At 40.9% G+C, this 140,858-nt stretch overlaps 16 protein-coding genes, 2 long non-coding RNA genes and 2 pseudogenes across 56 annotated transcripts; 9 read left to right on the forward strand and 11 right to left on the reverse strand.

Moving 5' to 3' along the window:
* Nucleotides 1–1,479: 1,479 nt before the first annotated feature.
* Nucleotides 1,480–4,174, reverse strand: LOC103714600 (putative receptor protein kinase ZmPK1). The gene has a single exon (XM_008801901.5). The coding sequence runs from the start codon at nt 4,113–4,115 to the stop codon at nt 1,701–1,703; it is 2,415 nt and encodes an 804-aa protein (XP_008800123.2). The 5' UTR covers nt 4,116–4,174; the 3' UTR covers nt 1,480–1,700.
* Nucleotides 4,175–7,355: 3,181 nt separating this feature from the next.
* On the reverse strand, nt 7,356–8,253 carry LOC120112776 (uncharacterized). The gene is made up of 4 exons (XM_039132661.3): nt 8,128–8,253; nt 7,926–8,027; nt 7,510–7,839; nt 7,356–7,406 (listed from the first exon to the last, which is right to left on the reverse strand). Exons 2-4 carry the CDS (start codon nt 8,025–8,027, stop codon nt 7,356–7,358), a joined length of 483 nt encoding a protein of 160 aa, XP_038988589.1. The 5' UTR covers nt 8,128–8,253.
* Nucleotides 8,254–14,397: 6,144 nt separating this feature from the next.
* LOC103696647 (putative receptor protein kinase ZmPK1) lies at nt 14,398–17,100 on the forward strand. The gene has a single exon (XM_008778331.5). It carries the CDS (start codon nt 14,449–14,451, stop codon nt 16,861–16,863), a length of 2,415 nt encoding a protein of 804 aa, XP_008776553.1. The 5' UTR covers nt 14,398–14,448; the 3' UTR covers nt 16,864–17,100.
* A 6,239-nt stretch (nt 17,101–23,339) lies between these two features.
* Nucleotides 23,340–26,039, forward strand: LOC103696648 (putative receptor protein kinase ZmPK1). 2 transcript variants are annotated; one of them, XM_088710887.1, is made up of 2 exons: nt 23,684–23,904; nt 24,009–26,039. In XM_088710887.1, exons 1-2 carry the CDS (start codon nt 23,822–23,824, stop codon nt 25,816–25,818), a joined length of 1,893 nt encoding a protein of 630 aa, XP_088567013.1. In that variant the 5' UTR covers nt 23,684–23,821; the 3' UTR covers nt 25,819–26,039. The 2 variants fall into 2 exon arrangements, with proteins under 2 accessions (XP_088567012.1, XP_088567013.1); XM_088710886.1 differs by having other exon boundaries at nt 23,340–26,039.
* Nucleotides 26,040–29,915: 3,876 nt separating this feature from the next.
* LOC103696650 (mannose-specific lectin 3-like) lies at nt 29,916–30,927 on the forward strand. Its single transcript, XM_008778333.5, has one exon. It carries the CDS (start codon nt 30,000–30,002, stop codon nt 30,795–30,797), a length of 798 nt encoding a protein of 265 aa, XP_008776555.1. The 5' UTR covers nt 29,916–29,999; the 3' UTR covers nt 30,798–30,927.
* A 17,986-nt stretch (nt 30,928–48,913) lies between these two features.
* Nucleotides 48,914–50,140, forward strand: LOC148700147 (putative receptor protein kinase ZmPK1). The gene has a single exon (XM_089927259.1). It carries the CDS (start codon nt 48,914–48,916, stop codon nt 50,138–50,140), a length of 1,227 nt encoding a protein of 408 aa, XP_089783385.1.
* Nucleotides 50,134–51,679, forward strand: LOC103713143 (putative receptor protein kinase ZmPK1). The gene has a single exon (XM_088710753.2). The coding sequence runs from the start codon at nt 50,134–50,136 to the stop codon at nt 51,382–51,384; it is 1,251 nt and encodes a 416-aa protein (XP_088566879.1). The 3' UTR covers nt 51,385–51,679.
* A 541-nt stretch (nt 51,680–52,220) lies between these two features.
* Nucleotides 52,221–53,309, reverse strand: LOC103713142 (mannose-specific lectin 3-like). The gene has a single exon (XM_008799965.2). The coding sequence runs from the start codon at nt 53,276–53,278 to the stop codon at nt 52,379–52,381; it is 900 nt and encodes a 299-aa protein (XP_008798187.2). The 5' UTR covers nt 53,279–53,309; the 3' UTR covers nt 52,221–52,378.
* An 8,160-nt stretch (nt 53,310–61,469) lies between these two features.
* Nucleotides 61,470–62,707, reverse strand: LOC103713141 (mannose-specific lectin 3-like). Its single transcript, XM_008799964.3, has one exon. It carries the CDS (start codon nt 62,572–62,574, stop codon nt 61,765–61,767), a length of 810 nt encoding a protein of 269 aa, XP_008798186.1. The 5' UTR covers nt 62,575–62,707; the 3' UTR covers nt 61,470–61,764.
* A 5,005-nt stretch (nt 62,708–67,712) lies between these two features.
* On the reverse strand, nt 67,713–69,008 carry LOC103713140 (mannose-specific lectin 3-like). The gene has a single exon (XM_008799963.2). It carries the CDS (start codon nt 68,736–68,738, stop codon nt 67,872–67,874), a length of 867 nt encoding a protein of 288 aa, XP_008798185.2. The 5' UTR covers nt 68,739–69,008; the 3' UTR covers nt 67,713–67,871.
* A 2,756-nt stretch (nt 69,009–71,764) lies between these two features.
* Nucleotides 71,765–72,159, reverse strand: LOC148700148 (uncharacterized). Its single transcript, XR_015973078.1, has 2 exons — nt 72,036–72,159; nt 71,765–71,907 (listed from the first exon to the last, which is right to left on the reverse strand). It is a non-coding gene; the product is annotated as an uncharacterized LOC148700148 (long non-coding RNA).
* Nucleotides 72,160–72,540: 381 nt separating this feature from the next.
* Nucleotides 72,541–73,683, reverse strand: LOC103713139 (mannose-specific lectin 3-like). The gene has a single exon (XM_008799961.2). The coding sequence runs from the start codon at nt 73,673–73,675 to the stop codon at nt 72,707–72,709; it is 969 nt and encodes a 322-aa protein (XP_008798183.2). The 5' UTR covers nt 73,676–73,683; the 3' UTR covers nt 72,541–72,706.
* An 8,174-nt stretch (nt 73,684–81,857) lies between these two features.
* LOC103713090 (uncharacterized) lies at nt 81,858–94,041 on the forward strand. 15 transcript variants are annotated; one of them, XR_015973331.1, is made up of 8 exons: nt 81,858–82,340; nt 83,714–83,886; nt 84,063–84,200; nt 86,167–86,264; nt 88,676–88,738; nt 88,829–88,940; nt 89,675–89,733; nt 91,661–94,041. XR_015973331.1 is itself a non-coding variant. In XM_039132203.2 (6 exons), exons 2-6 carry the CDS (start codon nt 83,833–83,835, stop codon nt 91,678–91,680), a joined length of 372 nt encoding a protein of 123 aa, XP_038988131.1. In that variant the 5' UTR covers nt 81,858–82,340; nt 83,714–83,832; the 3' UTR covers nt 91,681–94,041. The 15 variants fall into 15 exon arrangements, 5 of the variants coding, with proteins under 5 accessions (XP_038988131.1, XP_038988130.1, XP_088567195.1 ...); XR_015973332.1 differs by having other exon boundaries at nt 89,686–89,733; XR_015973333.1 differs by lacking the exon at nt 89,675–89,733.
* Nucleotides 92,151–94,167, forward strand: LOC148700149 (protein DA1-related 2-like). Its single transcript, XM_088711075.1, has 3 exons — nt 92,151–92,344; nt 93,736–93,871; nt 94,106–94,167. Exons 1-3 carry the CDS (start codon nt 92,151–92,153, stop codon nt 94,130–94,132), a joined length of 357 nt encoding a protein of 118 aa, XP_088567201.1. The 3' UTR covers nt 94,133–94,167.
* Nucleotides 94,168–96,688: 2,521 nt separating this feature from the next.
* On the reverse strand, nt 96,689–111,275 carry LOC113463270 (uncharacterized). 10 transcript variants are annotated; one of them, XM_089927354.1, is made up of 9 exons: nt 110,247–111,275; nt 109,327–109,636; nt 108,256–108,313; nt 107,882–108,058; nt 107,596–107,693; nt 98,967–99,068; nt 98,813–98,864; nt 98,629–98,696; nt 96,689–97,145 (listed from the first exon to the last, which is right to left on the reverse strand). In XM_089927354.1, exons 5-9 carry the CDS (start codon nt 107,647–107,649, stop codon nt 96,987–96,989), a joined length of 435 nt encoding a protein of 144 aa, XP_089783480.1. In that variant the 5' UTR covers nt 107,650–107,693; nt 107,882–108,058; nt 108,256–108,313; nt 109,327–109,636; nt 110,247–111,275; the 3' UTR covers nt 96,689–96,986. The 10 variants fall into 10 exon arrangements, with proteins under 10 accessions (XP_089783480.1, XP_089783484.1, XP_038988135.1 ...); XM_089927358.1 differs by having other exon boundaries at nt 98,813–98,883; nt 107,882–109,636; XM_039132207.3 differs by having other exon boundaries at nt 107,632–107,693; nt 107,882–109,636; nt 110,247–111,273.
* A 1,124-nt stretch (nt 111,276–112,399) lies between these two features.
* On the reverse strand, nt 112,400–117,958 carry LOC103715490 (BEL1-like homeodomain protein 9). The gene is made up of 5 exons (XM_088710660.1): nt 117,101–117,958; nt 114,730–115,100; nt 113,983–114,043; nt 113,062–113,749; nt 112,400–112,927 (listed from the first exon to the last, which is right to left on the reverse strand). The coding sequence occupies exons 1-4, from the start codon at nt 117,785–117,787 to the stop codon at nt 113,234–113,236; spliced, it is 1,635 nt and encodes a 544-aa protein (XP_088566786.1). The 5' UTR covers nt 117,788–117,958; the 3' UTR covers nt 112,400–112,927; nt 113,062–113,233.
* Nucleotides 117,959–122,050: 4,092 nt separating this feature from the next.
* On the reverse strand, nt 122,051–124,926 carry LOC103715507 (ras-related protein Rab11C-like; annotated as a pseudogene). Its single transcript, XR_015973120.1, has 2 exons — nt 124,373–124,926; nt 122,051–122,724 (listed from the first exon to the last, which is right to left on the reverse strand). The product of XR_015973120.1 is annotated as a ras-related protein Rab11C-like (transcript).
* Nucleotides 124,927–127,759: 2,833 nt separating this feature from the next.
* LOC103715508 (26S proteasome non-ATPase regulatory subunit 14 homolog) lies at nt 127,760–129,872 on the forward strand (annotated as a pseudogene).
* A 29-nt stretch (nt 129,873–129,901) lies between these two features.
* Nucleotides 129,902–137,621, forward strand: LOC103715491 (uncharacterized). Of its 14 annotated transcripts, XR_015973063.2 has the most exons (9): nt 129,914–130,886; nt 131,160–131,294; nt 131,728–131,913; nt 132,029–132,175; nt 132,304–132,389; nt 133,711–133,905; nt 134,946–135,037; nt 135,134–135,359; nt 135,512–137,621. XR_015973063.2 is itself a non-coding variant. In XM_088710551.2 (8 exons), the coding sequence occupies exons 2-5, from the start codon at nt 131,215–131,217 to the stop codon at nt 133,716–133,718; spliced, it is 321 nt and encodes a 106-aa protein (XP_088566677.1). In that variant the 5' UTR covers nt 129,905–130,886; nt 131,160–131,214; the 3' UTR covers nt 133,719–133,905; nt 134,946–135,037; nt 135,134–135,359; nt 135,512–137,621. The 14 variants fall into 14 exon arrangements, 3 of the variants coding, with proteins under 3 accessions (XP_088566678.1, XP_088566677.1, XP_088566676.1); XM_088710551.2 differs by lacking the exon at nt 131,728–131,913 and having other exon boundaries at nt 129,905–130,886; XR_015973061.2 differs by having other exon boundaries at nt 129,909–130,886; nt 131,160–131,913.
* A 155-nt stretch (nt 137,622–137,776) lies between these two features.
* Nucleotides 137,777–138,951, reverse strand: LOC103715492 (uncharacterized). Its single transcript, XR_605402.3, has 2 exons — nt 138,144–138,951; nt 137,777–138,034 (listed from the first exon to the last, which is right to left on the reverse strand). It is a non-coding gene; the product is annotated as an uncharacterized LOC103715492 (long non-coding RNA).
* Between the last annotated feature and the right edge of the window lie 1,907 nt (nt 138,952–140,858).

Genomic DNA, 140,858 nt, shown 5'->3' on the forward strand with positions numbered 1-140,858 from the left:
CGCACACAGCCACAGCCATGGGCACCCACGCATGGCCAAGGCCACGGAGCGATCTGGCTCGGGCCAGATCTATTTGCAATGCTCGGGCCAGATCTGGCTCGGGCCAGATCTGGTTCGGGGTGAGCTTTGGTCGGATGCCTTGCTGGGGTAGTAGGGAAGGAATTGCCCATTGGGGTCGGACAAAAGCGCACGCGGCTGGATGGATGCGCTAAAGCTTGCGGGTTGCGCGATTGGGCAAGAGCGCGCACGGCTGGTCGGACGCACAGAAGTTTGTGAGTTGCACGCTCGGTCGTTGCCTCATTTGGTTGGCGCGCGCGGTTGGCCGGGCGCGCAAGTGCTGGTACGTAGCACGTGCAGCTGTTGCTACGTTTGGCTAGCACTCGGCTTGTCGGGCGCGCAAGAACTGGTGCGTAGCACGTGCGGTCGTTGCTACGTTTGGCTACGCGCTCGGCTGGTCGGGCGCGCAGACACTGGTGTGTAGCGCGCTCAGCCTCTGCCTTGCTCGGTTGGCGCTCGATGTACTGATGGTACGAATTCTGGCTTGCAGGCTGGTCCTACGCGTTGCTGCTGGTCCTACGCCCTTTTGGCGGCCGAAGGTTTGGTTTGCCTCTAGGCTCATTAGTTGTCTGATTTGGTCCTCGAGTGTTGCCTGAACTTTTTCTGGCTGAGTGCTATGGCTATGCGGTTTTCTGGGGTTTCCATTAGTAACCTAATTTGCTAAACCTATGAAACATTCTAGAGTAACAAGTGAGGTTTGGAAGTTAGATGCGACTTCGACCAATTTAGTGCCCTTTTACGTGGTCAACGAATATCGTTGGGTTTTAAGATTGTTTGGAAGACCCTGCACTAATAAAATCAGGATAACACGGAAGTTTTTTTTTTTCTTTAACAAGCATGGATGTTCTTTCCTCAAAAAATCTTAAATATACATGTATTGAATGGCAACCAACTAATAAGTTGCAATTGCTGTGTAGACTTCTGGTCTACATGGTTAGGCACATCATTATTTTAGACGATCTATAATTTCATTATATTGTTGCAATGATGGTGAACCCAGGGACTTTTTTCTTTTGAAAAAAAATGTGGGTGATGGCGCCATACTATGATTGATGTACTAAAGCTTAGCAGAAATAAGTACAGATGACTGTGCTATACTATGAATAGTACATTAAATAATGAATTCTACAATATGGTTTGTTTAGATGGTTGATTGAAATTTCCCTCGCTCTCTCCCTCTCTCTTTCTTTCTGCCAATATCCACCTTGGAATGAATTTCTAACTGATCACTGATATGGCGAAACCGGTTTCAGATATATGCGACCTAGTTGTCCTCCTAGTACTTGGGGATAATTTATCACACCAACTAGAGAAGCTAGTCTGTTCAATCTGGTAAACAATAAGATAATTATAATGGGCGAAAACACTTTCGGCTCTGGGAACAGAAAAACGTTAATCCAAAGCTATCATATTGGTAAATAATTAGAAGATAATTACTGCTACTAGCTTCATTTATTCCTTGTTAACTTAAAGAAAGTCTACAAACATAAATATTCAGACGACTTTATAAGTAGGAGAACAAACGCTGGATATACAAGCTCATAATTTGCCTTAGCAGCTTCCTACATGGAATGCTTTCGACTAAGACTAAGATACATTACTTGATATTATGAGCACATATTAACGGCTTCATGCCCAACTTACTAGAAAGATGCTGCATGGGAGTTTAGCTCGTCATCAGATAAAAGGAGCATTTGGACTACAGATTTCATGGATGGCCTTTTGCTTCTCTCCTCTTCGAGGCAGCAGACTGCTATCTCCACCATCATTAATGCTTGATTGCTGTTGAACTTTCCATCCAATCTGGAGTCAACAAAGTCCCCAATCCATGACTCTTGTCCACTCTTCAAGTTCTTTTTAAGCAACTCAAGTGACCTCCTCAGTACCATCTCTACCTCCTCCCCCCTACCAATTATCCAGTCTGAAACTCTAGCCCCCTTCACCAACTCTAGAAGCACTACTCCATAGCTATAGACATCAACCTTCCCGGTGATTGGAAGACTCGAAGCCCATTCTGGAGCAATGTAACCCCTCGTCCCTTGGATGCGTGATAAGTTTTCTAAGGATCCACCTCTATTTAACAGTTTGGCCAGTCCAAAGTCTGCAATCTTGGGCTCAAAATCATGACCCAACAATATATTTTCAGGCTTCACATCACAGTGGATGACCCACTCAAGGCACTCGTGATGAAGATAGGCCAGTCCTTTTGCCACCCCTACCGCAATTTTAAACCTCTCACTCCATCTCAGAAAGTTAGCTAAGCCATCACCATGAAATAAAATCTTGTCCAGCGAACCTTTCTCGACGAACTCAGAAACTAAGAGCCTGTGTGAGCGTTCTGAACAAAATCCCCACATTCTCACTAAATTCATGTGGTATATTCTCCCTATGAGGCTCAGTTCAGCGTGGAATTCCTCTTCTCCTTGGATCACATCTTCCAACTTCTTGACTGCCGCCACCCTGTCATCATCCAAGACTCCCTTGTACACGGCTCCCGAACCTCCCCTCCCGAGCTCTTCCTGGAAGTTTCGAGTAGCTATTTTCAGCTCTTTGAAAGTGAATCTTCGAAATTGAGTAGACATTGCCCTATATCCCTCCTCCATTGGGGCTGACTGCTTCTCCCTCCTGAAAATAAACCACCAACCAAATATAATAAAAAGGAGTTCTATTACAAAAAATGCCGATGCGAACCAATAGAAATAGGCCCAATTTTTTCCTCTGCTGCTCTTTCGCCTTATATCCTTGCCGATGTCCACTTCTTTGACACTGCAAACAGGCTTATGGCCTTGAAGACGAGAAGAGAGTTTTGAGGTGTTGACAGATCTCGGAAGTTTTAAGAATATGGTGCCATCGGGGCCTGGATAACTTTTTCCATTGTGGAGCTCAATTTTTGGATAACATTCTCCGGTTTCCTGATTATATCCGAAAGCTTCGCATGAGCAGTCCGTTTTGCAAATCTTCCTGCATGCCCTAATTGACAGGGAAGGAGTGAAATTGAAATCAGATCCCCAAAAATTTGTGTGGGGAAGCTCCAAAAATTCAGCCTGATGAGGTTTGTGGCAGTCGATGCTGTATTGGCGCTTGCAACCTTTGCTCCAATCGCTCGGGTCATTCACTTCAAAACCAGGAGGACAAGTACATTGGGGCGTCGGCGTGTAGACACAGATTCCATTCCTACCACACAGCGAATGTACCTGACAGACCGATGAAAGGGCAACCCCCGAAATCGACCACGTCTTGGTCGACTCGTCCCAGCTGTACAGCCTAAGATTACCATCATAATCCAGAGTCAGCCTCCTAATAATCGCTGTACCCCAGTCAGAAGCTTTGAACGCCAAGTTATCGCTCGACACGAACTGCCCCATGTCGTCAAGGACTGCCGATCTACTGCTATTGTAGGTTGATCTGCCAGTATCCCACTGTGCTAGTGCCGGATCAGGCCAGTAGACGCTAGCAAATTCCGGCGTATCATACATGAGTATCAACATATTATTGCTGTCAAAATAAGATTTATAGTGGCCTGAAGATAGTGATCCGGCAGCTGCAGCAGATACCAGCCTAGAATTTTGATTTAATGCCTGGTTGGGGAGAAGAGTATCAGTAGGATAATCAAAACTTTGCCATAGAACGGTACCATCTGGATCCTTCACAACCAAATTCCCAGTATCGAGAAGCTGCGCGTGAGCTTGAGGTGAGCCGGTGTTGGTGCTCCAAACGACCGTGTCATCATAGTCGGTTAGAACCACGCTCCCATCCTTGCGCATTGTAACTCGCGACCCATGGCCATTCACAGGGTTGTCACGGTTCGCTGTCCATACGACAGTCTCGGGCTTTGATTTGGAGAACCAGATTGAGAAGGTGAAGGCATTCGAACCAACTTCGTAGAAGCCGCATGCGAATGACTTATCTTGTGAGACGAGGATGTCTGAGTCATCCTCCACAGAAAGGAAAGAACGTCTTGTCAGAGAGCTCCTAGGTGCTGGAGATGCGGAGGGAAGGAGGAGCGTGAAGATGAGGGAGAGACGGATGAGGATGGTGGGAATACTATGATTTCTCATGGTAGAGAACCCAGCGAAGCTGCAAAGAAGAAAGGAAACAAACACATGCTCTTTGTCTTGGCTTTTGGATCTGATATCCTACATATATTATAGTTGCTGGACCTTTAATTATTGTTGGCCCCACATTCAGGGATAATTTTCCAAGTGAATTGATAGGGTATACAAGTGGTCCGACTTGTCAATTCGAAGAAAAGTCTTCTCAAGTCACCGGATACTTTCCGGTGCTTATCTTACGCGCTGGCAGGGAGCTCTCCATCATTGGTTTTTTCGAAAGATGCGCAGCGCTCGTGAGTCGCACCGTACAAAGTAAGTTTGGCTGTTAGCTTCACGGGTTGCTCATAATTTTTTTTATTAGTATAATTCTATATAAATTTAAATTATTTTTTTATTAATATAATTTTGTTAGGATAATTTTAGAAATTACATAACAATTTGTATCAATTAGTAATATTTTCTATTATTAGTATGATCCTATATCAGCCTATATTATTTTTCTTGTATAGAGTCTATACACAAGTATATATAACCCTTGAGTTGTACCGTATGTGACGGATTAGAGAAATAAAATCACTTCTCTCTCTTCTCTTTTTATTTCTCTCTTTTTTTGTAAATATTTTAACATTGTATCAGAGCCACCAATCATCTAATCTATTGCCACCATCTCTTTTTCCTTTGTTGTGGTCGTTGTTGCTATGTCTAAAAGCTTTAAAGACCCTCATTGCTAATCTATCGATCTCTGTTTCCGGATGAATCAACATCCAAAAATTCTCTATTTTTTTGCGCATCCGCGGATCCTCCGTTTCTTCGCAGATTCTTTATTTTCTAATGAATCAATATTGATCTCATTAGTAGATCTTCATATCTTCTATTCTAATATATTATTACTCGAGGATCCTTTATTTTCTATAGATCCGCAACTCCTCTCCACCGCTTTTCTCTTCAGCTCCAAATCTTTGGTCGTCTCTCCTCACTGTCGCTCGGCCCCATTCTCTATATCTCTGATTTTATTTGCTGCCTTTGGCTCCTTCACCCTCCAGTTTGAAGCCAATTACTCCTCTTCAATGGTGCCTTCGTCTACGCGAATTGTCAACCTTTGATTGCCTTCTCTCTAAGTTCTGTTCTCACTACAACTGTCATCTTCTATGTTTTTTCTCGCTACCACATATCAGACAAGTCAATCGACAGACATCTCAGTCTGTCACGTCTGCCAGACATATCAGTCTGCCATATTGGCTTCTGAGTTGTTATGTCAACTCCTAATCTGCTACATCAATTTCTGAGCTGCTATAATAGCTCGTGTTCTGCCACATTAGACTCTATGCTGCAACATTAGCTTTTGATCTACCACCATGTCAATCTCTATATCAGCTTATAGTCTATCACGTCAGCTTCTGATCAACTACTACTCCAATTCTTCATCTAGTACGTCAGTTTTTCGGTACATCTTGAGCTTGAGAGGGGATGTTAACATAATTTTAAGGATCACGCACTACAAGAATAATGGTCATTAGCGATGCATTTTTTGGCCTTTAACGATGCTTTTAAGCGTCGCTAAAAACCATCCCGACGCTTTCGTAAGCGTCGGCAAAGCGTCGCCTATGCTACAGTGGAGAAAATATTTTCCGACGCATCGAAAAGCGTCGCTAATTGATTTCTGGTCGCAATTTTAGCGACGCTTTAAAGCGTCGTTAAAATATTATTTTTTTTTAAAAAAATAATTTTTGAAATTTCTAAACCCTGTTTAAAAATACTACACATTACAGTTTTTTTAATCAAATGAAAAAAAGCCGGTCTTTCAAAGAGTACAAACTAAGCCAATCTACTGGTTCAGCGCGTAGCATCAGTGTTTCAATTGCAGTTCTATTCTGGTTAGCTAGGGAGAAACAGAAAGCAGCGAACATCCATATCCTGAGTGTCTTCATTTGTAGTAGGTTCTTGTCAGTGACTAGTAACTGATACAACAACAGAAGCAACAAATGCCTGCATTTCTCACCCTGGAACGAACCAAATACCTGAATTTATTGCTGCAGAATCTAGCAGACAGCCATGATAAAGCTTTGGAACACGATTTGTGATTCTTTCTTCTGATAATGATCTAATCAGGCTGATGATTTATGTCAATGCTCTTATAATCAGGTAATCTGATAAAGTTATTTGCAGTATTTGCAGATCTGAAAGCTTCTATATAGATGTACCTTAAAAAAAAAGCTTCTATAGAAGCAGGTTTATAAGTTTGAGCATATGACCATCAAGTTATTCATCAGCCAACTTCTTGAGATGTTGGAATTTTTATCACTATTTGGTTGAATAGTGAAAGTTCATCTTCCTTTATTCTCCTTCGTCGTAAGGAAAGTAGCCATTAGTTTCCAAGTTTCATAACGAGTAAAACGAAGTGGACATAAACCAAACCTCCAAAGAACGTGAGCTGGTTTGTTTCTGTTTAACATATATCAGAAAATCAAAGCGTCATATGGACAGCAGCCTGGGTTCCTGACACATGAAGAACTTTTAATATACCATGAGTTTAGTTTGAAGGTGGGAGCCAACAGTAATCCATTTCCCACTAAGTTTCATTTACAGATTATAGTGACAGAATGTTAAGAGGAAATTTTACCTGTCATAGAATAAAAAAAACAGTATCATCATTTACACTTGAAAAAACAAATTTTATCAGCAAAATAATTTCTTAAAGATTCAAGACAGCACAACCCTTTAGATCCAATCTACTATTTAACAGATTAAATAGTAAAGAAATCCACAAAAACATGGGAGACTGTCTTTTGATTTCAGACAGCCATCACAAAGATCATTTCAAAGATGAAAAACATCATGCACGCACGTAAGATTTGGTTTCAAGCAGTCCTAAGCCTGTCTAAAGAAATTAACTGTTCCAGAATGTTCAAAGCATAAGAAGATTAAAAAAAAAGAAAAAGGCGTACCCTCAATTTTTGTTTCTCAAATTCTGATACAATAAAGCTTGAAATATCAGAAGACACAACATAGCCAGGACCATTTGCATATGGTGGATAATCTTCTTCAGGCCATTCCTAAAAAAGGAGGCACCAAATTTCTAAACCCTGTTTACAAAATCAAAGCCACACAACTAAGCGAGATATACACAAAATCAAACATATTTATCTAAACATTCATATTGTCAAATTACATTCATACTATCAATTTACGTTTACAATGTACTTCAAAAAGCATAAAAAAATACATATAAACTCCAAAATAAATGCTTCAGGGGTCACTAGCATCACCATCTCTACGTGCAGATGAACTATCAGGAACCTGTAATAAAAAAACTAAAGCAGTTAAGAATACGAAAATTATTAAACTCTTTAAGAAAAATATGATACTTATGCAAAATGTTTAAGTAAATGTAGTAATTTACCTGAGGAGGGACAAACTGATGCAACAAAGATGTAATCTGATTAATCTGAGCCCTCAAAGATTGCATCTCTGTCTGGTGGCTCTGCTTCAACTCTTTTATCTCTGCCTTCAGATCATTAACCTCTGCAGTACTACTACTCTGTCTAACATCTTGAGTATATCTACCCACTGCAGACAACTGAGTGGGGGTAACTCCAACGCCATAATCCCTCACTCGACCATAACGCTCCGAGCCCATCAACTCGGTAAACACCTGAGCTTCGACACCTCTGGTGTTGCCAATTGAAGATGACTCTCCGATACGCTCTGAAATAAGGGATGTAGCTCTGTCCTATATCTCTCAAAAACAATCAAATTAATTTTTGAAAAATTAAAATATATAAAAGATCATTGCAGAAATTATTAATAAATACATACAACTATATCTCTCGACTCCTCTCGGACAAAGCTGCCATCTCGGTGGGTGTGAGTCATCTTATAGAACTCCACCTCACCAGGTTTCCTCCCATGGTCTTCCATCTACAACAAAAAGTATATTGGAAGAGTTTCATCTTATAGAACTATATCATGATACATGCTATATGATACAAGAGTTTCAAAAAGTTTCAAAAAAACTTACGAATTCAGCTCTGAGCCTCGCATAACTCTTCGAGCCTGAAGTGTGAGGAATTGTCTGAGATGCTCGTGCGGCTCGACCAATGTCAGAATATGTCTACCACGAAAAAATTAAACATTGTAATATATTAAATATATTGTAATTTATTTGGCATCAATATTTAAAAATGCAAGAGTAAATAATTATTTCTAATTATCTTCCAGGTAATAAAAATGCAAGTAAAAATGCTTGGGGCCATGAGTGTCAAATGAAGGAAAGAGAACAAGATTTCCAGGTCTGCATCAATATTTCTGTGTATTATGGCATGCCTTCAAGAGTACGTTAACAACATAATCATCCCATATCTCTCACTGCAAACTAAAACTATCTGAGAAAGAAGAAGCCATTATTATTAATGGAGAAAGAAACGATACCTGTGGCGAAGATAATAGGATAATGTTCTTGAAATTCTCTAATGTCTTCAAAATTCATGACATCAAATTTGGCTACAGTGATTTCAAGAGGCAAAGCAAGAAGAGAAGACCACTGTGGATATTAAACGAATAGAAGTATCTGCCACACAACAGCTGTATTTCATCTCAATATGTAATTATATCATGATCACAACCATAACCATATAAATCATAACTACAGTCAAACACAGAGATCAGACGCCTGGGCCAAATAAAAACAGAACCGGAAATACAAAACCTATAAATTAACAGAGAACAGCAACCGAACAAGACCAATGTTCATTGATGCTCAGGATTACAAAACAAAAATGACAATTGCATGCAATATTGGTATTACTACAGCCCCATGTTCTCTAATTCATCTACTTTTAAGACTTACAATGAGTAATAGACATCGATCATGCCTAACCAGTCCAAATTCAAAACTCCATGACTGTTAAAATGTTTTAAAAACATAACAATGCTGTGATAGTATATATGTGGATGCAAAGTGAAAATAAGCACATAAATCACAATCCATAAAAAAAGAATAAGCAGATTAGGCCAGAGCAGACAGAAAATTTTAAGCATCTAATTGCAAACAGTAGATGAAGCACAAACCTTTTCTCCAACTAGACATTGAGGTGTAGAAGAATGAAGTTTCAACAACTATTAATAAGTTACCCATGAGATTTGCAAGCTGCATTAAGCTCCCGACCTCCTCTCTTCTCTTGTTGCATGCAGAGTATGAAGTTCCTTATCATCTATAATCACTGAAGGCTAATTTATATTTCAAGAACAAATTTAAATATGAAGGTTAAATTCTATAATACTACTAATAGTTCATGTCCGGCTAATTTGAATGATTGGTGTTCACTGTTTGTGTCCACAGTCTGATAGGCAGAACTTGTACAATAAGAGCCGGTGCCTCCACCAAAATAATTCCAAGATCAAAGATCATTCATTACACATGACAACATAATATTCTTGTAATTATGAAAGGAGAGAATCCAAAATAATATACTGCAAAGCATAGGGAATGACAACATAATATTCATACGCTACTAGTAGAAAAGTCAGTATCGGTAACAGCTTACAAAGATACTCAAATGGAAAGAGCTGTAAACAATGGTGCAAAAAATGTACACCTATTGAGAGCATTGTAAATAAAATAGTTCATGTATCTATTTTCTGTAATAAAAGTTCCAGCACAATTGTCATTATAGGGGGTAGCCTCTTATTTGAAAGGAGCAATTTTCGTAAAATTACTTCTGATGGCCACAAATGTGTGGAAACAATGCAAAAGTAATGGTGATGATCTTATTCTAAAAAAAAAAAGAATAATCAGAGTTGCTGCATATATTAGGTTGCTATAATTTTTTTTTTTTCTTGGTTGTCGTATTACAAATAATGAGTTTCGCAGATTACTGCCTAAAGTGAATTATGGAGGGGGTAAGTTTCTTCTCAATCAGATCTTCTATTTAGGGCAACACCAACTTCAAATTCTTGCTATAGGACATGAGTACCTATCATGAACAATTGTAATTTAGAACATCTTTATGCTTAAAATAATTTATAGATAAAAAGATTAGTTAGTTTAGTTTTATGTTTTGTGTTTATTTACGTCAGAATAAAATTGCTTTTTAGGTCTGGCAGTCATTTATTTATGCCAAAATAAAAGTGTATTTTAGTCACTACTAAATGCTACTTAAAGTTCTATATATATATATAGAATTATTGTGAAGATGCAAATATAAGGAGTTGGCACGGAAGGGGAGGAATTGGGACACATCACCTTTCCTTAAAAACCCGGAAAAGTGAATAAAGAGACTAGGTTATGTGGTATGTCTAAAGCTATAAGCATATGTAGGAGAAATAATAAAAAGGAGGAAAAACTATATCCTCACTCCTATCTTTTATGTGTATAGAGCCAAAGCAGACACTGCTCACCTAACAAGGTCACTTATCCAAGGATAAGAAATGTCCTACAACCTACTAATCCCTATTTAAGGTAATCGTTGGAATATAATTAAGCCTTCAAAATTCATGGCTTCCTTATGGTATCCATACCATAAATCCTAAATTCTGTAACGATAACATGGTCAAGACATTTTTTAACTAAAACTATAGCAGCATTGTTTAATTCAACTAAAATGGAGCAGACAATTAGAACATTTTGGACTGGACATAAACCTATCAATTCAATGCCTATCCCAGATTGACAACATTGGGCACGTGTTCAAGCCAAAATATTGCACAAGCATGGGGATGCTTGCAGATGTGTTAGGCTGTGAGCTCCTAACACCTATGTTAGGACTCAAGATCTACAAGGGAAAAAGAAAAATGAACAAAGAAACCCTAGATCTACGATAGGCGATCATTACCTTCTTTCTGAGGCCCGAAGTCCTGGGCTTCTGCCCCTCAAAAGGAGACGTCTCCTTCCGAGTCACCGTAAACATCACCATTTTCTCCTTCTTTCTGTCGAGATTGCGATCAAGATCGACAGAGCGGGCGAGAGGTGGGGAAAGAAAGGAAAGATAGACACGGGAGCAACGACGGAGGACGTGTGGTGACGAGAAGCGAGCACGGATTTAAAGATCCAGAACATCTAGAATTTAAAGATCGAAGCAAGAGAAGAAGATCCCAAACCTGGCCTTGTCCCTGTCCTTGCCGGCTCCAAACTTCAAACGCCGCGGAGGAGAGATGCGAGAGGCGGGAGATATCCACAGAGAGGAGGCCAATGGAGAGGGGGAGGAGGGGAAGGAGATGCGGCGGAGGAACGCGATTTGGGGTCGCTCGAAGGAGGGGAATGACTGAGATCGGCGGAGGGAGGGGGGAGTCGGTCGGCGTGAACTAGCTAGGGATAAGGGATTTAAGGCGGCGGAGGGAGAGGGTCGATCGGGTTTTGTCGTGGGAGATATGAAGTCCGACGACGCTTATAAGCGTCGTCGCATTTCTCCCTTATGCCGACGCTTATAAGCGTCGGTGATTCCATAAAAAGCGTCGGCGGAAGATTTGTTACCGACGCTTTCTCAAAGCGTCGGCATTTACTGTTGCAAGAAAAAAAATTGCCGACGCTTTTATCTAGCGTCGGCAATTTAAAGTCGGCAAACGGCTTTTTTGTTGTAGTGACGTAACAACTCGCATCGCCCATAATATTTTTTTTATTAACTTAATTCTGTATCAACCTAAATTATTTTTCTTTATTAGCATGATCTTGTTAGAGTGATTTTAGGGGTCATATAACAACTTGTATCAATCAGTATTATTTTTTATTGTTATTGTGATCCTATATCAGCCTATATTATTTTTCTTGTATGGAGTCTATACACAAATATATATAACCCCTGAGATGTACCGAATATGACGGATCAGAGAAATAAAATTACTACTCTCTCTCTCTCTCTCTCTTTTTCTTGTTTTTCTCTTCTGCAAATATTATGAGAGAACAATCATTCATTTTCAAAAGGGAGAACATGGCGGTTTTTCAAAGATGCACATATCTCATACCGTGCAAAACAAGCATGACAGTGGATATTGATACTTCCATACTTGGTATGCTTATGCAACGGAATTTAACTGAATTTTTATCTTAGACTTGGCCTAGGAAGTTTTGCTGGATATTTATAAGAGCCACAAATGGAGAACGCATGAAGCAAATAGCATTCTTGGTCAGAGTCATGGTTCCATGCATGGGGTCAGTTTCAAAAGGATATGTCAAAATAAGAACAGCGTTAATTTCTAGATCCGCGAGAATGTGATTTACTTCATGCGTTCTCCATAATATCCAGCCAAACTTCCTCGGCCAAGTCTAAGGTAAAAGTTCAGTTAAATTTCGTTGCAAGATGATAAGCATACCAAGTATGGAAGAATCAAGATCCACTGTCATGCTTGTTTTGCACGCTATGAGAGCTGTGCACCTTTGAAAAACTGCCATGTTCTCCCTTTCGAAAATGAATGATTGTTCTCCCATAATATTTGCAAAAGAGAAAAAAAGAGAGAGCAGTAATTTTATTTCTCTGATCCGTCACATTCGGTACATCTCAGGGGTTATATATACTTGTGTATAGACTCCATACAAGAAAAATAGTATAGGCTGATATAGGTCACAATAACAATAAAAAATATTACCGATTGATACAAGTTGTTATGTGATCCATAAAATTACTCTAACAAGATCATGCTAATAAAAAAAATAATTTAGGTTGATACAGAATTAGACTAAAAAAAAAATATTATGGGTGATGCGAGTTGTTACGTAATCTCTAAAATTATGCTAACATCCCCTCTCAAACTCAAGATGTACCGAAAAACTGACATACTTGATGAAGAGTTGGAGTTGTAGCTCAGAAGCTGACGTAATAAACTATGAGCTGACATAAAGATTGACATGGTGGTAGATTAAAAGCTGATGTTGCAGCATAGAGTCTGATGTGGCAAAACACGAGCTATTATAGCAGCTCAAAAGTTGATGTAGCAGATTAAGAGTTGACATAACAACTCAGAAGCCAATATGGCAAATTGATGTGTCTGACAGACATGACAGACTGAGATGTCTGTCGATTGACTTGTTTGATATATGGCAGCAAGAAAATACATAGAAGATGACAGTTGTAGTGAGGACAGAGCTTAGAGAAAAAGCAACCAAAGGTCGATGATTGTCGTAAATGGAGGCACCATTGAAGAGGAGTAATTAGCTTCGAACTGGAGGGTGAAGGAGCCAAAGGAAGTAAATAAAACCAGAGATAGAGAGAATGGAGCCGAGCGACAGTGAGGAGAGACGACCGAAGATTTGGAGCTGAAGAGAAAAGCGATGGAGAGGAGCTGCGGATCCATAAAAAATAAAGGATCTTCGAGTAATAATCTACCAGTATAGTAAATATGCAGATCTACTAATGAGATCAATATTGATTCCTTAGAAAATAAAGAATCTGCGGAAAAATAGAGGATCCGTGGATCCAAAAAATATATAGAAGTTTTGGGTGTTGATTCATCCGGAAACAGAGATCGATAGATTGGCAATGAAGGTCTTCAAAGCTTTTAGACATAGCAATGATGACCACAGTAAAGGGAGAAGAGAGGGTGCAAAAGATTTGGTGATTGTTGGCTCCGATACAATGTTAAAATATTTACAGAAAAAAAGAAAAACAAAAAAAAGAAGAGAGAGAAGTGATTTTATTTCTCTGATCCGTCACATTCGGCACATCTCAGGGATTATATATATTTCTGTATAAACTCTATACAAGAAAAATAATATAAGGTAATATAGGATCATACTAACAATGAAAAATATTACTAATTGATACAAGTTGTTATGTGATTTCTAAAATTATTCTAACAAAATTATACTAATAAAAAAATAATCTAAATTTATATAAAATTATGCTAATAAAAAAAAATTATGTACAATCCAAATTGGCACGTTATGCTAACAGCCAAACTTATTTTGCACGGTACGACTTACGAGAGCTGTGCATCTTTGAAAAACTACGATGTTAGCCCTTGCTTATCTGACTGCCTGCAAAGTTTGACCCGCAAGCCACGTATTTGACGCGGCATTCAATGTTTTCTACTTTAAATGGATGATAGCTATCTGTTTCCGAGTGATGTGGCGGCCATCCAATGATGGAGAGCTCCCTGCCAGCGCGTAAGATAAGCACCGGAAAGGATCCACAGGCTTGAGCTTCACCTCTCGAAGACTTTTCTTCGAATTGACAAGTTGGAGCACTTACACACCCTATCAATTCACTTGGAAAATTCCATCCTGAATGTGGGGCCAGCAAGAATTAAAGGTCCAGCAACTATCGTATACATAGGATATCAGATCCAAAACCAAGACCAAGAGCATGTGTTTGTTTCCTTTCTTCTTTGTAGCTTCGCTGGGTTCTCTACTATGAGAAATCCTAGTATTCCCACCATCCTCATCCGTCTCTCTCTCATCTTCACGCTCCTCCTTCCTTTTGCGTCTCCAGCACCTAGGAGCTCTCTGACGAGACGTTCTTTCCTTTCTGTGGAGGATGACTCAGACATCCTCGTCTCACAAGATACGTCATTCGCATGCGGCTTCTACGAAGTTGGTTCGAATGCCTTCACCTTCTCGATCTGGTTCTCCAAATCAAAGCCCAAGACTGTCGTATGGACAGCGAAACGTGACCACCCTGTGAATGGTCATGGGTCGCGAGTTACAATGCGCAAGGATGGGAGCGTGGTTCTTACCGACTATGATGACACGGTCGCTTGGAGCACCAACACCGGCTCACCTCAAGCTCACATGCAACTTCTCGATACTGGGAATCTTGTTGTGAAGGATCCAGATGGTACAGTTCTATGGCAAAGCTTTGATTATCCTACTGATACTCTTCTCCCTAACCAGGCATTAAATCAAAATTCTAGGCTGGTATCTGCTGCTGCTGCCGGATCACTATCTTCGGGCCACTATAAATCTTATTTTGACAGCAATAATATTTTGATACTCATGTATGATACGCCGGAATTTGCTAGAGTCTACTGGCCTGATCCCGGACAATTATTGTGGTATACTGGCAGATCAACCTACAATAGCAGTAGATCCGCAGTCCTTGACGACATGGGGCAGTTCGTGTCGAGCGATAACTTGGCGTTCAAAGCTTCCGACTGGGGTCCAGCGATTATTAGGAGGCTGACTCTGGATTATGATGGTAATCTTAGGCTGTACAGCTTGGACGAGTCGACCAAGACGTGGTCGATTTCGGGGGTTGCTCTTTCATCGGTCTGTCTTGTACATTCACTGTGTGGTAGGAATGGAATCTGTGTTTACACGCCGACACCCCAATGTACTTGTCCTCCTGGTTTTGAAGTGAATGACCCGAGCGATTGGAGCAAAGGTTGCAAGCGCAAATACAGCATCGACTGCCACAAACCTTATCATGCTGAATTTTTGGAGCTTCCCCACACAGATTTTTGGGGGTCTGATTTCAATTTCACTCCTTCCCTGTCAGTTAGGGCATGCAGGAAGATTTGCAAAACGGACTGTTCATGCGAAGCTTTCGGATATAAGGAAACCGGAGAATGTTATCCAAAAATTGAGCTCCACAATGGAAAAAGTTATCCAGGCACCTATGGCACCATATTCTTAAAACTTCCGAGATATGTAAACACCTCAAAACTCTCTTCTCGTCTTCAAGGGCATAAGCCTGTTTGCAGTGTCAAAGAAGTGGACATCGGCAAGGATATAAGGCGAAAGAGCAGCGGAGGAAAAGATTGGGCCCATTTCTATTGGTTCGTATCGGCAGTTTTCGTAATAGAACTCCTTTTTATTACATTTGGTTGGTGGTTTATTTTCAGGAGGGGGGAGCAGTCAGCCCCAATGGAGGAGGGATATAGGGCGATATCTACTCAATTTCGAAGATTCACTTACATAGAGCTGAAAAGAGCTACTCGAAACTTCCAGGAAGAGCTCGGGAGGGGAGGTTCGGGAGCCGTGTACAAGGGAGTCTTGGATGATGACAGGGTGGCGGCAGTCAAGAAGTTGGAAGATGTGATCCAAGGAGAAGAGGAATTCCACGCTGAACTGAGCCTCATAGGGAGAATATACCACATGAATTTAGTGAGAATGTGGGGATTTTGTTCAGAACGCTCACACAAGCTCTTAGTTTCTGAGTTCGTGGAGAATGGTTCGCTGGACAAGGTTTTATTTCATGGTGATGGCTCAGCTAACTTTCTAAGATGGAGGCAGAGGTTTAAAATTGCGGTAGGGGTGGCAAAAGGACTGGCCTATCTTCATCACGAGTGCCTTGAGTGGGTCATTCACTGTGATGTAAAGCCTGAGAATATATTGTTGGGTCATGATTTTGAGCCCAAGATTGCAGACTTTGGACTGGCCAAACTGTTAAATAGAGGTGAATCTGGAGAAAACTTATCACGTATCCAAGGGACGAGGGGTTACATTGCTCCAGAATGGGCTTCGAGTCTTCCAATCACCGGGAAGGTTGATGTCTATAGCTATGGAGTAGTGCTTCTAGAGTTGGTGAAGGGGGCTCGGGTTTCAGACTGGATAATGGGTAGGGGGGAGGAGGTAGAGATGGTACTGAGGAGGTCACTTGAGTTGCTCAAAGAGAAATTAAAGAGTGGACAAGAGTCATGGATTGGGGACTTTGTTGACTCCAGATTGAATGGAAAGTTCAACAGCAAGCAAGCATTAATGATGGTGGAGATAGCAGTCTGCTGCCTCGAAGAGGAGAGAAGCAAAAGGCCATCCATGAAATCTGTAGTCCAAATGCTCCTTTTATCTGATGACGAGCTAAACTCCCATGCAGCATCTTTCCAGTAAGTTGGGCATGAAGTCGTTAATATGTGGTCATAATATCAAGTAATGTATCTTAGTCTTAGTCGAAAGCATTCCATGTAGGAAGCTGCTAAGGCAAATTATATATGAGCTTGTATATCCAGCGTTTGTTCTCCTACTTGTAAAGTCGATCGTCTGAATATTTATGTGTGTAGACTTTCTTTAAGTTAACAAGGAATAAATGAAGCTAGTAGCAGTAATTATTTTCTAATTATTTACCAATATGATAGCTTTGGATTAACGTTTTTCCGTTCCCAGAGCCGAAAGTGTTTTCACCCATTATAATTATCTTATTGTTTACCAGATTGAACAGACTAGCTTCCCCAAGTTGGTGTGATAAATTATCCTTAAATACTAGGAGGACAACTAGGTCGCATATATCTGAAACCGGTTTCGCCATATCAGTGATCAGTTAGAAATTCATTCTAAGGTGGAGATTGGCAGAAAGAAAGAGAGTAGGAGAGAGCGAGGGGAATTTCAATCAACCATCTAAACGGACCATATTGTAGAATTCATTATTTAATGTACTATTCATAGTATGGCACGGTCATCTGTACTTATTTCTGCTCAGCTTTAGTACATCAATCATAGTATGGCGCCATCACCCACATTTTTTTTCAAAAGAAAAAAGTCCCTGGGTTCACTATCATTGCAACAATATGATGAAATTATAGATCGTCTAAAACAATGATGTGCCTAACCATGTAGACCAGAAGTCTACACAACAACTGCAACTTATTAGTTGGTTGCCATTCAATACATGTATATTTAAGATTTTTTGAGGAAAGAACATCCATGCTTGTTAAAGAAAAAAAAAACCTTCCGTGTTATCCTGATTTTATTAGTGCACGGTCTTCCAAACAATCTTAAAACCCAACGTTATTGGTTGACCACGTAAAAGGGCACTAAATTGGTCGAAGTCGCATCTAACTTCCAAACCTCACTTGGCACTCTAGAATGTTTCATAAGTTTAGCAAATTAGGTTACTAATGGAAACCCCAGAAAACCGCATAGCCATGGCACTCAGCCAGGCGAGGTTCAAGTAACACTCGATGACCAAATCGGACAACTAATGAGCCTAGAGGCAGATCAAACCTTCCGCAGCCAAAAGGGCGCAGGACCAGCAGCAACGCGTAGGACCAGCCTGCAAGCCAGAATTCATACTATCAGTACACCGGGCGTCAACCGAGCAAGGCAGAGGCTGAGCGCGCTACACACCAGTGTCTGCACGCCCGACCAGCCGAGTGCGTAGCCAAACGTAGCAACAGCCACACGTGCTACGCACCAGTGCTTGTGCGCCCGACCAGCCGAGCGCGTAGCCAAACATAGCAATGGTCGCACGTGCTACGCACCAGTGCTTGCGCGCCCGGCCAACCGTGCGCACCAACCAAATGAGGCAAAGATCGAGCGCGCAACTCACAAACTTCTGTGCGTCCGACCAGCCATGCGCGCTCTTGCCCAAGCATGCAACCCACAAGCTTTGGCGCGTACATCCAGCCGCGTGCGTTTTTGTCCGACCCCAACGGGCAATTCCTTCCCTACTACGCCAGCAAGGCATCCGGCCAAAGCTCACCCCGAAGTTTTCAAAGTACTAAGGGGCATTGCAAATAGATCTAGCCCGAGCCAGATTGCTCCGTGGCCTTGGCCATGCGCGGGCGCCTATGGCTATGGCCGTGCGTGGGCGCCCATGACTATGTCCATGCGTAGGTGCGCCACAGCAACGGCCTCCTACTAACCCAGCAGGGTATCTGTCCAAAGCCCACCCCGAGGGTTACAAAGTCTGAGGAGTATTGCAAATGGCTTTAGTCGAAGCATGGAATTATGGTTTGCCAGTTACAGGCCGAAGCGTAACCATGAATAGTCCAAATCAAAAAGATAATAGTTGATCGGAATTCTGGATAAAAATGAAAGATTAAAAATATATGAAACCATTGTATGATAATATCTTACATGTTTTCTAGAATGAGTGATATGTTTGATGACGTATATGTATGAATGCATATTTATATAGATTTGTTCGAGCTATGTTGAATAATCGGTATGGGATTTTATAATTTTTCCTACATTTTGATATGGTTAATTTTTATTTAAATTTACTATATTGGTGTTTGTGTGTGGGATTCTTAGTGTGTTGTAAAGCGCACACCCCTTCCTTTTTACTTTCAGAGTTCGAGGATGCGTAGTTTCGAATGAGTTGGGTGTGGAGTTTGAGTATCAGAATTATGAGTTACTTAGTTTCTGATACTAATAAATATTTGAAAATTTTGAAATTGAAAAGTTGATTATTTGATCATAGTGAATTTATTTAGTTAGATTATTCGGCTATTAACTCTTGATTGAAATTTTTAGAATTATTTTGGAATTGTTCATCTTTGGCCTTGCATGATCTCTACAACATCGCTATAAGTCATATGGTCGTATCACATGGCCGATCGATATGATGGGTTGGGGGCACGATAGTATTAAATTTTTTTTGAATTGCAATCTAAGAAGTGATTTCATTCATATATTTCTGTACTCCTCAGTTTGGTGAAATGCGCCATGTGAAACATATGAAAGGTGATAAGCCACTCTCTTGATGCCATATGTAGTGTGTAGTAAATCACTGATTGAATTAGCAAATTGGTATTGAGTGGAACGGTAGACTTTCGTTTTGCAACCTCAAATCTTAATATATAGTGTAAACAATGCCCAGTGTTTTTCAGCCTATGAGCTGACCAACCAAATAAACTTAGATTTTTTCTTAGTGAGGACTGAGAATCTTGGCTGTTGCTGTTAAAATCCGAACTAACGTCGGTCACCGCCCGAGCTGCATGGAGGTCAGTTGGTACCAAGGTAAAGACGAATTAGCTAAGAGCTGAGGAGTAGCTTTAGGATGTTGTGGACCAACGTCGCCGCTCTGAAAGACGAGTACGACCTGCAAGAAAGTCTTCTTGCCGGAAAGTTTCTTGCGGAGGACACTCCGATGCTTAAGTTAGTAAAAATTTAGAGCAACAATAGGAGAAAGAGAGAGTGAGAGCAGAAGAGTACTCGAGAGTGCTTATCTGAGGATCCTCCGATCCCCCCTATATATAGGATGGGGTGAATATCCATTTTCTTATTCATTGAGGCACGACAATTGCATCGCGATAGCTAGATTTATTCGCTTAATGCATGGTAATAGCTCCTCGTGATATATTCGCGAGGTTAATTGTGCTGATTGTGTATTTATGGTTGAGCTAGATTGATCGTTTTCGAGACCATAATTGTCACTTCTTTAATGATCCTTGGTGTTACTCTGCGGCTAGACTGACTAGTATAACACATTGACCAATATCGAGGTCATTCACCTCGGTTAACGCCGAGGCCAAGGAGATCGAAATAGTTTGAGGTAAGGATAACCAATATTCTCTTCATTTTCTATCACTAATTGTTTTATTTCTCTAAGAAAGAAGAGGACTTGTTCAATTCTTCATAAATCCATCTATGTCGCATAGTGACTTTGTGTCCTTGACTCCAAGGAGGCTTCCGATCTCGCGAAGTATTCTAAAAGTCATGCGGATTCTTATCACTGGCATTGAATTCAAAATTATTGGGCAAAATTGGTGTGCGTCTAGCTTGACAAGTATTTAAAATTGCCCTTGATGCTAGCTGGCCTACACCAAGACCCTTCTCCATTGTGGAGATTGGCATTGTGGAGATTGGCTTAGTTGGACGCAGTCTAAATGTGGACTTTACGGAAAAATTATTAGGTGGGTCAGGTCCACCATGAATTCGGAATGAAATAAATCACCTTAATGATGTTATTCTGAAATAAATGAAACCACTTAAGATGGTTTCATTCTAGGTCTATGTGGACCTAGTTTGCCTAATAATTGGTCCAAAACTAAGTAAGCAATTCCCTAGCGGATCACGCCACGTGTCAAGGAAGACATCGCCTCCAAGCCAATAAATGAGTTATAGCATGGTACAGAAGGTGGCGGCCTGGGCACGAGATGTCCTCCCCTCGCGCCTCACTTCTATTGTGATATGGGAGCGAGAGCAGCAAGCACCAGCAATCTACCCAAACCAATGGCAATGGGCATCCCACACCAAATCCCCAATGTCTCCCTTCTCGTCATCCTCCCATCAATACTCATCCTTCTCGATGGGGTTGAACTCTCGAACTAATAATGTCTTAAGTGGGGCCACAATGTGCTGGGATAGTTTTGAAATTAATGGGGAAAAAAAAGAGTTGAATTGAATGCTCCGGATGGAGTCCTCTATAGAGATAAATAGCTTATGTAGAAATTAACGCTGTTCTTATTTTGACATATCCTTTTGAAACTGACCCCATGGAACCATGACTCTGACCAAGAATGTTATTTGCTTCATGCGTTCTCCATTTGTGGCTCTTATAAATATCCAGCAAAACTTCCTAGGCCAAGTCTAAGATAAAAATTCAGTTAAATTTCGTTGCATAAGCATACCAAGTATGGAAGAATCAATATCCACTGTCATGCTTGTTTTGCACGGTATGAGATCTGTGCATCTTTGAAAAACTGACATGTTCTCCCTTTTGAAAATGAATGATTGTTCTCTCATAATATTTGTAGAAGAGAAAAACAAGAAAAAGAGAGAGAGAGAGAGAGAGAGAGAGAGAGAGAGAGAGAGAGAGAGAGAGAGAGAGAGAGAGGGAGAGAGAGCAGTAATTTTATTTTTCTGATTCGTCATATTCGGTACATCTCAGGGGTTATATATACTTGTATATAGACTCCATACAAGAAAAATAATATAGGCTGATATAGGATCACAATAACAATAAAAAATAATACTGATTGATATAAGTTGTTATGTGATCCCTAAAATCACTCTAACAAGATCATGCTAATAAAGAAAAATAATTTAGGTTGATACAGAATTAGGCTAATAAAAAAAATATTATGGGCGATGCGAGTTGTTACGTGATCCTTAAAATTATGTTAACATCCCCTCTCAAACTCAAGATGTACCAAAAAACTGGCGTACTAGATGAAGAATTGGAGTAGTAGCTCAGAAGCTGACGTGATAGACTATGAGCTGATATAGAGATTGACATGGTGGTAAATCAAAAGCTGATGTTGCAGTATAGAGTCTGATGTGGCAGAACACGAGCTATTATAGCAGCTCAGAAATTGATGTTGCAGATTAAGAGTTGACATAACAACTCAGAAGCCAATATGGCAGGCTGATATGTCTGGCAGACGTGACAGACTGAGATGTCTATTGATTGACTTGTCTGATATGTGGCAGCGAGAAAAAACATAAAAGATGACAGTTGTAGTGAGGACAGAGCTTAGAGAAAAAGCAACCAAAGGTCGATGATTGTCGTAGATAGAGGCACCATTGAAGAGAAGTAATTAGCTTCAAACTGGAGGGTGAAGGAGCCAAAGGCAACAAATAAAACCAGAGATAGAGAGAATGAAGCCGAGCGACAGTGAGGAGAGACGACCGAAGATTTAAAGCTAAAGAGAAAAGCAGTAGAGAGGAGCTGTGTATCCATAGAAAATAAAGGATCTTCGAGTAATAATCTACCAGAATAGTGAATATGCAGATCTACTAATGAAATCAATATTGATTCATTAGAAAATAAAGAATCTGCGGAGAAATAGAGGATCCGTGGATCCAAAAAATAGAAAATTTTTGGATGTTGATTCACCCGGAAACAGAGATCGATAGATTAGCAATGAGGGTCTTTAAAGCTTTTAGACATAGCAACAATGACCGCAACAAAGGGAAAAGAGATGGTGGCAATAGATTAGATGATTGGTGGCTCTGATACAATATTAAAATATTTGCAAAAAAGAGAAAAACAAAAAGAGAAGAGAGAGAAGTGATTTTATTTCTTTGATCCGTCACATACGGTACAACTCAAGGATTATATATATACTTGTGTATAGACTTTATATAAGAAAAATAATATAGGCTGATATAGGATCATATTAATAATAGAAAATATTACTAATTGATATAAATTGTTATGTGATTTCTAAAATTATTCTAATAAAATTATATTGATAAAAAAATAATTTAAATTTATATAGAATTATATTAATAAAAAAAATTATGAGCAATACGGATCGGTACGTGAAGCTAACAGCCAAACTTACTTTGCACGGTGCGACTTGCGGGAGCTGCGCATCTTTCGAAAAAACCGCCATGTCAACCCTTTCGAAAATGAATGATCGTGGCTCATCTTACTGCCTACAAAGTTTGACACGCAAGCCACGTATTTGACGCGGAATATAATGTTTTCTACTTTAAAAGGATGATAGCCATCTGTTTGCGAGTGAGTGGCGGCTATCCGGAGACTTGAGCTTCACCTCTAGAAGACTTTTCTTCAGAATTGACAAGTCGGACTTGTACACCCTATCAATTCACTTGGAAAACTATCCCTGAACGTGGGGCCAACAAGAATTAAAGGTCCAGCAACTATAATATATGTAGGATATCAGATCCAAAAGCCAAGACAAAGAGCATGTGTTTGTTTCCTTTCTTCTTTGCAGCTTCGCTGGGTTCTCTACCATGAGAAATCCTAGTATTCCCACCATCCTCATCCGTCTCTCCCTCATCTTCACGCTCCTCCTTCCTTTCGCGTCTCCAGCACCTAGGAGCTCTCTGACGAGACGTTCTTTCCTTTCTGTGGAGGATGACTCGGACATCCTCGTCTCACAAGATAAGACATTCGCATGCGGCTTCTACGAAGTTGGTTCGAATGCCTTCATCTTCTCGATCTGGTTCACCAAATCAAAGCCCAAGACTGTCGTATGGACAGCGAACCGTGACCACCCTGTGAATGGTCATGGGTCGAGAGTTACAATGCGCAAGGATGGGAGCGTCGTTCTAACGGACTATGATGACGCGGTCGTTTGGAGCACCAACACCGGCTCACCTCAAGCTCACACGCAGCTTCTCGATACTGGAAATCTTGTTGTGAAGGATCCAGATGGTACAGTTCTATGGCAAAGCTTTGATTATCCTACTGATACTCTTCTCCCTAACCAGGCATTCAATCAAAATTCTAGGCTGGTATCTGCTTCTCCTAACGGATCACTATCTTCAGGCCACTATAATTTTTATTTTCAGAGTGATAATGTTTTGAAACTCATATATGATGCACCTGAATATGTTAGCATCTACTGGCCTGATCCCGGACAAGTCGCGTGGCCGTGGAATAATGACAGATCAACCTACAATAGCAGTAGATTGGCAGTCCTTGATGATATGGGGCAGTTCGTGTCGAGCGATAACTTGGCGTTCAAAGCTTCTGACTGGGGTCCAGCGATTAGGAGGAGGCTGACTCTGGATTATGATGGTAATCTCAGGCTGTACAGCTTGAACGAGTCGACAGGGATGTGGTCCATTTCGTGGATTGCTCTTCCATCGATCTGTCGGGTGCATTCACTGTGTGGTAGGAACGGAATCTGCGTATACACACCAACGCCCCAATGTACTTGTCCACCTGGTTTTGAAGTGAATGACCCAAGTGATTGGAGCAAAGGTTGCAAGCGCAAATACAGCATCGACTGCCACAAATCTCATCAGGCTAAATTTTTCAGGCTTCCCCACACAGATTTTTGGGGGTCCGATTTCAATTTCACTTCTTCCCTGTCATTAAGGGCATGCAGGAAGAAATGCAAAACGGACTGTTCATGCGAAGCTTTCTCATATAAAGAGACCGGAGAATGTTATACAAAAATTGAGCTCCACAATGGAAGAAGTGATCCGGGCACCGATGGCACCATATTCTTAAAATTTCCAAGATCTGTAAACACCTCAAAACTCTCTTCTCGTCTTCAAGGGCATAAGCCTGTTTGCAGTGTCAAAGAAGTGGACATCGGCAAGGATATGATGCGGAAGAGCAGCGGACGAAAAGATTGGGCCTATTTCTATTCGTTCGTATCGGCATTTTTTGTAATAGAACTCCTTTTTATTACATTTGGTTGGTGGTTCATTTTCAGGAGGGAGAAGCAGTCAGCCCCAATGGAGGAGGGATATAGGGCGATATCTACTCAATTTCGAAGATTCAGTTACAAAGAGCTGAAAATTGCTACTCGAAACTTCCAGGAAGAGCTCGGGAGGGGAGGCTCCGGAGCCATGTACAAGGGAGTCTTGGATGATGAGAGGGTGGCGGCAGTCAAGAAGTTGGAAGATGTGATCCAAGGAGAAGAGGAATTCCACGCCGAACTGAGCCTCATAGGGAGAATATACCATATGAATTTAGTGAGAATGTGGGGATTTTGTTCAGAATGCTCACACAGGCTCTTAGTTTCTGAGTTCGTGGAGAATGGTTCGCTGGACAAGGTTTTATTTCATGGTGATGGCTCAGCTAACTTTCTGAGATGGAGTGAGAGGTTTAAAATTGCGGTAGGGGTGGCAAAAGGACTGGCCTATCTTCATCACGAGTGCCTTGAGTGGGTCATCCACTGTGATGTAAAGCCTGAGAATATATTGTTGGGTCATGATTTTGAGCCCAAGATTGCAGACTTTGGACTGGCCAAACTGTTAAATAGAGGTGGATCTGGAGAAAACTTATCACGTATCCAAGGGACGAGGGGTTACATTGCTCCAGAATGGGCTTCGAGTCTTCCAATCACCGGGAAGGTTGATGTCTATAGCTATGGAGTAGTGCTTCTAGAGTTGGTGAAGGGGGCTAGAGTTTCAGACTGGATAATTGGTAGGGGGGAGGAGGTAGAGATGGTACTGAGGAGGTCACTTGAGTTGCTCAAAGAGAACTTGAAGAGTGGAAAAGAGTCATGGATTGGGGACTTTGTTGACTCCAGATTGGATGGAAAGTTCAACAGCAAGCAAGCATTAATGATGGTGGAGATAGCAGTCTGCTGCCTCGAAGAGGAGAGAAGCAAAAGGCCATCCATGAAATCTGTAGTCCAAATGCTCCTTTTATCTGATGACGAGCTAAACTCCCATGCAGCATCTTTCTAGTAAGTTGGGCAGGAAGTCATTAATATGTGGTCATAATATCAAGTAATGTATCTTAGTCTTAGTCGAAAGCATTCCATGTAGGAAGCTGCTAAGGCAAATTATGAGCTTGTATATCCAGCGTTTGTTCTCCTACTTGTAAAGTCGTCTGAATATTTATGTGTGTAGACTTTCTTTAAGTTAACAAGGAATAAATGAAGCTAGTAGCAGTAATTATCTTCTAATTATTTGCCAATATGATAGCTTTGGATTAACGTTTTTCTGTTCCGAGAGCCGAAAGTGTTTTCGCCCCTTATAATTATCTTATTGTTTACCAGATTGAACAGACTAGCTTCCCCAGTTGGTGTGATAAATTATCCCTAAATACTAGGAGGACAACTAGGTCGCATATATCTGAAACCGGTTTCGCCATATCAGTGATCAGTTAGAAATTCATTCTAAGGTGGCGATTGGCAGAAAGAAAGAGAGAGGGAGAGAGCGAGGGGAATTTCAATCAACTTTCTAAACGGACCATATTGTAGAATTCATTATTTAATGTAGTATTCATAGTATGGCACGGTCATCTGTAATATTTTTTTCTCAGCATAGTATGGCACCCTCACCCACAAATGTTTTTCAAAAGAAAGAAGTCCCTGGGTTCACCATCATAGCAACAATATAATGAAATTATAGATCATCTAAAATAATGATGTGCACTCGAACTCTCGGGTGGTAGTTGCTGGAGGCTTCTAGATCTTCCACACCTTAGTTTTTAGGATGGAGCTGAGGGCGGCACGGGCCGGCCTAGGTCATGCTCGGCACTTGTTGCAGGCTAGTTCAGTCATGCTTGAGGATGAATCGGCTACGGCAATTGGCTGGATTCAGGGTGGCACCGGCAGCATGGGACGGTGCCACCCCTTGCTTTAAAAAATTCGGACTATAATCCATAGCGGTGTGGCCTTCCAGACCAAGCACATGTTCAAAGAAGTTAATGAGGCTGTGAATTGGGTGGCCTCGTATGTGAATGGCCATGACTCATCTTGGACCAGAGAATGGGTCCATAGATGACGGTTTGTCCATTGATTCCAATGGTAAGGATGTAATCTCCATCTTCTTTGTTTTTGGTAAATATATAATCTCCATCCTTTGAGGTGGGATACGTGGTCCACAAGGCCCCATACGGATCGTCTACTATAGCAAACTGCCCTCGGTGGTCAAGCCTGAAGAAGCAGTGCTGGCCTTCACCCAGCGTCCCAAATCCAAAAAAAAAAAAAAAAACGCTGTTCTTTCGCTTTGCTCTGTTGCTCTGTTCTCATGGCCGAGACTGAGCTTCTCTCTCCTTTTTTTGATAGCTCTGGCCATTATCGCAACAAAACAGCATCGTTGTGACCAACGAATTGGAAAAGAACCAAAAGAAATCTTAGGATGCCATGCGTACGTAGTTTCTCATGCTGATGCCATCTTTATTAGGATGGCTAGAACAATCACTAATTTCAGCCGGCTTCTCTTGCGAGTTTGCTCGTAAAGAATTGTATTTCTTAAAGAATCCAAGAAAACCAAGCTAAACCCATGCATGCATGGGGCCCTTTTGCTTCATAACTCGTGGCCCATTTAGTGAAAGGTTTCGTATATGAACAATTATGCCAGGCTTTACTCTTCGAAGAGCTCCAAAACGAGGCCTGCAGGTTGGTTATCCTTCGAGATTTTAATCCGATATTTTTTTCAAGGAATTTTCCGGGTGCAAATTAGAAAGAAAAAAAAAAACAAGGTCACCAAGGAATTTTAATTGGATGTTATTCTTTGTTTTTTTTTTCTTTGGTTATTCTAAATTTTGGATTTAAAATAGTTATTATCTTTGTTTTTTTAAAGGATTAATGTACAATGTCATTATATTTTCAAGGAAACACACATAACCAAGATAATGAGAGGGCCTAAATACCATCACAATGCCTATTGCAGCATAATGATAGCCTTGACTCCTAATATTAAACTTCGAACATATTTATATGTACTAATAAGAATTTTTGTGAATGAATCTGGAATCTTTGTGGTGCAAACCAAAGGATAGATTTGCACACCGGACACCCAACCTCATGAAGAGGAAGAAGATCACAAGCATGCAACTAGGAGAAAGAAAAAAAAAACAAAGAATAACATCCAATTTTAAATCTAAAATTTAGAATAATCTAATATATTTACTCATAAGTGTTACATGCATTTATAGTTGAAATCTAAAATCTATTAATCCTAATCCGTTGGATGTCATAATCTTACTATAACTGAAGAGAAAAAAAGCTATCCTAGTTAGAGAATAAAATAAGCTCCAATATGATCCGTTAGTAGTCTTGATATCTTGTCGGTGCTCACATGGCTCTCCATAGACTCTCATTCATAGTTGAAGACTTTGTTTGAGCTAAATAGGGGGTGGTATATGGCATGCGACTAGAATCCTATGTGGTACATGATTTGCACTATAGAGTGAGGTATAACTGGATGGCCACCATGTCGTCCAATCATGAAGATGGAGAGCTGTTAAATAGGGGGTGGTATATGGCATGCGACTTTTCATGCATGGCACGCAATGCCTGCCCTATTTGATAGCCATCCGTCTCCATGATTGGATGATGTGATGGCCATTCATGTTGTACTATACTCTACTGTGCAAATCGCGCACTGCAGAGGATCTAAACTCTTTGAGAAAATCAGAGGAAGTGGAGCGATGCATTTCTACTCCCATGTCTGCACTCTCATCCCTTTTCTCCTCATATACATTGAGGAGTTTCATTTGGAGTAGGGCACGGCTTCATCACGACAAATATATACATTTTGATATTTGACTAGAAACAAAGTAAAATAGCAAAACTAGTCTACAGTATTGTATATAAGTAGTGTTCACCATGTATTACTAGCTCTACCATTTTATTTATTTATTTATTTACTTGTGTATTTATATGAAAAAAAGATGATAGCTCACCATCAATTCATCATATGTTTTTAATATATGTTAATGGTGGTCGTGGGATTGCAATACTCAATCAAAAAGGTCATTTCACAGATGTTTTGCTATATATGGATGGGAATGCTTAGTGGGCCTTGTGCATACTAGATGACATACATTGCTCTGACATAGTCCCACATGGGAGCGGTCCTCCATGCGATAGCTTGAGCTTTTGAGCTAGGAAATCCATGATAGGTGATATCAGAACCAAGCCTAGTGTGTCACAACTCTATCAATCATCCAGGTCCTTCACTGAAAATGCCAGGATTTAGTAGGGTTGAGTCGAACCTAAGTCAAGCATTGACCCCTTCTCTCCAAGGAGTAAACGGAGCCAATTTTAGATTGAATGTGGGGAAGATGTAATATTGTTCCTATTGACTTAGGTGGTGCATGAGTTTAAAGCTTGGACTACAAGTGTAAATGCCATAAAGTCTGTTTTAAATTTTTTGGCTTGCAACTTAAGGCATGATTTCCTCCGCAAATTTCTGCATTCCCCGGTTTGGTGAAACGTGCTGTCTGCAGCACAGGGAAGAAAAGTGATAAATCACACTCTTGATGATATATGTAGTGTATGTGGATGTCTCTCTGTTCGTTCAAGCTAAGACTAAATGAGAGCACACAAGGCATTGGCAAATTGGTAACTATAGTGCAATGTCAAACTTTATTCTTGCATTCCCAAATCTCAATAGCTTGGTTCAGAATAAACGGCCACTGTTTTTCAACCCACACAGCGACCCACCAAAAAACCTTACATTTTCCCTTAGGTTGGGCCAAGAATTTTGCACATCACATGCTTCAAGCGGCTCCTGGCCGTTCTATGACTCCAGAAGATAAGTGGGATTCTGTTGTTTTGTTCTTTGTCTTAGAAATCCATCCATATCCGGTGGTGACCTTGCGCCCTTGATGCCAAGGATGCTCGTGATGTCTTGTAGTATTCTAAAACTCATTCAGATTCTTAGCACCAGCATTGGATTCAAAGTTATTGGGCGCAATTAGTGTCGTCTAGACTGACAAGTGGCGCCCTGGTCCTCAATGCTAGCTGGCCGAAACCGAGACCCTTATCCATTAACGGGGACATGGTTGACTTCAAGTCATCAAAATGCTCTATCATAGAAGTTAGAGCGACCTTGGCAATGGCCATTTATATTGATATTTGTGACCAGGGAGTGAAAGCTGCGAGCGGTAGCAATTAATCTACCCAAGCCAAATGGCAACGGCCATCCTACCCTCAATCCCCAATGCCTCCCTTCTTGTCATCCTCTCATCAATCCTCATCCTTCTCACAGCCCCATCCACAGCGAACGACAGCAATGTCCTGGTGACCGGGGATGTTCTCGCCACCGACGGCCAGCTCTCCTACCTCGGCTACAGCTTCGTCATGCAAGGTGACTGCAACCTCGTCTTGTACAACAAGGGCAATGGCTTCCAATCGAACACCCACGGAGAGGGTGTTAACTGTACCCTCGCGCTCAGTGACCGCGGCCAATTCATCATCAAGAGCGCCGACGGCTCCACTGTGTGGACCACGCCGCCTGGTCCCAAGAAAGGCAACTACGCTGCCATCCTCCGTCCTGATAGCAACGTAGTCATCTACGGTCCCACAGTCTGGTCTACCCCGGACTTTCGATTCGCCGCCACCGGAGCTTATTCTTCTGAGGCGATGAACATTCCGATGGTGAAGAACGTCTTGTTCTCGTCGCAGATTCTCTACAACAACTCCACGCTCGCAACCAGGGACTATACGTTCATCATGAAGTATGACTGCAATCTGGCCCTCATAAAAGCCGCACAAGGCGTCATCTGGGATTCTGGCACGCAGGGCAAAGGCCAGCATTGCTTCCTAAGGCTCGACCACCGGGGGCAGCTGGCCGTCGTGGACGACCGCTACAAAATCGTGTGGGCGAGCAAGCCTATATCCAGTGAAGGAGCTTACGCCCTTATTGTCCAGATCAACGGACAGGCGGTCGTCTATGGACCCGTAGTCTGGTCGACGTCCTCCAGCTGATCTGCGATGGCCAGTGCGTTCCTATTTTGAGGACATCAATTAATAGTAATTAGTAAGTAAGTTTGGCTCGTCGCTGAACCACAGCGTGTACTGCTAGCCCAAATATCCAATAAATTAAGTTTGGAAGACAGACCGATTTTTGTGGTGGATCCTTAATTGTTACTCCTTGATGCTTTCATCGATCCCTTCTCGTCATGGACGCGGACGACAACCCATCGGCGTAATAATTCCATGTTTCCACTGAGACAACTGGTGATTTCTTCTGGTCAATCATCCAGAAATGAATCTCAATTGATAAAATAAACTATTATTAAAAGCCGTACATCAGGTCCTCCAGGCTCCAACGGTTGATATTTGTGAAGAAAAACTTAGACGGCCCCATCATCTTATGCGCATGCTACATATAATTGTTTGGGCCACACCGCAGCAGAGTATGCCTGTTCGCATGGTTTCTTCGTACTCTTCGGCTGCCGCAATGGCTGAGAGGCGACCCTCATGACCGCTCTAGAGCATTAGATTTTTGAAGGGAAGGAAGCATCGGATGACAGCGAATCATGGTGTCCGTCGTGAGTCCAGCGCAATGGGCCGAAAACGTTGAGTCTCCCATCAAAACTGAGCACTGCAATATACGGCCCATTGCTACCCTTGCTGTTGCTGCCCCAGAGACGTTGGCCTTTGTGTTCGACCGTCAGCTCCCCATCAGTCTCCAGCCGAGCATAACAACCACGCGCATCCGTGTTAGTCTGCCTCTGCCACAAAGTCGTCCAGATTGCCCATCTTTTTCTTTTTCTTTTTCTTTTTCTTTTTCTTTTTCTTTTTTCTTTTTTTTTTGATTAAAGCGGCAATTTATATAGTTTTAATATGAGTACATCCTACCAAATCATGAGAAAGTAAAGAGTACAAAGAAGAGAAAATGTCTCCTATAGATGTCCAGAGAAAATTCCTGAAATGCCGGACAACGAAGGAGGCGATTCAGTCTGCTGCCCTATTCGCCTCCCGAAACACGTGCTACCTGCAAGCCACCTATCTCCTGAGCCAGCCTACGGGTCTCTCTGATGAGAGGATGGTCATCATCATATGTGTCCACACCTCGGATCCAGTCAATCACCACAAAAGAATCCCTCTTGAGATACTTCCTCACGACTCCAAAGAACCGCCTCGCATATGACAGCCCTTCCAATGCAGCCAGAAGCTCTGCCCCTACAACAGTGAGCCCAGGCTGGCACCGACCTCCGGCTGCTACCAGCTTGCCAAAGGAGCCTCTAATCATAAATCCAACACCTCCAGATACACCATCCACCAACATACTACCATCGAAGTTTACTTTGAGATGACTAAGGGGTGGGGGCACCCAAGAAACAAGGGCGAACCTGGACGCTGCAACAACGGAAAGAGTACCCTAGATATCTCTGGCTATCTCAGTAGTGAACAACGCAGTAGCTGCTGTAACCTCCCTCGCATGCAGTATAGCTCTATCCACCACCAGCCTCAAAAGCGACCTCCTACCCTCAAATATGTCGACATTCCTGTCCAGCCAAATATGATAAGCCAAGTATGCTCTAAAGATCCCCCCTCCAAGGATCTGGAGCTCCGCATCGAAACTCTCAGCAAATGGATCAAATCTTGTGTCGTCTCCACTAACTCGGGTAAGGGTGCAGGTGATCTACTCCATATCTCCTCGCCCTAGAGCACTACAAAAGAACATGATCCATAGTCTTCTCAATCTCCGTACACATCTCACAGAACTGGGTGATCCGCACTCCTCGCCGAGCTAGCAAACTTCTGGTCGGTAGGCAGCCCCATGCCACCTTCCAGATGAAGAGCGCTACACGTGGGTGAACTCGCATTCTCCAAATCCAACCTCCCTCAATCTGCCGAGCTGACTCCCTACTGAACAAAGCATGAAGATCCCTAGCTCGTACCCGCGTCTGGCCTGATGGCATCTATACTAACCTGTCAGACTCCTCCCGGGCTGGTACCGATAGAGCCAGAATCAACTCTGCCAACTGCTCCCCAAGCACCTCCCGAATCAGCCCAGCCCTCCATTGACCCCCAACAGGGTCCAGCAAGTCACAAACTCTATATCCACTCAGCATCGTCAAGTCCACTATGGCCGGCAGACGACTAATCGACTGCTCAGTCACCTAGCTGTCCTCCAAAATATCAACAAATCGCCCATCCCTAATGGCCCATCTAATCTTTGAAAGCACCAACATGGCTCTAGCACACATCTCCCTCCAGACCGATGAGTGGTGACGTCCAGCCCGTGTCCCAGGCAACAAAGCACCATATTTGGCCCTCATCAACGAGGACCACATACTATCGGGCTCTAGCATAAATTCAGGTACGTGACATGCCGCTAGAATCTTCCGCCTCACCACCAATGACAGCACTTCCTAACCTCCAAACCTGGTCGGCTGACATATCACCTGCCATGCCAACAAGTGGATACCACCTCTACCACTACTCCTCCCCTAGATAAAGTTCTTAAAGATCTACTCAAGAGTCCTCAAAAATGCCGCTGGAATAAAGGAGTTGGAGAAAAAGTAAGTAGTGATACTAACTGAACGAAGATAATCCTTCCATCATCGATAATGTGTGCATCTGCCGTCCCTCCAGTCTATGTCTGATACTGAGCTCTAGAGATGAGCAATCCCTGCTATGCAACTGCTGACCTGAGAGTGGGATCTCCAGGTATCTCAATGTGCCCTCCTGCTCACCCACCCCCAAAATCTCCAAAATAGAATTCTTCACTGCCAATCTAATCTTCGGGCTGAAACATATAGCTGATTTAGATAAGTTGATACATTGATCCGACACTGCACAGTAGTTTCGGAGGATCTTGCTAATGACTCCCGCGGCCTGCCGAGACAACCGGACTAGTAATAAACAATTATCGGTGAAGAGCATGTGAGAAATCGGAGTAGCCCCTCCATCTTTGATGACCAAATTGCACCTCATAAATTCCCGCTCATAATTCTTATACTTTGAGCTTCCTCGGAGGCATCAGCCTGTCGCCCGAGAACAAGACGTACTCCGTCGTTGTTAGATTTTTATTAAATAATGATTAAAAGTTTTCATACTTAAAATATATATATTATACATATATGTTAATAAGGGAGTTTGGCTTGGTGGTTGGTGCGTTGTTTGGGTGGGGATGAGATAACAGGTTCGATTCCCCATTCCCTCCTTTTTATTTCTATTACGTAAAGCTTGGTTCTCTTGTGCTCGTTGGGCCTGTGCTTGTCCGAGCCGAGCTCGGTTCTCTTGTGCTCGTTGGGCCTGTGCTTGTCCGAGCCGAGCTCGGTTCTCTTATGCTCGTTGGGCCTGTGCTTGTCCGAGCCGAGGTTCTCTGCAGCCGAGCTGGGCCTGTGCTTGTCCGAGCCGAGGTTCTCTGCAGCCGAGCTGTGCCTGTGCTTGTCCGAGCGAAGGTTCTTTGCGCATGTGCTTGTGCTCGCTGGGCCCTGCCCCTGCTCGTCCGAGGTTCTGTGCGCCTGTGCTCGTCCGACCCACCTCAACTGAAGCGCGAAGAGCCGAGGCCGAGGTCGGACCACAGGTGTGATGAGCCCAGAGGAGCCGAGGTCGGACAACGGGTATGATGAGCCAAGAGGTGCGTGGGCCGTGCCTCGCACCCTTAACACGAGGAGCCACGTCGCTTCCTCGTTAGCACCTCTTCGCAACCGACCTCGCATCCGCTGGCCATACTCCTAGTGTTTTTTCAAACTTTCTTACCGGTTTTGACCGTTGGATCGGTTTTGGGTCGCGTCTGTCCCGAAGAAGTCTATAAATAGACCTCTTCGGATTAGACAGGATATAGAAAATTGAAAACAGAGAACTTCTATTCTTCCTTTTTGCTGTTTTTCTTTCAATCAACGGGCTTGCTGCATACTGATTCTGGGTTCGAAAGCTTCTTTGATCCGTGCAAATCATTGAGGCAGAAGGAACAGTGCGAGAGGCTGTTGTATCTCAGGAGTAGAACGCCATCCAAGCCTAGTGCACTGTAAGGCGGCGAAATCTACTTCAAGGAAAGTGACCAACATACCACGCCTCAGCATCTCGGGTTCCATTTTTCCACTTTCTCTATTTATTTTCTGTAAGCCTATTTCTGCCTATTATTTGTTGAAGTAGAGTATTATAGATTTAAAAATTTCTGGGACAGTATATTCCCAACATTCTTGAAGTAGATTTCTCCTACATATAATAGGCTAGTACTTAGAGTTACCTCAATGGCCAATGCAAGTGACCCGGTTCCTCCTGAAAAATTTAATGGAAATAACTTTAAGCGTTGGAGACAGAAGATGGAAATCTTCTTAACCACACTTGGGTTATTTTCCATAATCTTTGACTCTCCTCCAAATGAGGAAGAGAATGAACCAGCTAGAACTTGTAATTTGGAGGAATTTAAGAAGAAAGACTACCTGTGTAGGGGAAGGATTCTGTCCTATCTTACTGATCCCCTTTTTGATGTCTACTGCACTTTTAAAACCTCCAAGGAGATTTGGGATGACCTTAATAAGAAATATGGTATCCAAGATGCCGGAATGGACAAGTATGCTGCTAGTCAATTCCTGTCTTATAAGATGGTTGACACCAAGCCCGTAGTTGATCAAGCCCATGAGTTAACAGTGATTTATCATGAATTAGGCTTAAGAGGAATGGGTATAACTGAGAGCCTTCAAGTTGCTTGTACCATTGACAAGCTCCCACCTTCTTGGAAAGACTTTGGGTTATCCCTGAAACATAAAACCGAGGATATAACAATGAAAACTCTATTGTCTGCCATTAGGATCCAAGAACAACACCTTGAGAAAGATAATGAGCAACTCATGAATCCTGAGCTTCTAACCAAGGTGAACTTTGTAGAAGGCCAGAATAAGACCCATAAGTTCAAATTTGAAAAGGGTGGACCTAGAAACAAAAGAAAACTTATGAAGCCAAAACACCATATCAATAAGAATGATCGGAAGCCGATTTGCTACAATTGTGGGAAACTCGGTCATATGGCTCGAGTATGCCGGATGAAGAGGAAGAAGTATCAGAACTATGAACATGCGCTTTCTCAACCTGCAAATCCACAAACCAACATGGTGCTATCCAGTATTGGTCCTACTAGTACTGATGATCGGTATGTAACTTTAAGTCCAGAATTAAATTTGGCAATTTGCTCTACCGATTGGTTAGTGGATACAGGTGCGAATGTTCATATGTGTACTGATCATACCCTTTTTACTACTTATCAGGTCCGGAGTGGCCTAACAGTAACTATGGGGAACTCCACCTCGGCACGAGTGCTTGGAACTGGAAAAGTACTTCTAAGGCTTACGTCTGGGAATGTGCTTACACTATTTAATGTGTACCATGTGCCCGATGGAAGGAGGAATCTGATCAGTGGATCTCTTCTAAATAGAAGTGGTTATTCTTTGTTATTTCAATCTAAGAAAGTGATTATAACAAAGAATGGAATATTTGTAGGCAAAGGCTATGAGTGTGATGGCTTGTATGTAATAAATAATGTATCTTTAGATTTTTCTTCTGATAACAATAATAAAATTGTGCTTTCAATATGTTCTTCATCTCTTTGGCATGCTAGATTAGGACATGTGAATAATAATACTATTAAAAGAATGATTAGCTCTGGTTTATTGCCTAATGTTTCATTAAATGAAAAGGAAAGGTGCCAAATTTGTGTTCAATCTAAACAACCTAGAAAACCATTTAAAATAGTAAATAGAAATTCAACTTTATTAGAATTAATACATTCAGATGTATGTGATCTAAATGGAACTTTGACTAAAGAGGGTAGAAGGTATTTCATTACCTTCATAGATGATTATTCTAAGTATTGTCAAGTTTATTTAATGAAATCTAAAGATGAAGCATTTGAGATGTTCAAGACTTACAAATCTTTAGTAGAAAATCAACTTGACAAGAGAATAAAGATTCTCAGGTCAGACAGAGGAGGAGAATACACCTCTAATGACTTGAATGAATTCTGTAGAGTTAATGAAATTCTACATGAAGTTACACCTCCCTATTCACCTCAGTCTAATGGAGTGGCTGAAAGGAAAAATAGGACTCTGCAAGATATGGTAAGATCTTTGCTTGCCAACTCAGGTTTACCTGAGGTTTGGTGGGGGGAAGCAATGCTTACTGCATGTTTCCTGCTTAATAGGGTTCTATTTAAAGGTTCTAATAAATCTCCTTATGAACTTTGGAAAGGAAGAAAACCTAACCTAAATTTTGTAAAAGTTTGGGGTTGTTTGGCTAAGGTTAATATTCCTTTAATCAAGAAAAGAAAATTAGGACCTAATACTTTTGATGCTGTGTTTCTTGGTTATTCTCTTAATAGCGTTACTTATAGGTTCTTAGTCATTAGTTCTGATATTAATGGCATAGATAAGAATACTATAATTGAATCTAAAGATGCTTCTTTCTTTGAAGACATTTTTCCATTTAAGGATAAAATAGAAAAGCATTTAATAGATAGATCTAATGATGCATCTTGTAGTTCGCCATCTAATTCTCTAATTATTCCTAATAATGAAAATGAAAATGAACTTAATGATATTAATGAACTTGGTAAAGGGAAAAGAATTAGGAAAAAGAAAGATTTTGGATCTGATTTCTATACTTTTATGGTTGAAGATGATCCTAAAACTTATAAAGATGCTATGAACTCATTAGATTCTATATTTTGGAAGGAAACTATTAATAGTGAAATGAATTCACTTATGACTAATAAAACATGGTTTTTAACTGACTTACCGCCTGGTAGTAAGGCTATAGGTTGTAAATGGATATTTAAGAAGAAATTAAGACCTGATGGTTCTATTGAAAAATATAAAGCAAGATTAGTTGCTAAGGGCTTTTCTCAGAAAGAGGGTATTGACTACTTTGATACATATTCTCCTGTGACTAGGATAACCACAATTCGTACTTTAATTGCACTGGCTTCAATCCATAATTTGATAATTCATCAAATGGATGTCAAGACTGCCTTCCTTCATGGTGATTTAGAGGAAGAGATCTATATGGATCAGCCAGAGGGATATGTGGCTCAAGGACAGGAAAGAAAAGTTTGTAGGTTAGTCAAATCCCTCTATGGTTTAAAACAAGCTCCTAAGCAATGGCATAGAAAATTTGATAAAATAATTGTTTCTTATGGCTTTAAAGCAAATGAATCAGATAAGTGCTTATATTCAAAGTTAGAAAATGATTCATGTATTATCTTGTGTTTATATGTTGATGATATTTTAATTTTTGGTACTAATATGAATATGGTGACTGATATCAAAACTTTCTTGTCTAATAATTTTGATATGAAAGATTTAGGTCAGGCAGAGATAATTCTTGGTAACAAGATTACCAGAATACCTGATGGTATAATTTTTGATCAATCACAATATATTGAGAAAATATTGAAGAAATTTGATAAGTACAACTGTAAACCAGTGAGTACACCTTATGAGCATGGTTTGAACTTAAAGTGCAATAAAGGTGATCCAGTGGCCCTAGAGAAATATGCTCAAATTATTGGGACACTAATGTATGTTGCAAATACAAGTAGACCTGACATTTCTTATGCTATAGGAAAGCTTAGTAGGTTTAATAGTTGCCCTAGTCTTAGTCACTGGGAAGCACTGGATAGAGTACTTAGATACTTGAGAGGTACAATATATTATGGTTTACATTACTCAAGATTTCCCGCTGTACTTGAAGGATACAGTGATGCTAGTTGGATCACTGATTCAGTGAATCGAAAAGGAACTAGTGGATACATATTCATGTTGGGTGGTGCAGCTGTTGCTTGGAGATCATCCAAACAAACTGTGATCACAAGATCCACTATGGAGGCTGAGATTGTAGCCTTAGATTCTGCAAGTCAAGAAGCAGAATGGTTTAAGAATCTTATGTCTGAAATACCTATTATGGAAAAGCCTATACCTGCTATCTCTTTGTTATGTGATAATGAAGCTGCAATTAATACTTGTAGAAATACTGAGTATAGCAAGAGAAACAGAAGACACATTAGTGTGAGACATAAGACTATTAGATACCTAATTAAAAATGGTATCATAACTTTGGAATTTGTTGGATCTAAAGATAACCTAGCAGATTCTTTAACTAAAGGACTGGCTAGAAGCAAAGTCATAGAAACATCAAAGGGGATGGGATTGAAACCCATAAGGAATCATTGACAATGGCAACCCAACCTATTCTGACTGGAGATCCCAAGACGAAAGGTTCAACGGGAAAAACAAGTTGTTTAATGATTAGTTAGCACTATAATAAAATGACTTTATGTCATTTAGTCTCTCCCTGTGATGTGAGTGCTAAATACAGCAGAGGTATACGGAAGAGTTTAAAACTCTGAATGAGTCCGAGTTTATGGCAAGGTGCTGTGCTGCGAGCACCCTTGGAGAACTCACCTATGTGAGTGTGACTGTGTGGCCGCAGTCTATGGGGATAAGGGTTTAACCCCTAGAGCACTCATGAAACTGAGATATTGGAGCATAAGGCCAGAAAAAACACCACCTATAATGAACCCAGTATTTGCATTTGTCATGGGTGAAGTATATAGAAATCTGAACCAAAGGATTTGGTTCAAAGCTTTTTAGCTACCACTATACCTTTCAGATGAAAATATACTTTCACTAGGTAAAGGTTCAAAGCCGCAAGCTACCTTTATTGAAGTCGTGACATAAACAAGCCCGATTTGACTATTTTTTATTTTATAAAGTTTTGAAAACATTTTAATCAGGTGGGAGAATGTTAGATTTTTATTAAATAATGATTAAAAGTTTTCATACTTAAAATATATATATTATACATATATGTTAATAAGGGAGTTTGGCTTGGTGGTTGGTGCGTTGTTTGGGTGGGGATGAGATAACAGGTTCGATTCCCCATTCCCTCCTTTTTATTTCTATTACGTAAAGCTTGGTTCTCTTGTGCTCGTTGGGCCTGTGCTTGTCCGAGCCGAGCTCGGTTCTCTTATGCTCGTTGGGCCTGTGCTTGTCCGAGCCGAGGTTCTCTGCAGCCGAGCTGGGCCTGTGCTTGTCCGAGCCGAGGTTCTCTGCAGTCGAGCTTGTCCGAGCCGAGGTTCTCTGCAGCCGAGCTGTGCCTGTGCTTGTCCGAGCGAAGGTTCTTTGCGCATGTGCTTGTGCTCGCTGGGCCCTGCCCCTGCTCGTCCGAGGTTCTGTGCGCCTGTGCTCGTCCGACCCACCTCAACTGAAGCGCGAAGAGCCGAGGCCGAGGTCGGACCACAGGTGTGATGAGCCCAGAGGAGCCGAGGTCGGACAACGGGTACGATGAGCCAAGAGGTGCGTGGGTCGTGCCTCGCACCCTTAACACGAGGAGCCACGTCGCTTCCTCGTTAGCACCTCTTCGCAACCGACCTCGCATCCGCTGGCCATACTCCCAGTGTTTTTTCAAACTTTCTTACCGGTTTTGACCGTTGGATCGGTTTTGGGTCGCGTCTGTCCCGAAGAAGTCTATAAATAAACCTCTTCGGATTAGACAGGATATAGAAAATTGAAAACAGAGAACTTCTATTCTTCCTGTTTGCTGTTTTTCTTTCAATCAACGGGCTTGCTGCATACTGATTCTGGGTTCGAAGGCTTCTTTGATCCGTGCAAATCATTGAGGCAGAAGGAACAGTGCGAGAGGCTGTTGTACCTCAGGAGTAGAATGCCATCCAAGCCTAGTGCACTGTAAGGCGGCGAAATCTACTTCAAGGAAAGTGACCAACATACCACGCCTCAGCATCTTGGGTTCCATTTTTCCACTTTCTCTATTTATTTTCTGTAAGCCTATTTCTGCCTATTATTTGTTGAAGTAGAGTATTATAGATTTAAAAATTTCTGGGACAGTATATTCCCAACAGTCGTGGCCGTCGATCTGTAAAGTAGGCCCAGTTCCTTCCGGTTGCCGCTTGTCCACCGTCTCTGGCCGTAGATGCCGAGCTTGCCATTGCCATCGAGCACGAGAGCATACTTCCTTTTCTTGGACTTGCTAGAGCTTGACCATAAGGTATAGTGGACGCTGCGACGAACGACTAGCTCGCCATTATGCTTCAGCGCGAGGTAGCAATCGTCGCCTTGGCCCACAGTGTTGGCACCCCATATCGGGTTCTCACCTTCGTAAAAAATTAAATCGCAGTTGAATTGCATGGCCAAGCGGTACTGCCCGTTTGTAAGGTTTTGGCCGGCCATGAGGACCTCGCCGGTGAAAAGAACATAGTCGGCCATGGCATAAGGGGGAATTAAGAAGCCCGAAGATGGACGGAAAGGCGAGGAGGGCCACTGGAATCGGGAATGCCATGAGAACCATCCAATTCCGCTTGGCTGCCTATGGTTCTGCATTGGCAGATAGCTTTATGCATATGCATACATCGGTCTTACGGAAGTTGTGCTAGAAGATGCTACCAGCGTTTAAAACATTGCTGGAGCCGTGCGATGATATGAATCAATGACATGGGCCTCATCACAGCCTAGGACTGTTTCAGATCCTGTGGCACGGTGGAAATTTGAAACAGCGAATGCAGTCAAGGAGAGATTGACACGTCAGTATTCTGCGTAGGTCCCATGGCCTGATTTATCTCCACAGGGTACATATTGGGGTGCTGATGGTTCAGGTTGTCCCAGTTAGGTCCCTCGGATGCCATTCTTATGATAAAGGATGGTGTGCTCGTCCTTCACAATCCGTGAACAAATGGCTTGGTTTGCAAAACAATTCGAGAGTGCGAGCCACCAACATTGCGGTCCACAGGACACTTGCAATTACGGAAGACCCCGTCCACCTGAGACGTCCTATAGGGGCCTCTACACCTTGTCGAAAACTGCGCCAGGTGGAAGTCCATCTGCCCAGCCCAAACTGGGCCTGCTCTTTTGATCGGACCGGCCATTTTGCAATGGAGCCCACATGTCGTGTTTCGGCCTTTCGGGAGAAGCATGATCTCGGCTGAAAACATGATCAACGACCCGATGCAAGTTGCACTTGATCAATTCAAGTGGAACTTGTCTAGTGAGGTCCAGCCAAGTCAGTCGGCCAGGATCCATCATATCTAGTTGCATGGAGTTCAAGTATAGTTTTCGACTCAAATGCGACACTTATTCACGTAGGTTGAGCCAACATCCAGAAGCGAAAAGTTCTAGCTGGATTTACGCACTAAATTTTTTTTTATCTTTTTCGGTACTTTTTAGATTCTCTCCCGATGCATATAAGCATCATTTATCTTGACGCTAACACTTTCAAAAGCGTCGCAAAAACGTTAGCTAGGTGGGAATGGAAATTTTTTTTGCCAACGCTTTTGAAAAGCATCGGCAAATAACGGGAGCTTTGCCGACCCTCTGAAACATCGGCAATACTTATTCTAACGATGCTTTACAGCATCGTGAGAATTATTACTTTTTTAAAAAAATTAATTAAAAGGCCAAATTAATCTTTCCAAAGGTTAAAAAAAAAAAAAATGGATCTAGCTGGAGAGAGAGATAAACAGAGCCAATTTTCGATTTCCTTCTCCATTCCAACAACAGGATAACCCCTTTGATTCTTCTTTTGATTAGCTGGAGAGAGAGAGAGATTAGCTGGAGAGAGAGAGTTCCTTTTAATTCTTCTTCTTCCAATACCATAAAATAGATAACCCTAGGAAGTTATAAAAAAAAAGAGAACAAAATTAGACAAAGAATAACGCAAGAAGAACAATTTATATGATGTTTGTTTTACAAATTTCAGTAGAAAGCATATTACAACATATTTACAAATTACAATAGAAATAACACGGGATAAACAGATAAATTACAACAAATTACAACATATCCCCTAACCCTAACCCCAACCCCAACCTCATCATCTCCAACCTCTGCCTTTCCTCTTCTCGCTCTCGCATCGGTGGTGGCCACTTCTCGCTCTCGCTCTCACGTATGCAGCTACCGAAGAACCGCCCGAAGCTCCCTCGACGGCTGAGCGTGGGGCCAGTTATCGTGGTGATGTCGCTGGAGAAGAGGGTGGCGGATTTGGTTCGGGCGGCGGAGACATATGCCAAGCAGGGTCCGGCGACGGAGCATGAGGCTGCCGATGATACACACTCCCTTTTTCTCTCTCCCTCTCTCTCTAACCCGCGCTAGGGTTTCCATCGCATTGGGGGCGTTTTATAGCGGCACTTGGCCTCCGACGACACTCCCCCTTGGCCTTCGACGACGCGCCCTCATGGCCTCCAATGACGCAGGCACACAACTGAGCTTCGTCTTGGACTAATGAATTCCGACGACGCTTCTCAGCATCGTCTGGCCTAAGCTTAATCACACCACCATCGCAATATAAAGCCTTAACCAATTGTTTAGAAAGTGCGGTAGAGAGTTGTTTGATTTTTTTGATTTTAAAGAAAAAAATGAGATGCAGTCGTACATTACAACTTATAAGAAAATCAGAGAAAACATTAAAAATGGAAAAGTAGAGGGTTGAAATCAAATAGTGAACCTTTGGCTTCCGAAGACACTTATAAGCGTCGTCTTGAACCTTTGACTTCCGACAACGCTTATAAGCATCGTCTTATATAGCATTTAGGCCATAGGATTCGGACGACGTGTTTAAGCGTCGTTAGCTATTTTTTTCAAATTTCTATGATCCCTTTGATTTTTGCCGTGCCCATTGGAACACGTGACTGGCCGAAATTTAAGGACGCCCGTTGAGGTCGAGGCCCAGATGCTTACCTTACCTAACACTGTGAACTGTCTGGATTCAGTGCATTCAAAAAATTCTAATATTTTTTTTTTAATTTATATCTATAACAAGGTTTGCCAAATTTCTTCTATTAGCAATTTTGCAAGTTGAATAGAAGGCGTGACTTATTTAGAATGGCAACTTTATGTTTTGATAAAAAGTTAGGGATCATTTTGAAAAAAAAATAGTTAATGCTGTGTTTCTCTCTCGCCATCTCAATTTATGACCGGTGTCAACAACTTTTTCTTTTATTTAATAAAACAGAAGTATCATATTAAATGTGTATAAATACAGTCAAGAAAATCAAAAAACAATACATCATAGAGTACTAGGCAACTCCGCCTCGCCCATCTATAGGTGTCCACCCGAATGGTTGGAAGCAAAGGAAGCCACCCAATCGGCAGCCCCATTGGCCTCACAGAATACATGCTTCGCCTAGATTGCCAACCCATCACAAACCATGGCATAGATATTTCTCAGCAACAGATGGTAGTTGTCGACCCCCCCCCCCCCCCGAAATCCGCAGAATCTATCCAATGATCGTCGCAAAGTCGCCCTCCAAAAGGACCATCCTCATCTGCAGAGCATGCCGCACATTACAAAGATCAGCCCATGCAGCTCTTAATTAACTCAGCCTCGGGTACCGAGGTATCAAACAACTAGCAACCCCCAGCAGCAATCATCCTAAAGTCCAAGCCTCTAACCACAAAGCCCGCATCTTCCCTCATGCCGCTCTGCAGGACGCAACCGTCGAAGTTGACCTTGAGCAAACTTGGAGGATGGAGGCTCTACGAGCAGAGATAGAGCCCCAGATATCCCGAGCTGTCAAAGATCTAACTCAATGGTCCACCTGAGAGACCTCCACTGCTAGCAGCCTCGCCCACTCCACCACCACCCTCGGAGGGGGGCTCGTCTTCCCGAACGTCCATGCGTTCCTCGCAAGCCATATCTAGTAGGCAATATAGGTCGCCCTCACTGCCTCCGGTCTAAACTGTGAGGCCCCCGCCAAACGTCCCAACACCTGCAAAAATGATGCCGCATGACACCAGAACTCCATGGGGACCCCTGCTCGCCTCCAGATCCTCCTAGCCTGGTGACACTAAAAAATAGCATGATCTAGCAACTCATCTGACAGACACTCGGGGCACTGGGGGTGGATACTCATACCCCTCTCAAACAGTAGAAGTTTCGTCGGTAGTCGACCTTAAGCAACCTTCAAAAAAAATAAGGCCACCCTAGGGTGCAACCCAAACTGCCAGATCCTGCCACAGTCCACCGCACGTTGCTCACCACCTTAGACGACATCGCAGATGTCAGCCACCCTAAATGTAGATCTGCAGGACATGCTCAAACTCTAACATCCGGGCAAGGGTGCTCCGAAACTGGGGTCGACCGAATCTGCTCTGCAAGCGGCTCACCGAACAGCTATCTGATCTAGTGGGTATCCCACCCCCCTCCATCGAGAAGAAGCAGGTCACACACTCGGAGTCCATCCCCAACCTCAACACTGACTAGGGTCGGCCAGCGCCTCAACAGAAGCTCGTTCACCCAGGCATCCTCTACCACGTCCACTCTCTAGCTATCACCTATCAGCCACCTGCATTTAGATATGACCATGGGCACATACATGCATATCTCACGCCAACTCGGTGATGCCCTATGCCCCCCAACTGGAGTCACACTACTCCCAATAAGGCCATACCGGGCGACCATAGTTAGACTCCAAAAAGACTGCGGCTCTAAGATGACCCCGACTGCATGCCGAGCAATCAGCGCCTCCCTTCAAGTCAGTAGAGATTGGATACCCAGTCCCCCTGCCCTAGTCGGTTCTCATACTGATTCCCAATCCATCAGGTGCACCCTGCGGCCGCCACCCTGCGTCCCTCAAATAAAACTCTGAGCAAGCCTCTCAATACTCCTCAACACCGTCTTCAGTACCACGATATTGGACATCAGATAGACTGGCATGGAACACAGCACAGACCTGACCAGGGTCACCCTATCCATCATGAAAAGTGATGCCGTCCTCCAATCGTCCAGCCACTGCAGACAGTCCGAGACCCGCAACCTCCTCCCAGTGATAGGGACTCCCAGGTAACTCCACGGCCCATCCTGCTCCCTCATGCCAAGCAACCCCCTGATCTCCTATTGCACCCGCAACTCAGTCTTCGGGCTAAGCATGATGGTCGACTTATGGAAGTTCATCCTCTGGCCCGATGCTGAGCAATACTCCACCAAGACACTTCGAAGAACCGTGGCATCCCTAGGCCGAGCTCTAGCCAATAAGAAGCAGTCATCTGCAAAAAGAAAGGTGAGAGATCGGTTGGACGTCGGAGGTTGGAACATAGGTCTCCAGCGCCCACACCCTACATGCATGTCGCAGAGCACGGGATAGAACATTAGCACAAATAACAAATAAATATGGGGATAGGGGACAACCCTGGCGCAAGCCGATTGTCGATCAGAAGAATGGCGATGGCGTACCATTGATCAAGATGGAGAAGGACGGCCCCTGCACACACCCCATGATCTAAAAAATCTAAGTCACATGGAAGCCGAGGCTCACCAAACCCTTAATAAGAAGCACCATCAGACTCTATCATAGGCTCTCTCCATATCAAGCTTCACTGCCATGTAACTTTGCTGTCTCAAAGCATGCTGCAAGTCCCACATCATCTCCTGGGCTATCATGACATTGTCGATGATACTCCGACCATCGACAAACACCCCCTGCTCCAGACAAATAAGACGAGGAAGGAGGGGTTGCATCCTGCCAACCAATATCTTTACTGCCACCTTGTACAGGGTGGTGCAAAGACTGATAGGTCTGTAATGGCTGGGTTCCACCGTGTCACGCCATTTCGGGATTAGGGCGAGGTCGCCTTCCAGTCATCTGCCATAACCGCTGACTAGAAGAATAACTGAACCACCTCCACCACTGCTCTCCCAACAATACCCCAGTATCTCGTAAAGAAAAAAGAGGAGAACTCATCAGGCCCCAGTGCTCTGTCCTCCCCCAAACCCAGACCGCCTCCTTGATCTCTGCCTCCATCACCTCCTCGATCAGGGCAACGTTCTCCGACATCCCCACTACAGTATCCGGACGTAGGAAGACATCCCCGCCATCCGACCCCCCTTTCTCAGTCCATCTCGACCGAAAAAAGTCAACCAATACGTGCCTGATCGGGCTCTCATCCTCCACTCATGACCCTGCCCCATCCCACATGGACCGGATCATACTCCTCTGCCTCCTAATCATAGTAGATCTATGAAAAAATCGGATATTTCTGTCCCCTTCTTATAGCCAGTGTCAAAGAAATGTTATTATTTTAGTCCAAACTCTTATCCTTTTGTCAGGTGAAGGATGGAGAAGAGGAAGCTAACGATAAAATCTAATCTAATTTACCAATTTCTTAGCTTGTTAGTTAGTCCAATTGCATTCTGTGCAGTAAAACCAATACCTAATCCGATCGGAGCTCAATATAATTTGCTCCTGGGATCCACGCTGAGCTATTATATTCCTTGAAGCGTGCTCAAGCTGGGTCCAATGTGCAAGCCCATTGTAAATCCACTCGGACAATAAAGTCTTTTGACTCGTGGTTTGGGAACCAAGCCAGTCCTTTATTAAAAGCCTGGAACACCGAGTATCAAATCAACTGCCCGATTCTCTCGTCTTCACTGCTCCCTGCAATATTTGCTTGCAAAAATATAAAAAGTACTACACTGCAACGAACTTGGAGACGTTATGAAGTGACAGTACGTTTTCATTTTAAATATAGCTAATAAATATCTCGAGCATATTAATGTTTCCGACAGAGTCTTTATTGCAATCAATGACTTGGTGGACGCAAACTTTTAACAACTTGCCGGATTTATGAAACATAAACGTGCCGGCACGCATGCCTCCTACAATTTGTATCCATTTGGAAGTCACATGCAACCCTCCTGGAATCTCTGGGTGGCATGTTACCATTGCAAGGCAACATTTATTTTCGTGCCGCTCAAAATAAGAGCTTTGAAGTCTGTGTCCATGTCATTGATGCCCGTGGCATGTTACCATCGCAAGGCAAGAAGTTGCCTATATGTAAGTATATTTTCTCTATCAATTTGACTTGAATTTATACATGCACGCACATATGTAAGTATGCCTATATATACATATGCATATATGTGAATTCTTATCACTGGCATTGAATTCAAAATTATTGGGCAAATTTGGTGCGCGTCTGACAACTATTCAATATTGCCCTTGATGCTAGCTGGCCTACACCAAGATACTTCTCCATTGTGGAGATTAGCTTAGTTGGACGTAGTCTAAATGTGGACTTTACAGAAAAATTATTAGGTGGGTCAGGTCCACCATCAATTCGGAATGAAATAAATCACCTTAATGATGTTACTCTGAAATAAATGAAACCACTCTAGATGCTTTCATTCTAGGTCTATGTGGACCTAGTTTGCCTAATAATTGATCCAAAACTAAGCAATTCCCTGGCGGATCGCCACGTGTCAAGGAAGACATCGCCTCCAAGCCAATAAAATGAGTTATAGTATGGTACAGAAGGTAGCGGCCTGGGCACGAGATGTCCTCCCCTCGCACCTCACTTCTATCGTGATCTGGGCGTGAGAGCAGCAAGCACTAGCAATCTACCCAAACCAATGGCAATGGCCATCCCACACCAAATCCCCACTGTCTCCCTTCTTCTCATCCTCCCATCAATACTCATCCTTCTCAATGGGGTTGAACTCTCGAACTACTGTCTTAAGTGGGGTCACAATGTGCTGGGATAGTTTTGAAATTAATGGTGGAAAAAAGAGTTGAAATGAATGCTCCGGATGGAGTCCTCTATAGAGATAAATAGCTTATGTAGAAATTAACGTTGTTCTTATTTTGACATATCCTTTTGAAACTGACCCCATGCATGGAACCATGACTCTGACCAAGAATGAATTTGCTTCATGCGTTCTCCATTTTTGGCTCTTATAAATATCCAGCAAAACTTCCTAGGCCAAGTCTAAGATAAAAATTCAGTTAAGTTCCGTAGCAAGATGATAAGCATACCAAGTATGGAAGAATCAAGATCCGCTGTCATGCTTGTTTTGCACGGTATGAGAGCTGTGCATTTTTGAAAAACTGCCAGGTTCTCCCTTTCGAAAATGAATGATTTTGGCTCATCTTCCTACCTACAAAGTTTGACACGGAATATAATGCTTTCGAATTTAACTGAATGATAGCTATCTGCAAAGGATAGCTACCAGCGTTGGATAAGCACTGCAAAGGATCCGGAGACTTGAGCTTCACCTTTCGAAGACTTTCCTTCGAATTGACTAGTTCGACCACTGCAAAGGTCCAGCAACTATAATATATATATAGGATATCAGATCCAAATGCCATGACCAAGAGCATGTGTTGGTCAATTTCCTTTCTTCTTTGTACCTTCGCTCGGTTCTCTACTATGAGAAATCCTAGTATTCCCACCATCCTCATCCGTCTCTCTCTCATCTTCACGCTCCTCCTTCCTTTCGCATCTCCAGCACCTAGGAGCTCCCTGAAAAGACGTTCTTTCCTTTCTGTGGAGGATGACTCAGACATCCTCGTCTCACAAGATAAGTCATTCGCATGCGGCTTCTACGAAGTTGGTTCGAATGCCTTCACCTTCTCGATCTGGTTCTCCAAATCAAAGCCCAAGACTGTCGTATGGACAGCGAACCGTGACAACCCTGTGAATGGCCATGGGTCGCGAGTTACAATGCGCAAGGATGGGAGCGTGGTTCTAACCGACTATGATGACACGGTCGTTTGGAGCACCAACACCAGCTCACCTCAAGCTCACACGCAGCTTCTCGATACTGGGAATCTTGTTGTCAAGGATCCTGATGGTACAGTTCTATGGCAAAGCTTTGATTATCCTACTGATACTCTTCTCCCTAACCAGGCATTAAATCAAAATTCTAGGCTGGTATCTGCTGCTGCTGCCGGATCACTATCTTCAGGCCACTATAAATCTTATTTTGACATCAATAATATTTTGATACTCATGTATGATACGCCGGAATTTGCTAGAGTCTACTGGCCTAATCCCGGACAAGCACAGTGGGATACTGGCAGATCAACCTACAATAGCAGTAGATCCGCAGTCCTTGACGACATGGGGCAGTTCGTGTCGAGCGATAACTTGGCGTTCAAAGCTTCTGACTTGGGTCCAGGGATTAGAAGGAGAATGACTCTGGATTATGATGGTAATCTTAGGCTGTACAGCTGGGACGAGTCGACCAAGACGTGGTCGATTTCGGGGGTCGCCCTTTCATCGGTCTGTGAGGTATATTCGCTGTGTGGTAGGAATGGAATCTGTGTCTACACGCCGACGCCCCAATGCACTTGTCCTCCTGGTTTTGAAGTGAATGACCCGAGCGATTGGAGCAAAGGTTGCAAGCGCAAATACAGCATCGACTGCCACAAACCTCATCAGGCTGAATTTTTGGAGCTTCCCCATACAGATTTTTGGGGATCTGATTTCAATTTCACTTTTTCCCTGTCAATTAGGGCATGCGGGAAGATTTGCAAAACGGACTGTTCATGCGAAGCTTTCGGATATAAGAAGGAAATCGGAGTATGTTAATTGAGCTCCACAATGGAAAAAGTTATCCAGGCACTTATGGCACCATATTCTTAAAACTTCCGAGATCTGTAAACACCTCAAAACTCTCTTCTCGTCTTCAAGGGCATAAGCCTATTTGCAGTGTCAAAGAAGGGGACATCGGCAAAGATATAAGGCGAAAGAGCAGCAGAGGAAAAGATTGGGCCCATTTCTATTGGTTCGCATTGGCATTTTTTGTGATAGAACTCCTTTTTATTACATTTGGTTGGTGGTTTATTTTCAGGAGGGAGAAGCAGTCAGCCCCAATGGAGGAGGGATATAGGGCGATGTCTACTCAATTTCGAAGATTCACTTTCAAAGAGCTGAAAAGAGCTACTCGAAACTTCCAGGAAGAGCTCGGGAGGGGAGGCTCCGGAGCCGTGTACAAGGGAGTCTTGGATGATGAGAGGGTGGCGGCAGTCAAGAAGTTGGAAGATGTGATCCAAGGAGAAGAGGAATTCCACGCTGAACTAAGCCTCACAGGGAGAATATACCACATGAATTTAGTGAGAATGTGGGGATTTTGTTCAGAACGCTCACACAGGCTCTTAGTTTCTGAGTTCGTAGAGAATGGTTCGCTGGACAAGGTTTTATTTCATGGTGATGGCTCAGCTAACTTTCTGAGATGGAGTGAGAGGTTTAAAATTGCGGTAGGGGTGGCAAAAGGACTGGCCTATCTTCATCACGAGTGCCTTGAGTGGGTCATCCACTGTGATGTAAAGCCCGAGAATATATTGTTGGGTCATGATTTTGAGCCCAAGATTGCAGACTTTGGACTGGCCAAACTGTTAAATAGAGGTGGATCTGGAGAAAACTTATCACGTATCCAAGGGACGAGGGGTTACATTGCTCCAGAATGGGCTTCGAGTCTTCCAATCACCGGGAAGGTTGATGTCTATAGCTATGGAGTGGTGCTTCTAGAGTTGGTGAAGGGGGCTAGAGTTTCAGACTGGATAATTGGTAGGGGGGAGGAGGAAGAGATGGTATTGAGGAGGTCACTTGAGTTGCTTAAAGAGAACTTGAAGAGTGGACAAGAGTCATGGATTGGGGACTTTGTTGACTCCAGATTGGATGGAAAGTTCAACAGCAAGCAAGCATTAGTGATGGTGGAGATAGCAGTCTGCTGCCTCGAAGAGGAGAGAAGCAAAAGGCCATCCATGAAATCTGTAGTCCAAATGTTCCTTTTTTCTGATGACGAGCTAAACTCCCATGCAGCATCTTTCTAGTAAGTTGGGCATGAAGTCGTTAATATGTGGTCATAATATCAAGTAATGTATCCTAGTCTTAGTCGAAAGCATTCCATGTAGGAAGCTGCTAAGGCAAATTTTGAGCTTTTATATCCAGCGTTTGTTCTCCTACTTGTAAAGTCGTCTGAATATTTATGTGCGTAGAATTTCTTTAAGTTAACAAGGAATAAATGAAGCTAGTAGCAGTAATTATCTTCTAATTATTTGCCAATATGATAGCTTTGGATTAACGTTTTTCTGTTCCGAGAGCCGAAAGTTTTTTCGCCCATTGTAATTTTCTTATTGTTTACCAGATTGAACAGACTAGCTTCCCCAATTGGTGTGATAAATTATCCCCCAGCAGCAATCATCCTAAAGTCCAGGCCTCTAACCACAAAGCCCGCATCTCCCCTCATGCCGCTCTGCAGGACGCAACCGTCGAAGTTGTCCTTGAGCAAACTCGGAGGATGGGGGCTCTACGAGCAGAGATAGAGCCCCAGATATCCCGAGCTGTTAAAGATCTAACTCAATGGTCCACCTGAGAGACCTCCACTGCTAGCAGCCCGCCCACTCCACCACCACCCTCGGAGGGGGGCTCGTCTCCCCGAACGTCCATGCGTTCCTCGCAAGCCATATCTGACGTTACTAAAAAGCGTCGGCAAATTTTAGTGCCGGAGCAAAAATTACTAGTGCTTCTATCTAGTGTCGGCATTAACCCTTTTTGTTGTATCGGTGCCAGAATCTTGAACTAGATCGTACCAGATTTTATTTCCTCGTTTTTACTTTTTAATACTCGAGTACTCCGAGTTGATGTACCTACACACTTTGCCATCAGATTGTCAGGAAGATGAAAGGCATAACACCTTGCATGCATGCAGATAGCACGAGCACCGGATTACACAGCATAAGTTAACCCCGAAACACGACACAAGGATACCACCTAGTTTATTTTAATACAGAACTGCATTATTTCGCCCCCAGAGGAGCCTCTGCCTCACTCCTTGCTCACCATTGCGATCTTCTCCCCGCTCGGAACCGAGTCACCGGCACTCGCCGCCACTGCCACCACTGCGGACTTCTCCGCGGTCCAAATCGACGGGCCATAGACAACAAGATCAGCATCCGGGGAAAGCACAAGGACATATTCCCCATACTGGGTTCGGTTATCGCTTCTCCACAGCGTCTCTCCTCCCATGTACTTGATACTGAACTCTCCTGTGGCCCCCAGAGTCACGAAGCAATCATGCAGATGGTCGCTCGTGTTTGTGTGCCACAGAACCCTCTTGGTGCTGGTGTCGGACAGAGTCAAGTTGCAGTTGTCCTCCAAGGCCAACTTGTAGACGCTGTTCACGATGGTGGTTCCGATGGGCGCGACGTCGCCCGTCCACAGCACGGAGTCGTTCACGGCAGGCCAACCGTATCCATCGCTCCTTAGTTGAGCAGATTGGGAGGGGATGGGCCATATCGCCGGGCCGTAAACACGAAGGCCCCCATCGTATTCGAGAACGAGAACGTAGCTCCCCTGGACCGAGGTGCTGCCGCTAGTCCAAATAGGGAAGCTAACTGGAATAAATAGAGAGTAACCATGGATGATTAGCTCACCATTGGACTCCAGGGTGAGGAAGCAGTTGCTTCCCTTGCCGTAGGTGCCGCTGGCCCAGATGGGCTCGTTGCCATCGTATACCACGAGATTGCAGTCCTTCTGCATGACCAGAGAGTACTGCTTGTAGGTGAGGCTCTCGCCGGAAGGGAGTTTGCCGCCCGACTTGGAGTAGAGTACGTTGCCCTCCACGTCGGGCCGGGCAAGGAGCCCGAACATGGTGTAAAAGGTGAGCAAGGTTAGCGAGAGTTGGGTCGCCATTTTTTTTTTTTCGCTGAACAGTTGGGTCGCCATTGAATGAGGCCCCTTTGTTCTGCTTACAACTTCTCTGTATAGAGAGGCAGACTTTATATAATAGCAGAGAAATCAGAATAAAAAAGGATGCGGAATTTTTTTTTTTTATTTGATGGTTCGTGAGGTAATACCACCCGGCTTTCGCTGACGATGGTAGTTTAACTCGAACGCTGTCACTGTCATCAGTCTCAATCCACGTGTTTCTCGAAAGAGTCGTAGTTCACGGGGTGAAACGGTAACCACCTAAAATTCAAATTTCTATGATCCCTTTGATTTTTGCCGTGCCCATTGGAACACGTGACCGGCCGAAATTTAAGGACGCCCGTTGACGTCGAGGCCCAGTTGCTTGCTTACCTTACCTAACACCGTGGACTGTCTGGATTCGGTACATTCAAAAAATTCTAATATTTTTTAAATTTATATCTATAACAAGGTTTGCCTAATTTCTTCTATTAGCAATTTTGCAAGTTGAACAGAAGGTGTGACTTATTTAGAACGGCAACTTAACGTTATGATAAAAAGTTAGGGATCATTTTAAAAAAAAAAATAGTTAATGCCACATTTTTCTCTCGCTGTCTCAATTTATGACCGGTGTCAACAATCTTTTTTTTAATAAAACAAAAGTATCATACGAAACGTATATGAATACAGCCAAGAAAATTAAAAAACAATACATCTCAGAGAGCACTAGGCAACTCCACCTCGTCCACCCATACATGTCCACCCGAATGGTTGGGAGCAAAGGAAGCCACCCAATCGGCAGCCCCATTGGCCTCCTAGAATACATGCTTCGCCTGAATGGCCAGCCCATCACGAACCATGGCATAGATATTTCTCAGCAGCGGATGGTAGTCGTCGACCCCCCGAAATCCGCAGAATCCACCCAATGAACGTCGCGAAGTCGCCCTCCAAAAGGACCATCCTCGTCTGCCGCACATTGCAAAGATCAGCGCACGCAGCTCTCAACTCGGCCTCGAGTATCAAGGTATCAACAACTAGCAATCCCCAGCAGCAATCACCCTAAAGTCCAGGCCTCTAACCACAAAGCCTGCATCTCCCCTCACGCCTCCCTGCAGGACGCAACCATCGAAGTTGACCTTGAGGAAACTCGAAAGGTGAGGACTCTACGAGCAAAGGTAGAGCTCCAGATATCCTGAGCTATCAAAGGTCTAACCCAATGGTCCACCTGAGAGACCTCTACTGCTAGCAGCCTCGCCCACTCCGCCACCACCCTCGGAGGGGGGGCTCGTCTCTCCGAACGTCCATGCGTTCTTCGCAAGCCATATCTAGTAGGCTGTATAGGTCGCCCTGACTGCCTTCGGTCTAAACTGCGAGGCCCCCGCCAAACGTCCCAACACTTGTAAAACTGATGATGCATGACACCAGAACTCCACGGAGAACCCTGCTCGCCTCCAGATCCTCCTAGCCTGGTGACACTGAAAAATAGCTTGATCTAGCGACTCATCTGACAGACACTCAGAGCACTAGGGGTGGATACTCATACCCCACTCAAATAGTAGAAGCTTCGTCGGTAGTCGACCCTAAGCAACCTTCCAAAGGAATAAGGTCACCCTAAGGTGCAACCCAAACCGCCAGATCCTGCCACAGTCCACCGCTCGTTGCTCACCACCTTAGACGACGTCGCAGATGTCAGCCACCCTAACTGTAGATCTGCAGGATATGCTCAAACTCTGACATCCGGGCAAGGATGCTCCGAAACTGGGGTCGACTGAATCCTCTCTACAAGCAGCTCACCGAACAGCTATCCGATCTGGTGGGTATCCCACCCCCCCTCCACCGAGAAGAAGCAGGTCACACACTCGGAATCCCTCCCCAACCTCAACACTGACTAGGATCGGCAAGCGCCTCAACGGAAGCTCATTCACCCAGGCATCCTCTACCACGTCCACTCTCTGGCTATCACCTATCAGCCACCTGCATTTAGATATGACCATGGGCACATACATGCATATCTCACGCAAAATCAGTGATGCCCTCTGCCCCCCATCTGGAATCACACTACTCCCAATAGGGCCATACCGGGCGACCATCGTTAGACTCCAAAAACACTGCGGCTCTAAGATGACCCTGGCTGTATGCCAAGCAATCAGCACCTCCCTTCTAGTCAGTACAGACTGGATACCCAGTCCCCCTGCCTTAGTCGGTTGGCATACTGATTCCCAATCCACCAGGTGCACCCCACGGCTGCCGCCCTGCGTCCCTCAAATAAAACTTTGAGCAAGCCTCTTAATACTCCTCAACACCGTCTTCGGTATGATGGTATTGGACATCAAATAGACTGGCATAGAACACAGCACAGACCTGACTAGGGTCACCCTATCCATCATGAAAAGTGATGCCGTCCTCCAACCCTCCAGCCACTGCTGCACCCAGTGCACCATATCCTGACAATCCGAGACCGCAACCTCCTCCCAGTGATAGGGACTCCCAGATAACTCCACGGCCCATCCTGCTCCCTCATGCCAAGCATCCCTCTAATCTCCTATCACACCCGCAACTCAGTCTTCGGGCTAAGCACGATCACCCTTTGGCCCGATGCTGAGCAGTACTCCACCAAGACACTCCGAAGAACCACGGCATCCCTAGGCCAAGCTCTAGCCAATAAGAGGCAGTCATCCACAAAAAGAAAGGTGAGAGATCGGCTGGGCGCCGAGGGCCGGAACAAAGGCCACTAGCGCCCGCACCCTACATGCATGGATAGAACATCAGCACAAATGACAAATAAATATGGGGATAGGGAACAACTCTGGCGCAGGCCGATTGTCGATCAGAAGAATGGTGACGGCGTATCGTTGACCAAGATGGAGAAGGATGGCCCCTGCACACACCCCATGATCTAGAAAATCCAAGTCTCATGGAAGCCGAGGCTCACCAAAGCCCTCTGTAAGAAGCACCATCAGACTCTGTCATAGACTCTTTCCATATCAAGCTTTACGGCCATGTAACTCTGATGTCTCAAAACACGCTGCAAGTCCCACATCATCTCCTGGGCTATCATGACGTTGTCGGTGATACTCCGGCCACCGACAAACGCCCCTGCTCCGGACACACAAGACGAGGAAGGAGGGGCTGCATTCTGCCAACCAATATCTTTGCCACCACCTTGTACAGGGTGATGCAAAGATTGATAAATCTGTAATGGCTGGGCTCCGCTGTGTCACGCCGTTTCAGGATCAGGGTGACAAAGGTCGCCTTTCAGTCATCTGCCATAACCGCTGACTGGAAGAATAACTGAACCACCTCCACCACCACTCTCCCAACAATACCCCAGTATCTCTTGAAGAAAAAAGAGGAGAACTCATTAGGCCCTAGTGCTCTGTCCTCCCTCAAAGCCCAGACCGCCTCCCTGATCTCTGCCTCCATCACCTCCTCGATCAGGGCAACGTTCTCCGACGTCCCCACTACAGTATCCGGACGTAGGAAGACATCCCCGCCATCCGACCCCTCTTTCTCAGTCCATCTCGACCGAAAAAAGTCAACCAATACGTGCCTGATCGGGCTCTCATCCTCCACTCATGATCCTGCCCCATCCCGCATGGACCGAATCATACTCCTCTGCCTCCTAATAATGGTAGATCTATGAAAAAATCGGATATTTCTGTCCCCTTCTTACAGCCAGTGTCAAAGAAATGTTATTATTTTAGTCCAAACTCTTATCCTTTTGTCAGGTGAAGGATGGAGAAGAGGAAGCTAACGATAAAATCTAATCTAATTTACCAATTTCTTAGCTTTTTGGTTAGTCCAATTGCATTCTGTGCAGTAAAACCAATACCTAATCCGATCGGAGCTCAATATAATTTGCTCCTGGGATCCACGCTGAGCTATTGTATTCCTCGAAGCGTGCTCAAGCTGGGTCCAATGTGCAAGCCCATTATAAATCCACTCGGACAATAAAGTCTTTTGACACTTGGTTTGGGAACCAAGCCAGTCCTTTATTAAAAGCCTAGAACACCGAGTATCGAATCAACAGGCCGATTCTCTCGTCTTCACTGCTCTCTGCACATGCAAAAATATAAAAAGTACTACACTGCAACGAACTTGGAAACGTTATGAAGTGACAATACGTTTTCATTTTAAATATAGCTAATAAATATCTTGAACAATATTCATGTTTCCGACAATGACTCGGTGGACGCAAACTTTCAACAACTTGCCGGATTTATGAAACATAAACGTGCCGGCACGCATGCCTCGTACACTTCGTATCCATCCGGAAGTCACATGCAACCCGTGTGGAATCTCTAGGCGGCATGCTACAATTGCAAGGCAACATTTATATTCCTGTCACTTAAAATAAGAGCTTTGAAGCCTGTGTCCATGTCATTGATGCCCGTGGCATGTTACCATCGCAAGGCAATGTTTATGTTATCCGGCTCCATATCTTAGGGTGCGCTCTTCTACAAATATGAAACAATAGAACGTCTAGAATCGATAGAAACAAGAGATGACAACTGACAAAGAAAATTTTCAGTTTACTGATTTCAACTTTAAATTATTGAAATATACTCTTCACGAACAACCAAGCCCGTTGTTGGATTTGGAGGCTAGAAAAAGTGGGGCCGGGTTCCATTCATCCTTGGTTTTTTGGATGGGAGAGGGATTTGATCCCGCTCCCAACCAGTAGAGTACGAGAAAGGGTGGGAATTCAACCCAACCGCTCGCTCATATTTCTTTTGGGGTTGCAACCCAGTTTAGTTGAATTGAATAGCTACAAGCTTGAGTTGAACTCGATTTAAACTATTCGAGCTCAAAATTCGGCTCGATATCGATTGAAGCTTAATATTCAAGCTTTAGAAAGCAATACTTGATATCGGCTTCACTCGAATGTCAATTGTGCCATACTCAAGCTCAAGTCTAAACTCGAATTCGAGCATTAATCATAATTAAAAAAATATAATTAAAACAAAATATAATATAATATTATTAAATATATATATACTCGACTAGACTAACAAGTCTACGAGCCGAGTATTTTGCTACTCGAGCTCGATTCGAAAAATTATTCAAGCTACTCAAGCTCAAATCAGTCGAGTTGAGCCAATCTTGGACTCGATCCGAGTCCAGCTTAAAGAGCTCACAAGCCGTTCGGCTCATTTGCACCCGTATTCACTCTCACCATTTTTACCCCCTTTCCCTCATACATTTCATTTTTTTACGAACTTCCCACTCTCCTACTTACTAATTGACTTAATATTAGATCATTGAGTGTGTGATCAATTTGATTTGTATATTTTCTCTATCAATCTGACTTGAATTTATGCATGCACGTACATATGTAAGTATGCCTATATGTACATACGCATATATGTATATGTATATATGTTTCTTCCTTTCTCTTTCTATATATATATATATATATATTTGTGTGCGTACAGAGAGGCAGACTTTATTTGATAGCACAGAAATCAGAATAAAAAAGGATGCAGATTTTTGTTTTTTTATTATTTGATAGTAGGTGAAGTAATACCACCCGGCTCTTGCTGACGATAGTGGTTTAACTCGAACGCTGTCACTGTCATTAGTCTCAATCAACGTGTTTCTCGACAGGGTCTTAGTTTTTTTTTTTGCTAAAGGACAGGGTCTTAGTTCACGTGGTGAAACAGTAACCACTTAAAATTCAAATTTCTATGATCCCATTAATTTTTTCCGTGCCCATTGGAACACGTGACTGGCCGAAAATTTAAGAACGCGAGGCCCAGATGCTTACCTCACGTAGCACCGTGAACTGTCTGGATCCATTACATTAAAAAAAAATTAATATTTTTTTAATTTATATCTATAACTAGATTTGTCTAATCCCTTCTATTAGCAGTTTTGCAAGTTAAATAGAAAGCGTGACTTAATTAGAATGGCAACTTTACGTTCTGATAAAAAGTTAGGGATCATTTTGAAAAAAAAAAAGTTAATGCTACATTTCTCTCTCTTTGTCTTAATTTATGACCGGTGTGAACAGTCTTCTAGGCTATAAAATACAAAGAAATATTATTATTTGAGTACAAACTTTTATCCTTTTGTCACGTGAAGGATGGGGAAGAGGAAGCCAACAATAAAATCTAATCTAATTTACCAATTCCTTAGCATTTTAGTTAGTCCAATTGCATTCTGTGCAGGAAAACCAATATCAAATAAGATCAGAGCTCAATATTTGCTCTTGGGATCCATGCGTGAGCTATTATATTCCTGGAAACGTGCTCAAGCTGAGTCCAATGCGCACGCCCATTATAAATCCACTTGACAATAAAGTCTATGACTCTTGGTTTGGGAACCAAGCTAGTCCTTTAGTAAAAGCCTAGAACACCGAGTAACAAATCAACAGACCGATTCTCGCGTCTTCACTGCTCTCTTTAACATTTGCATGTAAAAATATAAATGTACTACACTGCAACGAACTTTGAAACGTTATGAAGTGACAGTACGCTTTCATTTTAAATATAGCTAATAAATATCTTGAGCAATATTAACGTTCCGTCTTTATTGCAATCAACCACTTGGTGGAAGCAACGTTTAACAACTTGCCGGTTTCATGAAACGTGGCCGCACGCATGCCTCGCACCAGAATCGGTTGAAGACGTAACTTTCTCCACCAAGTGCTAAAAATGATGGCATAATAATGTTTCATAAGGCTCATGGATCAGGCTTGAGCAAATGCATGGAGTCTTAATAATGTAGCCTGTCACATTAGAAGGCCAGGTGGAATCTCTAGGTGGCAAGCCATCATCGCATGGCCATGTTCATTGTCCTGACGCTTAAAATAAGAGCTTTCAAGTCTGCGTCCATGTCATTGATGCCCGCGACAAGAGGGCAGGGTCCCCCACACCGATAAGCGTGCAGCAGAGTTTAATAATTATAGCACAATTTTGTATATATCCAGCTCCATATCTGCACAACTTCCGATATGTATGTTTCCGCTAGAAATATTCAGTACACTTGATTGTCCAATATAACATGTGCCATAGATCAAGAAAACGAAAATAAAATTGAGGCCGCATTATAGAGTTGCCGAATACCGTTGTTCTTTTCTTTTTCAAGATTAGGAGGGTCTAAACATCGTTCGATTCCAGAAAATGGATTTCAAATGAAGTCAAATCCTCACCCCCTTATCCAAGTGATAAGGGTGATACCATATCAGCAAATACTTGATGACTAAATTCTGTTATCACTCATCGTAGTTAGTAGGAACCGCTACGTAATCATGTGCCTCAACAAATGAAAGCACATCAAAAACTTGGACAGTAGGAATTTCTAAACCGAAACTCTGAAGTACTATCTGAATTAATGGCTCTTCTCGTACAATCATCTTCGCTTTACTAGAATCTGTCATTCTAAATTATACACTTACTCTGTGTTTGGTTCGGGTCATGAGAGGGAGGACAGATGAAAAGAAAGAATTGCCCATCCATCTTGGGTCATGAAAGGAAGGATGGATGGAGCATATAAGAGATTCTATGTTGACAAAATTGTTCCTTTTTTTTTGAATAAAATCTCAACATTTTTTCGCTCTTTATTATCAAAAGATAGTTTAGTAAAAATATTATACAAATATCATCCAAACTCTCTTTCATTTTATTTATACAAAATAAAGGAGAGAATCATTCCCATTTGTCCTTTCATGTTCACCCAAACATACAGGAGGATAGATCAAAGATCAATCCATCCTCTCTCTGATCCATCCTTCCTCCCCTAGCCAAGAAGAAAACTACACTTTAGTCCTATTGATGCTCCCTCGATGGAAAGACATAAGAAAAGCAAAATTAATTAACTGGATGTGCATTCAGCAAATTTGCAACATAAACTGAACGGCCCAAACCTGACAAATCCCGAACTATAGTATACTTTCAACCATAAGCCGGACATGTTGGGACTTGGCAAGCAGAACGCATGCCCAAAATATTAGAAGTTCGAGATATCTGCGAGAAAAATATGGCATCGCATCTTGTCATTGGTCACTGGGAAATAATTCATGCACCATCATGAATCTCAGCAGTTCGAAATACATCATATTCCATTCACCTAAAGTATACTTCACCAGTACCAACATAGGTATAGTGGCATAACGGGTTGATTTTTTCGTTGCAGCTTCGCAGCATGTTAATCCATCATTCTCCTTGGATGAACTTAGAAGGTTGATATCCGATCTTAGCGTTTGTTTCCATATGAGATTATGAAAAACTTTCAAGAAAGAATTTTTCCATATGACCAAAAGTTGCTTGAACTTCCAAAGCTACAATGGTATGGAAGATCGCGGTAGTCCAGATGAGATAAGAGAAAATCAAAGCACAAGTTTACAACCATGCATGCCATCCTAATTAAGGTTGAAACACAACGACAAGTGCTTAGTAGTAAAAATAAAGAGCAGCTCAAAGCATAACCAAGTGCGCAGTCTGGAGCAAACTAAGCCACAGACAGTTATTCATTCTAAGATAGTCTCACAGCCCACCAGCATCTCAAAGTACAAGCCCAAACATCTACCACAATGGTTTGGTCGTCCACAGCTGAGGGCCATAGATAACAAGCTTTGCGTCGTACCGAAGCACAAGTGCGGAGAAATTCGAATTAGTTGTTTCATTGGACCTCCAGAGAATGTCCCTGCGGTTATGCTTGACGAACAACTCCCCGTTGGGGTCGAGGGTGATGAAGCAGTCGTGCAAGGGACTGTAAGTGTTGGTCTGCCATTTGATATCCTGGGTGTTGGTGTTGGTGTCGAGCAGCACCAGGTTGCAGTCATCACGCAAGACCAGCCTGTAATTCTTGTATTCAAGTATCTTTCCTATGGGCAACACGCTGTAGGAATAGAAGACGTAGTCCGTGGTGATGTTGGAAGGCTTTGGATCGCTCAGTTCTCCTTCGTTAGAGCTCGACCATATGGCCGGGCCATAGATGCCGAGTTCTCCATTCCATTGCAAGAGGAAGGCATAGCTCCCCACGACGGACGTTTTGTTGCTTCGCCACACGGGGTAGTGTATGTTGCGCTGAACGATGGCTTCGCCGTGAGAGTCTATGGTGAGGTAGCAGTTGTCACCCAGGCCGGTGGTGTTGGTGGCCCAGGTTTTGCTTCCATTGAAGTAAAGGACCAGGTTGCAGTCGGGCTTCATGACCAGCGAGGCCCGGCCATACGGGATGTCTTGGGGAGTCAAGTCATAGTGGAACATTTGGCCAGGCAGGAGAGCGGTGGGGGGATCGGAGTAGATGACGAAGTCGGTGGCCGAGCCCGGCCGACCGAGGAGGCCAAAGGTGAGCAGAAGGATGAGAAGAGGAACCGAGGTTGGAAAGGCCATTGGTGCTTGTCTCGGCGAGAGCGGGATGGGTTGGTTGGGTACTCTATATTTAAAACCTAGATAGTGAAACGTACCGGGAAAAACGAAAAGATGCTAGAGATTGAAGTAGGGGTTTGTTGGTGAACATAAGGGTAGTGCACGTTCAATACATGTGCCAAGTTCCCCATTAGGAACGCAAGTGACCTTCGCACGGGCTAAATTTCATATTATATAAGTTGGACGCTTTTGTCGAAAAACTTGGATATACTTCCGCACTGCTGGCTATCTTCACCATGATACCTAATCCCTTCAACCGGGTGGCCAGTACCTTCTTTATCGCCATCCTCACCCACCGCATCCTTAAGATCAAGTTTGGGCCTACCGTGGGCGAACGCATTTTTATGACCAATCAAGTTTAGGATGCAAAGTGTCTACTAGCAACAGACCTTATTGCATCTTATATTCTCATTTCTGAATTGATGGGGAAAGTATGAGGTACCTCGACCTCAGGCCAGACCTACCTTCTTGACCTCAGAAAAAGCCGACCTCAGACGACTCCGACCTCGTTCGAGCAGTCGATCAGCCGATGACCTACAAAGGGGCAGTTCGAGGGACCTTAGGTACGCAATAACAAGCAATATACTCATACTATGCATGAAATATTACTCATAGAGTCACTCTCTGCTAAAACCCTTCACCTTCCATTTTGTTGCCTCATTATTCTGACTTAGGCATCGGAGAGTTCCCCACAAAAAATTCTTCAGCAAGCGGACTCTTTTGCAAGCAATCTCCGGAGGAGTCCGACCCTCAAAGTGTCATCCGGCCTCCTCAGCTTACCTCCAGCCGACCTTAGAGTCGATCAAGGTGCTCTCCCACCACAGTCCGGATTCAGCGACAAAAGAATGGCGCTAAGAGGGCCTCGCAAACCGCAGCAACACCAATATCCATCAAAGGGAGAGACGATCGGCTTGAGGTCACAAGGTGCCTGTGATGTATCGCATACTTTGCAACGTCGTGCTCCAACCACCCAAGGGTCACTGTAGAGCTCGAATCCTACTCCGCTGAAACAACTTGCCACGCCTGTGGACAATGAGCAGTTCAACCTGCGCTCATCCAATTGGTGTAGGTGCTAACTGCGGCGGTCTAGAGCCTGCAACAGGTGCCGACACAACTGGAGCCAATCTAGCCGGAATTCGGTCACCCTAGACACCACTCTCAATAGATAGCACACGGCATACCATTGGTCAGCTACCATTACCGAGGCTGGGACTCGAAGCGGTCCCCCCAGAGTCGGTGCACCCAGCGGAGCAGTCCCGGTCGGGATGGAAAATAACATGCTTCAAGCCTCGATTCCAGTGAGAACTCCGCTCTAAGCCTTTCGCCTCCTCGTCGCATGGAGTCTTCATCTCGGTAGGACGCCGACCACAATTGAAGAATCAAAAAGATGGGCCAGCAGATTTCCAAGGATAGGCTCCGAAGACACAACAACCTCAACTTCGGTTTGACTTCATGATGTCCTTGGTGGAGTCGTACAATGGCACCTCAGATCTTCTGGACCACCTCGAGAGCTTTAAGGCTCTCGTGATGCTAGCCGCACGAAGTCACCAATGCCAAGCTTTGCAAGGCATTCCCAGCAACCCTTTGTAAAATGGCTCGGTTCTGGTTCTCCGGGCTTCGGCCTTATTCCATCCACTCCTTCGAGCAACTCGACAGCCTCTTCGCGACGCACTTTGTCTCTTGCTAAAGATGGCATTGCGACTCGGATTAGAAGTGCATTCCTTGGTGGCGATACAAGAGATACTAGTGACGAGACATGTAGCCAGATTTATTCTAAAGCCTGACAGTTTGTGGTGTTCCCTCCTTAGAGTCAAGTATGGTGGCGTGTCAGCGACAGAAGATGTTAAGGCACGGTGCAGGTGTTCCTTTATATGGAGGAAGATTTCTGCTCAGGCTCCGTTGATGCCTTCTGCGACCAGATGGGCCATCGGCGACAGGCAATCCACTGATGTGCTAGAGGACAAATGGGTGACCGAGTTTCCGCTCCGTCATATGCCGATGCCGGTTGAATCGGCGAGGTTGGCGGGATGCAGGGCATGTGACCTGTTTATTTCCGGAGAGGGCAACTGGAGTGAGGTGGCGGTCCGGGAGGCCTTTGGGTAGTTACTGGCTGATGGTGGTGCGACCGCCGATGGTGCTAGTAGTGGCATGGGCTTCATGATCCAGGACCAGAACTCCAGACTGGTTGCTGCTGGAGGACGGTGCATTGATCGCATGACTGCCATTGAGGTAGAGCTTCAGGCAGCTTGGGAGGGTATTACCTTCGTCAGGTATGTGCTCGATGCTAGTAGAGTGTGCCTGGAGGAGAACTTTGCCGCAATGATCGGTTGGATACGAGGAGAGGATCGACATGGGTGTGGGCAACCGTTGCTTTGTGACATTTGCGGACTGGCGAGTGATTTGGACTCCTTCCAGGCTGATCATGTGTTTCGGAAAGTGAACCGGATCACTGACTGGGTCAGCTCATTTGTTGCTCGACACTCCGGAGCGGTTCTATGGACGTGTCATGTAGTACCTCTTCTTGTTTATGCCATTTTCTTTTTTTGGACTCGATTGGCCATACTCTAACGCGAGCTGTATGAACTGTTGTTGTACCAAAAATAAATAAATTAGTAACGTACTAAACAATTATTGTAACAATGTAATATATTAAATTTTGTTCTTTAATTTCACGACGTGCATATCAGTAAATCTAGAATAAACAATAGAAGGGCTTCTTAATGTTTGGACAGCCATGCAACAATAAATACTGAGTACATAGCCCGCATGTCAAAATACAGAATAAATTTGTCGGACCTAATTGCAAGGAACTTGTTCCTAAGTCATGAAACCCAATTATAAGCTTGAGCTTTCTAAATAGATAGTAAAAGTACATGCATGTGTGTTTGTCTACACACATACATACAGGCTTGGACTGTTGCATATTTATCAGTTAAAATCAGTATTTATGTATATGCCCTCATTTTATTATATATTTAACTTATAATTTTACCCTTATAAGTTTGTCTACACACATACATGCAGGCTTGGATTGTTGACGTCTTTGTTTGAACTGAATCTAGCAAGGGGTTTGGAGAAAGACCAAGAATCTTCTGTGGTGCATGATTTGCACTATAGAGTGAGGCACAGCTGGATGGCCACCATGTCGTCCAATCATGAAAATGGAGAGCTGATAAATAGGGTGTGTATATGGCATGCGATATTCCATGTATGGCATGCAATGCCTGCCCTATTTGATAGCCATCCGTCTCTTTGATTAGATGATGTGATGGCCATCCATATTGTACTATATTCTGCGGTGCTAGTCGCACATTGCAGAGGATCCAAACTCTTTTTGAAAATCAAAGAAAATGGAACGATACACCTTTATTCCCATGTCCGTACTCTCATCCCTTTTCTCCTCGTATGCATTAAGGAGTTTCATTTGGAGTTTTCGTCCCAATAAATTTATACATTTTGATATTTGGCTAGAAAAAAGCAGAATAATAAAACTAATCTATAGTATTGTATACAAGTAGCGTTCACCATATATTCCTAGCCCCACGATTTTATTTATTTATTTATTTACTTGTTTATTTATTTGAAAAAGGTGATAGTTCACCATTAGTTCATCATATGTTTGTAATATATGTTAATGGTCATAAAATTGCAATACTCAATCAAAAAGGTAATTTCAAAAATGTTTCGCTATATATTGATGGGAATTCTTTGTGGGCCTTGTGCATACTAGATACTATTGAGATATATTGCTCTGTCGTAGTCCCACATGGAAGCGGTCCTCAATCCGATAGCTTGAGCTTTTGAGCTAGCAAATCCATGATAGGTGATATTAGAACCAAGCCTAGTGATTCACAACTCTATCAATCATCTAGGTCCTTCACTAAAAATACCAGGATCTAGTAGGGTTGAGTAGAACTTAAGTCAAGCATGGACCCCTTCTCTCCAAGGAGTAAACGGAGCCAATTTTATATTGAATGTGGGGAAGATGTAATCTTGTTCCAATTGACCTAGATAGGTGGTGCATGAGTTTAAAGCTTGGACCGCAAGTCTAAATGCAATAAAGTCTGTTTAAAATTTTTTGGCCTCCAATTTAAGGCATGATTTCCTTCGCAAATTTCTGCGCTCCCGGGTTTGGTGAACGCAGTCAAGAAGAGATTGACACGTCAGTGTTCTGCATAGGTCCCATGCCCTGATCTGTCTCTAAAGGGTACATATTGGGGTGCTGATGGGTCAGGTTGTCCCAGTTAAGTCTCTCGGATGCCATTCTTATGATGGACGATGGTGTGCTCGTCCTTTACAATCCGTGAATAAATAAATGGCTTGGTTTGCAAAATAATTCGAGAGTGCGAACCACCAACATTGCGGTCCACAGGACACTTGTAATTAGGTAAGACCCCGTCCACTAGAGACATCCCATTAGGGCCTCTACACTTTGTAGAGGACTGGGCCAGGTGGAAGTCCATCTGCCCACCCCAAACTGGGCCCGCGTTATGGTTAGGGCATCTTAGTTGAAAACTCTTTTGATCGGACCGTCCATTTTGCAATTGAACCAGATGGTTGCCCGCATGTCATGTTTCGGGAGAAGCATGATGCCAGGCTAAATCAGTCGGCCGGGAATCCGGGATCGATCATATCTAGTCACATCGAGTTCAAGTACAGCTTTCGACTCAAATGCAACATTTATTCACCTAGGTTGAGACAACATCCAGAAGTGAAGAGTTCTAACTGGATTTACGCCAGAATTTTAAACTAGATCATACCGGATTTCATTTCCTCAGTTTCTGCAAGCTTGATTTACCTGCACTTTTTTTTTTTTTTGCTGAAACGGATGTATCAAACATAGTGGATATGAATACATCTAAAGAAATCAAAGGATAGCAAGTCCCAGAATGCACCGAACAACCTTCTCTTCCCCAGCTACAGGATCTTTCAGAATGATTAGCCATATAAGATGCTACCCGATATGCTGCCCGTTGGCCTCGCAATATACATACTTAGTCTGCATAACCATCCACCTCTCACTATTGCCCAAATATCCGTAAGAAATAGGTGGTAACACCTTTGCCATACATAGCGGGTACCTACGCACTTTTGTCATCAGATTGTCAGGAAGATCAAAGGCACAACACCTTGCATGCATGCAGATAGCACAAGCACCGGATTACACAGCATAAGTTAACCTCGAAACACGACACAAGGATACCACACCTAGTTTATTTAATACAGGACTGCATTATTTCTCCCCCAGAGGAGCCTCTCCCTCACTCCTTGCTCACCATCACGATCTTCTCCCCACTCGGAACCGAGTCACCGGCAGTCGCCGCCACTGCCACCACCGCGGACTTCTCCGCGGTCCAAATCGACGGGCCATAGACGTCAAGATCAGCATCCGGTGAAAGCACAAGGACATATTCCCCATACTGTGGTTGCACACCGCTGCTCCACAGCGTCTCTCCTCCCATGTACTTGATACTGAACTCTCCGGTGGCCCCCAGAGTCACGAAGCAATCACGCAGATTGTTGCTCGTGTTTGTGTACCACAGAACCCTCTTGGTGCTGGTGTCGGACAAAGTCAAGTTGCAGTTGTCCTCCAAGGCCAACTTGTAGACGCTGTTCACGATGGTGGTTCCGATGGGCGCGACGTCGCCCGTCCACAGCACGGAGTCGTTCACGGCAGGCCAACCGTATCCATCGCTCCTCAGTTCGGCAGATTGGGAGGGGATCGACCATATCACCGGGCCATAAACACGAAGGCCCCCATCGTATTCGAGAACGAGAACGTAGCTCCCATCGACCGAGGTGCTGCCGCTAGTCCAAATAGGGGAGCTAACTGGAATAAATAGAGGGTAACCATGGATGATTAGCTCACCATTGGACTCCAGGGTGAGGAAGCAGTTGCTTCCCTTGCCGTAGGTGCCGCTGGCCCAGATGGGCTCGTTGCCATCGTAGACCACTAGATTGCAGTCCTTCTGCATGACCAGAGAGTATTGCCTGTAGGTGAGGCTCTCGCCGGAAAGGAGTTTGCCGCCCGACTCGGAGTAGAGGACGTTGCCCGCCATGCCGGGCCAGGCAAGGAGAGCGAACATGGTGTAAAAGGTGAGCAAGGTTAGCGAGAGTTGGGTCGCCATTGGATGAGGGCCCTTTGTTCTGGTTACAACTTCTGTGTATGGAGGCGGACTCTATTTGATAGCAGAGAAATCAAAATAAAAAAGGATGCGGAATTTTTTTTTTATTTGAAGGTAGGTGAGGTAATACCACCCGGCTTTTGTTGACGATGAGTAAGATGCGGAAACTAATTAATAGCCGTTCCGTGCACAGCAGCACAGCACAGGACACATTAATTTTAGTCCTTGTATAAATGCAGTTAAGTAAACTTGCGCTGCATGATAAGCACGAGTTAAACTAATTATGATTCTACCTAACTCTGATTCTTTATAAAAGCTGGGCGGCTTTTTTTAGACTCCCTTTCAATCAAAAAAAAATAAAAAATAAAACGTGTTCCTCGAAGGTCTTACTTGACATGATGAACCGGTGACCAAAAATCAGAATAAAAAAAAAGATGTGGATTTTTCTTTTTTGATGGTACGTACAACCATTCGATTTTTTTATTGGAGATAGTGAAATGCGGAAAAACTTAATTAATCTTAGTCGGTTGGATTAATTTTAGTCAGTTGGCTAGACATGTGTTGCGTGATTAGCTCAACTGGTTACTGTCATTAGTCTCATTCCACGTGATTAGATTTTGCCATGCCCTTTGGGACACGGGACTGGCCAAAAATTTATATAAGAATGCCCGTTGAGGTCGAGGCCCTGATGCTAACCATACGTAACACTGTGAATTGTCTGGATTCGTTACATTTGAAAAATTGTAATGATTTTTTAGTTTATATCTAAAACTAGGTTTGTCTAATTTCTTCTATCCGTAATTTTGCAAGTTGAATAGAAATCGTGACTTATTTAGAATGGCAACTTTCCGTTTTGATAAAAAGTTACGGATCATTTTGAAAAAAAAAAAAAGTTAATGCTACGTCTCTCTCTCCCTGTCTCAATTTATGACCGCTGTCAACAGCCTTCTACCTTCTAGACTATAAAATACAAAGAAATGTTGTTATTTGAGTCCAAACTCTTATCCTTTTGCCGTGTGAAGGATGGAGAAGAGGAAGCTAACGATAAAATGTAATCTAATTTACCAATTCCTTAGCCTTTTAGTTAGTCCAATTGCATTCTGTGCAGCAAAGCCAATATCTAATTAGATTAGAGCTCAATATTTGCTCTTGGGATCCATGCTTGAGCTATTATATTCCTTGAAACGTGCTCAAGCTGAGTCCAATGTGCACGCCCATTGTAAATCCACTTGACAATAAAGTCTATGACTCTTGGTTTGGGAACCAAGCTAGTCCTTTAGTAAAAGCCTAGAACACCGAGTAACAAATCAACAGACCGATTCTCTCGTCTTCACTGCTCGCTTTAACATTTGCATGTAAAAATATAAATGTACTACGCTGCAACGAACTTTGAAACGTTATGAAGTGACAGTACGCTTTCATTTTAAATATAGCTAATAAATATCTTGAGCAATATTAACGTTCCGTCTTTATTGCAATCAACCACTTGGTGGAAGCAACGTTTAACAACTTGCCGGTTTCATGAAACACGAACGTGCCCGCACGCATGCCTCTCACATTTTGGAGGTCACATTCAACCCATCAAATCTTACCAGAAACGTTTTGAAGACGTAACTTTCTCCACCAAGTGCTAAAAGTGATGGCATAATAATGTTTCAGAAGGCCAGATGGATCAGGCTTGAGCAAATCCATGGTGTCCTAATAATGGTAGCCTGTCACATTAGAAGGCCAGGTGCAATCTCTAGGTAGCATGTCACCATCGCAAGGCAATGTTCCTTATCCTGACGCTTAAAATAAGAGCTTTCAAATCTGCGTCCATGCCATTGATGCCCGCGCCAAGAGGGCAGGGATCACACCGACAAGAGGTGCAGCTGAGGGTAATAATTATAGCACAATTTTGTATATATCCAGCTCCACATCTGCACAAATTTGGATAAGTATGTTTCTGTCGAATAGCGCTCTTCTACAAACATGGAAACGTAGGACCACTAGAAATGAGAGATGACAAAGAAAATTTTCAGTTTACTGATTTAAATTTAAATTATTGAAATATACTATTTCCGATGAACCAAACCCGTTGTCGGATTTGAAGACTAGAAAAAGTGGGGCCGGGCTCCGTTCATCCATGTTTTTTTTTTTGGATGGGAGAGGGATTTGATCTTGTTCCACCTACTCGAGTTCAAATAAAGAACAGAAAATTCAACTCAATCAGTCTCTCATATTTTTTTTTGGGGTGCAATCAAGCTTAGTTAAATCAAATAGTTAGAGACTCGAGTTTAACTCGATTCATAATATTCGAGCTTAAAACTCGACTCGAGATCGATATCTACACAACTTCCGATCTGTATGTTTCTGCTGAGTAGTGCTCTTCTACAAATATGGAAACATAGAACCACTAGAAATATTCAGTACACGCTTTTCCACTTGATTGTCCAATATAACATGTGCCATAGATCAAGAAAACCAAATTAAAGTTGAGGTCACATTATAGAGTTGCTAAATATCATTGTTCTTTTCTTTTTCAAGATTAGGAGGGTCTAAATATCATTCGATTCTAGAGAACGGATTCCAAATGAACTCAAATCCTCACCCCCTTATCCAAATGATAAGGGTGATACCATGTTAGCAAATACTTGGTGACTAAATTCTGTTATCACTCATCGTAGTTAGTAGGAACCGCTACCTAATCATGTGCCTTAACAAATGAAAGCACATCAAAAACTTGGACAGTAAGAATTTCTAAACCCAAACTCTGAAGTACCACCTGGATGACTCTTCTCATACAATCATCTTTGCTTTGCTAGAAGCTGTCATTCTAAATTACATATTTACTCTGTGTTTAGTTGGGGTCATGAGAGAGAGAACGGATGAAAAGAAAGGATTGCCCATGTATCTTGGGTCATGAGAGGAAGGATGGATGGAGCATGTAAAAGATTCTATGTTGACAAAATTGTTCCTTTTTTTCTGGATAAAATCTCAACATTTTTTCGCTCTTTATTATCAAAAGATAGTTTAGTAAAAATATTATATAAATATCATCCATCCTCTCTTTCATTTTATTTATACAAAATAAAGGACAGAAACATTCCCATCTGTCTTTTCATGTTCACCCAAACATTTGGAGGATAGATGAAAGATCAATCCATCCTCTCTCTGATCCATCCTTCCTTCCCTAGCCAAGAAGAAAACTACACTTTAGTCCTATTGATGCTCCCTCAATGGAAAAACATGAGAAAAGTACAATTCATTAACTGGATGTGCATTCAGCAAATTTACAACATAAACTGAACGGCCACAAACCTGACACATCCCGAACTCTAGTATACTCTCAACCATAAGCCGGACATGTTGGGACTTGGCAAGCAGAACGCAAGCCCAAAATATTAGAAGTTCGAGATATCTGCAAGAAAAATATGGCATCGCATCTTGTCATTGGTCACTGGGAAATAATTCATGCTCCATCATGAATCTCAGCAGTTCGAAATACATCATATTCCATTCACCTAAAGTAGACTGCGCCAGTACCAACATAGGTATAGTGGGATAACGGGTTGATTCTTTCGTTGCAGCTTGGCAGCATGTTAATCCATCATTGTCCTTGGATGAACTTAGAAGGTTGATATCTGATCTTAGCGTTTGTTTCCATATGAGATTATGAAAAACTTTCAAGAAAGAATTTTTCCATATGACCAAAAGTTGCTGGAACTTCCAAAGCTACAATGGTATGGAAGATCGCGGCCGGTAGTTGATGAAATAAGAGAAAATCAAAGCACAAGTTTACAACCATGCATGCATGCCATCCTAATTAAGGTTGAAACACAACGACCAGTACTTAGTAGTAAAAAATAAAGAGCAGCTCAAGGCATAACCCAGTGCGCAGTCTGGAGCAAACTAAGCCAGAGATAACAGTTATTCATTCTAATAAAGGTAGTCTCACAGCCCACCAGCCTCTCAAAGTAAAGCCCATACATCTACCAGAATGGCTTGGTCGTCCACAGCTGAGGGCCATAGATAACAAGCTTTGCGTCATACCGAAGCACAAGGATGTAGAGATTCGAAGTAGATGTTACATTGGACCTCCAGAGAATGTCCCTGCGGTTATGCTTGACGAACAACTCCCCGTTGGCGTCGAGGGTGGTGAAGCAGTCGTGCAAGGGACTGTAAGTGTTGGTCTGCCATTTGATCTCCTCGGTGTTGGTGTCGAGCAGCACGAGGTTGCAGTCATCACGCAAGACCAGCTTGTAATTCTTGTATTCAAGTATCTTTCCTATGGGCAACACGGTGTAGGAATAGTAGACGTAGTCCGTGGTGATGTTGGAAGGCTCTGGATCGCTCAGTTCTCCTGCGTTAGAGCTCGACCATATGGCCGGGCCATAGATGCCTAGGCCTCCATTCCATTGCAAGAGGAAGGCATAACTCCCCAGGACGGACGTTACGTTGCTTCGCCACACGGGGTAGTGTATGTTGTGCTGAAGGATGGCTTCGCCGTGAGAGTCTATGGTGAGGTAGCAGTTGTCACCCAGGCCGCTGGTGTTGGTGGCCCAGGTTTTCTCTCCATGGAAGTAGAGGACCAGGTTGCAGTCGGGCTGCATGACCAGCGAGGCCGGGCCATACGGGATTCCTTGGGGAGTCAAGTCATAGTGGAACATTTGGCCAGGCAGGAGAGCGGTGGGGGGATCGGAGTAGATGACGAAGTCGGTGGCCGAGCCCGGCCGACCGAGGAGGCCAAAGGTGAGCAGAAGGATGAGCAGAGGAACCGAGGCTGGAAAGGCCATTGGTGCTTGTCTCGGCGAGAGTGGGATGGGTTGGTTGGGTACTCTATATTTAAAACCTAGATAGCGAAACGTACCGGGAAAAAAGAAAAAAATTGTGGAGATTGGAGGGGTTTGTTGGTCAACATAAAGGTAGTGCACGTTCAACACATGTGCCAAGTTCCCCATCAGGAACGCAAGTGACCTTCGCACGGGCTAAATTTCATATTATATAAGTTGGACGCCTTTGCTGAAAACCTTGGATATACTTCCGCACTGCTGGCTATCTTCACCATACCTAATCCCGTCGCGAGGGTGGCCATACCTTCTTTATCGCCATCCTCACCCACCGCATCCTTGAGATCAAGTTTGGGCCTACCGTGGGCCAACGCATTTTTATGACCAATCAAGTTTGGGATGCAAAGTGTTGTCTGCGAGCAACAGACCTTATTGCATCTTATTTTCTCATTTCTGGCTTGATAGAAAAAAGTATTGGACATCTCGACCCCGGGCCAAACTTACCTCCTTGACCTCGGAACAAGCCGACCTAAGACGACTCCATCCTCGTCCGAGCAACTAATCAGCCGAGGAGAACAATCAGCGCCTGGCGACATATTCAGGCTCTCGGAGGACATGCTCTGAGAAAGAACAACAACCTCAACTTCTCCTTGGAGCCTCCTTCTCTAGGCGGACCATGGAGGCACATGAGAAAATCTGTAGCAACCATTTCGGGGCAGATCTCTAGCCTACAAGGTCCTACAGCAAGGATACTACTGGTCGACCATGCAAAAGGATACAACCAACCTCATCAACAAGTACGACTAATGTCAACGATACACAAGCATCCAACAATAACCAGTTATGTCGTTGATGCCGATCAGCGCCCTTTAGTCGTTTGCACAATAGGGTGTTAACATCCTCGGACCCTTTCTACTAGCTACATAACAAAGCAAGTTCCTCTTCGTAATGGTTAACTATTTTACTCTGTGGGCAGAAATCGAGCCGGTGCCCCAAATTGATAATGCAAAAGCTCGAGACTTTATCTGAAAGGCCATAATTTGCAAGTTTGAGCTCCCTCAGGCGAGACATACCTTCTTGACCTCAGAACAGGACGTCCTCAAACGACTCCGGCCCCGTCCTAGCAGCCGATCAACCGAGGAGAACAATCAGCATGTAATGACAAGGACTGACAATCACAACGACCTACAACTTTGGCAGTCCATGGTCGTGGTAACGCTATGACCTGTGCCCTACCAATGCTATACGCCTCCCACGTGGACTGGCTCTCACATCGCGGCCATACTACTGGTCGTTATATGACCATCATTGCACGCCGTGTCATATTAGGTAACGACAAAATTGGCTTCCCTATATAAAGGAGCAACGCAGAGGACCTCAGGTATGCAATCACAAGCAATATACGCATACTATGCATGAAATATTACTCACAAAGCCACCCTCTGCTGAAACCCTCTTCCTTCCCTATTGTTGTCTCATTGTTCTGACTTAGGCATCGGAGAGTCTTCCACCAAAAACTCTTCGGCAAGCAGACTCTTTTGCATGTCACCTCTAGAGGAGCCCAACACTCAACGCGTCAACCAGCATACTTAGCTCGCCTCCAACCAACCTCAAGATCAACCGAGCTACTCTCCCTTCTCGATCCGAATTCAACGACAACATTACTGAGCAGCCAAATTCTAATGGTCCTTTTTATTTAATTATTTGCGATGTTTTCTAAGATGCATGAAATCCACCTATAGTTAAAAGTTATCTCCAAAGTTTTTAGGCCCATATATACCAAATAATTAACGTGAAAGGAAAGATTGCTTATGTAATTATATTAAAATCTAATGAGTTGAGTTATTGGATCAAGCTAGGTTCCAATATATATCAAGGCCTCCTGTGATAAACTTTTCTATCATCTCCCCAACATCTGTAACCTACTTACCTGCATTTCTGGGGAGTTCGGGCATTCCTTAATTAGAGACCAAGACCAAATTATTTATCTTCTTTCACGCGTCCACATGGGAAAAAAAAAAGGGATACAATTTTCAAAACAAATTTGTCCACGCCATGCTTGGTCCCCTGGGGACATGCATGATATCCTTGTTTGCGTGCTCGAGCTTCGAGCACTTGGAGTTGAACCTGAATTGCACATGGCAGTGTAAATTAGTGAGAGAGGCCCACGGCACTACGTGAGCTTTGGGAATCTCATTCTAGCGAGCAGATTCCATTTATTGGCATTAGATTTCGTGTAATAAACAGTTCATTGCAGCAAGGCAGCAGGGTAGTGGTGTAAACATCAAGAGTGGGGCTCTTAATGTTTTTATTCACCCGATGTCAATAGGAAGCTTGATTAAATCTCGCCACAATTTATTTTCTCACATTGTTCCTACAATTTAAATTACCAAGGCACTACTCCTCGATTTTAGCACTGTTTTGAAGTTCTGCAGTGGTTCAGCCTAAGGTCTTGGTTGGTGTGGAACGAAGATTTTCATGAGATTGATAATCTGAACTAAATTGTCAGAAAAAGATTGTTCTGACTAAAATTGTCAGAAAAAAATGTTCTTACATCTTCAACATACGGGATTTCTATGATCTACAGATATTATGTTTGGTTGGAAGCAATTGGACTTGGAAAGGAACACGAAAATAAGTGACTTCTATTTCCATTTTGATTCAAGAATGAAATTGGAATACTCCAACTCTTTGAAATCCGATCTCTAATTTTCTCTAGCATTTAAATATAATTCCGATTTTGGTCACAAACCAAATGCATTAAGGGACATAGCTATTCGAATTTCAGTTTCAATTCAGATTCTGATTCCGACTCCAGTATGATTGATTTATCTTGATTCCGATTCTGATTTCCTTTTTGTATATAATAATCATCAGTTTTATAATTACCATCTTCCAACCTTTTGCACGCGCTAATGTATGCTTGATAACCTAAATATAATAATAAATTAACAAAGAATTTCCAGCACACAAATCACAATAGATAAGGGGAAAAAAAGATATAATATTAATTTCTTTAAATATGCAGAAAGAGAAAGGTGAGCAGCACATAACTTATTGCTTCTGAGTAAATACTGAAGCATGGTACTTCTCAATTTATCCCAACTGAAAGAATTTCACGTATTTCATAATGTAAGTGTGAACAAGAAGAGATATAGCCCTGTTACAAGAGGAGCCTGCATTTATTTAAGCAGAAGAGATCTAATCCATGGATAAATCTAATAAGCCATCTATAGACAGGAGGGGGCAGGGGTGGGGGTAACCCGAACCTTTATCAGTATAATGGAAGCTTTGAGTATATTACTGTAAGAACCAATTATGGAACATCAAAAATTGAAATCCACAATTTGGATGGCTGATCATTGGCTTTACATCAATAGAAACTGGATTGTCGGATCCTATTTGTAATAATCTAACCACCATGCACATGTATAACACAACAGTACTGCATGATATATATTTTATGTTTCAAGAATAAAGCATCTAGTTCTATTATCTGTGCGATTAAATGCTCGCATAATTATGTAACATTCAATAACCATGTCCCAAGTAGTTGGTAACAAAGATCACTGCTTCCACTTGGTGTAGATCACTAGCAATCATCTTGTTGTTTCACTAACAGACACCACACCAACTATAGTAGGTTATTATAAAGGCATTAAACCGAGAAAACTAGGTCGAGATTTGCATTAGCTAAGGCATCCTCTGGATTCCAAATAAGCATTTCAACTCAGCACTAGATGCCCCCATTATTTACAAAAGCATCTAAGAATTTCGAAGAAACTTTTCAATCATCTCCCACCTCTTATGCCTTTTCTTCCCCAGTTAAGAAGGCTAGGAAAGGTTCTCAATTTTTTATGTACTAAGTTGTTTGGTTAATCTTTCCTAGGTGGACGCCAAGACATCATACCAGCCGATCATGACTCGACCCTCTGAGATGAGGAACCAATCGATCTTCCTTTTACAATGTTTGCGGCCACAACCAAGCAAAGCCTCATACATTACCTGCATCCGATTCAGTTCACTTCAATAAGCAGGCCTATCAGCTTTCACCCTTGTGGCACCAAGAAGCTATGAATAACCTAGGAATCAAATATACATGTGCAAACTAAGGCAATCCACCAAAATATTCATTTCTCCCCCTTGTTTAGTGTTGTGACGAAACAATGTTGGTTTGTAGCGCCTGTTTCCTTGGATGTGAGGAGACTTACATGGAAGAATCAAAGATTTAGGAGGATTTTCCTTTTCCCTCCTCAGTCCTCAGTTCAATCACATTGCCAAAAAATGGCCTTGAGTTTGAAAATATTACAAGGTCACCGGTGCCTCAAGTTATCAAAGGTAAAACAAACAACTGTGGACTATCCTAAATGTACCAAAGCAAATATCATATTCTTTGGGGATTTGAATTAAACCATTTTGTAAGTGTCCATTGGACCTTACTTATAGTGATTTACACTTTAGTTCTAGTTCAAAGTAAAAGATTTCTTGTATTATGTTCATCTATTGATTAAACTAAATTTAAAAAGCTGAACCTTTTGAAGGTGTTACTAGACTCAGGAGGAAAAGCCAAATCAGAATTCACTCGTATGACAGCTTTCTCACGCCACAATCACAGAATATGCAACCTAGGAATGATGCCTTCAATAATTCTTTTTTTTTTTTTTGAAGCATGAAAAAGATGGTTTTTGATGTTTCCTCGAAATTTCTAACTGGTGAAAGAGCATATGCCATTACTCCAACCGTTAAGCGGCACAAGATCTTACATGCCCATTAGAGACGACAGAAGGAAACCGGATGACAGGAAAATCCAAGAAAAAAGCAATCGACATCGCTATATATTCAAGATCAAACCTTTCTAAATTTCAACTAATCGTTCTTCCTGAAAACCCAAAATCACTGGTGAGTTCTCAAACAAGGAATAAATCAACTCAAGGTCTACAGATCCAATAGCAAAGTGATGTGGTTAATTTGAGAAGCAAAGAAAACTGAGAGGAGGAAAGGACGAAAGGAGGAGGAGAAGTCAAGAGATAGGGAGTTCTCGACAAAAGAGCCTTTCTTTATTGAATTCAACTGCCTATATTAATAGCCTTACATCCAACAGAAATCAAGCATGTTACAACTAATGCCAAAAGACTATAAGTTACAGCTAAAAAATAGAACTGGTGCTGAAGAATAGGAACTGCTTCTGGAACTGGAGCATGATATGGTCTTCTCCAGCATATTTGATGCAGATGATGATAGCCAAGCACCCCACGTTCCAAGTGCCAACCGAGAGTCAAAGAAAATGGAGCACGTAACACGAAGCAGGTTCAAGAAAAAGAAGGAAAAAAAAAATGGGGGAAAGCAGAGAGAGAACTGACCGCAGATCTTGACGGGAGCTTCGAGTTCCAAGAGATTGGGCTGGCTAAGGAAAATGTCCCGGGAGACCATGCAAAGCTGTCGAATCTCCGACTCCGAGAGCTGGACCTGCCGCCCGGGCCTCACCTCCACTAGCCTCTTTACGATGCCATCGAGCAACGCCGGATCCATCCTTTGCCCTTGTGAGTTCACCAATCGATCCGGATCTCGATCCACCCTGGAATAACAAGGAATCTCGAAACTACTCATTTATTGCCTCTCCGATTTCGATCGTCTTCTGCCGTCGGGTGGTGACGAGGAGAGAAGAAAAATCAGCAAGTCCTTTCATTGGGTCGCAAAAAAAAAAAAAAAAAAAAAAACCGAAAAAAGAACTTGCGGAAACATATTATCTGAACTTATTCATCCTATATAAATATTCGAATTCTATTCAGTGGATAACTGATATGAAATTAAATATATACCCACACAAACCTTCTATACTTTTTCATTTTTTTTTATTTTGTACACGTATGGAAAATCTATCCGGTGCATATTCTTACAGATTGCATGATTGACTTCGAGATCCCTTTTTGAACTTTTAGCTGTGTAAAACTCTATCATCATGTCTATGTAGTAAAATAATAGATGGAGAGAAGGAAGAACTTATCAGTTGAGGCGTGATTTCACTGTCCTTAAGAATAGATCTCGGTGACGCGCCCGGTTAAACGTTTCCGGATCGGATTCATTTTCATAAATTAAATATATACCCACACAAACCTTCTATACTTTTTCATTTTTTTTTATTTTGTACACGTATGGAAAATCTATCCGGTGCATATTCTTACAGATTGCATGATTGACTTCGAGATCCCTTTTTGAACTTTTAGCTGTGTAAAACTCTATCATCATGTCTATGTAGTAAAATAATAGATGGAGAGAAGGAAGAACTTATCAGTTGAGGCGTGATTTCACTGTCCTTAAGAATAGATCTCGGTGACGCGCCCGGTTAAACGTTTCCGGATCGGATTCGCCAATTTTGGCTTGGACCTCCATTGGGCTCATGCGCGCGTGGGCTACTTTCTTTCTTTGCTTCACCAAGTTAAAAGGTTGAATACTATATAAAGATCTTTTGAGTTTTGTTCCTTTCCAATGTGGGACTAAAAGAAAGTACACTAGACAAAAAGACAAAAGACAAAGAAGGGCAGACTCGGAATTTTGAAATATTCCAACAGTCTATGCTGGGAACATCAAATAGGTTTTAATACCCTTCTAGTGATAAAACTACTTCAAGCATCTAGGAAATATTTTTCATAAATATTGTCCAACATCATGCACATTTTTGCTAGTTGGGATTTTGTGAGACTATTACCAAAATATGTTGCCGGCCAATTCCTTTTGGTACCTTTGCTTCCTAAAAATTTTCGTACATGCTTTGGAGATTTTCTCAGTCTTGGACCTCTTGGTTGTCCCATTGATATTTGGAAATATCTCAAGTGTCCTTGTGATATAAAGCTTTTGTTCTACCCTGTGCAGGGATTTTGGCTCGGTGAGAGTGGGCTAGGGTTTGTAGTTGTATGATTTTTAAAACCTTGATGAGAGATGAGCGCAGGAATTTGCTTTAATTTCCTTTCCAAAGCCTTTAATATTGTTATTCTCATTGCAATAGTATATTCTTCTCTCTTTTTTAATGCAATTTGGAGGTATAAGATTTGTGATCCATGGAAATTTTTAGATATTTTCTGAATTAATGAAGACATACTTCATCCTACCATTCCCTGGATGCCAGCTCCGTACATTTGAGTTGGGATGGTGACTAATGTCAAGGCTAGGTTTGTTTTATTTCCCCCCATGTTTTTTAGATTCACGATGCAGCGGGCGATTAACCTCATGGCCAGGTAATATATAAATTCTCAATTTTTTTCAATCAATAACCAAGGGAGAATAGAGGATGGTGATTTCATGCTTAGAGATGCCTCAAAAAAATAATATAGCCATATTTACTTGGAAGGACAGCTTCATATACGGATCAAGATAGCATAATTCTTTACAAAATTGAAATATTTCAAAAAAAGTACAGATTTTATATTTGTTCATCCGGCTCTCTTTTTTTTATAAAAAAAATATTGTAGGATCACATATACACATACATAAACGCCGTCCGGGGTTGCTCTCGCAAATATTTTTTAAATTCAAAATCTCTTAGTAATTGCATTGGAGATTTAGATTCGTTGAGCTTTTGTTTGATACCTTCTTGTTCACCTAAAATTTTTTCAAAAAAGTCTACTAAAAGTAGTATTCAACGCTATTGTGTTATGTTACTTAAAAATATTTTATTTTAATGAAAGTTCTCTGGATATGGTATTCATATAAAAAATACAAAGTATCTCTAAACCATTACATTATAGTAGGATTGCTAATAATAATTACTATATTTCCATCAACTATAGCACATTATTCCAAATTGCCAATAAGCCTATCGGCAAGCTCTATTCGCGGATGCACCTGCCTTGTGGACTTATATAATATTAATAATAACTGAAAAAAAACCAAGCACTAATATTGTATAATATTAATATAATATTATTATAATATAGTAATATAATATTATATACTATATTATAATAATATAATATTGATATTATATAATATAATATATCAATATGATAATATTATATTATATTATATTTATAGTATAATATAATAATAAAAATATAAAAAATTATAGTTATTAGCATAAATTAATTTTTCGTCCTTTCGATGACTTGGCAACCGAAATTATTGTTTCCTGTAATATAATATTTTATTATAAGTATTTTGATCGGAAAAAAATATAAATCAAAACAGTTTTTTTTGGTGTATGCTAAAGTATTTTTCTGAATAAGCCATATTTTAAATTTTTTTAAAAAAAATTATTTTTTTTGCAAAATTAAAATATTTTTTTAATTTTTTACCAAATATTTTTATTTTATTTAAAAATACTTTTTAAGGATCGCACTCGAAGTGGAATAATGGTACACGGACCCGGGCGGTGCGCTCCCAATCTTTCCGCGTCTTTTTTAGATCCTCTCTCTCTCGCTCCCTTCCTTTCCATCTCCGCCTCTCTTTTCGCCCTCTCGTCTTTCTTCTTCCATCCATCACACCGATGCCCCTTCTTTCTCGCAGCAGCGCCGGTCTCGGTTTCAATGACTCCGCCTCTCTCTCCCAGCCCTGCAGCCACAGCACTCGAAACCCACTCTCTGCTCCCGGTAAACTTATTTTTCTTTGTGTTCTGGGATTCTTCTTGTCTGAATCGTTTTCTTCGATTGCTTCTTGATTAGGGTTTCGAGGCCGAAGGACTAACTCGAAGATTTCCTTTCGAGATCTGTCTTCCATTGTGTTGGTTGTTCTTGTTCTCGACAAGAAATATGAGAATACAAGGCAAGATTGCTTATGGTAATACTGATGGGCTGTGTTCGCTACTGTTTCTCATGACATCGCCCAAGTTTGCACGGTGTTTCAAGTTAAGTGAGTAGTGCGGGAAGTTTTTTTTTTTTTTTTTTTTGATCGTTCATAAAAACGTTCGTAACCACAATCTTGATCGACTTCATTTTCTATTCCAATCTTCATACGTTTTCCCATAGATTTTTTCTTTTGGATTGATCATAACGACATTCATAACCCTCCCTATGTATATCTTTTTTTCCTTTTTTTGTTATGTTCTTGAATTCTCCAAAAGTTTGTGCTATTTCTTGATTACACTCTTTGATTGAAAATTTTGAGTTCTGTCTTTCATTAGCGTAATGCTGATGGGCTATGTTTTCTACTAGTTTTCATGACGTCATCGAGAAAGATTGCACGGTGTATCAAATAAAAGACTGTGTAATTGGATTATATTTCTGATTTGGACATTTCATTGGGATTTATCATAAACATGTTCATAACTACAATCTATATCGACTCCATTTTCCATTCTAATCTTTTAAAGTGTTTCACTTTTAATCTACATTACTCTTTAATAAGCCTTCCTTCCTTATTAGGGCCATCTTTGATCTTTCTAGTGAACCGATAGATCTGTGCAAGATATTATTTTTCCCTCCCATGAGATTGGCAAAAATATCCATTACCAATAAGAAACTAGGATGTAGTTCTTGTCCATAATGGCACATACTCCTCTATTGACAGTATAAACTATTCCAAACAGCTATTACAAATTGGGTCTAAGTATATGGTGCCAGGGAAATAAGGTTTAGGATTATTTATATAGCTTTAAAGCACATTCCCATTAGCATCCAATGAAGGTAAATGCCTTTAATGATTAGCCGAACAGACAGTAAATTTAGAGTAAAAGGGATTCATATGAAAAAGAGAGAAACGGAGAGTTCTGCACCGCATCATAGATGCGGTTACTTCATGACTGATTGCATACACTAGTTCTTCCCAACCAATACAACCATACAACAACACAGCCAAAGAAAATGATATGCAAGCTGTATTGTGGCTAAGATAATCTTGCTTGTCTGCATACGTTACTGCCACTGGTGATTAAATGTTTTCCTGATAGTTTGGCTTTCTAAAATTAGCTATAGCAGAGAAATTTTGAGTATTTCTTAGAGCTTTTCTATTTCACTTTTTTCTGGACTGCGATTTATTTTTACCCGGCATTCCAAATTCTAAGAATGGCAACAAACTGAGAAATTCAAAACTCCTTGTTTCTTTGTAAAGACAATGCAGTTTAAGGAGGAACTACCTGCTTTATAAGCCAAAATTTTAAGAAAAATTAAAAAATCTTAGCAGGTCCTTATGATCACACAACATTTTGCATTGTCTCCCTTCACTCTTTAATAAAATTTATGGTTTTCTCATTTACGCTACCAATCTCATTTACGCTACCAGGGCAAACTGTTCCACGTACAGAAAATCTTGCTTCATGAAGTGGCTTTGCAAGATTTTCAAGGGGGCAAGTCATGCAGCACGGAATGGATGGTGTCCACAAATTGTGAGGGAGCCAGCTAATGGATTCACATTCTTTGCCTTTACTTCGGAGTTTCTATTTAGACTGTCCCAAGGTATTCCATACCATTATATCACATGAATAAGCATTAGCTGGGTTTTGAAACCAGTAGTATATTGATTAACTAACTGCTGTGATTTAATAACATGCCAATATAGTATATGTGGTTAAACTGCATATTTCCTTTCTTTCATTTTATTGCATGAAATTGTTTTGTGTAACATATGTCAGGATGTTCAACCTAAGGCTGAGAATGAGGAATTGGATCATGCAATTGCACTTTCGTTTGCAGAGGATGCCAAGAAACGGAATGATAAGTTCTTACACACCCCCCACCCCCCCAAAAAAAATAAAGAAAAAAAAGGAATGGTAAGTTAGATTGTTTGGTATTTAAATCGTGAGCTCGCCTAACATCACTCTTCTCCTCATAAAACTATTTGTATTAATTCAGCTTTCTCTTTCGCTATCAAAGATATAACTTGCATTTCAGAATCGATATAACAAACTGTGTACAATGGAATGGGAAATAATGATGAAGAACTTGCTAGAGCCCTGCAAGAGAGTTTGAACATGTCTTCCTTCATCCGTACACCCCTATCCAGTGTTTTAACAGGATATAGGTTCTTATCTGCAGTTCGTAGTTCATGCAATATCTTGCTAAAAGGCATTCAAAGTTACACCATGGCTTCAAAACCAGCAGAGTTTGTTGAGGTTGTAACCGGGAGATAGGGTGTGGCCATTAAAACTGCAGAACCTTCTGGTACCCATAATGCTGTTACTGTCATGCTTGTGGTCAGCCTATCTGTGAAACTGAGTGATCCATTTTTTATGATTAAAGAAATTTTGTTTAATCTTTGTTTCATTTTTGAAGAAGAAAAGAAATTCTACTGGCAAAGTGCCTATCTTCGAGTATTTTAGAGTTCAGGATATTTTAAATGTAGCAATTGTTTCAGTTTTCTTTGTCATTACACAAGCCATTCTATACGGAGTTGCATCATCCAAAATTTGATGTCTGCCATAACTTTGTAAGAACCTATGCTTCTTGTATATTTGCAAATAATCATTTATTATTAGATAATTTCGTTAGTGCTAGTATCTTGTTCCCTATGCTTGAATCAACTGGGCATAATTGAAACCAAAATTTATCATTGAAGTAGTGTATCTAGCATCAATCTTGCTACTTAATAAATATTATTTTAATTATTTGTTTATCAGATTTCATTGGGATCAACTCATTGCATAAACTCATCTCATTCTGGTTGCTTTATCTTTTGAATCATGGTGCCGTGCTGCTCGGTACTAGGCGTATCGTATCATACCGGAGGAAACTGGTACGAAACTTAACTTCAAGTCGGTACAAGCTCCGTACCCCCCCATACTGAAGTGTACCACCCATATTGAGGTGTATCAAGGCGTACCAAGATGCGTGTCGGCCCGTATCGAGGCATACCGACTTATATCGAGGCGTACCGAGATAAAAATAGCCATATAGCTATTTTGGTACAGAGGTGTACCATACTGAACCGAATTGATAAGATACCGGCACGGTAGCCAGTACCGAGATTGTGGGCCTTGTTCTGAATACTTTCTACTGCTCTTCATTAGTGACTTCCATAGATAATTTTCTATCAAGCCTTTGTGCTTATCCTATTTCTTCTGATAAATTGTCATGGGCTTTTGGCTGACCATGACATTATATGATGATTGTATATTGTAATTGGAGCAGTACTTAACATTTATGTGTAGATATTAGTTGTTAATGTCTTGATGCCAGCATGTAGCACCATTATCCCTGTGGTCTCTAGATTTGTAGACTACTTACCTACATTAATTCTACTCTACAATTTTCAAAGAAAGCAAACAATTGTACTATTTCCATTCTATTTGTTTCCTTGTTTGTAATATTTAGGTTCATCTGTTAGAGGGTATGGTTGGTTAATCTAAAACCATTTCACTGGACTTGCATTGGATGGGCCTCAGCAGTAAGTAAGACCATAAAAGCTAAAATGCAAACAGCTAATATTGTTTGCGCATGGCCCTACTTTTATGATATTATGGGAGTGATCCCCCTAAAATTTGCTGGTGAAACACTGCAAGAAGACATCTAATAATTGTTGGGAAAATTGATATTTGTATGTTAATATGTGTGTGTCACTTGGAAGGTTTTATTCCGTAGCTTCCGAAACAAGTTGCACATTTTTTCCCCTTTTGATTGGTTAAGGTTGGGTTCTCCTGCTTCCAATTTAAAGATAGCCAAGAAGAAAGCTATTACAGATATCAGTAATTGAAATCGTGAGCGTGAAAAACCATTCCCCATTTATTTTTCTTTTCACAGATTCCAACAAAGAGGACTGGTTTAGTTAAGTACACAGCTGACCCATATTGGTGGAAAAACATGACAAGGCATCTTGTTGTAGTTGCAAGCAAATGGAGGTATGGCATATCATTGTTTTAGTTGAAGTATTTATTTAGCTTGTTTTCCTTGCCTATAGGGTTCTGGGTGAATTTTTTGACCTTTTGCCAATTTCCTTTTTCTTAATTTTTATCAAAGTCAAGGGTTATAAAATACATTTCTTTAGGAGATGGGCGCAGCTTATGCCTAGAATGTTTGGATTCTGCTATCATGGATACTGGTGATTGTCGATCTCTATACCATTCTATTACAAACTATTATGAAGGAAGGAATATGAAAATAGATTAACAGATTCCAATGCTTTTGGTTGAAACCAAGCACTTCATAAAGGCATGGAAAGGGAAAAGGATGTCAGTTTTACTTCTAGGTGGTTTTAGGCCATGTTTGGGAATGCTTTTGGAGGGCCAAAGCTTTCTAGAGGACGAAAAGTATTTTCAAAAGATATGATGGTGTTCGGTTAAAAAAATGATAAATGCTTTATGGTTTTCCAAAAAGTTAAAAGATGTCTATTTCGAAGAAGCTCCATTTTGGAGCTTTTCCCCAAAAGCTCTACTTGGCTGATGTTGGTAAGCTATTTCTGGTTTAATGAACATATCACATAATTACATTATAATTATTTACTAATAATAGATATATTATATTATATTATTATATTTATTGTATTATAATAATATAATAATATATTACTATATCATATCATATTATATTATTATGCTATAAAATATTATATTATATTATATTACAAAAATATATAACATTATATTACATTATGATAATATTATACTATGTCATAATATTTTAATATGCAATAGTACATTACTATATTATATCATATTATATTATATTATTACACTATATTAAATACTATATTATATCATGTTATAATAACATTACACTATGTAATAATATTTTATTATGCAATAATATATAATATTGTTTTGTATTATAATATTGTATTACATTATATTACAATAATTTATTACATTATGATAATATTATACTTTGTAATAATATTTTGATATGGAATAATACGTTGCTATATCATATCATATTATTATATTATACTATGCAATATTATATTACATTGAATTATGATAATATTGTATTATAATAATATTGTATTATATTGTAATATTATATTATAGTATAGTATATTACAATAATATATTACATTCAGGGGCGGCCCAATACATTTGGAGGCCTAAGGCGGATTCAGTGAATGAGGCCTTTTTTTATAATAATAAAATTTTTTAATAAGTATAAAATACTTAGAAAAAGATATGAAAATAGATAGCCATCAAGTACATTATTTCAACAAAAATGCATGTATGCAACAAAGACAGATAAAAAGCCTTTTCAGTTTAATATAATTTTTGAATGAAAGCACGGAAAAGTAATCATGCTTAAGGAAGGGCCCATAAAACTGATTAAATAACTGAGATAATGCTTCACAGTACTGTTTACCATGTCAAGCAAGAGCAGAGTAGGAAAAGGTTATCCCCTGGCACTTCATGGTCAAGGTAAAGGAAAAAATTTGTCCAGGAAGGAACCTCTCTATGAGAGAAAGTAGGGGCATTATGGGAAATTCACTCCATCTAATTAATAAAAGTCCCATCCCACCATCTCCCCTTCAAGTGAGTACCCAAGCAGCCACTGCAACATCACAGCACAGCAGCCATTCAAGCCCGCCTCCCTCCTTTTCTTTCTCTACCCTCGAAGAAGTCCATCTCCAATCCCCCTATCTTTCTTCCTGATGGCCCAGCTGGATCAGGAGTAATGTGAGGGAAGGAAAACCAAGACCAAAACCAAAAAAGAGAAGGGATGAAAGATAAGAGTGGCTTCAGACGTGTATCAAGCCAACCAAATCCCTCCTCTCTCTTTCTCTCCACCCAAAACAAAACTATTGTCCCCAACTTCCCAAATTGCCCCTCTGCAGGCCAGGAAACTCTCCACCTCCCTTCCATCAAGGGGGAAGACTCGTAGCAGCTCCTGTTCCCGTTTTATATGGGGCCTTTGCTTCCTTTTGGTCAGCCTCCTGGAGGCCTTCCATTGGCCCGAGGCCTTAGGCGACCGCCTTGGTCGCCTAGGGCTCAGGCCGGCCCTGATTACATTACATTATATTATAATGATATTGTACTATTTAATAATATTTTGATATGTAATAATACATTAGCATATTATATATTATTATACTATACTGTACAATATTATGTAATGTCCTTTATTGTAATTGTCATATTAAAAGCACTTTCTCAGTTTAATTACCAAACAGATGTATAAGTTCTACAACACTTTAGAAATATAGTTACGAAACAGCAGATAGTTGTTTGCTAAAAGCTCTACTAGCAAGAGCTCTGCTACGAACAACAATCCCAAACAGGCCTTTAATGCTTAATCTTTAGAATATTCTTTGAAATTGTTATGTTATTAGGGTCATCATCACATGCTTGAGACTAGGAGCTTATGTCTTTCTGAGGAGCAGACAATTAGCAATGTAAAGAATTTCTGTCTTGCCATTTTTTATCACTTCTTATTCTCAGATATTCAGAAAGCTTATTTTTCTCTTGTTATTTTCCATATGTAGATACTTAAGGCCAACAGTTGTGGAAAATCAAATTTTGAGCATGAGAACTCATCCATAGAAGTTGACTCAGATGTGAAGTTACGACAGTTCTTGTTTTATATGGTCTTTCCAGGTCAGTTTCATTTTGATGCCATGTTATACTCCAGCATTTACATTTGTAAATGCACTGGTGCAATCTAATTATATTGATGTTATGAGTGTTGTGATCTAGTTTTCCTAACATGCTAATCTTCTGGTTTCAGCAATATGCATTTTATTAGTTCTGGGCTGATTTCTAGTTGCATTTTTCTTTAACTTTTTTATATAGTATATTCTTGGTCTGGGCAAGCATGTACTTAATTGGATGTAGTGTGCTAAATATGCTTTTGTGCATGGAGGAATCTACAATTTAAGTGTCTAAAGTGCAATTTGGGAAACTTGGGTTAGATCATATAGCTTTTGTTCATTCCAACCAATTGAGATTTTTTGAAATACTTAAAGCATGTTAACTGATAAAAGTTTATATTACAACAGGTAGATATGCTCAAGTGCATATGCACACATGTATGTGTGTGAACACACACACCCCTCTGTGTTGTTGTTATTAGGAAAGTAATACTATTTTTAATGCCATGAAAGCATATTTTGACTTTTGCATTAAGTAAAATTTTTCATAAAAAAGATTTAATTGAAGGTTCTGATGTGTCCACTTCTGTTGAACTATGAAAGAAACAAAATGGTTTTATCCTGCTCCGTGCAGCCACCAACATACTCATAGACCACAGGGGCCTGTACCCATGACTTGCAATAGTCTTCTATGGTCAGTTTTACCAGTAATTAATTATCTTTTGGTACTTATTAATGTAGGCTATTAACAGGTTCTATCCTTGCTCATGAATTGATGTACAAGCGTGTATGCCTCAAAGGTATATTGTGCTGCTTTTCGGATTCTCATTAGGGTACATCTTTTGTTGTGATATTGAGAAGGCTTATTATAAATTTTCTTTGAACCATAGCGCCTCCAATTACAAAATTTTGTTGCTTGTTTTGTAAATTAAGCTTTTGAGTGCACTTGTTACTGCTGATGTAATGATGTTTACTGGAGATTGCTATGATGCAGCTAGCAGAGTCAAAAGGAGCTCTTGCCCTGACTTTGTCCCTCATCTCATTACTTGTTCATATCTTTCAAGGTTTTGTTTGGTTGCTTGTCTACTGGGCTTTCAACCTACTAGGCTCAAGTCTTTTCCATGATCTGCTAGACTTGGTTGGAAGTTGTTCACTATGGGCCCAAAGCTGGACTATTAACTTAGATGAGCCTTATGTATGTCCAACCCCAATTTAAGCCTTCTTTCAATTGAGAAGTCATTCTTTGTTCAAACCCAAAATACATGAGCTGTTATAAAATAATTGGGTGTGACTGTATGTGATCATTATTTCTTTTGATTTTGCTTACAGATACTAGAAATGGTTGCTAATTCAAGGTTCGTCAAACCGGTACTGTGAACCATACCAATTCTACTACGGTCTATGTAGGAGGAGGAGAGGGAGGGAGAGAAAGAGAAGAGAGAGACTCACCACATGAGGGCTTCGATGGGGATGATTCATGAGAGCTTCAATAGAGACACGGAGAGGAGAGGGAGGGAGGGAAGGATTATGACCCCAAGCCTAGCGGGGAGAGAGAGGGAGACTTACCGATGATGGCTGGCATCAAAGAGAGGGGAGTGAGCGGCGTCCGGTGGTGTTGGTATCATCGAAGGCAGCATCTAGGGAGCGGGCAAATGAGAGAGAGAGCCTTGAAGGCTCTCGAACCATCAAACAAGTAAGGTGGGAGGGATTTTATATATGAACCGACCCGAGTAGCTGAAACATCTTGGGACAACATCAATAGGTTCGGTACGGGCTGAACTGCACGGTTCGGGTCGATTCGGCGATCAATGGTTACTACTGAGCTTTTTTTTAATGATCAGTTGCCCTAGAAATTAATAAGTTCAATAGAATTGTGTCATAAGTAATGAATGGCATGTGACCTGGGACCAAGTGCCACCAGAAGAGGAACGTAAGAATTGAGACTGTAATAAATAATACAGCTACTAGCATAAGGTTTAAGCAAAACCCTCCTTGAAGTTTGACCGAGATCGAGAGCTCATCGGGTTGCTCCAACCCAGAAACACCTCTTCATGTAGAATACGTGGTAGGAGAACCTTTTGTTGCTGTGTCCTTCAAAAGGGCCATTATTCGATGCCTAATAAGTTGGGAAACTACTTCTCCCTTGGCCACAAAAATCTAAAATAAAAGGGCCAGATGAGCCGTGACAGGGTTTGGCCAACCTGCACTTACCTTGTCAACGACCGTGTCATATTTTGGGTCAAAGTCTACCCAGTTGGGAATGGGCTGGATTGGGTCATCTGAACTTTATGGTCTAGTTAAATTGGGCCTACATGATATCCATATATCCGCATGCTTGCATGCATGTGTGCATCTGTAGGTGTGCAAATGTGGTGTGCATACATGTGGAAGGAGATTTTGTAGGTGTGCAAATGTGGTGTGCATACATGTGGATGGAGATTTTGTTAGGTAAAATATAATTCTCACAATTTAATATCAGGAAGTGTCTCGTTATTTCCCATGATATTGGCTTTTTTAGGTGCATCAATTGCTCATTTACATTAAAGTAGTACCCTTCTTTCTTTGCAAGTGATTGAGGGAAGGGTATGTAGGTCATTTGGTGGTGTCTGTAGAATTCTCTCTTCCATCCTGCTCATATCATGATTCCTTTTGTTCATTTGAACTGAATGGTTCAGGTCTTATTGTGAGGATTGGTTTTAACTTTGTTGTGTTTGCATTGGCTTGCAGGTAAACCGATCTGGTTGTAGCCCTACCTTAGTAGTAACTATATTCAGTACCATCCCTTATCACCCAGTTATCAACTATGCCACCTCTACGATATCTTTTGCAATATTTTATCCACTGGCATTGTCTTTCATGTTTTTGGCAGTTGTAGAGATGGAATTTTTTTTTTTTTATGAAGAACTTGTAGAGATGAAGTTAGCTCATGATTTTGACAAGATCCTTATATAAATGACATATACAAACAATAAACCATGTGTGAGCTCCATGTTTTCTACTTTGGCATTAGTTCCCGTCATAGCAAAGCCTTCTAGCTTATATTTAATCAAATTTTATCCAAGCCTTAGTTGGCTCTCTCTCCATGTACTTTCTTTTTGTTTTATTATTCTCTATTTTTCTGCTTCTTCAAGTATCAATAGGATACCGTAATCTTAGCCCTGAGGTGGAGGGATGTATCTGCCAGGTGCTTTCCCATATTTAGCTTGAATCTGAGGTTATGCCAGGGTCAAGGAACATGGCATCCTTATCAATGTTTGCTTCATCTTCATCCTCTTCATTTTCATCATCCAATGAGGCAGGAAAATCTAATCATGAGAAGAATCTTGGTGAGCTTTTCATGCATCAGATTGCTCATGACACTTCATCTGCCTGTGGTGAGGGTTTCAGAGCTGCTAATGCAGATGTAAATAGGTATGGGCTTTGACAGACCCTGGATCACATTTGCTGAACAGGAAACTTTTGGATGGAAAACCATTCCTTCTGTTATAAGGAGATACATTTCTTCAAAAATATATATTATGTCTTGATGATAAAATTGGTCATGAAAGTTTGGGTAAGCTTCCTAATTTTATTTGAGGTAAAGTAAGCAGTTTTATTGGATCAACATTCAGTAAAATCATTTCTTCATATTCCAATTGTATTATTTGTGAAAACAGTAGCAAATCTGTAGGAATCATCTGAGCTATATGGTAGTTGCAAGCCTTCATGGTAAGTTGGCACCTGCAGACTAAAAATTAGTCATAGTTACATAAAAGACCAGATACTTACATGAGGTACATAAGAAAGCGTACAGCAACACTCTTATGCATCACTATGTTAAGCCAACAGGCAATATGCTGAAACACACTTCAAAGTTACAATACCAGGTCCTTCACCAGTCATCTCTTCTAGTAAACTTGAGCTTGCCACCTATAATTTCTAGGAAGGTGGTTCAGGGTGCTGCTTGTTCCATGTCTGCAGATCTATTGTATGATGGCTTTCTGTGCCAGCTCCCTGGTAACAAGGGCCAGCTGGTTGCACCATTTTGTCTTTGCTGGAGCTGCTTTCAGGAGAGTCAGCTTGTTGTGTTTGTCTCCTTACACGGGCTTTTATCAGCTTCTCTGGAGGCATCAGATTATCATGTCCTTTCAACCCATCCAACAGCAACCCATGCCGACTCCAGAATGTTGAAGGAGATATTAGTAAGGAAAGGACTGCAAACAAAAGGAATGAACTGGAGAGTTTCATCCTAAACTTTGTAATTGAGGTTGTGAGGTTTGTTGAGGGTTGTGGGAATTAACATGGTCACCAATTTATAGTTCATTTCTTGGTTGAGCTTAGCATGCAGACCAAAAAGTACACAGTGAATGAACAGGTTACAAATGGTAAAAGATTTACAAAATGCTATTTTTTTTCTGCAGCAGTGTAGTCTTTATTGCTTTTTAAGTAAACTGTGCATAAGCAACAAGGAATCTGTGTGTACTTGGTGTTAAGTAACATGCCTGCTTCTTTACTAATCTTTGGTGGCATTAATTCTTGTCAATTCACCTTTTGTTGTTGATTTTTAACAGAAGGTATTTAAATGCTTAATCTTTAAGTTATTAGGTTACTTGTTACCACATTCACTACACCATGCCGGTCAATTCTTTGTTTCAGCCACATCATTTACTGTTGCATTATGAGCGTTTTAATTGATCTTTGAATGGTTTTAACCAATAATGTCAATCATGTTGGTAATGAATGATGATAATTTATATTGTTGAAGCTATTGGCTAATTCAGTTCCTTTAATTTTCTGTTAATAATTAATAATTGTTTCCTCAGAGAAAACTTATACTGGGAGATTCTTCGTTCATGCTCTCTAATCTGTTGCCCACCTGTAATCATTCTTGGTTCGTGCTGTCTAATCTGTTGTCCACCTGCAATCAGATCTGACAGCAAGGTGGATGCTGACATTGAGGTAATCTCTCAAATTCTTTTTGATGCCTTTACCTAGCATAAAATTGTATCATAAATTTCTCTGATTGCTCATCTTTTCTTTTTTTTGTTTGGGAGGGGGGCTGTGTTTCAGTAATGTTGACCTAATTATTGTACTTTAAAAAAACTAGCTAATTAATTCTTTCTCCCTCACTTTACTGCGTTCATTAGTGATTGTTCTATTAGTAATTTACACAATATGCTTGCTTCCAACCAGGAACATCAGATCTTGCTCTTTGCTTGAATCTGCTTGATATGCATGTCCGGAGCACTTAATCATTTCATCCTTATCTATTTATCTTCTTTAATCCCAATCTGGAGTCCTGTCAAACTTGTGATTGGTTGTAAATGCAAAAGTGGATGTTGGCCATTAGCATAAAGCTGAGATTTTAATCATGGTGCCAAGGTGTGCCCCCTTTTTTTTAGATGGTTGTGCCATTAATTTTGCACCAAATCATTGGACAAAACAGGGAATCAATGGTAAAGAGCGAATATTATCAAACTACATTGACATTTTCCATTTGAATAAGCAAGTAATTCCATTAAGTTTGATAGAAATTGGTTTAAGGTTGGATCATAACCATAGGTCCATTTGGCAATAGTTTCTGATTTTAGCTAACGGTCATGGTTTCTATATGACCTTGGCCTTTATCTCTTTATTCAATATACTGGTTGTAATTATAGATTGCACTCACATCTAAGGCTGAAGCTTGTGTAGGGTTATTTTGAGTTTTAATCTTGAAACTGGCACCGTGCCAGTCATCCTTTCAAGATGCATTATTCCAGTTGGTCTGACTACTGTTGTTTTAAGTAGCGGGACAACCTAAAGTTGCTTCCACCGGTATTATCGTGACCTTGCTCCAAAACTCATTTTTGTCACAACAATGGTCAGATGTTCAGCTAGTGTCATATCTTCAGCAACTTAATTTATTTTTACCAAAAAAAACTACTTGGTGATTTATAGAAAAAATACAATCAAAATAATGAAAAAAAAAGAGGTGATTTAGTGCACAAGGCTCTGACCACTTCAAGATCTAGGAGTTTTACTCCTGCATCTGAGGCTATTTTTATGTTTTGAACCTGTGGCATCTAAGTTATCATGGATCAGCATTACCTTCTGAATCAAAAAACAGTTTGCATTTTCTTCTTACTGTAGTTCCTTCGCTGACCATTACCTGATGCCCTAGTTTTATTTGAATCAGGCAAATATATGTCAACTCTAGTTATGGTAGTGGACCTCTATATGAACCACCAATCAGTCAGCCTAACGCCTGTGATGACAAATCACTACATTGTTGGTTAAGCTGATTGAAGTCTGAAATGGAACTTAATAAGCCTGCTGAAACGCAATCAGTTAGGGCCTGTTGGCCACCATTGCCAATTCTGTGTTTTTGTTTATCTATAAATTAGTGAGATCTCCATGAAGATTGATGTGGAAGACAGCATTGCAATGTTTCTTTGATTCCATAGCCCCTGAAGACATAATTGAAAACAACATAAGGGTTTCATCATAATGGTTACCTGGTCTAGTATATTTTTCTTGGATTTTATAAAGCAAAAACAAGAAACAGAAGCAAGATCAAATGGGCTGCTACATGGAAGAAAAAGTGCACGGCATTTATTAAGAACGAACCAGTGCATGGCTTTCCACGACAGATAGCAGAGATCCTAGCGCATTCTTACGCAAGCAAACTCTTTGACGGCCGAGGCTTCATACAAATTTAAACAATCTGAGCTATAGACTAGAAAAACGAGGATGCTGCTTTTACGTGCTCCAGTTCCCTAAAGATAACTTTGAGGAAATGGGGGTGCAACTAGAGGTAAAAGATAGAACTGGACACGAGAAATGTTCATCTGAGTGAATTATTATGTCTTGAAGCGCATTTGTACCAAAGCAGGCTAAACGGTAACCCGCAACGGCAAGAGATAAAATGCTAATAATATTACAAAGAATCCTCTGATTCGTAACCAGCAGAGTGTTTCCAATATATCCAAGCAGTAGCATCAGCTTCATTAGATTGTCTGAACGATTATCCCAATTGGCAATATTCAGCATATCAAAGGGGGTACCTACCTACAGTATCAAAGCTTTCCAGACATATTTTCATTTTTGACACAGGTTTCCAGCCATGATTTCAGAAAATGCTATCATCGCTCCGAACTTGTTCATAAGTCTGGCAATATGAAACATAGATTTAGCCCAAAGAATTTTCATGTTAATGCAGTTGATGGTTGCAGCAAACAATGATACTCTGGCAATGCATTTATTGCTGTTTCTAAACGGTGGCAACATTTTATAGTTAAAAAATTGAATGACGAGAAAAATTTGTCTAAACACCATGACGACTGACCATGCCTCATCTTCAATGAACTTAACTAGAAAAGGCTTAGTCTATTAGCTAAAATCATATCAGTACTTCAAAATGGAGATATTTAAATACCCAATCTCAAAGTTTGAGTGTCACTAACAACATCTTCTGGTAGCTTTTGAGGAAGTTTTCAACATAACTATGATGTCACCTGCCAATAGATAATTTATCGCTGATGTTGGAATTAATAATTTTCTGAAACTGTAAGAACTGGCATGTTGCTGCTGTTAGATGATAGCAAATTCTCCATCATAAATTTAAAAGAACAGTTTTTCTATAATTCTCAAAACTTCACATGTACTTCTTACAAGAAACTCAGCTGAATTTTCATTTCAATATCAGCAAATAACAAGTAGGCTTTAAAGAAGAGTAAAATCATTTTTCCTCCCCAGAATCAAGCAAAACTCAGAAATCCATGTTGATCTAGAAAATGCTAGCAGCAGTAAAATTGGAAAATGTATAACACTTAATGTCTTGCAGATGCAGCTGAGATATAATTTTATATCTCTACAAGGAACGAAAAGCTTTTTCATGGCACTAATTGCAAAACTTACCACCAGTTGAGACTTTACAAACTCTTCTACCTTTATCTCCAACAAGAACATAACAATGTTCATCAATAGCAGAGGCCAAAGCAGTGCTACTGAAAGATCTCAGTGCTAGTCATCAGAAAGTGCACCAGAGGGGCATGACTTCGGCATCTCATAAGTCGTGAATTTAATGCCAAATTTAGTGCTCAGGCAAGATATCTCTGTACAATTCTCGAAATCCTTCCATATGGATTAGATGCCTAAACGTTCCAAACAGGCCCGAGTTGCGAACACAAGCCTCTCCAGCTGCCCCTGGCAACTGCATTTGCCGCCTCACTAGATCTAATGGGAAATATAACTGCAAAACCATTTTAGATGAATCAAACAAAAATTATTGACCATCCTGCATGCTAGCTCGAATTATTACAGCAATTATCATTTTTTTCATTCTATAATTGACCACGCCAAAAATTATAGGCGTCATTAAAATGTCAATCCAAAAAGTTAGGTGTCTCAATATATATATATATATATATATATATATATATATATATATATATATATATATATATATATATATATATATATATATATATATCTATATATATATATATATATATATATCTATATATATATATATATATATATATATATATATATATATATATATATATATCATGCATGACTTACCAATAATCCTTGATTTAAAAAAAATAATAATTGGAGTCTTTATGTGCATGTAGAGACTATAGATTGCAAAAGTACATTAAGAAGATACTTGAACATTATTATCATATCTGCACTGCTAATTCCAGCTGAATTGGATCTATTAAATTTTCTAGAAGAATACTGAATTAAAGAAAGTGGACACTTACGGATGACATCACCATAAGTGCTCTCTTGAAAATTTGGACAAAGTTCAACCTGCTTTCATGTTGCTTTAAATAGTATCCCAGCGAGTTTGTCTCTGAAATGTCTTATTTTGGAAATAAGTACATGAACAAACTTGCACTCTAGTAGTAGTGCTTTCTGGGTATGGTGTTTATTATAGACACATTATTTCATGCATTAGACGTAGAACTTAGAGGACATAACTCTTCTATCAACCCATTCTCCATCTGCCTCCCACCATCATTCTTTCTTTCTCATTTTTTTCCTCCCTCCAATTTTCCTTCTTTAAATGCAAGAAATTTCTCCCAAAACCTATTTTTGTTCACATAAGACTTGAGTAAAAGAAATTTTGCTAAAACCAACTTGCACAAATGACCAAAAGGTCCCTTGATAATCAAGCTCATTTTGGAGCTTATATTGCAATTGGCATAATTAATAGGCCTGGGGCAGAAAGTTTCCACATAATTGCTTAAGCAAGGATTTTGGTACTTCGTCTTCATTACTGACTTCCCCAATATATCAACTTGTCTTGATACTGCACGCTCCTAATTAGTCCTTGCAGTGCTTCTCCATTTTTATCTTTCTCACTTTTATTTTTAGCTACTAATTGATCCAAAATACAAATACAATAATAGATTAAAGATTAACCCAAAATTTTATTATTTGATGGAGTGTCAACCAGAAATGACAGCTAAACTGTAAAACCAGACAATTTAGCATACAGTTGGGAAAAAGAGTCAAAACCAACCAATTTCTTCATGTCTGTTCATAATTCCTAAAAAATACTTCTGCAAATATTGTTTACACTGTAGATATTTTTACTTCTTAAAATCTATTAGTGCCATGACTCATCCTGGTATCAGTTTCCGTTCACCTACAGTTTTCTCATATAATTCTGTGTTTAAATACCCGATGCCTAGATTCCAGTTATCAAGTTGAAAATCACTTACCTGTTGACGAAGCCATGCTGAAAAGACTTCCACAAGCCCAGCTAACAAATACAGCAGAATCATGTGGCCTAACATTTAAAAATAAAAATCCACATATCAGTAGTTACCATACAATTACAAAAATTTAGTATCTCCTCAGCATATGAAACACCAAAATTATTCAGTCAAAGCACAAGGAAATCACCCTTGTAATTGCCAATGAGATCGCAAGGTTTCATAGACAGAGAGGCTGATTGCTATGCTAGGTCCAACACCCTACATTTTATCAGTGGCCAATGGAAACACAATGAAAGTTTTAAGAATCATGACCTCAATTGGAATTAACCTGAAAAGCTTACCAACAAAGTCCCTCCAAGACCTTTATACAACCCGCTGATACCCTCGTCTCTGCAGATGGCATAAAGTGCATGTGAAATGCCTCTGTAATACATAGTTTTTGTCTGCATAATTACAGATCACAAGTTAATTATATGCTGCAAATCCTGGTCTAGATAAGTTCTGCAAACGATAAACATAACATTGCAAAAACACAAACTTCAATATTTGTAAAAATATTAATGCCAACGCAATATTAATATTTGGAGAACCCTAAAATGATAAGACAAAATTATGCTTATCAGTGTTAAAGAAAGTGAAACCTAAGTTTTATGTGCCATATCAGTCATCAATGATCACAAATTCTAGAATAAATGAATAGGTTTCTCCAAGATGCTTCAGAATGGAATCTATATTCATAAAAGCACATCAACTAGTATACTGATGTTGTATCAATGCTATATGGATGGAAATGTAGGGTCAATATATAACATGCATGGCTGTTAAGCCAGATATACAGAAAAATATCTGTTTAACATTGGGAAGTCATGTAATGGGGAAATATAATTTTTAAACAATGAAACTTAACAGTTTTCTGAATACAATCTGGAACAGGGCGCATCATATTCCTCTCTTTATGCTTTAAATCAAGCCATTGCAATTCCAATCTCGATCAGTTCATGCCATAAATCCAGCTCTTTCTTCTCCTGGACCAGATTGAAGTCTCGGATCCAGAGTTGGGCAACGGGCCGTGCCGGGCCGGCCCGGCCCAGGCCCCCCGGGCCAAAACTCTAAACGGGCCGTGCCTGGCACGGCCCGTGAGGCACGGAAGGCAAGCCCGGCCCGGCCCCCGGCCCCTCTATTGGTGGGCCGGGCCGGGCACGGCACGGCACGGGCCGTGCCAGGCACGGCCCGTAACGGGCGGTAACGGGCCGTGCCAGGCACGGCCCGTAACGGGCGATAACGGGCCGTGCCAGGCACGGCCCGCAACGTCTCTAAACGGGCCGTGCCTGGCACGGCCCGTAACGGCTCCAGACGGGCCGTGCCTGGCACGGCCCGTCTGGAGAGGGGGGAAGAAAATAGCCGTTTCCAACGGCTATTTTCGGGAAAAAGACGGTTTTGCCCCTCCCAACAGTCCTATAACGGCTGAATTGAGGGATATTTTGGGAAAAAAAATTTTTTGGGCTTCTATAAATAGCCCATTCCTCCCTCATTCTCACCACACCAAACCTCTCATTCTCTCCTTCTCTACTGCTATTATTTCTCTCTTCTAAAGTGCTCTTCTAGCAATTTAATTTTTAGTTTGTTCAAGTGCTACACAAGAGGAGGTTCCTGTTGAGAAGAGAAGGTCGCTTCTGTTGAGAGCACAAGAGGAAGCTCGGAATCTCGGCGCTGCCTCTGCCCTCCGACCCTCTACTCAATTCCTCCTTGCGGTTAGTTTTTATTTTTTGAATTAATCATAGATATGTCATCTTTTGAGGAAAGTCAGTTTGGCATTCCTGTTTCTGAGGGGGAAGAAACTAATCCCCAACCCCCTGTTCCTAGTTCCTCTAGAACTGGTGAACCGAGTGAAGGTCAAACCTCTTCTCGTAAGAGGACTAGTACTGTATGGAATGAATTTGATAGAGTTATGGTTGAGGGAGTCTGGAAAGCTAAATGTAAAAAATGTGCCAAACTTTATAGTTGTAGTAGTAGTGGGGGAACAGGGCATTTAAAAAGACATCAAGAGAGTCATAGGATGCATGATTCTCATGCTCAAACTCAAAGTAGCCTTAATATACAAGGGGGATTACTTGTAGGTAATTTTGCATATAATCATGAAAATCAAAGAAAAGCACTTGTAAAATGGATAGTTAAGGATGAATTACCTTTTAGTTTATGTGAATCTTTTAATTTTGAAGAATATGTTCAATTAAACCTACAACCTGCTTACAAAAGAACTAGTAGGCGTACATTTAGAAGAGTAGCTATGACCAATTTTTTAGCAATGAAACAAAATTTAATTGAAACACTTTCTACTTTAAATGTAAAAATTTCATTAACTTCTGATATTTGGTCAGCATCTGTAGGTAGTAATTCTTTTATTGCCATTACTGCTCATTATATTGATAATGATTGGCAATTAAATAAACGTATTCTTGCTTTTCGTGCTTTTGATTTTCCACATTCTGGGCAACAAATTTCAAATATAATTTATCAAACTGCATGTTCATATAATATTAATGATAAAATTATGTCTATTACTTTTGATAATGCATCTAATAATAATTCTGCTGTTGTATTATTAAGAGACTCATTGCATCCCATATTAGATGGAAATTTACTGCATATTAGATGTGCATGTCATATCTTAAATCTTTCTGTTCAAGCTGGCATGGGCATGATTCAAGATGTGATTTCAAAAATTAGAAATGCAGTTTCTTTTATTCATGCTTCTAGATCAAGACTTCAAGAATTTAAGGAATTATGCATAAATCATGGTAAACGTTTTAAAAAATTTAAACTTGATGTAATTACTCGTTGGAACTCCACATATAGCATGATACATGATGCATACCCATATAAAAATTTATTAAGTGCATATATTAATGATCGTGGATTAGGATTTACATTGACTGAAACTGATTGGAATAAAGGAAAAATTTTGGAAGATTTTTTGCTTAGTTTTTATAATGCTACCAATGTTCTTTCTGGTATTTATTACCCTACTTCATGTTCATTTTTACAACAAGCATATATAATTAGTCAAAAATTTGCAGAACATAGATATGATGATGTTTTAATGCCTATTATTCATCTAATGGAATCTAAATGGAATGAGTATTGGGACAGGATATGTCCTATGCATAACTTAGCTGCTGTATTTGATCCTAGAGTTAAATTAAATGGCGTGCTAATTTTACTTGATGCATACGCTGAAAATATGAATCAAGATGCTGAATCTGCTAAAGATGAGGTAAGACAACTTCTTTATGATATTTATGCTATATATGATGAAAAAATTCGTGGATCTAGAACACAAATACAAACCTCTATTCCTCCTTCTAGTAGTTCTCGTTCGTCATCTATTTTTTCATTCATTGCACAGAGAAGACACACACATGCTTCAAGTTCCTCTTCATCTTCTTCATCTTTAAGTAGTGAACTAGAATTTTATTTACGAAATGATCTTCAATCTGCATATGATGAAAATCAAATAGAGAATCTAGATGTATTATCTTGGTGGAAGAGTGTTAGAAATCAATATCCTGTTATGTCTGCAATTGCACGCGATATTTTAGCTGTGCCGATGTCCACGGTAGCATCGGAATCCGCTTTTAGTGCAGGTCGGCGTGTTCTTGACGAAAAGAGAAGTAGGATGACGGGCGAAACGGTGGAGATGCTTCTCTGCTTCAAGGATTGGCTGGATGCTGAGGCAAGACTTCAAGATAAAGGTGGACATAATACAACATCCTCTGATGATGATGATACAAACACTACTGAAGACTGAAGACTGAAGACTGAAGACTGAAGAGTGAATACTGATTCACTGAATCACTGATGATTAGTAAGATTTCTTAATTTTTTATAATTGTACATTTTTATTGTATTCTGGAGGTCAGACCAAGGTCCAAACCTCGGCCCTTTCTTAGTTTCTTATTGTATTCTAGAATCTAGAGGTCAGACCAAGGTCCAAACCTCCCTTCATGTACCATTTTGATTGAAATTAATAAACTGGTAGGGGTCTATGCCAAACCCCCCACCATTAAGGTGGCTTTATATTCATAAATCAAGATTTCTTAGTGTTCATAATTTATTAATGTATTAAAAAAATTTTATCGGGCCGAGCCGGGCCCAGGCCCGGACCGTGCCAGGCCCGCGTGCCAGCCCGGCCCAGGCCCTTATGGGCCGTGCCGTGCTGGCACGCGGGCCGTGCCGTGCTTGGCCCGCGTGCCTAGACCGGGCCGTGCCGGCCCAGGCCCGAAGCGGGCCGTGCCTGGCACGGCCCGCTGGCCAGGATTCGCTAGCCCAGCACGGCCCTATCAAAGGGGCCGTGCCAGGCACGGCCCGTCACTGTAGCTGGCGGGCCGTGCCAGGCACGGCCCGCGTCGTGCCGTGCCGTGCCGGGCCGCCCAGTGCCCATCTCTACTCGGATCCACTAATACGAGCAGCGCGAGCAGTGGTGCAACGAATAGTAGTTGGAAGCAGGCAGCTCAATAAGCGAATCTGTCCCGGATTCAATAAGTGCATCGCTTGATGAAAGTCGGATGAAACAAGAGAGTGAGGTCCTTGACGGAAATTAGAAGGTTGTATAAATGAATGACAGAGTCCTCACAATTAGAACTAAGGAAAAAGAGAGCTAGTAAAGAGCTCCGTAATAGGAAAAAGGAAGAACTTTTTTTTTTTTTCCAATCCTGCCTTGGTCTCTAGTTTGCTATAACAGATAAATAGGCTCTGGCAATTGAAATACGTAGTCAACGTAAGATGATGCAAAATATAAGATACAAAATTTTCTGTTTTTCTCCAAAAAAAATCATGAGTTCATGTACATTTATATGGCAATTTTACATATCACAAAATGTCAATGATCCATGGGTTATCTCAGCCAAGGGATAAGGAACTGACAAGAAAGTTGGAGTCAAGTAGTCATGCTAGAATCTTTTCTAACCTACATTATGCCCTTACACGATCTATAGATCCATGGTTTTCATCTAGGCTAAGATCTTGGTTTGTCCCAGTAATGGTACCTCCTCTTCCCCGTTATAATATATAGGAAATCTCAGCATCTAATATCTCAGCCAATATCAACCACTAAACCCTGAAATATAAGCCAACATACATGGCCAACATTCTCTCAACGATATTTTTACTTCCTTAAAATAGATTTTTAGATGAACAAATTGCAAAAACCAGTGCCTAAGATAGTTGCTGATCTTGGACATATCATGTCAATTTTTGATATCTTGGTGCTAAAATATCAGCCAAGATTTCATAATATCTCAGTTTTTTTTTTTGTTCAAATTTTCCCACCTTTCATATTCAGCTGCGATAAACCGAGACCTCCATTCAATCTCGGTCATTCACCAAAATAACCAATATCGCAGTTTTAAAAACCTTGTCTAGATCTGAGATGAACTTAAATAGATTGTGTCTAATCTAGCAGATGTCATGTCATAAGGGATGTGTTTTTTTGCTAAAGCACTTCAAAACATTTCACTAATCTCTCAATCAAAAAGCAATAAATAATGTAGAAACTCTCTTGATCCCAACCCCCCTTTTTTTGTCGAGCGACTAATTCTTTCAAGCGTAGATATAAGCACGTATAACAAGCCAGACAATGATTAGATTAAGCAGAATAACAAGCAATAATCTTCAACCATAAAGACAACATGAGTACTAAAGGTTATCATCAAAGTGATAGGAATGGTGAGGTAGAAGTGCACTAACACTTAAAAATTACCATGACAGCGTAGATATAAGCATGTATAACAAGCCAGACAATGATTATATTAAGCAGAGTAACAAGTCACAGTTTTCAACCATAAAGACAACATGAGTACTAAAGGTTATCATCAAAGTGAAAAGAATGGTGAGGTAGAAGTGCACTAAAACTTAAAAATTACCATGACACAGAAAGCCAAAAAAAAAAAAACTTAAAAGCCAGTCACCTGGACTTAAGCGGCTCCTTGGTTGCACCATCTGGGACACAATTACAGCTCCTATATGAAGCTGACCACCTAGTGAGTAATCTAGAAACCTGCACATGCTTAGGCAGCGCAGGCCTAATTGGTTTGGACTACTTTTTGGTACCAGTTGAGTACAAGCAAGACAGGCTTAGGTATTAGGCACCTCATAACCCCCCATATTTATGATTTCTATTAATTTTCCATCATTTGGCAGAATGTCTTGTAATATCAACTTAAATAATTAAGCATGTACATTTAACAATTAAAGGATAAATCATATAAAATTTATCTCATCATATAACTTCCAGGGGGATATTGTGATTTTACTAGTTAATATGTCACATTGCCTAAAATAGGTCCTCAAATACAATCTGCCTGCGCATGAACCTTCTACCTAAGCACCAAGTGGTCCCTTAGCATTCACATTCCATGACCACCTCTCAAGTAACTAATGGCATCGAATACCAATAACCGAACCATTGTTATAACTATCTTTTTTCTGAGAAACTACTACTGTTATAACTAACGGCAAATCCAACTTAAAATACAGTTGGAGACATTCCTACGATGATTTGCCTTTTTTTAACAAATTCACATTATTTCAGACCACAGCACTGAAATCTTATTCACAACATTAATAGTGGCATACCATCTAGTGACAGTTTCATGTATTATACCAGCCATGGCTGACATATAACTCAATTACTACATGCCGCACAACAGCAAAATCTTCAGCATATGGAAATATCAAAAGTCAAAAAAAGGAAATGTAAAAAGTTAACTATGGACAACTCGAACATATGTGAAGAGATAAAGGAAGAAAATCATCATATGCACTTCCTACTGCTGCCTGGCGTGGTTCGTTATTTAATAGCTAGTGTTAATACAATATACAACAACTTGAATTCTTAACTTATAGGTTCTTGCCTAGTTCACTTGTGCTTACATTTGAGAATATCCATTGTTGTGACTTTACAAGCATTGAAATGCCACCTCAAAGCCTTAAACAGTGACAAAGTTGAATCACATCCTTGATAAGTGACTTCCGGATGCATTAGAGTGATATTAATGACCCTAATTATATTAATAACCATTTCTACTTATCTATATATCATTTTCTTCAAAGGGGCCAACTTAGCTAAAGCTTATTCAGATTTTAATCCCCAGTCTTCAGCTAACAAAGGGGTAGAAACTGGAACTTACTACTAATTGGGACAGCATGTGCAGGAATGACCAAAAGAAAGCCCAAATCATAGGAGTTCAAGTCTTCATCAAGGGAAGACCTAAGGAAACCAGAGTAAAGATATAACAGAGGATTTTATGCAATTTATAATGAATAAAAATGTTACAACAAAACAAATGAATGGCAAAGAATGATCCATCACAATTACCCACAATCAATGGGAATGAATTACCAAAGATATTGCACATGCAAGTTTGCAGCCAAAAGGTTTCCACCACTTCAACTATCAGTCATGCATATAGCTGGGGGTCAAACCATCAGAATATCATATTTGTTATTACAAGAACAAAAACAAAAAATCAAAATTTTCACAGCTAGAAGAATGAATTCAAAAAGCAATAAGACTACTGACTCTGTCTGGAATTAGATTGAATAGAATAGGCTGAAGGGAAAGAAATTTAGAAGTTGTGGAAAGGACTGAATATACTTTGTATCTAGACTCACGAGAGGCTTTGAGTACTCAAACATTCAATCAACATGGTTGGGCGGATCTTATTTATAGAGTAAAAAGAAAAGTTGAAAAAAAAATTTCAAAAGAGCCGACTCAAAAATAACACAAACATGTTGAAATGCATCAAATTATTGTAACCTAGACAAAGTAATGATTTTTAAACTATCAATTGAACTTAGTTCCAACATGATCAACAAAAAGAGAGAAAAGATGAGGCTGAAATTGGCATCATTTTCACTTTTTTTTTCTTAAAAAAAATGGAAACAAGAAATCCATTTCCATTTTTTTCATATTTCTGAAAATACATATTATGGTTGGCATCACTATTTTTTTAACACTAGTTGCCCCCATCTTCTCCTCCTTCTCTGCCCCCCACCTCCTCCTCCTCCGCCACCCTCTGCTGCCTCCCCCTCCTCTGCCCCCGACCTCGATCATAATAGAGGAAAGTAGAGAGAGGGGGAGGGGGGGGAGAGAGAGGTAAAAGAGAGGACTTACCATAGGCTGGATTTGCGTGGAGGGTCGAGGCGGAGGTGGGGTCGGGATGAGTTTAGGGTGGAAAGGAGACGAAGAGGGGAGTTCGGAGGCATTAACATACTTCAAAAAAAAATGGAAGTGAAAATTTCTCACTTCCAGTTTTTTCAAAAAAATGAAAGTTCTTAAAAAAATAGAAAGATGGTTGCCAAACATGTTTCCTGCATCAATTTCCATGATCCTTTTCTTTTAAAAAAAGGGAAAAATCATACCAAACAGGGCCTAAGCACGTAAAGCAATTGTGACAATTTATAGAATATACAGTGTAGCTTATTAAACAAATGGAAAACTCGATGTACGAGGCATTTCCATCATTCAAACAAATACACATTTCTGTAAGCCTATCTGCAGAACAAATAGTCAAAAATGTCAATATGAATGTAACTGCTCCATGAAGGTAACAAAGGAAAACTAACAACTATAGTAAAACTGCAGCTCTCAGAATAGTTTGTCCATATGGCGGCTACTTCAATGGTTGGACAATTATTATCAGGGCCAAGTAATATCTACACTACAAATTCTTATGGAAAAGAGCATAAGCACATTAGCAAACAGACTGCTTCAAAATGAAATAATCTTTAAGATTTTGCAAAGACAGATACTAGGAATGGTTAACTAAAAAGGTCTTGAATTTGAAGCCTCGGAGAGAGGCCATCATGCAAATCTTCTCTCTTAAATACAACTTAGACAGGAAAAATTAAGAATTCAAAATTTCAAATACAACAGCTGAAGTTGAGGTTAATAGACAGGCATTCTACTACATGAATCATGATGTGGCATAATAATGGTCCAATCACCAGAGCTGCAAGATGCATCCTCACGAGGTCCAATTGTTATGTGATAGATGCAGCTGTTGTACCTGCCAAACCATCACCTAACAGTTAAGCACATACATCTGCACTCATATAATCTCTATGCCTATCAAGCCAGGAAATAAATTGTGGTAACTGCGAAACAGAAAAAATGATATAGACATATCATTTAGAAATATAAAACCCAAGTGGCTGACTGGCCAGAACATATTCTCCAACAAATATCCATGCTTACATGTTTGTAGCATTCATAAGCATAGAAGCTTATCAAGGAATATGGTAGCTGATGAGCAATAGTGACCAAATTTCCTTTCCAAAATGCTCTAAACCCTTCTTTGTAAACAATGTGTGAAGCCTCCTTACATATGCCAGCCTTGCTTAGAGCTGTGACATCGGAATGCATGCCTTGCACCTAAAGAAATATGATACCATCAAACTAGTTGATGAATTAAGAGAAGACGTGTATAATGGAAGCCAGAAAGACGGATCCTCTCCGTGACACCAACCATATGGACAAATAATGGTAGAAGAATGGACAGAAAAGTGAAGAAATAAGGAAGAAACAGTAGGAAAGTGAAGAAAATAAGGAAGAAAAAGTGGCCTGACCACCTCAGAGAATAGAATGTTCCCAGTTTAGCAGCAACTGAAAAGCCTTAAACCAAGACTCCTGTGGGGAAAAAAATCATCACATGAGGTACTTATGATCAATTTCACTATTACATAGATTCTAACATTCAAATCCTTTCAATATCTAAGAATTTTATATTACAAGTCCTTGTCCCAGTATCATGCCAATGTCAATGTCTAAGTTTCACATACTATAGGCTACACTAAAGAATCTGGCTAGCATAGACAAACAGTCAACTTACAGTTAAGTCTTAGCCACCACCATAATAAGTCTTACACTAAAAAGAACACTACATTGGTACAATACGATATATACTCACGGAATCCTAATGGGGATAGGTGACGTACATAATTATTAAATTCTTGGACTCAATTTCAATTTGATATCCACTACATGATGTCTCTGAGAAGGTAACAGACTCTGAGACCACGGAAGCTTCCTACCATCCCACCAAAATAAAGTTGTAGGACAAGAAAAAAAAATGAAAAGAGAAAGAAAGCAAGCGTTTCAAAGTTTAAAAATTGCAACCAAACACTCAGCCCAGGTCAAGTATGCTCAGAAAGGGGGAAAAAAGAAACTCATAGTTTAGCAAAATGCATTATTGACCTTGTTAAGGATTACGTCTCACATGATCTAGACACAGAGAGAGCTGTGTGCCTAAACATGCAGATGCTCTTCGACATTTTATTTCAGAGAAAAACATAATGTCTTTTCTTGAAAAGATTAGCCCTAAACCCTCTAAATACTAACTCAAAGGAGCCTAAACCATGTTCCTTGATATTTATCATACGGGAAACTTAGGAACTAGCATCACTCTCAATTAGTGAGTGACACAACATCCATCTATAAATATACTTTCACTTTGCTGACTACTCACGACATTTTGGATGAAGAAGCTACAATAGGTGGTCAAAGCTGCATAATAAAAATTCTGGCCCATACTCAGAGAAGTGCTTGCCAATATCTTCTCAAATTTGATTAATATGAAAGTAATGAACATCAACAGAATATTAATATATATCTAATAAATGAACAACAAGGTAGAAGTAAACCTGGCATGAATAGCTACCCACTGATCCGAGATATGAATATTTTTTTCTTCTTATAAAGTGATCACCTAGGAGCCTCTACATACGAGTCAGGGTTTTGAATGGTTTTCCATACACCGTCTACCTCGCTGTAATTTTATTGCACAGAATCCAAAACCCTTTCATCTTCCTTATTCGCTGATAGCCACCAATCGGTTTCCTTAAATTAAGAAGCACAGTTACTCTTGGATCCAATTAATTATGCACCTTCAAGTCTCAGACTCCCGCCTGATTGCCACTTTAGGTTGCTGGGATTTACAATTAGACAGTGATCCTGTATAACAGGGTGAAGAGGAGCAATATTATAACTCGACATTTGGGGATTTTTTTAAACAGAAGAATGATTGGGGATCCTGTTTCAAATAAAATAAAAGAAAGGAAAAGAAGGGAACTCCAATGTCATACCCCCCCCCCCCCCCCCAACCACACAAACACACACACACACAAACACCAAAAAAAAAAACAGAAAGCCACACGTTACAAATTAGCAAGAATCTATATATCCTGAAGCCTGCAAAGAAAAGGAAGATGATCCTGTAAATCCAAAACAATCAATTTAAAAAGAAAGTAAGAAACTAACATATAAGAAGAAAGAAAGGAAAAGGCAAAGAGTAGTCGAATCCAACGTTTGAAAAGGAAAGAGGAAAGATTATGGGAAATCCTCTTTCCTTCAAATTTGTGCACTTTCGAACATGCCAGGTACCACACGAACAATAAAATCGAAGGAAAATAAACATCAAATTGAGCCGTCTTCAAGAATTTGTGAGAATTCAAATTCCACCCAAAAGAAGAGAAGTTTCACACGGTTTATTTATCAAACAAGAAAATGCCGAAGGATTGCTCCTCTCTACCAGTGGAAGAGAGAGGGAATGCGAGGGACCGACCTGAAATAGAATCGTAAGGCAAGCTAGTGGGGCCGTGCAGGTCTTGCTGACCGTTCCGGCAACGCGTCCAGCCAGAAGGTGCGCCACCGTCCCGATCTGCGGCTGGTGCTGTAGCCCCCTGCTGGCGTTTCTGCTGGTCGGGGTGCGCGGACGAGCACCGCAGGATCCGGCCCTCGACGACGGCACAGTGGCCGGTTGCGAGGGCCCCTCTGTCCCCCGCCCTTATCCACGCCTTCTTCTGCATCTCCGATCTCCTCCTCGTCGTCCTCCTCCCGCCGCGCCCTCGGAAGCCCTAGAAACGAGGCGGGGAGGCTCAAGAATCCATTGGGCTGGGCTCCCCGCTGGAATCGCCCAAGTCGAAGGGGAAACCCTAGAAAAACCCTAGAAAGGCGTCCGTGTCGTCGGCGTCGTCGCTGTCGTCGCTGTCTTTCTTTGCTTTATATCTTTGGGGGTTTGGTGGAAGAGAAGACGGGCGCAGCATAGATTTTTCGATGTCGCCGTGCCGGCTCAGGAGAATTCAGAAGGTAGAGAACAGATACCCGGTATGGAGTGGGATCCATTCTTTTCTCTCTCTTTTCCTAATTTTTTCCCTCTTTTAGCACTTCTTTTCCCTTTCCCGGCCACGTTGCGATGCTTCTCGGGGCCAAGATGGCCGCATTCAAATTCTTGGATGCATGCTCCAAGGCGGGAACCAATAGAACCATGGTTCCGTGCCGAACGAAAATATGATATGAGTTGGTACACAGTGGACGTGCAGAGAATGGCCTTATTCTTGATATTTTTTAAGGGCTATGCTAATTGCTAAGAATTTGTTTTGTTCCTCAGAAAAAATTTTCTCACTTTTTTGAAAAGCTGATACTTTGTTGTATGACGCCCGGTATCATGAAAAAATGATACCTTTTAAAATATTTGGTGATAAACATCTACTTTTTAAAAAAAAATTATGTAAAATATATGTTATATCTGTAATAAAGATATATGAATTGCTCTTAAAAATTTTAATAATTGAGCATCAGATGCACAAACTAAAGATCATATCTGGCTGCATCATCTCCATGGGAGCAACCACAATATACCAGTAAAGCTACATATTTTCTTTTCTCTTGTAATAGTTTTTAAATGAGATGTCCCATGTAACATATTCTAGGGCACTAGAGCACTGTGCCAGATGACCAGGAGATAAAAATGAAAAATTTACCCTCTTTTTTTTTTTGCTGGAAAAAAAGAGGAAGGGGGGAGGAAGGGACAAGCCCACCCCCCTGTAGCAGCCCCGACCACTGACCCTGTGTAACACACACACACACACACACACACACACATATATATATATATATGTATATATATGTATGTATATATACGTGTATATATATGTATGTATATATACGTATATATATGTATGTATATATACGTATATATATATATGTATGTATATATACGTATATATATGTATGTATATATATATATATATATGTGTGTGTGTGTGTGTACGTACGTGTATATATACTTTTTGTTTAGCTGTTCTATGCATGGTTGAAAAAAATTTAAGGGTGAACCTAAACTTGTCTTAGTGATATATATATATATAACGCACACACATATGTATTCATACTTATAAATGCATAGGCCATAAAACGGTCAACCTACCAATCTCCCAAACTCTACATCGTATTAACAGTAACAGGCTAGCAGCAACTTTTTGTAAATACCCTCGTCAGCGGACTCGTTATAACGGTCATTACATTCTTTGACACCAAAACTACTACAAGGACTTAACAACAATGCCCGATAATTTGGGACCTCGATGGCTCCACCGCACAGCCTAAAACTGTTAGAAGACTAGAAAGTGCCCAATAAATTTGGGCTCGGCGACATGAATGCCAGCGACGACCACAAAAGGCCACGAATACAATGAGAAAGGGTTAGACACCGTAGACTAATATCCGTGACTCCCATTCCTTGGTTACATCACTAACAGTGCATGCCGTTTCTAACAAAGGCACTTTGTTTTCACACGGTACACGTCATTTACGAGATGGAGATACGTTGGCCACCACAATAGCATCCAAAATATTTGCTCTTGGCGCAACATACAGGCCAGGATCTTTGCATCAAACTTATCCCACACAAGATTACCACATTAAAGAACAGAGATATGGTTCCATAGGAGAGGTTGCTAACATTAACGTGCATGGAGCACTGCAACAGATTAATCATGTCAAACAAAGCTTAACAAAGGTCGTAGGTGTGCACCCCAACAAGTTGTTGAATTTCGACTACCCAAAAGAACTTAAAAAAGGTAAGCCAATATCAGCAATCAACACATTTAACATGGGAGTAAGTGAAAACTATAAATTAACTCCTATAATCCATCCGAGTTGGACCTGGCAGGATTAAAAAAGCACGCAACTCCAGCTCAAAGACTAGCCTGCCTCCCTTCGACAGGACAAATGGGCTCCAATATACTCCGACCATATATCCGGCAAGCTAAGCTAACATCAACCCAAACGTTTTTTTTTTTTTTAATATCATTTTCTCTCATGCATAGCAACATAAGCTAGCAGCTCAATTAATATAAAGACTTCATACTCTCCACATTCAAGTAAATCTATCATTAGTACACTCCCATTGTTTCCAGTTTTCCAGCCAACTCAAACAGCAACTGGCCAACTTGCCCGCACATTCTGTACATGAAAAAATAAAAACAGTAAGTGTCTAGAAGAAATATTATTCTCCATGCTTTATTTTGCAGAGCAGATCAGCAGGTATACGCTACAGTATCCAGCAACAACCTAAAAGAACAAATAAATCTACATACCTTGACATCCTCCATGAAGGACAACCTTCCAAGCTCCTGCTTGGAGACTTCAAGTCACACGAGTCTTGTTGAGATGTTGGAAATAGCCCATAGATATTACAGACCATTACAGGCCCATCAGCCCCTTCGGTTTATCAACAACGAGGTGACTACTTTGCGCGCAAGAAATCAGTCATGAAGGAAATGCCCGCCAGGTATCCTTTCCAAAGTGCCGGTCTTGCTCCTCAAATGCACCCATCACGTAAGCATCACTGCAGTCTTCAAGGCCATAACAACGAACAGCATTCATGGGAAGCGGCTCTGCCAAGCAAACCCCATTGTTTCGATGGAGGCCCAGAGTGAGAGAAACATTACCATTTGCACCACCAGCAACATCCATTCCATGCTGATGGCTGGATAAATCATCATAGACAAAGTTCAAAGGTTCCCGGAGGTGGTTCGGTATGCGAGGGAGGTCGTCTTGAAAGAGTTTAGTGGATAGGTTTTGATGCTTGTGACTGCTGGTGCCGTGGAGTGGTTGAGAACTGGAGGGTGTTGCAATAGATTCCGAAGGTAGATTGGTTTGCTCATCATTATGGTTTCTACCAGCTGCTGAGGCTTTCTGCAGTTGTTGCATCTCAAGAGAGTGTATTTCTTCAACCATAGGCTTCCAAAGTCTTACTCTTGCATTGATAAACCAGTTTGAGACCTGTTTGAGTCAAAGATGTGATTAGTATAAGGTATTATACTTCTGCAAGGATGAGGAACTGTAAAAATTTAAAAAACAATACATTCAAAGCAAAAATGGGGTATTCAAGGCAAAATATAGGGGGCCGATCATCCATGAGAGAAAAGATTGAGAGAGAACAGAACTTGACCTGAGTGTTAAACCTACAATTATTCCTAGTTAAGTAAATATAACATGAAGTATATTTTACTTACCTGGTTTCTTGATAAACCTGTTTGTTTAGCCAACATCTGTTTATCGGTGTCGGTCGGATACCTGGAAATCAGTAATGAAACCATATAAATAGGTACATGAATAGATCTGGAAAAGACGAGTAATGAAACCATATAAATGGTTTAATTTGTTTAGCCACAAATTAAACCATTTTTTCCATTCATTTTATTTCCTAGTGGCTCAGAACTTCAGACAGGCAACTACTGGCCTTTTGGAGAAAAAATTTGGAAGGCGAGTATGGTGGTCTCAGCAAAGCAAATAAGCCAATATGTTTTTTATTTATATTATCTAAAACCCCGACATGTAGATACACCCACTGATTTTCTGCATGCATTTTATATTTCTACAAGACACTGCCTTGTCTTATAGCCATACTTACAGATGATAAACTATATTCATATCTATAGCACACAACAATTGACCCAAGCTCCATTAGACAGTATCTCAACAAAAATGTTGCTGCAAGAAGACTGTGTCCTCCTTGCATGTAGAACTTCATGTGAATGAGTTTGCCTTGGGACTCATGACAGCTAATTTGCTGTTGTAAGCATAATGGTTATTCATCCATTTGACTGCCTGACGGGCATGCCGATATTAGATATCATATATATTGAACCATGGTTAGTGAAAAAATAACTTTCCAGACTAGAAAATGAAAAAGAAGCCCTCTTTCAAAGTATTACACTCAGCTATATTACAAACGTAGATCAAGAAGTTTGGCCACTCACGGGTGCAAGAAGTGTTCAAACAACCATGCACGAAGTACAGACACTGCACGCTCAGGAAGTCCTCGTTGGGGCCGCCAAACATGTGCCTGACCAAAAGTACCAGAGTTGTTTGGTGCTCTTTCGTGACCAACACCACCACTTATGAGCCCAAAGCTTGAACTCTCTTCTCTATTGAGGCTTTCTATCCCGAGAACCTTGTTTGTGTGACGAAGTTGATTAGATATCTTACTTTTGAGGGACCTGAAGTGCTTCAACATGGCCTTGAGGGCCATGGAGGCATATGGAGCTGCAGTACTCAAGCCCGACACAGATTCAAATGATGTGATAACAGCTTGCACCTGCTGATAGTATTGTTTGTATTTTCTGTAGACCTACAATAATATCATTGGAATAAAATTACAAAAAAGAAACAAAAAAATGATGGTAGGATCGCAAAAAATATATAAAATAGAATGGATGAACTATTGTAGTACAGAAAGCTAATCCTTGGGTTGTCATCAAATCAAATAAAACTGCAGTTTTAACAAAGAATTAATAAAATTCTGAACGCAACTCAAGTCCAACTAGAAAAAAAAAATCCGCATAATGATTCCATGCAGAAAATAACGACCTAGGAAGGATCGAAGAAATGAATAAAATTAAAATAAATAATTTAAGAGTCATGCAAATATATCCAGCATGGGACTGCATTTCAATATGATGTTTCAGTTTACAATTTTGTGCCCCAAAAAATAAAGATTTATCATTTTTTTTGTCATCTTTCAACCCTGTTATAGAATTTGTCAAAGTCTGGATAGTTTCAGGTGTTTCATCCCTCAGTTGCATGATCTCAGACTACCAATAATAATGGAAATTCCCTTACCTGCCTTGGCAGACCACTCTCTATATAGCTCAACCTGCCTCAGACAGAAATTCCACAGGAAAGTTTTCGCATGTTTTAATCATAAATGATGAAAAGCATAAATTCAAATCCCTTTAGATTTCCCCTTCCAATACAAAGCAGTCATTTAGTCATTCTAGTACTTATGACAATGAAAAGGCAAGATATCCTGATACCACCCGCACTGCAAATCAAAAGTCATACAACTTTAACATGACCAAGAGAATCTTATGCAATTTCAAAAATACTTTCTAAGTAATTCAATAGGTAATCAAACACACAAGAAAACGCTTCTGCATGGGTGCATGAAGAATTCTCAGAGCAAGCTAGAACAAATATTATGTCATTCTTGATATTTAAAAAGCAAAGTCATCTATGAATCATCTGAAATCTGAAGTAACAGATGATATAGACCATCAGAAATATCAAACATCCCAAAGAATAATAATAGACAATCAAAAGTCATGTTACCAAGAGACATGCCTTTGCAAAGAGACACAACCCTTTCAACGAGACATCTTGCCAAGAGACATATCCTTTTAAAAGGGACATAACTCTTACCAAAAGACATCTTTTTAGAAGGGACACAACTCTTACTAAGAAACGTTCTTTCAAAAAAGGATACAAGCAATGGTAAAAGATACATCTCTTCAAGACTAAAAGACACCCATAAACAGGTTTATATACCAACAAGAATAATAATTTCAACACCCATTAATTTGTCTCATAAAGATTTCTCTCATCTATGTTTCACAAAAACAACCAGGAGTCCGATAGCTGCTGAGATCTCATTTTGTTTTTCCTTACAATACAAACTAGACGTATATTCCTATTTCTGATATGGGAATATCATAAAATCAAGCTCCAAAAGCTCCTATATGTCTATAAGAATACTACCACTAATGGTAGCTAATTAACTAAAACATTGTTTTCCAAGAAAAATTAACTACAACTATGGACCAGACAACACGATCCGACAACGCCAGCGTTTTCCGTTCCGCACAGCAAGTTGACCAGCTGACTTCAGAAAGATCAAATCAACCCTAGCTTAAACCATTCAAAAGTAGGTGGTGTAAAAATAACAGTCGCAGTAAAGAAAAACTTCATCGATCTAAAGAACTAAACTAAGCTAGGCTAGGCAGTAAGCATCACTAACAGGACGAAAGATAAAGATCTACCATGTCCGGATAAGCAAAGATTATATCGAGTAATTATACTTATAACCATGATATAAATTCACGACATGACCATGATCTCGGACAGTAACAAGATTCCACCAGTTGCATCCAAAATCTCTTGACATGAAAGACCACTGGAGTCATTTAATAATTTGTATATGAAACGCCTCGAGAAGGTACCAGAACTGCAGTTGAGAGAACTGAGGCACGGCGTAGCAACTGGCGAGCCCTTTGGCAGCAATAAAGAACAGAAAAATAAATGAACGAAAATCCAAGAAAGCAGGCCAAGTTGTTTCATGAGCTGAACTCAAACCTCATCAAGCATGGACACAAGCCTCGTCTTCTGCCAACGATGCTCCGCCCCCGAGACCCCACCCTCCTCCAACCTTCCTCCGGCAAACCCCTCCATCTCGCGATGTCCCTCCGACGAAAGCTCCCGCGGATCGGCGTCGAGGAGCATTCCCCCGCCGCCACTGCCACCACCAGCACCCGGTCCATGTCTACCTCCCACGTCGCAAATCTCCTCTAGAAGTTGCCGGGCGGGCTCGAGGAACCGGGATCGGTTCAGGACGGCGGCGTAGCCGGTGAAGGGCCCGAAGGGCTCCGCGGTCCTGGGCGCCGGCCCGATGGTGAACTGGTGGCGGGGCGAAGAAAGCGGAGCAGGCTTAGAAGAAGAGGAGGCAAGGGACAGCGAGAAGCCCTGGTGGGAGATCTGGTGGCCGGAGAATTGGGTGGTGGGAGAGGGACTGTAGTTAGGGTTTTGAGGGTTGTAGTAGTAGGAGGAGGAGGAGGATGAGGGTGGGAGGAAGGTGGTGAGAGAGCTGGGATCATGGTGGAGGAAGAATAAGGAGGTGGACGGCGGGGATTCCTCCGGTGGGAAACGGAGCTTCTCTCGCCGGCTATGTTGAGGCACGTGGTACATCTGGTGGTGGTGGTGAAGTAGATGCTCCTGTCCTCCTCCGCCACCGCCGACATATCCCTCCGCCGCCGACGACGACATCTCTCTTTTTCAGCGTTCCCGCTTCTCTTTTCTCTGCTTTAAAACACTGGAGAGAGCGAGGGTGGAGACGAGAAGGGGCTGTCCGTCACTTTTTGCTTCTTTTTCTTTTGTTCTTCCTTTCTGCAAAGGAGGTGAGAAAGTGAGGGTGGAAGGGTGAGCAATGAAAACGATAGGAGAATGGGGATTGGGGGAATAAGGTTATGATGAGAACTTAGACAGCGAAAGTCGATAGACAGAGAAAGAGTTGGGGTTGGGTTTGGAATACGAAACAGAGAAAGAGTTGGGTTAACTCACGCGGCTTGCCAGATTCTATCCCTTACATCGTGTATTTTAACATTTATTTGTATAATTAGTTAGTTAATCAACAAGTTGTTAAAAGCTAACGCACCTTACTTTTCCACTAAGGGGAAAAAAAAAAAAAAAAAAACTGACACACCTTACTTGTCTTAATAATTCAGGTGGCCGGCCACCTTCAACTGAGACGAGTGGGACCTTCTACGAAGGAAACGTTACATCCTACCATAGCTAGGCTAAGTCCTGCATGATTTCGCCATCTTAAGATGCGGTACATGGAAGTGAACCTACAGTGGCGACGGAGATACGGCATCGCACGTACGTCTGTAGATGGTGATGATTACAGTCAGATCTGGGGAAGAGGGGTGGTTCATTCAAACTAAAAAAATCTATATTAAGATTTTTATAGAGTGCATTGGCCACGTGTCTCGACCTCATAGGATGAGCTTGTACTGGGTTTACCGAGGAATAATTACTGTTAGCCCTGTCCTTTGCTGGAAAAGGGCATGGGTTAGGTTGGCTTGCTGGGGGTGCGGGAGATGGGAGAGTGGCAGTGCTACAGCTGTGACGCTGTTAAAGGGGCGGTGACGTCGTCCCCTGTTAAGGGAGGAGAAACAGAGTTACTTTGGTTTTTGTTTTGTGTTCGTCTTTTAAGGGGGGGTTTTGATTGCTTTTTGCTGCGGCGAGTAACAGTGGCAGATCTTTTGCTTGAGGGAAGACGGGGGAGCGCCCGAGTTTCCCGTCGATACACGAATATCGGAGCACTGGTCCTGTACGGCCACTGGGTGTGAGCTTTTAAAAGCTGACAAGTGCGGGTGGGGGGAGGGAAGAGGGAAAGAAAAGGATAAGGTCCGACGCCGGAACCCAATTAATCCAAAGAGGTGCGGAACTGGCTCGCCAGGGATGGAAATTTCTGATCCAGCGCTGCTAATTCAAACAAACCAAGCTGAGTTTGGATGAGTTTTTATATATAAATAGATCGGATGCTTGCTCGAGTATGAGTCAAGTATATTTTTCAGACATGGAATTTCGTCTAGCTTTTCGTCCGAGGATGGTGACCCTTTCTTGACATGAATCATCTTGCCCGTTTCAGGCAATCCAAGACACAATCCTAGACAGAATCCATAAACAAGATTCATAAAATCTATTTATACATAAATATTTTAGAATTCATAAATATTTCTGATCCTATACAGCATCACCACAGCTTGCCACCAGGCAAGAGATGGCCGCAAGAATCATGTTCCATCTTACCTGGTTTCTTCAGCAATACAAGCTCTCCAAAATTGCCAGGTAGAAAGAAGAGATGAAAGCCAGCATCTAACACCAAGTTGCTCAGCAAAAACTTTCATAACTTGCAGCAAATGTACGGTTGCATAAATAAATGCAAGGCTATTTCCAGGAATAATTATAGAGAAACTAGATTGAAGGCCCTCACTAATTTTGTATTCAGACTCCTCGAGATGTGTTTATACTAGGGTGAGACAATACACCCGTTGTATCTCCAAAAAAAAGGCTGCGACTAATTCTTTTAATCAAGTTACCTGTAGCAAAAAGTCGATTTCTAACAGCAAGCATCCACAAAATCAATCAGTAAACAATCCGCCGAAATTCAAGAAGTGATAAAAGGAACTAATTGAACAAACGCTAAATTGAATTTATCTTCAAATAACCTTATCTGCCTATGAAGAAAAAGACACTGCATTGAATATATCCATCAAGAGAACATATTCAAGAATAAGATTCAAAGTAATTGGATACTTAAAAGAAATATTCCACTCCAAAGTTCCGTTCGCTTCCATCACTTGAGATTTGACTAATGCAGAAGAGCTAGAATTTCATTCAAGATGATCTTTATGGTAAAATACATTACTCTCTCTCTCACACACACACACAAACAGTGTCATGTTCAAGACTTCCCAGTCATTAGGATTGAATAATTTCTGTTGTTTTTTGTTTAAACCTTCCTAAATCTTAGATGTTTGGACAAACTATTTCCTGATTTATAGTTGAGTTGAATTAGTCGGCTGGCTGTTAAAAAAAAATATTTTGTTGGGAACTTTCTTTGGATTGCGGTCTTGTTTTCCTTCCTTCAGGGCTTGTTTATTTCGTGGGAAAAAAAGGAGAAAAAGTGTGGTCAAAGGAAAAGTAATGAGATGCCTCTTGTTTGGTTGAAGTTTTCAAAGGAAAAAGACAGAAAAGTTGTATTCTCATGGAAATATGATCCCACATTTCATAGAAAAATCTTTCCCATAAGAAACATGGAAAAGTTACTTTTACATGAGGCGGAAATCACTCCATTTTTATTTTTTTCCAAAAAATCCCTTCAGCATTAAAGAAGCATTAAAGAAGGATTAAAGAGGTATTAAAGATCTAATTTTTATTAAGAGCATAATAGGAATTATACATAACTTTTCTAAAAAAATGAATGGCCAATCAAACATAAGTACTTTGAAAATTTATCACTTTCCATAATCAACCAAACATGCCAAAAGTACTTTCATAGACATCCTTTTCCTAGAAATTTGTTTCTTAGGAATCATATTCGTAAGAAGAAAAATGCTTTCCACGAACCAAACGAAGCCCTTATTTTGTTGGGAACTTTCTTTGTATCGCGGTCTTCTTACACACGACGAGCGATGCGGCCAACAAAATGTGGTCTATTTAAAAAGCAAGAGAATAATAACGCACGGCATGCAGAATTCTTTTTGAGTGCTTTTCATTGGAGGCTCTGACTCCCTCGAACAAACTGGAGTATTTCAAGTTATCTGGTCCTCGCCTTTCTTTTCCTTGCTTCTTTACAACTTTCTAAATAGGTAAGAGAAAAGAAAAGTTATACACACATTACATACATAATTTACAAGTCACAATTGCACAAGAAAAAAAGTTTTGGTAAGAGAATAAATATCACGGCTTCTATAGAAACTCAAACCATGATCCTAGCCGATAAAAGAATTAATATCGTCGCTAGTTCTAAAACATGAAAGTCTCGGTAGGAGAATTAAGGTCACAACTTTTATAAAAACTTAATGCCTGAAAAAGTCGTGGGGGCAGTTGCGAGTCTTGCGACTTGCCGTCCACCCCCAACCGGTGTACCATAATGTGGGATCTATCAAGCATTTCCTTCTCAGAACAACCAAGCAGAAGGCTAAGCATGCATTTCTTGTATTGGCAATAATTAAGCAAAGATTACTCCATTAAAAGTTTCACATTCCTCGTGCTCACTGAAAAGGGGGGAAAAGGATGTAACATATCTTCTATAAACATCTCAAGTAAACTTGCTAAACAGAGCAGCTGCTGTGGTAATTTACCAACCGATGGAAGATGACTTAATCAGCGAATACACTCACATGTGAAAAATACAAAAGAAATTTCATTATAGAAGTTAGAATCAAATCAATGAAACAAAGATGGAACCACAATCTTTAAGTGATTATCAAAAAACAAAACACAATCTTTAAGTGCTTAATTCATTGCTCCACTGCTCTACCGTGCTTAAGTGCCATAACAAGCGAAAGTATAAAAGAGCGCAACATCTTATACTGTGCAGGTCATCTATCTTTTAATAAAAAATTTTCTTATCGAAAAATAAATCTTTCTGTAACAACCTAAAATCTCACCTAAAAAAGCTAGCCATAAGGTATTTTTTTTGGGCTCCTTAATTCTGTATAAGTATCCAAAATCTTCTCGGCAAATAATCGATATGGGACTAAATACACATCCGTACGGATCCTCACATACTCCCTCCATTCAAGCCCTAATGTCTTCAATAGGCTAAGGGTTCAAATCCATTCATATCTAATCACAACCACCACGATCGGCTCGTGGTCAGCCTCCATGAACCCATACTACATGCTACAGTGTCTCCTAGTCCACATAGGCTATGAGCCGAATTCGCTCTAATGACATTTGTAACAACCCAGAACCTCACCAAAAATAGTTAAATAAAAGGTATTATACAGGATCAAGAAACTCAAATAATATCTTCCAGCTAGTTTTTTTGTGTGAGGTCCTAGATTGTTACACTTTCAGATTCTGCGGAATCAAGCATGAGAAAAATAGTTAGAAGGTAATCTATACATGGGTTGAGTTCAGACTGTAAGCCTCTAAGGCTGATCCACTTCTGACATTTCACACCTTTTCTGGAAGTTGATCAACTAAGTGGAACAGCAAGCTCTCTTTACATTTCCTGAAGAATCAGCAACGTTGATAGGTGTTCCTTGGCTGGGTGGTCCAGCTGCTCCTGCTGCTTCTTGGGCAGCAAGTGCCTTTCTGCTCACTATTTGGTAAATCTCTGTCAAAATATGTTGGAACGCCTTCTCAATGTTGAATGCTTCCAATGCTGAGGTCTAAAGAAAGGAAAGCCTCTCCTTCTCAGCCAATACTTGGGCATCAACCTCTGGAACTGCTCGTAGGTGCCTCATGTCGGACTAATTACCAGACATCATGATGACAATGTTTGAGTCAGCACGGTCCCTAAGCTCACAAAGCCACCTCTGGGTATTGTCAAAAGTTTGCCTCTTTGTTATGTCATAGACTAGAAGTGCTCCCCCTGCGCCCCTGTAATACTCACTGGTGATGGCACGGTACCTCTCTTGACCAGCAGTGTCCCATATCTGTGCCTTGACTGTCTTCCCTTCGATCTGTTCAGCATATCAAATTATTTCAGCATTAACAACTGCATCGATAATAGCAAAACGTAGAACGGTTATTCTATAAGTAAAACAGAGGTGCAAATACAACTTTGAATTTCTGTTGTCAAACCCATTTAACTTTCATTCATAATGCAAACTACAGCAGCAGTGAAAAACATGTCAACATGTAATCTGAGCAAAGCGTACATCACGGCATTTCTTGAGAAAACACAGTTTCATATTATCTTCCACAAGCATCAATTCAAACCCAATGTACTACAGGAAAAATAAAAACAGCCTTTTTTACTTTGTTTTCTTTAAAAAGAAAAACGTTTTCCAGAAAATGGTTACTATTGAATTGAAACAGAAATATCTAAGAGGAGTATGTTAGGTACAAGTACAGGTTATTGAGGTAACTCGGCAAACAATAAATGTTTAGCGATTTGCTAATCCTACATCCAGTTCAGGCTCCGAGCACCTGGATTTAATACTATCATCTCCACCCATGGGAAGATCAGTTTCATGGATGGAGTAACTTGCAGCTGCAGAAGAAACAAGTAAACAAGCCCCCCACCCCCAAAAGCTATAACTCGGCAGTATGCAATGCGGCTGAAATTGCCATTCAAGTAAGTTTTTGAACTCACAGTACCTTGATTCTTCTGAGAAAAGCAGGGGGCAGTGAAACCGTCCGTTAATAAGTACTAACCTATAAAAACCAAGTTAAGCTCACCCATTAAGGACCAGAAAAGTGGCTCAAAGGGCATCTAAAACGAAATAAATAAGCAGATATGCAGTAAAAGAAAAACCGATTTATTTCTTGATTAATTAATCAACAAGATCTACATGAAGAAACCTGACTTGAAATAATTGTTGGATTGGAAGACATTTTTCTTTCTTTGGCCTTATTCTCCTTATTTTACCTCAGAGAAATCCAAGCACCTTTCTTTTCCAATCAGTTCTCTCCCACTAGTCCTCTCTTGGGTATATATGGATCAGTTCTCTCCCACTAGTCCTCTCTTGGGTTCTACACCTACACATGACTTATCGATTCATTGCCACTCCTACATGCGACCCGTGAGTTCATCGGCATTCCTACTAACGACTTGTGAATTGATCAACTTCCTATCTTTATTGTGCAGTCACTTCCTTACTGCCAGTTCATTTATTTTTATCTTCCAGACACCTTAATTAATCGTGGACAAAATTAAACTTTCATATAATTCTTATGTAAATCATAGCAACATTTCTGCGCAATATGAATCTATTGATCCAAACTTGACATATAGAGCACACGATTAAATATAAACTTACAATAGTAAAGAAATAAACCAAATCACATTGATAAATCAGAAAACTGGATGACCAAGAAGAAGATAAATTTGATAAACAAATTCAAATTTGAGATCTTGGCCATGCTTATTCCTATGGTGTCACAAATAGAGCAGAATTCCTCTTTCGTCTATAACATATTACTTGACCTCGAAATCTCTGTGTATGTAAAGAAACAGAGGACGACTATTTCACCCCAGAAACAAACAAACAGATAAATAAAATGCAGCAATTTAACCGAGAATACGCAGAGCATTGCGAACAAATGAAACGAAGCAAGACCTCGAAAACAAATCGGGGGAAATAAGGATAGAGCGAAATAGCTGACTTGAAGAGTCCTTGTGGCAAATTCGACGCCCATAGTGGATCTAGACTCCAAGCAAAACTAATTTCTGGGGAATCTCGACAGGATGTTCGATTTCCCCACACCGGAATCACCAAATCAGTACGATCTTAAACAGGTAATCGTACTCGTGATCCACTTTGTGCGCCACCTCTCCTCCTCCTCTCTACCCTTCTATCTGAGCCCGATCCATACCCTCAAGAAACAAAAAAATGGCAACCAAATCAAATCAATGCCAGCAACATGGAATCAAAAGGAGCGAAGAAAAGCGTACCTGATGTGGGATCCTATCGAAGGAGCGGTTAGAGAGCCAAAAAATCGATGGTTTCGAGGGGTGGTAGGGGATCCAGTAGAGAAATGTCGCAGAGTCTCGGGGGGGGACAATGCCAATGGCGAGAAACCAACAACCGAGGAAAGGGCTTCGATTTGAAATGGCCCCATCATGATTTATTTAATCCCAGATTGTTTTACTCTCTAAATTCAGATTTTGTTGCCCTTGTAAGTTTGGGGGCATACACACTTGGCGCTGGGGGCGGAGATGAAGGAGATGATATATTCATCCGGATTCATTTTGAAAACCATCTAAATATAAATATAAATTTGAGTACCTAATTAATATTTATATTTATATTTATTAAAAAAATAAAGATAAATTATATTTAATTTATAATTTTATTTAATTTTACATTATGGACTTTTAAAAAAATAAATAATTATATTAATATGCTATTAATTTGTATCATCCCTCTTCTTTAATTTTATAGTCATAAAAAATTTTTATTCGATTTATATCCATATTTGTATCCATACTTTCTGTATCCAATTTGTATCTGTATCTATTTAAAATAAATATAAAATATAAATTTTTACATCCGGCTAATATCTGTATCTATATTCGTCAAATAAAATAAATATGATTATAAATATACTAGCATCTAATTCATATTCAATCTAATTTCAACTTTACTTAGTGTGCACGTTATCATCTAATTACACAGCAAGGAAGAGGCTCGGTGGATGAGATGAACATGTAGTATACATTGTGATTATTAACCACCTACCTTTAGTTCTTTGTAAATGGGCTCCTATATATTAGATAACTAGGTCAAACAATAACAATATAAAAAGTGATTGTACCCAGTCAATCACCATGATTCATCATGAAAAGATGGTCTAGCTAGTTGGTATTTTTGGTTGATTGGCTATTTGAGGCCAATTAGCATTTACTTGACTCAATCGATTAAATATTTTCAATGGAGTGGCCAACGATTCTTGGTTAATTGATGTATGTTGGCCTTGGTCAATCGACCATAAAGGGCCAATTAGCCCCCTTCTTGGCCTTGGTCAAGCAACCATAATCAATCCATCGGTCTTTCTCGACCTTGATTGATCTCTAACTATTGGTTGATTTGTCTTTGTAGACTTATTGGATTGGTTTTTTAATCAAATTTAACTACCATCTCTCTAGTATTTCTGCCATTTGCCGATTGTCTTTTTCAATAAAACTTGAATAATACCTCTCAAGTTTAAGATCATAAAATATATTTTGATCTTCATAATAAATTTGTTCATCTTCGTATGGTCATATTTTGGTTAAATCAACCAAGCACATTTTTTTTCGCAATAACTTCTTATGTTTAGAATAACCGGATATATATTTGTATGGTTGACTTTTAGGTGATGGACCATATGCTTTTTGGGCAACTATGTCTCTTGGGATTTGGAGTAGAGAGCATATATTCATCTTTAGGTGAATTAACAATTTCTGGTAACCATTCCTCCGAGTTTAGAATTAGAGGGTTATTTTGATAACGGCTACTAATTTGGCCATTCTCAAACGATCAACCTTCAGATTCTTCTTATTCATATTGGACCAAGCATTAGGTAAATAACTTTGTGGTGCTGTCTCAGTCGCCTTGTTTGCTGCTCACCACTCGGAAGAGTTTTTTTGGGACTCAACAGTCCTCGTTTTCTTTTACTTTGTGTAGACTTTTTGCTTCTGATGTGGCAGGCTTTGCTCATGTTAGAGCAGCATGAGCTGCCGATGCACTATAAAAAAAAAAACTTTGTGGTGGCCTAACAATAGTTTTTGATAATTCGACATAATTTAGCAATAAGACATTATAACTTATTTAAACCTGTTTAATGTTTTTAGTGGCTCAATTATAGTCATTTCTTAGCAAATAGCATGGATTAGTTCCGGGCCTAACCTAGAGGGCACCCAACCAAAAGCCGAAAAGGAACTCATCTATGAATTGCCTCGATTCTCGAGCTTAAGCATCCTCTGTTCAAAACCTCGTCAATCAGAGCACTGCAATAAGTTGCACCGCACGTGCAAATGCTATTTCAGCTACACAGGAGATAAGCTGATGCCGAATGAACTTATTTTGCTGATCTCTATTTATCCACACAAACTAGATCATGTCATTTTGATACGATTCCTAATCTCACGGAAAAATACAATCAACTCTCATCTGTTTTCTATAATTTATTTTATTTAATTTTCTTGGTATGATTAGGATTATATCTTTTCTTGTTGGTCATGACATCTTAGTTCATAAATATATATAAGTTCTATGGAGTAGAAAAATAAGTGGCGAATCAAATAAAATCTATTAATTTTTTTAGACACCTTCTGTCCTTTTATTTATTATTTATTTTTGAAATATCATTGATAGGCCAGATTCAAATACTCTGCACGATCTCTAATTTTGAGCCAGTACCCAAAACTTAAAACAGGATGACAACACTATGAGCTAGAGGCAACGTGTGTTAGGATTTGTGCAGACGTATATTTAGTTCCGCATTGGTTATTTACTGAGTAGATCTTGAGTACTTATACATGATAAAAAAATCTAAATAATACCTTATGGCTAGCCATTTCGTGTGAAATTATAGATTATTACAAATGGTATCAGAGCAAACCCAATCCATAACTTATGCGGACTAGGAGACACTACAACACGAATCTATTAGGGCTGACCACATGCCGATTGTAATTTTTCTCTTATGTACATGAAAATTACCTTAGATTTGCCCATTTGAGGCAATTTAGCCATTTGTAGACCCCAATTCAAGTGCTTGGTGTGATAAGTTCTTCCATCTTGATCTCTTATACTATAGCATTCTTCTGTTCATTCAGTCTTTCCATGATGTAGAGGTTGTAGCCGTAATTTTTCTGATAGAAGTCCTAGCAATAGATTGCAGGATAAGTATCGCCTGTAAGATGATGTTCGCCATTGCTTGACAGGGTGATGGACTGTCCTTTTAGGCCATCAGCAGGCATCGGAGGTTGGATGGTTAAGTTAAATCCAGTATCGGCTGTTCGCTGTTTGTCATTTAGGGGTTCCAGTGCAAGTATTAAAATGGATGATGAGGATCTATATTGAAAGGTTTATCTCTGAAAGGATTAAAACTGCAGGCGTACTATTTATTAATTCTAATTGCTTTCTGCAATAATTGGTTCTAAAGAGGGCAGATGTGCACTCCTTATGATTGGCCACCATATATTTATGAATTTTTTATTTATTACATTGTTTGATAATTGTGCCTTGCTAACTTCCTGCATTAATGACTCGCTGTTGTTGGTGGAATTTTGTTGATGTTTGCAAGGCCTGCAGAAAGAATGCTTTGTTTCATTGTTTGAACCAGTATTCTTTATTTTGGTTATTTTTATCTGTCATACTTCCAGTAAACATGGATGATGGCGGTTCTGATTGTACAGGCCTGAAATGGTGGTGGGTTGGCACCATTCTCGTCCAGGCTTTGGTTGTTGATTTTCTGGTGTTGACATAAATACGCAGCAGCAGGTAATCAACTTTTTTCTTTTTCAGAGAACGAGGGAGGCAACCTGCCCTTTCTCTTCTATGTCCAGATCATGCATCCAATGGTTTAACTGTTGAAAAAATAAACTTAATTCAATAAATGTCTTTTGGGATGTTCATGAATGTGTGAAGGGTCACCTTAAGAGTGGTAATTCATGTATTTGAATTTTCTATGTGCGTTTAAGTAGTTCATGTATTTGAATTTTCTATGTGCGTTTAAGTAGCTCATGTATTTGGGTTTATACATGTAGCTAGGAGTCCTATAAATACTATATAAGTCTCTTGATTTTGGCAAGAGGCAAGAGCCAAAGTGAATAAAAGAATTTTGAAGTATTTCACCTCTTCATTCTTTCCTCTCTAGAGAAATCTCTCTTCTTATATTCCAATATTAACATGCTTGGTTCTTGAATGTGAAGTTTTTGGAAAGATCTTGCACTAGTTTTCTAAAAGCGATGATTCTCTTTTGTTGTTTCGCTAGTTTCGGAACTAATGTTCATGCCTCCTTCCCTTTCACTTCAGACCATTCTAGCCTCTATAAATCTCACTGCAATTAGTTTATGCGCTCATGGTCAGTTCTTCCATTAATGCTAAGCCTACCATGGGGGTCTGGTCATTAAACTACGTTTATGCCTCTTGCAGAGTTTTGAAGCCTCGAAACAAAGGGCCGTAGCAGCTGTTGTAGATCCAACTCAGAGTGTCAAGGGGAAGGTGGTCATTGATGCTTTCCGCTTGATCAATCATCAGACCATGATGCTTGGTCAAGAGCCTCGCCAGACTACTTGCAATGTTGGGCATCTAAACAAGCCATCTATTCAGGTAAACTGCCTGTGGAAGCTGTAAGTTGTGTGATCTTCGTTTAAATATCTTATTACCAGGAAACCCTTTCTAAATGGTTTTCATTTACCAGGCACTCATTCATGGATTGAATCGACTTTACCACTCTGTAGCCCTCAAAGAAAAGATGTTGCTGAATCTGCACAAAAAGAAATGGACTGATGGACTATACACTGAAAAATAATGAGCAGACTGGGCAGCAACATTACTTGGATCTTCAGCTCTTTACTGCTTCTGTCAATTGTGCACTGATATCATCATGATAGGAAATGGCTTCATGTTGCTATAAAATCTTTCGATTCCCAGCTGCTAGTTGAGAATGGTGAATTAACAGCAGAATCCTCTAAGGACATCGGTTTTTGATGTTCGGCGTATGAACAGGAAATGCTGAATCCAGCCATCAAATATGACAAAGCAATTCAGGAGGAAGACGAGCTGCCCCCAGAGAAGCTGGCAATTGGAAATGTTGGAAGGCAAGATGAATGTCTCAAATATGATGTCATGTAATATAGTTCAGACTCTGGGGACCATGCTGGACACTGTTGTATTCTAATAGAATGTCAGCATTTCAGAAAGACATGCATGGCTTTCTGTCTTGCTTGGACTTGCTCCATCATTTATTTGCTCAAAACGAACCCTGCGCAGACCGGTGTTCGAGTTAGATGATATCATTATTATTGCCAGAGTCGTATTTCATGAGCGATGAGGACCATGCTTGGAAGTAAGCGCGTATCTTATTGCCCATCATCCTTGAGCTTCGCTATAATTGTGTTATAATTTCCATCCTCGCAGTCCTATAATAGTAAGTAACCATCCACCTGGTCCACAGTCCAAGGTTGGTCCATGTTTGTGAACTTGTAATTGAGAGTATGATGCCTGTGCAAAACAGATGCAGAGTATGTACTTCGCAATAGAAGCGAGCAACGGCATCCTTGTCTGAAACAGAAACACTCTAGTTTTGGTTGTGTTCGACCGGATTGATTATTACTACTTCATTTGGACTAAATCCGAAAAAAAATAAGAGAAATGTGCTGGTTCTATATCACCCACCTATTTTACATGGAGCTACTCTGAAGGTTTTTTTTAAAAACCTAGTGTTCGCCACCACTCACTTCAGGGCATTAGGTGCTGCAACGAAGTTTGTTTTGGGCTCCAAGGTTGTGATGATTCGTAGGTGTGCGTTTAGCCCCACATCGATTATTCGCCGAAGTAAAATTTTGAAACATGACAAAGTGGTATTAGAGCGAACTCAACCAATGGTGAAGTCCATTTTGGAAAAATAGAATTATCTTCCCTTAACCTGCAATAAACTACTCCATGTTATGCATTGAGAAAATTTCCTGTGTGTGAGCTACCTTTTACCAAAAAAAAAAAAGAATTTTTTTATTATTCTAAATAAATTTATTTATTTATCGGATGAGACTGGGTTGCTTTGCCGGAGCCGCGCAGTTTTTCACGTGGTTGACAGGTGCCATGTTTCTCGCACGATAAGCTTCAGAGGCGGTTCATAAAAAAAAAAAAAAAAAGGCTTCAGAGGTTCGCTCGGGCCTCGCGTCCAGCTGCAGCATCGGATTCCGGGCCCATCGAAATCTGAGACGTCACGGGCTCGATGGAGATCGAAGAGATATGATGGCCGCAGATGGATAACCCGCATTCCTGCCCGGAAGGCTTTCGATGGAATGCCTCACCCAGAAGCGGCGTCCTGCAGCTCATCGTCGCAGATCCTTTGTGTGACTGAGTTGACGAGGATCTTTTCTCCGCTAGTGGGTCCACGCTATGGCTTGGGTGGAAGTATGGTTACTGGGTTTCTGGACTGGCTATTCCTGTGCTAAGATTTCTAGGTCCATTACATGTTTGAAAACCGATCCCCTCTTCTCAACCTTATTATCCACATTCACTTCTTTATATTTTACTCGTGTATTGATTGAATGTTTTTTTTTTTTAAATATATCCTTGATTTTCTTTTTTAAAAAAAGTGGGTGCATTTGCCTATTTGGAGATCCAATTTACTTGTAATATCAGATGATAGTATTTTTATTATTCACATGTACTTGATGCTTGCTGCTGAATGTATTGCTTCATGCTGACATTGGAAGTTAATTATGTTATGGCAGGATAGTGTATCGCCACCAGTGAATCCAGAGGCGAGAATTGCATGGTCTAGCTTTTATGGGCATGCTCGCATTCAAAGGATTCAGAGAGCTTGCTGAAGGCCCAGGATATATCAGCCGATCATGTACTTTTTATCGGTATACATTCTGAAAAGTTGCTAGCTAGCTGCCACATAACTTTTTTCAGAGGGTTTTGTAATAACTTTGAGTACAAATGGAAACTGTGTGTCTGAAAACTGAATAGCAATACCTGTGAGAGATGCTATCGAGATTGCGAAACTTTGTTTGCTTACTTACCACTGACCTTTCTCTAATAATTAGTTAATATCATTTCCTATTCATCATATTATTGGTAATTACAATAAAAATTCACTTACTTGTTACGTCAGTTGTCTAAATATTTTTTATAATATAAAATGTTATATGATTGTATAAATAAACTAGTATTAGCATGATGTTAGTATGTTTGGATAATTTGTCCTTTGTTTCCAAGTTTTTGCTGCCTTCTATATTTTTAAAAAAATAAAATGATGTATAAATGTTGTTATTGATAGATTTTTTCCTTCTATAGATGTCCCGTAAGGTGCCAAAGTAGAATGAATCCTATTAGGAGTGATGTGATTAGCCTCCAAGAACTCTTAGAGAAATGATAAGCCACGGCAAAATGGCATCATACATGTGGAATATGTAGTCAGGTAACAGAGTAACCAACATTGCTTTACCATTCCTGCCACCACCTTGAGGAAGAAACTGCCAGGTTAGCCAGAATATGTAATAGCTTGTTTGTTTGGAAAGCATACATGAGTAATTGTGTAAATTCCAAATATAAAGGATGTATCTATAACATAACAAGTGAGATCATTATCATGTAGTAACTGGCTTGCACCTTCGACTAAGAAAGTTGAAAGATTGCTGCAATGGCTTCCATATTCACTCCATGGATATTGCTCCTTCTTATCACCACCATCCTCTCCATTTCTCTCCTTCCAATTTCCGTTTGTGCTGATGCAGACAAATAGGTGAGTATTAATCTATGATGCGCACTAATTTGTATGCAGTAGGTCATGGGTATTTGCTATTATTTGATGCTATAAAGCTATTGAGCAGCGAGATGAATTAATGGGTTGGGAATCATTTCATACGACAGGTTTGGAGCATACATGGTGGAGAAGCTGCATGATGAGTACTCAACCATCTATCCACCATGGTTTATTGGAGGAAGTGCTAGAACAGGTAAACTCTTCCTGTAAACCAACTAGGTTTGGTACCGAGAAAGAAATCGAAACGGTTTAGTTGCTCAAATTTTGACCTGAATTGGTTTTGGATTGGCTAGTTTTGTTAAAACCAAAATGTTATCTCAAGGACAGGAACTCATTCCACATCAAATCTGAGCTATTTGTTGGTACCTTCCAGATCCGACCTATTGTAGGGCTTGTGTGTATGCTTTGTTCGTTAGGCCACTGGTCAAGCTTGGGCCTTGCTGTTGTGACTAATGACTGATTGGACTAAACGTCCTGGTAACACCCCCTTTAGGTAAGCATTGGAAGAGAAATAAAGTAAAAAAAAAAAAAAATTATATATTCAGTAAAAAATGTTGCTGTAATACATGGAAGATGGAGTAATATTTTATCTATATAATGTACTCTCTTTTTTTTGATGTAAAGAGATGCTAAAAAGAGCCACCAAGCTTTTATTAAAAATGAAATTTTTGCTATATGATGTCACTATAACATTTATTGGCAATATATCTGTGAAATTCTTTATACTAAGAACTGACTACAACATCTGAATGTCCTAAGTGATCTAAGTCATGATGCTTCATAAGTAATCCCTTAAGCTAATTAATTCAAATCTCATAGTAGTTCTCCTGAATATTATCTGTTTAAATCATCAAAAAGCATTACATGACAACGTAGCCTCTCTTCCAACAAAATAATGACTCCTTTCATATATTATGCTAGCATCTTTCAGTTGGATATAGGGGAAAATATCTTTTGGGGTGTTAAAACTTTCATTTTAATACTAATTATAGAATAAGGTGTTTATGAGAAGAAAACCTTTAATAAAGTCTGGAAGAGATCCCAGACTTCATAGGGAGATAGCCACCACTACTACTCCTTTAGAAAGGACCGAATGGCGAGTAGTTTTATGTAGTAATCCGTAAAAATCAAAAATCCAGACTTATGCATTGAAATGTTTAATCATTAGATATCCTAACTCTTGTAGCATCTACCACAATGTACCTCAAAACTGACTTGTGAATTCTTTGACCAACTTGTTCATTAGGCTCAGCATATCATATCCATATGCATAAATAATCCTACAAGAAAAAGAATTATCAGACTGTGGATGTTGTATCAAGTTGGTGTAGCACAGCAAAGGAATCCTTGGTCTCCAATTATGAAAAAATCTTCAGTGATTTTGTGGCCAAGCTAGCTCATCAAGAACATGAAAGTTTGCCAACAAGAGCATAGGACAGAGCCCCTGCGACAATGTCCTTTGTACAGAAAGAACCATTCCTTACATATTATGCGATGTTTTGATTGTTTTGCAGGCATGTAGGGAATAGTTTTGGTGTTTCCAAGCAAAACCCTGGAGCTCCACACCACAAATTCATGGAATTTTCTAGGCCTTTATGACACAATACCAAATGGGATGCTGGAGAGCAACATCATAGTCGGCATGCTTGACACTGGACATTGGCTGGAACACGAGAGCTTTAGAGATGATGCTCATAGTCCACCACCAGGTAAGTCGAAGGGAGTTTGCGTAAACTTTACATGTAAGATGTAAGGGCTTTTCCTTGTATTCTAATGCCCTTGAAGTTGGCCTAATTTTTCATTCCCTGTTACTGAGATCATACTGCTGGTGCTACCGTTCATAAATTCCACATTAAGTTAATAGGTGCTTGCTATTGCGCCATAACACAATGAGCCTGGGACAGGAAGTGGAGCCTAGCCCATGTGATTTCGATGGACATGGCACCCACACTGCATCCACAATGGCTGGGAAGTATGTGGAAGGCACAAAGCTTTACAGCCTTGTGCAGGGGATGGCCAGAGCTGCAGTATCAAGAGCAAGAATTGCAGTCGACAAATTGTGCTGGATAGATGGGTGTGCAGACCATGCTTAGGTGCATTTGAGGATGCCATTGCTGATGGTGTTGACATCATATCAGCTTCCTTTCGAGAGTTGTCTACTAGGGAGTACTTCTCTGATCTAATAGCTAGTAGGTCATTTCATGCAAGGAAAAAAGGAATCCTTACACTACATCGGCTGGACCTTCCTGTGGGGTTGTACCCAATATTGCCCCTTGGATGTTGAGCATTGTAGCAAGCAGCACCAACCGACAGATGATTGATGAGTTGGTGTTATGAATAGGCTCATAGACAATCATTCCAGTGAGTTATGAATAGGCGCCTAGACCTTTTCCTAATCAAAATGCCAAGCCTTCTCTGTTAAATATGCTCTGCAAACTTTTTCACTATCATTAAAACACTCTTTAGGACCATTTGGGTTTTATTCAATTGTAGCCTTGTGTTTATAACTCTCATGATTATCAAATGGGTGAGTGCGGTAAGGGATTTGTTGTGATAAAAGATTAATTTTGCATGAAATCTGATTACAGAATGCATGCATGTGTTCAAAATGTTTTCTTCTAGATCTACATCTTCCCTTGAGTGGTCATTGAATTTAGTATTTCTACTAATCGATCATGATACTCGCAGTTCACAGTTAGACTTTATTCATGATTAACATGTGCTTAACATTGTCTTCCTCCTTGGACAGGGACATTCCGTAAACTCTTTCCCCAGAGGACAGGTCCTATCATTTATATATGCAGGCAATGTGCAAACTAAGTCTTTTGTTGATGAGTCAAGGTAATGTTATCAATGTGTCAGATGATCCTGTTGATGTTTTACAACTTGGGCATCACTTTTTTTTTATTTATCATTTTCTCCTTTTTCCTTCTTCAGTCTATCATACAGGTAATGTGAACCGGGCTCGGTGGATAGTGATCTGGAGAAGGGTAAGATTGTTCTGTGTAAAGCAATTCATGAAAAGGGCCTTCGTTGATGCAGCTCGGGGGACTGTCATACTAAGCAATTACTATCCTGATTTTGCACTGGTGTACCCACTACCAGCAACCATCATCTGTACTGCTGAGGTTGAGAGGCTTAAAAAGTACTTGGGTGACACTAGGTATGCGGTATCTTTAGGTCTACTTAATGTGTTCCATATAAGCGTTTGTGCATGCAAAGAAAGGATTGTTAGGATCTATCAAATGTTGGATTGTGTTTTTGTTGATTGGGAAGAAACCATATATGAAGCATCTCTGATGACCTTTTGAGCAGGAATCCAGTGGCTAAGATCCATAAGAGCAAACAAATTCAGAATTTGACAGGACCGATTGTTGCTTCTCTTCTAGAGGATCAAAGATGATCACTCCTGATATTCTGAAGGTACCAGTGAGCTCATGTTTCTTATTTTTCATGATTGAGCCAATGAGAGATAATATCTGGCAGTAATATGTCCAGCTAGTTGTCCCTACCTGGAATTTGGCGTAATTGCAGAATGAAGTTGCTTTCCCAGTTTCCACTTGTAGGGCTTTGATTCAGCCAGAGCATTTACCTCCTAAATCATATGTTCATCATCGTAAACTTGTTTAGCAACCTTAAGCACAGAAGCAAATATATGATAAAAATTCAAATAATAATAAAAAGTGAAAACTCCTCAATTTTGTTGAAAATTCAAATATCTTCTTATTTCTTGCTTATTTTGTTGTGTATGTATGTCTCTGCTTGTGTTTGTGTTCTTCTGTGTCTTCAATAATCTCACGCACTCACTTAGTATGCACCATCCAGCTCAGAAATGGTCAGGACAAGCTCAACTAATTGGTACTCTGGGCTGTAATTCTATCTCATGGCTAGGTGAGCCCACTAGAACATTCATTCAGCTCACCTGCAAAGTAAGAATGGCCATCCAAGTTGGGTTTGCCAAATCTGAGCAGCATGTATTGCATAATCGATATACTGTCCCAATTCTTGTTCTCAGGGTTCAACAAGCATGGGCTCTTGAAGAACTTCAAACTCTTGCACTTTTGTCTCGGAATTTTAAAAGAATTATTGAAAATACAAGAACGAAATGCAGTGTCAAAACCATGGAAGCAATGGATTCTTTTCTTCTATTATATGTTAGCAATAGCATAATATCATGATGGACGCACCATAATTTATCATTATTTCATTGTAATATAATATTCTCTCAAGACCAAGATGACAAGATATGAAGAGGAGACCCCGCGTGCCTAAGTTTAACATATTGTCTGGATTTCGGAACATCTATGGCTTCCTCTCATGCAACTGGCGTCGCCACTGCATATACGAAATCATTACACTCTGATTGGACACCAGTTACGACAACTCAAGACCTCCCCAAAAAGACTAGCTAGAAGGTATTTTTTGAGTTTTTTAGTCATGTATAAGTATCCAAGATTTTCTTGGCAAATAATCGATGTGAGACTAAACACACGTCCGCACGGGTCTTCACATACTCCTCCCGTTCAAGCCTGGACATTTTCATGAGGCTAAGAATTCAAATCTAATCGCAAGCGCCATATCAACTTGTGGTCAGCTTTCATGAACCTGTGTTACAGTGTCCCCTGGTTCACATAGGCTATGGGCCGAGTTTGCTCTGATACCATTTGTCAATCTCATTTGAAAAAGACTAAGCTGAAAGGTATTTTTTTTTGTTTCTTAGTCCAGTACCCAAAATCTTCTTGGCGAATGATTGATGTGAGACAAAACACACGCCTATACGAGTTCTTACACCAGCAGCGATCAAGTCTGCTTTCATAATTGATGGTAACCTATTCCTTCACACTAGCAGCGATCAAGTTTGCTTTGATAATTGATGGTAACCTATTCCTTCCCTTCCAAAGTTCCTCTCAAATCATGCATTTTTTGCATGCTGCTTGATTCTTATGTATGCAAAATAGTAGCATCGTATTCACTTTGAAGAATGAGGGGCTTGTTTCTGGTATGGTGGGTGCGGCTCGTCCATTGAATGCTTCCAACAATCCAGATGCTGAATTAGCGAATGGCGCTGGTCAAGTCAATCCTTATGCTGCTGTTAATCCTGGAGTTTATCTATGAAATCGGTGCAGGCGATGATGTACAAATACTGTGCAACCAAGGCTACCGTACCAGGAAGCTAGGCTCATAGCTGGACATGCAACCAGTCGCCTCGAGGAATCTAAAGGAAGCCTAGGGACCTAAATTACCCATCCATGGGGAAGGACTGTCTATGAATGAAATCGCCTCAGCTTCATTGGCGTGGTCCGATGGTGTGCATAGTGTGTCACACTTGTGACAGGGGATTTAATAAGTTTATTGGTTCGCATGCCTCCATAGCCTGTAACCTGTAGATCCTATATTTGATCATTATGTAAGACATATTCTCTCTCGTCCTCATTGCTTCAGTATTTGTTTTCTCTGAACAGGCCACTGCTTTGATGGCTCCTATGATGCCAATTTATTATGTTATCAGTCCGTACCCCATGTAACTGGTTGAACCCCTCTTTAGCTAATCTAATAGTCGAGCAAGATTCGCAGGGATCATCATTTGCTATCGAGATAGGCTATAGTCGAAGATATATTTACACAGCATAGTTTGGTGCTTCAAGAACCAACTCTTTTCTGAAGGTTATTTACAAGGCCACGAGATCAAAATTCCGATGCGATGCCAAAATCACACGGATTTCCAGGGATGGCAATCCAGTTTGACACAAGCGGATTCCCAGGTGCTCGTGCATTCGCCTCCCAGTCCGTCACAGCACTGGCAGACGAGGCCCAGCGACTCCAGCGTTTTGACATACCCTGAACCATGCCATGATTGAAAAAAACTTAACCATCCCTTCAACTACGACGAATTAGACAAAGCATGCATTAGCAAAGTCCTACAATAGTTTTTCTGAAAAGCTCTTACTCTCTTGTTTCACCAAGGGAAGAGGAAGCGGCCTGGCTTCTGCAACCCCGGAGCTGTGAAGATGGATTGAAAAGAAGAAGAGCAGTAGCAAGAAGAAGGAGGGAGCCTTTTGTGATCCCATGTCTCTTTTCTTGGCCGCTGGCTTCCAACTCGCAAGAATTTATATATAATAGACATAGACTCTATAGAGGTCTTGGTCCTCTTGGAAGCATTCGCATTTTTCCACCATGTGAAATGATATCAGTCTGGAATCTTGAGGAAACCACGGCCACCCTCCTTTTATACGAACCCAAAGTCATTGACCGCCTGGTGATTAAAACTCGCTTCTCCTTGTTCCTTTCAAACTGGTGCGGTTCTGCGAGGTTTCTAGGCTTTGGAGGGAGTACAGCCGGCGTGCCACGCGTCTACCCTCCATCCGGTGTGGGGCTGCAACTTTCGCGCGATCCAACTGTTGGTTCACCTACCGATCGCTTTGAGATCTGTGCAGGCGCTGGATGGTGGAGTTTGGATCACTTTGAGATCTGTGTGGTAGGTGAACCAACGGCGGATTCTCCCGAAGGAAGGTGAATCCTTCTTTCGGGCGAAAGAGCCCGAGGACCCGGTGGGAATACGGGATCCACGCTCCTCCGGTACAAAGACCAAGCCCGCAAGCGGGCGGAAATTTCGTGGTGCCTATCGGCCAAAATCTGTGGGCCATCTCATTATTGAGCGCACAGCTGACTTTGGACAGACAGCAAACAGCCTCGGTGGCGATGTCCCTGTGGACGCGAGTACGATGCTAGATGTGGGCCCACCGAGTTGCGAATGGGAATGTGACACGTCCGCATGGGTTGCTGTTCTTGTTCGGGGTGATTGATTGCCTGCTTATCAGGTAATGTTCATTACGTGGCAGGCTGGCACTTTTCGAGCATCGTATTTGTCTGATTTTTTTTTTATTTTGATTAATTAATGAACATTATCATTATCATGAGCACAATGGAAGTAGACTCCTGATGCGGGTCACTGGAGTATGAATCTTGAAACAACTTCTCTCCTTTTTTTTTTTTTCTTTTAGTTATGAAAGTTTTGATGGCTTTGATTAGGTCTCTAGCGGTAGTTGAGCAAGGAGGTGCCTGTGATTCACCGGTTGAATCATATGCAATTTATTCGTTTGTTTACTTGTATATGTCCAAACAACTGGATTAGTATTGGTTAGATTGATAAGCATAATTTATATAATGAGATAGCATGGAACCAATAACATGCCTATATAGATTCTCACGTAAGGCTAAAGGTTCAAATCCATTCAAATCTAATTATAATTACTATGATCGGCCAATGGCCAGCCCGCTGTCTTTCCACCCCTGTTGATGGTGGGGATCATTCATTCCTCCATTTAATTAGATTGAATTCTATGTAGGATCAGCATCTCCAACTAGCTGCCTTTCCACCCCTGTTGACTGTTAGATGAGTGAACCTAGATTTTAAGTATGTGAAGAATTAATGAAACTATGAAACTTTAGTTTTGGACAACATTATTGATGCTGTAGATGAAGACATAATCTACAAAACAGAATAAAATTATTGAAAGTAATAAATATAACATAAAGTAAACTCAAACAAAAACTTTTGGCTTCCAAGATACAACAGCTATTTCCCAGCCACACCACAGCACACCCCTAATCTTATAACGCTACCAACTTGTCACTGGTTCTTTGTGATATGCGTCTCTGTCAATAATAAGTTGGATGGTCAAGCAAAACCTAATCCCAGTCTTCCAAAGTCGAACAAAAGAGGATCGAAATATGAAAGGCTTCCGATATTTAGCTTCGGCCCTGCCACATATTAGCGAGAAGCAGCCATTACTGTTTCCCGATGACTCTTAACACACTAGTTTCAATGGCGCGAGTCACTGTGGGGTGGAAAACAACGCGTTCCAGTGTTGTGCATGATTTGTTCCTTTTTCACTGTCTTCAATGAAATCTAGTTATGCTCTTTAAGTCTATCTTTCTCTCAAAAACAAATCTGCTGTGCATGACAGCTGATGACAACCATCAAGAACAACCCCAATACATTGAAACTGTTGCTTTCTTTTTCTTTTCTTTTTTTCTTTTTGATGTAACCTAAAACCATGCGTGTGGGCCTGAAGATATGTGCAAGATTGAAAAGTTTATGCTAGTGCACACACAATTAAGTCTTTGCTACCATGGAAATCAGAGACGCCGTTGTTTTAGATCCAGCCTGCCATTATTTTATATTGGTTGGGCTGAGTGCAGACTGATAGTCTAAGTTAAATACACAGGACAAATTTGAGCCAGCAATTCATAACATGTTTATTGGAATAAAAAAAAAATTTGTTGCTATACAGGTTTAGCCATGTAAGTTGTGCTTCTCAGAGGAGAAAATTTTGGTTGTAATATCTTTTAAATCACTGGATGGAAGCGAACAAAATCATGTTGCCTCTTAATTAGTAAAAGAGAGACGATGACATGGAGATACTAGATCGATGGTATGTGGGCCAGAGATGGATGGGCTGGGCTTGGGTTGCGAAGGCAAGTAGCCTGGAGGAGCTGGGCTTGGCGGGCATCCTCCGAGACCAAAACGTCTGGTGGGCACACCTAGCACGCATAATTCAGAGATGAGAATGAAGAGTGGCATAAGATAACATGTCTTATTCTCGAGCATTATCTGATTGCCGGCCTCTATCATTTGACTGGATAAGCTCATGATATGATA

This window comes from Phoenix dactylifera, chromosome 14, assembly GCF_051530095.1.
Source record: "Phoenix dactylifera cultivar Ajwa chromosome 14, Ajwa_hap1_PhDact_Kaust_v1.1, whole genome shotgun sequence".
Lineage (NCBI taxonomy): Eukaryota > Viridiplantae > Streptophyta > Magnoliopsida > Arecales > Arecaceae > Phoenix > Phoenix dactylifera.

What these genes read in the sequence shown, in the direction of transcription:
- LOC103714600 (XM_008801901.5), bottom strand. Translation starts at nt 4,115, where the DNA reads ATGAGAAATCATAGTATTCCCACCATCCTCATCCGTCTCTCCCTCATC.
- LOC120112776 (XM_039132661.3), bottom strand. Translation starts at nt 8,027, where the DNA reads ATGGAAGACCATGGGAGGAAACCTGGTGAGGTGGAGTTCTATAAGATG. An exon ending in AGGAGTCGAGAGATATAGTT is followed by an intron (nt 7,840 to 7,925) that starts GTATGTATTTAT and finishes TGAGAGATATAG; the next exon opens with GACAGAGCTACATCCCTTAT. An exon ending in ATCAGTTTGTCCCTCCTCAG is followed by an intron (nt 7,407 to 7,509) that starts GTAAATTACTAC and finishes TTTTTATTACAG; the next exon opens with GTTCCTGATAGTTCATCTGC.
- LOC103696647 (XM_008778331.5), top strand. Translation starts at nt 14,449, where the DNA reads ATGAGAAATCCTAGTATTCCCACCATCCTCATCCGTCTCTCTCTCATC.
- LOC103696648 (XM_088710886.1), top strand. Translation starts at nt 23,401, where the DNA reads ATGAGAAATCCTAGTATTCCCACCATCCTCATCCGTCTCTCCCTCATC.
- LOC103696650 (XM_008778333.5), top strand. Translation starts at nt 30,000, where the DNA reads ATGGCAACGGCCATCCTACCCTCAATCCCCAATGCCTCCCTTCTTGTC.
- LOC148700147 (XM_089927259.1), top strand. Translation starts at nt 48,914, where the DNA reads ATGACCAAGAGCATGTGTTGGTCAATTTCCTTTCTTCTTTGTACCTTC.
- LOC103713143 (XM_088710753.2), top strand. Translation starts at nt 50,134, where the DNA reads ATGTTAATTGAGCTCCACAATGGAAAAAGTTATCCAGGCACTTATGGC.
- LOC103713142 (XM_008799965.2), bottom strand. Translation starts at nt 53,278, where the DNA reads ATGGCGACCCAACTGTTCAGCGAAAAAAAAAAAATGGCGACCCAACTC.
- LOC103713141 (XM_008799964.3), bottom strand. Translation starts at nt 62,574, where the DNA reads ATGGCCTTTCCAACCTCGGTTCCTCTTCTCATCCTTCTGCTCACCTTT.
- LOC103713140 (XM_008799963.2), bottom strand. Translation starts at nt 68,738, where the DNA reads ATGGCGACCCAACTCTCGCTAACCTTGCTCACCTTTTACACCATGTTC.
- LOC103713139 (XM_008799961.2), bottom strand. Translation starts at nt 73,675, where the DNA reads ATGGGGAACTTGGCACATGTGTTGAACGTGCACTACCTTTATGTTGAC.
- LOC103713090 (XM_088711069.1), top strand. Translation starts at nt 83,833, where the DNA reads ATGGATTCACATTCTTTGCCTTTACTTCGGAGTTTCTATTTAGACTGT. An exon ending in TCTATTTAGACTGTCCCAAG is followed by an intron (nt 83,887 to 84,062) that starts GTATTCCATACC and finishes AACATATGTCAG; the next exon opens with GATGTTCAACCTAAGGCTGA. An exon ending in AGGAGCAGACAATTAGCAAT is followed by an intron (nt 88,739 to 88,828) that starts GTAAAGAATTTC and finishes TTCCATATGTAG; the next exon opens with ATACTTAAGGCCAACAGTTG.
- LOC148700149 (XM_088711075.1), top strand. Translation starts at nt 92,151, where the DNA reads ATGCCAGGGTCAAGGAACATGGCATCCTTATCAATGTTTGCTTCATCT. An exon ending in GCTAATGCAGATGTAAATAG is followed by an intron (nt 92,345 to 93,735) that starts GTATGGGCTTTG and finishes TTGTTTCCTCAG; the next exon opens with AGAAAACTTATACTGGGAGA. An exon ending in AGGTGGATGCTGACATTGAG is followed by an intron (nt 93,872 to 94,105) that starts GTAATCTCTCAA and finishes GCTTCCAACCAG; the next exon opens with GAACATCAGATCTTGCTCTT.
- LOC113463270 (XM_089927354.1), bottom strand. Translation starts at nt 107,649, where the DNA reads ATGCATCTTGCAGCTCTGGTGATTGGACCATTATTATGCCACATCATG. An exon ending in GTCTTGGAGGGACTTTGTTG is followed by an intron (nt 98,865 to 98,966) that starts GTAAGCTTTTCA and finishes GACCTAGCATAG; the next exon opens with CAATCAGCCTCTCTGTCTAT. An exon ending in CAGCATGGCTTCGTCAACAG is followed by an intron (nt 97,146 to 98,628) that starts GTAAGTGATTTT and finishes ATGGTTTTGCAG; the next exon opens with TTATATTTCCCATTAGATCT.
- LOC103715490 (XM_088710660.1), bottom strand. Translation starts at nt 117,787, where the DNA reads ATGTCGTCGTCGGCGGCGGAGGGATATGTCGGCGGTGGCGGAGGAGGA. An exon ending in TTGTGTCCATGCTTGATGAG is followed by an intron (nt 115,101 to 117,100) that starts GTTTGAGTTCAG and finishes ATATTATTGTAG; the next exon opens with GTCTACAGAAAATACAAACA. An exon ending in CAGGTTTATCAAGAAACCAG is followed by an intron (nt 113,750 to 113,982) that starts GTAAGTAAAATA and finishes TGACTCAAACAG; the next exon opens with GTCTCAAACTGGTTTATCAA.
- LOC103715491 (XM_088710552.2), top strand. Translation starts at nt 131,215, where the DNA reads ATGGGCATGCTCGCATTCAAAGGATTCAGAGAGCTTGCTGAAGGCCCA. An exon ending in CGATCATGTACTTTTTATCG is followed by an intron (nt 131,295 to 132,028) that starts GTATACATTCTG and finishes ATTATCATGTAG; the next exon opens with TAACTGGCTTGCACCTTCGA. An exon ending in GTGCTGATGCAGACAAATAG is followed by an intron (nt 132,176 to 132,303) that starts GTGAGTATTAAT and finishes TTCATACGACAG; the next exon opens with GTTTGGAGCATACATGGTGG.